Here is a 115,537-nt window from a genome sequence, read left to right on the forward strand (position 1 = left end):
CTGACCATCCCTTGCACTGTAGTCTCCTGGAACCTGAGCGATGAGGAGGATCTGGAGAGCAGGAGCCAGCAACAGGACCAAGAAGAAGGAACTGAACAAGGGACCAAGTGATGGTGAGTCTTAGTGCTTCAAATGAGGGCTCCCTCAGAAAAACCATCTGACAGCAGCATGAGGACCTCTGTTTCCTAAGGTAATACTGAGAGGGGCTACAGTAAAGCACAGATGTGCTGGAGAGGGGCTCTAAAGCACTCAGGGGTGAAGACCTGGTCAGATTTGAGTCAATATTAACCATTTATAAACCAAACAAACCCAGCTTTAAGCCTCCTCAAACACCTTCCTAGGAGTCCAGTGAGATGACCCAAGGAAGAGCTGGAAAAGAAGTTCCTGTGTGTGCTAACCCAATTCCCCATCCCTGAGCAGTTTTAGGCCATTAGCACTATTGTCTGAGGCCCTTCCAGTGGGAGATGCTCCTCACTGCTTTGTGCTCCTGTTATGGCCAAATTGGAGCCCACATTACTCAGTTGCCTGGGGCAAAGGGGTGGGACAGAGGCAGTGCAACAACTTGCTCTAGTGCCTCTTGGACATACCATTTCCTTCTAGTTTGCTCCTACCTCCTTGGAGCCCAGAGAAATAATGGAAGCTGCAGCTCAAGGTTTCAAGCAGTTCTTCTATGTAAGGAGCTGTGCTGGTGAAGTGCATAGGAACTTGCACATGGAGGCAGCAGCACATGTCTGGCACTAAAGGGAACTGTCTTGTCAGCAGATGTATGGAGCCATCTACCCTTCTGCTTCCACAGCATCCTCTAATGTGCCCTGCAAATCTATTGCAAGCTGTGCTGCTGCTTCTTTGTGTCACCCTGCTGCTGGGTTTGATTTTAATGTAGCAAATGGAGCATTTAGGGGCTAAATGCAAACTTCTGGTGGGAGAAACACAGCTTCTTTCAATGGCCTGCATCATCCCAGCCTATTGACCTCCTTGTAGCTGGATTGTTGGGCTGCATTGAATATAGAGCAGTGACAAATGCATTTAACTTATCAATTAGAGATCTAAAATCTGAGGGGGGTGGCAAATGGACTGTTCTGGTTACAGCTGCTGATGGCAAGTGGATAATATCATCTATAGAGCGGAAAAGGAATGCCAGGGTCCTTGCTTGTATTCTCTGTCCTATCACTAACCTCTGCCTTCAGTGATGTAAGGTGAATGTGCTGCTTCCAGCTGATTGAAGGATCACAGTTGGAAGCTGGATAAAGGTAAACTCCTTCACAAGCTAAACTGCTTTCCCCATGTCCAATGGGAGCTATTATACATTGTGTCTTTAGGGAAAGGAATGGCAAATACAATATATTAACTACTAAATACAGTCTCTTAACTACTGACATTCATGCCTTGAATATCCATGTAACAAACAAATTACACAGGAGCAGGTGGTAGGTGTTCTTTTCTGCATTGAAACCAATGTGATAACACTGACACTGCAGAGCCCAGGTCTTGAGGTCTGGGTGCGTGTATGTTGAAAACCAAGCTCTTGCAGTGGTTACCAAGCAAATTAGGAAGTGCTTATGAAGAATCATCAGCAGCTTCACCAGAAGGGCTGTATGTGTGTGACAAGTGCCTTGTACCAGTTCTGAACTGTTCTCATGTTTAGGTTTGGTTTGAATCTTAGGATGGCATCCCTGCAAGTAACAGGTTTTCATTATAGCTCTGGGTCTCTTACAGAGTCAAGAGACTGGAGTGGGAGCTGTAAATCTTGCTGCAGGAATGGGTAAGTCCTTAATGCAGAAAATAGTTCATTCGCTGCTAAAATGTGGCCGTTTATAAGGGGTCTGTAAATGGCCTTTGGCAAAGCATCACAGCATGCCTTGGGAATAGCTACAGAGGAAAACGTTACCTGCCAGGAGCTGCAAAAGCAATGATGGGGAGAGACAGTGCAAATGGTTTGGGAAGAAGAAAGCTGGTCACTGAGGTTTTCTTTGGGAAACTCCCCTTTGGTTGTTAGAAACAGCAGGACTTGGTATGGAAGCTTGCATGGATGGGACTTGTCCCCTCATTGGCATCAGAGCATCCTGCTGGGACAATGGTTTTGTATTATCCATGAGATCTCAGTGAAGGATGTCCCAAAGGTAACAAACAAAATGGAAATGACAGAAGTTAATCCATCACCAATGTGTTCATAGTGTCTCTATTAAATAGAGCCTTAAACTTCAGACTACCTTGGACCAAGGCTTCAGATCCATTCCCAACAAATTCTCAATCCAAAGGAATTGTGCAGGTAGGGGCTGTTGATGTCAGTGTTGCAAACAATAGCATATTATATGGGATATTTGAATGAGAGGGATTCATAGTGGCACCTGAAAAAGACACTTCATATCCACATACCTCACTGCAAGCAGTGTGGCTAAATATGTGCCTTGTTCATTCTATTTATAAGTAGATGAGGATTTGGGTTTTATCTGTTCCTCAAAGTGTAACCCTGCTGCTAAAAGATTTATGTTATGTGTCAGTGTGATTCTCAAACAGGAAGCATTGATCGCAATGGCAAAATAAGATGCAAACACAGCTCACCACCCCAAAACCACAGAGCCCAATCCCCCCCCCAATCCAGAGGTTTCCTGACCTTTTTGCACAACCAAATGCTATTCAATGGATAGATTATACCAAGAGTGCTTCTGTGTGTGTGTTTCCATGTGTAAACTGTGACTTGCTAAGTAAGCAAGAGTCTATCCTTAATTTATGGCAGATGAAAAGGGGTTATCCCATACTGAGAGACTGGTTTCCTTTCTCATATGTGATGGATAGGGACTGGATGGTCCTCAGGGATGTGTTGATCTAAGGATATATGCAGCCTTAATGCTGGACATAGGAAAGTGTATGGTGTAAATTGGTTGGGCAGTTAGAAAGCACCAGCTTCCTGCTGCAGAGGCTTTGAAAGAGAAATTAGCATCTTTAAGTAAAGAATACACTTAACTGGAAGTCCAGTGGAGGGACTTAAAGAGACATCAGTGGACTTTCAGTCAGGCTTGAATGGTGCAAGGCACACAGGAGACAGCACAGCAGAGGCACAGTGTGGGCAGGAGCTGTGGGGCTGTGGCTCCCCATATATCCTGGCATGGTTCAGTACAGTGAAGAGCAGCAAAGCCTTCATCTGCAGCTCAGCCCAGTCCTGGTAAAGCTGGTTACCAGTTGCCTTCAGAGCACTGGATGTTTCCTGGAGGCTGAAGGGTTGTTAAGGGACAATTACAAGGAAACTCTTCTGCTGATGCAAACAGAAGGAAAATGGTTTGGTTTTCAATGGGTTTTCTTTGATTTACCACTTCTGCTATGAGGAGGCCTCTGCACGGACAAGCTGTTTGCTGCAGAACCCAGTGCTAAGGAGCCACCCTGAAGCTTTTCATATGAACACTCAAATACTGAGCACGTAAATAACACATTCATTATAATAACTTGCAGATACATGGCGTAAGCACCAATGATCTTAGGCTGACAATCATTGGGCTCACAGGAGCACGTCTGCACTGTGAAGATGGGTCTGGAAGTTATGTGTGCTGGGATGCACTGTGGGATGGGCAGGATTGCTGGGAAACCCCTGGGATAGGCAGGGAAGTGTTGTCCTCCCTAGAGAGCTGTCAGAGAGGCTTCATGCTGGACACAGCACGTGGACCATATCTAAATGTGCCTTTTACTCCTCCCACTCAGTAACTCCCTGTTGTCTGGAATAGAAAAGGGAATTCAAATAAGCCAAGGGAGACTGCATTGCTCAGCTTGGCAACCCACCCTCTCCAGGCTGATTTCGTGCAGACACAGCTTCGTGTTTAATTTCAGAGCATCTTCCTCTTTCTTTCTGCACATATTGACATTTCCTTACAAAACACTGTGAAAATCCCATTTATTTCCAATGCCACTTGCCTGGGGGTGGGGACAGAGGTGATTGTCTGATCCCGCTTGGTCAGGCTGGACTTTGAAATGGAATTTGATTTCAAGTGACATTTAGACTGCATTTCATCTTGGACAGTAAGTCTGGTGTCTGGAAGTGCATTGGTAGCTTCTGGTTGAATGTTTACAATGTGTGGCAAGCAGAGTATGGGCATGAAGCATGTACTTACCACCCTCTCCAAGCAATTCGCAACCTGATCGTGATGTACTTGGACTAAGCACAATGATTCCCAAACCCATACCTTTTCCTGGATCAGCTCCATGTCAGGACCCAAATCCTTAAGCATGGTCTTTGCTCTGGTTAGCACATGCTATAAACACTGAGTGCATTGCTGGCAGTAAATGTGTATTCAGAAATAACTCTGGGGTGTCTTAACAGTAGGATTTTATTAGGTATGAAAGCACAGGTAAAACATTTATTGCAATCAATACCCCAAAATCACTTCTATATGAATACGTAGCATCAAAAATATACCCCTTAAGTATTGAAAACATTGCCCTTGATAACAGTCAGTTGCCATTCATTAAACAGATTCTGTTTAATGTGATCTGAAACAGATTCTTGACTGAGAAACTGAGTTGAGGTCTATGTACATTTGTACCCTGTGTTCATACACTGGCATGTGTGCAAGTTTCAATGATGAAACTACTCAGCAGCCTCCTTGTCCTTAAATCCTTCTCCAACTCCCATGCCAGGCCTAGAGTGCTGCTTTTGCTTCTACTTTCCCCCTTCCTCTCTCTTGATTCAGTTCCACATTCACCCTTGACATGTTGTACTGCTTTGGTTCTTAAAATCTTCACTGGTTTAGAACATCTAATGCTTACCAAGAGGCACATATCAGTGATTCCGTGCAGCTATTGAGTCTCTTCACACGGGTAATGGCAACTCTCAGAGGTGGCTGGTCCTGCAGACGATGTATTTACACACGTTTCTTCTTCACAGAGCCTTTCAGACGAAGACAGAGGCATCCTGGTCGCTGGTGTTGAGGGTTATGTTGCTGTTCACCATGCTTTCTGCATAGCTGGCCGGAGGGGTGACCTGGTAGCGGCTGCAGGGCCCACAGAAGCACAGGAATGGGCAGTACTTTAAGCACACACGATGAAGGTATTTCCTGAACTTTTGCCCAGCAAAGGCATAGATAAAAGGGTTGAGACAGCAGTGGCTGAATGCGATGGTTTCAGTCAGGTGCATGGCGTAGTCCAGGGATTTGATTTGGTTGCAACTTGTGAATACCTCATAGTGCTTTAAAGTCTCTAGGAAAACCAGGACGTTGTATGGGGACCAGAACAGAAAAAACACCACCACCACCACCAAGACCAGCTTTACAGCCCGTGCTTTCTTCTGGTTCTTGCAGGACAGCAGGGTCCTGATGATCCCACAGTAGCAATAGCAAATGATACAGACCGGGATGAAAAACCCGAGCGTGTTCAGCTCCACATTGCAGAACACTGGCCAGATGTTCTCCAGCTCCTGGGGGTAGACAGAAATGCAGTTGTTTTCTGCCAGCTGGGAGAACACAAACTGTGGCACTGACACTAGAACAGCTATTGCCCACACCGCACAGGTTACAAGAAAGCCATGCTTCACTGTTCTGGATTGCAGAGAATACGTTGCCCGGACAATGGCCAAGTACCTGTCGATACTGATAACAGTGATAAAGAACATGCCCCCAAAGAAACCAATGTAATACAGCGAGGTAACAACCGTGCATGGAACAGTTCCGAGGGTCCATCCACGCACTGTGTTGGAGGCCCAGAAGGGGAGGGAGATCACGAAGAGAAGGTCTGAGATAGTCAAGTTCAGTAGATAGATGTCAGTGATGCTTTTCCTGCTGCCTTCTTTCACAATGGCAAAAACCACCATTAGGTTCCCTGTGAGGCCAAGAGCAAACACTGTGATATAAAATATTGGCAGGAATATTTTCCCAAACTCTTGGATATCAGACTTATTGCAGGAAAAAGCTTGTTCATCGTAAGTGTATTCGGCTGTTGTTCCTGTGAATGCTTCCGTCATGCTGGATCTTCTGGCTACATGAAAAGGGAAAAGAGGATAACATCAGAGAGGGAGATCCATGGAGATGACAATATGGCCAAACCAGCTTGTTAAAGCTGGATCTGGAAGGAAAGGTCAGTGAGAACAAAACTGCAACTGATAACTACGCCTTGGTCACAGTGTCTTCTTACAGGAACCCACACAGGCTGTAAGGAAGGGACGTGGTTCAGTAACCATAAGCTGCCTCTTATCAGATCTTTATATCTCCTGTCAGTGGAAGATGTGGTCAACAGAGCCAATGAAGAGCAGTGTCAGGCCAAATGCACTTGAAGACAAGGTAGGCTGCTTTCCAGACTGTGTTGCTGAAGCTCCTTTTGACTATAAGGAGAGCATGGGCACGTTACTCAGTGGTAGATGCCAATGGTGTGTAACTGCTCCCATTCCTAACACTTAGAGTGAAGTGGCTGCAATCCCAGCACATCCACTCTTCACTGACAGCAATAGTTCTTATAGCCTCTGTTTAAAATAAGCCTTGTGAGACTAGGCATGAAACAGAGATATCATGAGGTGTGAGACAGTCCTTGCCCAAGAAGTTTCATTTGATGTAGTGCTAACAACAACAAACTCTCCCATGTGTGGCTACTGTGACCATTGACTTTTCCTCCTAAGGCCTCATTGCCAGAGCACCCTTTGTGGTGTGGGCCATGAATTTCTGGCCTCTTTTGCAGTCATTTCTCAAAGATGGGGTTTCTGTGCTAGTTGGAAATGCTAGTCTGAATGTTCAAAGCCTTGCTGTCTTCCAAGCATTGAAATGAGAAGTGCCCGCAGTCATTAGAAAACAATCTTTGTGGTTATGAACAGGAAAAGTGGGCTATAAGAAGGGCTGTCTCAGCACTGGTAGTTTCAGAGCATGGGCATGGCATGGGAAGGCAGTTTGCAGCAAGCAGGCACACCCATGGGCTCAGCACCTCTTGCAGTGCCTGCCCACTAGAACTGGAGCTGAGTCTGAATGCACAGCCTGGCCCTGCTTGCAGCCCAGTCTAACTCTCCAGCTGCTGGAGATGTGGTATCTGACCAGCAGAATTAGGTGGGATGAACAGGAAATGCATAGGTGCTGGGGCAGAAGCTGATAGCAGTTGCAGACAAGATACTGTGAGATTAGAGATGCCTACAGAGATATGTGTCAGGCTCCTCATCTCTTTAACTTTACCCTGCTGAGGGATACAGAAATGAACAGGACAGATCGCAGATGGCCATCATGTTCTGCCTTCCCATCCTGATCATAGCCATAGAACCAACCAGGTTGGAAAAGCCCTTCAAGCCCATCCAGCCCAACCATTCCCAGCCCTGCCAAGGCCACCACTAACCCATGGCACTGAGGCCTCGTCTCCAGCTGTGTGAACACTTGCAGGGACGGTGCCTGCAGCCCTGCCCTGGGCAGCCTGTTCCAATGCCTGAGCACCCTCTGGGCAAGGAATTGTTCCTCAGCTCCATCTAAACCTGCCCTGGGGCAGCTTGAGGCCGTTTCCTCTTGAAATGTGATGTTTTCTTTCTCCTTTTCTGAGCTGAAATGCATGCAGAAGGTGCCTTTAAAATGGAAAGACTTGTCAGGGTACACCAAGGCTCTTGTGCGGAATATGAGTCACTACAGGAGCCTACTCAGCTCTGCCACTGAGCTGTGACTGCATCTGAGCCTCCACCTTCCTCTGTGGGCTGATGTGATCCACAGCTGGTTCTTCACTGATGTGCCAGTGTGCGGTAGCTTACGGCTACCAAAATGACTGGGTCTGGCCATGAGAAGATGCTAAGTGGGTTTGATCAGCCTCAACAAGAGGCATCTCAAAGGGGAATCTAGTGAGGAGGTGTAAATGCAAAGCAGGCAACTTCCCTCAGAGGAGTAAGAGGCAATGGCCATGGGAAATTGTTACTCACTATATGGAAAATCATTTTCACCATGAAGATGATCAAACACCTCAATAGGGCTTCATGGAGGTTGTGGGCTCTCCATCCCTGGAGCCACTTGTAACTCATCCAGCCCTGTTCTGAGCATGCATTTGGACAATAGACCTTCAGAAGTCCCATCCGAACTTCATGACTCTGACACAAAGCCAAGCAGAGGCCACAATGTTTCTGCAGAGTGCCCCAGCTTCTTCTCTGCTCTGTGTGCTCCTGTTTCAATGTGTGTGTGATGAGCAGAAGTCCCACTATGTACAGAGGTAACAACTGACTGTTGCCTGCTTGTATCCCATTAGCATCCAGAGAGGGTTGCTCGGTGGTGCTTGCCTAGACTGTGTGTGCTGGGTGACATCCCTGACCTGGAGAGGAGGGGCACACACTGGTTTAGTCTCCTCTCTGAGAACCAGTAGCTGTACTGGTCTTTCCAATGCTTTTTCCCTTAATTCATACCTAGAAAGGCAGCTTGTTCCTCTGGAGGTTCCCATATGTGTCCACACAAACCACTGCACTCTCTTGAGCACAGGGAGGGTTTCACACTGGTGAGGAAATGCAGCTCCCACCATAGGGTAGCCCTCAGGTCTGGCAGACTCCAGCACAGGCTGCATGTACTGGCACTGCCTGCTGGGTGCAGGAATGGCCACCTTCTCCATAGGAGACCATTTACATGGAGGTGCAGGATGAGCTCCTGGTCTTACTGAAGTAAAGGGGAATGTCACCTGGGCACCAATCTTTCCTGAAGCACCTTTTCAGTCAGGTAATCTCCTCCAGCTCACTGATGGGGATCGTTTATTTCTACAGTAACAAATTACTTCCTTTACCTGGATGGGTCATTGCAAAGCCCATGGTACTTAGGCCAACAGGAAGGGGAAGATGCTGCATGGCAAGAGCTACATTCACATAAATGATATCGGCATCCAAAACTGCTGGCACAAAACGGTCCCAGTCTGGGGTATGAGGTGACCCGAAGAGCACAGAGGATGCTGAGGAAGACTGCAGGGCTGTGGGGTCCCTGCACCAGATGTTTTCCCTTGCTGAGTACAGGAAAGAGTAGATTCACTTCTGCTTCTCATGGAACTGCTCAACCACTTTGCTGTCTCTCTCCAGACTTCCCCAGCAATTTTACACCCTGCTCCCACAGACACTTCTGCCCTTCATCATGTTTATAGCTATCTCAAAGACAATAGCCTGCAGGACCCAAACCCCCTGTTTCTCAACCCAGCTATTCCAAACAACCACGTGCACTATATGTAATACACAGGGAAGTGAAATTAGGAGAGAACCACAAACTCCTCTAAGCAACAGAAGGTGCATTTCAGCCTTCAAAACCAGCACTGGCATCAGTCTGGGTGACAAGAGCCAAATCCTTTATGCAGCTGAGCTTTCCAGTTACCACCCCTGGTGCTTCAGCCAAGTGCCACGTTACCACCAAGAAGAGGGGTTTGTGGGTACTTCACCTCTGTGCATTGCTGTCCCCCAATGGGAAGCTGACAAACAACAGCCAAGGCAGAGGGTCACACTTCAGACTTGCACAATGTGCTTATAGGAGTATGTAAGGCTTAGGAGGATCTTCACACCTTAGTCAGCACTTCTGGGGGAGGCTGAGTTGTGCACTCTTCTCATGAAGGCAAAGCTGCACGCCAATGATTCAGGGGCCCAGGGAAGATGGAGGCTTTGTGGGAAGCCCTATGAAACCCAATGGGCACATCTGCCTTTCTCACCCTTACTTGTGTGCTGTCACCACCCTACCCAAATATAAACGTGTTGCTTTTGTGCATTTGTGACTACACCCATCTGCTTGTGGCCAGCTGGGGGGTCTGGGCCATACCATAGAGGTGTCCTCAGGTACATCCAGATGATGTGGTTTAGCTGTTGGTGGCTCTTCTAACACACTAAAGAAAGAGCTTTAAGTGAATTAACCACAACTAGGTGGAAACCAACAGGAGAGATGTGAGTCCTAATAGCACTCTGGCTGAAACCCTTCAGCAGCCTGGCACCAAGCAGCTATCATGCAACCACCAGACTGCTGCAGACACCTCTAACCACCATGTGTATGATACCCAGAACAAAACTTAGACTTACAGCAATACCTAACCTGTGATGGGGCTCAGTTTCCAGTCCTACGCCCAACTGGTTCCTGTAATACACTTAGCTCATCTTTCAGAGCTGGGCGGCTCCGTTGTTATAGGACAGTCTCTGGAGTTGTTTGGGATCCTGTTAGATAGCAGGGGTCAAAAGCAGCACAGCAGCTGCAGTTACTATAAAGTTATATCTCAGTCTTCTATTCAGTCCCCAGTTGAGGAGATAATCTTTCTGTTCCACCTGTGCAGGTGCTGGAAGCAGCTGACCTGAGGACATGGAGCTGTTGGAGCAAGTCGAGAGGAGGCCACAAGGATGAGGCGTGAGGCACTGGAATGGGCTGCCCAGGGAAGCTGTGAATGCTCCATCCCTGGCAGTGTTCAAGGCCAGGATGGACAGAGCCTTGGGTGCCATGGTTTAGTGTGAGTATTGCTTATAAAAAGATCTGTAGGAATAATGAACTGAAAGCCCCAAACTTGTATTTTCCTCATCGGTCTGAAATCAGACTGGGAATCAGAGGTGCCAGGGGAAGTGATGAAACAGAATTAGACAGTAATTCAGACAGACTTGAATAATTTGGGACTTCCTGGATGATTCACATTGGCTTTAAAGCAGCCAAAGTGACACACTAGGGAGTTAAACACCACAGACTGTGTCTCAAGAGTGGGAGCACATCTGCTGGCAAACCTGCCTGCTGCTATGGGCAGTCTGAAAGCCAGCCCTTAGCCAGATGTTGCAGAAAGAAAAGCTGATGCAACCCTCAGGTGCTTACAGATGTTTAGAGATGTGCTAAATGGGAAGTGGCTTTATGACTGCAGAGCCTGGGGCTGTAGGTGTACACTTGATCTCATAGCCTTGCTCATGTAGTGGGATTAGCTATATCATAAACTGAAGCATGGAAATTCAAACTGGAGACTTGCAAGCTGAAAATCAGACACACATTTTAACAGTGAAAGGCAAATGATTGGAACAGACTTCAAGTAGGAAAAGGTTTTTGCATGTCTGAGAATCTCCACAAGAGAAAATACCAGTCTGGGATATGGGTTTAGGCCAGACACAGTGGAGGAGCCCAACCCTACAGCCCCTGATGAGCTACTGGGGCACACTCATCATAGCCACAATGACTCTGTTTGGGTCCCCTCTGTTTGGGGACAGGGATGTTGCTATCAAATAGCCAGTCTGTAGTGCCTCTGTTAAACCCTGCATGTTTTGCCACCTTCTAACCAGTTATTTTATCATTCCTCCATCACTTCCAATTGGGTGTGTGGTGTTATCCCAGATGCATCCTCGCTCCCTGGTCCTCCAGTCCTCCCCTGATGAATTTAAGGTGAGAAAACACCTTTCTTTGGTATTTCCTTTTAATTCTGTGATTTATTCTCACATCAGCCAGGCCATTTCTGTGGCCTGGCAGGGTTATTCTTAATAATCCCTTATTGCTTTGGTTGATTTCATTTATGGAGACCTGGCCCTGGACTTCAAGGGTGAGTTCTTTAGAAGAGAATAGAACTGTGGGCTGCTGTATTATTATAGTTTCCAGCTCAAGGTGGATTCAAGGTGCAGAAATGTGATGCTGAGGACTTCTGAAAATTAGGGTATTTAAGGTGTCCTAAATAAAGCACCCAGAAATGAAAACCAATCAAACCACTGCTCACTAAGGCAAACAGAAGTCTGAATCTTGCAGAGGTCTGTGGTCCCTTTACAAAGGCATTTAGGTGAAAGAGGTATAAAAAACACCCCTTCCCTGGAGCAGTTCTACAGTTTTGACACCAGCATCACAAGCTGAATTGGAAGCAGACCCCAACCAGCTGGGGATAAAGTCTACAAACTTAAACCAATTGTTTGGGGTAAAAAAGTACACTTGAAAAGATCAGGCTTGGATCATGGAGGGTAGGAGAGGATCTTTTCCACCTTTCCCTAAGGCTTTATAGCATTGGAAAGTGCTTTCTTAGATGTTCCATGCTAATCTGCAGGTAACTGCAGGGCACCAAGTAACCAGAGCACAAATTTCAGCTTAACCCATCACATCTGATTTTGCCACGGCTCCACTTTCAGGGCATAACCAAGGCTCTTGAGCAAGCGACCATGCCAATAGTCACATCAAGGCATCTTCCTGGGGTGCTATCATTGATACCAACCACAGACTCACCGAATCCCAGACTGGTTTGGGTTGGAGAGGGCCTTAAAGCTCATTCAGTGCTAACACCCTGCCACAGGCAGGGTACACCTCACATTAGACCAGGTTGCTCCAAGCCCTGTCCAACCTGGCCTTGAGCACTGCCAGGGATGGGGCATTCTTCCAAAAGGGAGCTAAATACTGGGGGGCTTCTGAAAAGTCCCACAGGGCATTAGCCTGAACCTCTGGCAGTCAAAGTACCCTTAGTTATCTGGCCCTAAGGAGGTCAGAGCCTTAAAAACCCATTTCAGCAAGGGAGCCATGGCCTGACAGTATGATTCAGACTCCTGTGTTTTCTCAGGGTCTTAAAACTGAGCCTCAAGAATCACTGAAATGCTTCTGAAGTTTTCATCCATGACTTAGGATCATGATCCTATAGCCAAACCCAAGGGTCCTCTGCAACCTGAGGTGGTTTCCAGGCAGGAACCACAAACCAGGTGAACACTGAGAATCCTGTTGGAGAGCAGCAGTTGTATTTGTCCTCACAGAAGCTGGGGAGCACTTTAACTCAGCTGCTGGGGCACAGAGCTGCCCACAGGGCACTGGGATTTGGGGTTGTCCTTTGATGGTGAGTGCCAGGATCAGGGTTTTCTTGGGACATCTGCTTCACAGGTATGTCCTATAGCCCTTTAGTTCCCTTTTGTGCTCATGACACTGTGTAATGTTATACCTGTTGCTGAGCATTACACTGGTGTTTTCTCTTACCTGCTGCTCCTCAGAGTCCTTTTTCCCAGGCCAACCCTTCTTAAGCAGCATTCAAATTCCTTTTGCTTTCTCTGTTGAAGGGGACAGTGAAAACAGATGGATTTTTGTAGCTATGTGCACTGTTTGTGCTTGTTTATGGTTACCACTCACCCCATCCTCTCACCACATTTATTATGGGGCCTATTTACTTCCTGCCCCCCCCCTTTTGTTATTAATAAGCTGACATTGCTTCAGCATCCTTCAGAAAACTGAGAAGGCTATCTACAAATGGGGCATCTCTTAGATCACCTTCTGTTATTTTAGAGAGCATTACTCCTTCTTGACTATGTCCAGATGAGATGTAGGTTCTGGAGTTGACAGCCCCTTCCTGGGATTTACTCAATGATTTACTCTCAGAGTAAGTGTTAAGTGTTCTTTGTCAAACTTTAGCCTTTTCCTCTCCCTTTTGGACTTTTTCTGTGCTGCCCAAACCCTCAGAATTCATTTCAGTTGCTGTCTTTTATCCTCTCACCCAATTCACTGCCTCTGGCTGCACCAATTGCCCCACAGAACTTCTGTTTCTGGATCTATGTTAATATTACACAAGCAGCCATCCTTGTAACAACAACCTCCCCATGGAAATCTGAGTCACAGGGAAATGAAGTGATTTGCTCATACAGAAAGTTGGGGTTTCAGGGTTTATTTTCATTCCTGCCATTCTCTTGCTGCTCTGTCCTCATCAGACACTTGCTGCCATCTCTAGAAGACTTTCTGGTTCGGGCTGTCCTTCAGTGTCGGTGATGTTTGGGATGCTGGTTCGCTGACTAGAACTAAAATCAAGTAATGCTGGTGAGTTCTGACATCTAACAAAACCCATCTAATGAAGTAGAAGGGCTGCATCTCCTTGCTCTGTCTTTCCTATGCTGCACACTAGCCATCTGTCAGCATTAACCTGAAGATTTCTACCCAGGGTGAATATTGCCACAAATAACACATCACACTAAAATCTCTCTGCTCTGGGTCACTTTGATTCATAAAAGCTTTTCCCTTTCTACTTTCACCATTTGTAAACATTATTCACATCATCTTTACCCAAATTAAGTATCACTTAGATTCCAAGCACTAAGCAGTGTACTTAAGTAAGTACACCAGACACCATTTGTTGTCCTCCTGCTCTGTCAAAGTATAGGTCAAGTGGAATTGTCTCTTACCTTAATTCATAGCTGCAGTGAAAACCAATGTTTTCTTCAAGCAAAGCCTGTTTGGGTTTCAATGTATATTTCCTCTTCTCTAGAGCTGATGCCTACCCTATGAAACATGTGAAGTCTGGCAGGGCAGCTTCCTGGGCTGAGCTTCGTGGCTGTGCTGACAAAGTATTAATGTGCTCTGCTCCGGTCCTGCTGGTGCCTTGTGAAACTGTGAAGCAGGATGCGGCCACTCTGAGGGGCAGAAGTGCTTACAGAGGACAGGATTTGCACAGAAGAAATGCCTGAGGAGCCTCATATTTGGGGTGTAAAAGCTGCCACCCCCTTGGTTCCCCTTGTCCTATGCAGGATGAGGTATTTTTGACTCAGTGCAGTGTATACAAGTCTGGTATGTTCCCCTGAGCAGTGGGGATGCAGGATGCAGCACAAAGGGGTACAGGTACAGAATGGTACAACGTGGGGCACAGGCTGGCACTGGGGACCCCTGCAGCTATAAGCAGCTCACTGGTGGTCAGTTAAAAGAATGCCTCCTGGAGCTGGCAAAACTGCATATAGCAGTAACACACAGAATAAAAATGGTACCTAACGTATGTAAGGGGCACCACACATAGTAAATTGGGTGTAACATGAGGCTGCAGACCAGTGAAGGCAGAAGAAGGTATCAAAGCATGTCAGTAACACTGCATCCGAGCAGGCTGGGCTGGATGGGGGCTTTGGGATGGTGAGCATCTTCCAGGTTTTCTGAGCTCACTGACTGGTGTAGTGACTTGCCAGGCAAATATTCTTGTGTAAGTTATGCTATTTCTGATAAATACATGTCTTTTTGGGGCATTATGCTTTGTGTAGCAAAGCTTACATCCCTAACCACCACATAGCAATACACCTGAGGCCAACCTGAGCTTCCAGCATCAACCAAACTGCACAAGTGATGTCAGCACCCACAGAAATAACCAGGAAACCAATCCCTGGTTAGGTGTTAGCCAGGAACAGCAAAGGTACCTACTGAAAAGGAAGTCTAAAGGTTAGGGAATAGGAAAGGGCCAGAGCAGCAGATCTTTACACCTCATCTCTTTCTCTTACAGCTGTGTTTCCCTATAGGCAGTGGTCAACCCCTGCCCTCCAGCACTGCCCAGAATCCAACTGGAAGCTAGCACAGAAGCAATGAGGTTTGCCAAAAGGAATACCCACAGGTTTTGACTGGAGGACTTCAACTAAAGAGAAACCAAGTCAGGCTGACTCACAGACATCCCCAGGGAGACCAAAAAGGCTTTCTGTTGTATTCTGCTGAGAGTGATAACCCTAGATAAGGGTGTTGCTCATTATCATGGTTAGCACTTGTAGTGGAACATGAATAGGTATGAAGTGAACACAACACTGCCTGAAAAACAACTGCAACATCAATATTATCTGCTCTCCATCTATGACCTCTGTTCACCCTCTGGTACTCAGGAAACACCTCAGGGATAAGGAAGCCTGAGAAAGCTGCTGAAAATAGTTTCATTCTGGTCTTTACATGAGGGGGGGAAGCATCTTGTGTTTCTCCAAGTTAAAAAGAGACAATGCATCTCTTGTAACCAGCAAGACCTTTCCTGGGAAGGGCTAAGGCAGACTTCGGTGCCTTCCCAACTGTGGGGTATGGGAGAAAGGAGGAAATCGGGAGTCAAGGATGTGCCATGCAGGGATACAGTGGGTAAAGAGTGGGGAAGACTCCTTTTGTTCTTATTCCCCCTCCCTCTTAAGTTTCCTTCCAAATCTGGGAACTTGTTTCTTTCCACATATGGGGACACAAGTGGTGTTTGCACAGCAGCAGCATCTCCTCCTGCTCCATGGGCAGCTCAGCTCAGCTCAGGCAGACAGGCTGCTGCACACTTGTGCTGCAAATTCAAGCCTTATGGAATAAAGCATTTTGAGGAGATAAGTCTGGCCTGCAAGGTAAATGCTTCTAGAGAAGGTTCAGGGGTGACCTTATTGCTCTCGACAACTGCCAACACTACAACAGGAGGTTGTAGTGAGGTGGCCCTTCATCAGGTCCATTGCCCTTCTCTGGCCCCACTCCAGCACCTCAATGTCTCTCTTGCAGTGAAGGGCATACGTGTGTGTATGTGATGACATACACAACCCTGCATAGATACCATGTCTGTGCCTTGCTTCTGCAGGAGAACCCAGCAGAGGGAGCCTCATCCCTTCATGTCGCTGAAAGATGCAAGGGGACACCTCAGCTCTGGTGCCTTTCCAGCCACCCCTGGGAGACACATTCATCCTCCATTTAAAAGGTGAGGATGCAGAAGTTGTCCTTTGACAGAATAAGGAGCTATGTCTGGGGATGAAAATGGTTCCTCCTGCTTTGGAGAGGGGACAGAGGCTCAGGCAGGTCTCCTGAAACAGAATGCTGCCTAATTTGCCCTGTTGCCAAGCACCCCTCAGAGGGCTTCCCACTGCCATAGGGGCACAGCCAGGGTCCCCTCCAGTGGTGTGTGACCATGTCTCTCCCCCACACAAGAGGTGCCAGCAGCTTGTGCCACTGATGCCTGCTGATGCCTCATCCTGCCCCCATAGCCAGAGCCTGGGGCTTGGTGAGCTGCAAGCAAAGGTGCCCTTTGGTGTCAGTTTGTCCCTCTGGGGATGCAGTCTGACCCCCGGAGGGGCTGTGAGGCCTCCAGCGCTGTGTGTCCCAGGAGCAGCTCCGAGGGTGCTCTGTGCTGCCATGTGTGCACCCACCAGCACAGGCAGCAAAGGATGTCCTGCCACAGGCTCTGTGCAGATGCTGGAGCAGCCAATGCTGCTCCTCTTGTGCTCAGCTCCCCGAAATGCCTCCCTGAACAGGATGGGAGTGGGGTGAGGGTCCCAATGTCACCCTCAGCCTCATCTCCTGCAGGGTGGCTGCTGACCCACTCTCCCTGCTGCACAGCAGGCTCAGGGCTGCTGGTGCTGCTTGCTCCTTGTGCTGGCCAACCCGGCAGCTCCAGTTTGGAGAGGTGCAGGACTGACTAAGGAGGCCATAAGGCACCAGCAGGCACTTGGCAGAGCCGGTGGATATCCAGGAAAGCTGTTTAGGGCTTTATTTCAGTGTTATCTGTGAGAGTGTCTTCAGGGTGCATGTTTTGGGAAGGAAGGGTGATACAGACCTGGCAGTGTTAGGTTTATGGTTAGGCTTGATGTTAAAGGTCTCCTCCAACCTATATTATTCCATGAGTCTATGAGCAGCTCTCTTGGGTATTTCTGTCTGTGGGTGGGTGGGTGCAAGGATGAAGATGCCTCCCAAGGATCAATGTTAATGTGAACATTGTGCCCTTTACAGTTGCTGGCTCTTGGCATCCTTAGGCCATTGTCCACAGGCATCTTCACCAAGAATCCCCAGAGCAGAGGAGAGCAGGAGGTGGGATGGGAGCACAGCACAGGCACAGGTGGGTAATTGCAAACCTCTTCCACTGACGTTCATAGAGATGCTCAAAGTGAAAGAACACACTGCTTATTCAGAACATACACCTGGCAATTTCCGTTCCTCTGACTGTCACTGACGGGCTGAAACCATTGGTTTGGGGTTTCACACATCTCCAGTGTAACACTTATCTCACAAAGAAAAAGGCACTTTATGACTGTGCACCGTTCCAGTGAAGACCTTGCCTGTGACTTGCTAAGGTAAATGCTGTCACCATATACGGGTGAAGGTATGCCTGCTGCTTAAAAGCTGTACTCTAAAGGCTTCGTTTTGGCACTTTTTCAGACCCGTGTTGGATTATGGAGGTGAACTTGACATACCTGCTGGGCTCTGAGGACATGTTGGTGAGTCTCTCCCTGCTGGGCTGCTGTCCTGCAAGCCCAGGCTGGCAGCACATGGGAGGGGTCCAGTTGTGCCTATGGGGACACATAGCACTGGGAGGGATGATGGGGGCTTAGAAGAAATCAGAGTGATGCTCTTGTCATAAAAATACATGGGGTGAAAATGCCTTTGGCTTAGGAGGCTGTTTGTGGAGGTGTTTGTGGAGGAAGGCTGGCTTTAAGGGCAGGGATAATGGTAGGAGAACATCCTGGCCAGGAGATATGCCATCACCCATCTTTACCTGTTTGGTGTCACAGGTGCTGCCCAGGGATGCTGTGGTGGCTGTTGGATGGGCTGCAAGGGGCCAGGGAGCTGGGAAGGGGCACGCTGCTGATGCTGGTGCATCCTGACTGTTGCTGGGAGAGCAAAGCCATTGGTTGTGAAAGGGAAACCTGTTGGCAAAGGAAAGACTTTGTGGGCAGGAGCAGCAGTTTGTGCTGGCATAGGCAGAGGGAAAAGCTCCTGATGGGGAGGAGGGAGGAAGGGGCAGAAAGCCCTGTCTGCTCTTTGGGAAGTTGTCCTTCAGACCGGACCTGCCACTTCTGATCCCACCTGGCATGGAGAAACATGCAATGTGCAGCACCTGCTGGTGACCTGTATGTGCTTTACAGCTGAAAGCCTGCTGGAACTGTGCAGGAACTGATCCCATAAAATGCTATTTCTGGCACTCAGCTAACTGGAAACACAGCCTTTAAATGAGCATCAGTTCCTCTCTGAGCCCTACTCCCTTCCTCCTTTCTAAAGGACACATGCAACAGGACCCTGAAACCTGTGTTAGGGGCTCTCAGCCCCCTGGCCATGCCCATTTGTTTTCTGGTTTGGAGATGCACCTTGTTTCTGGTGCTGGTGCCCTGCCTGGACTGAGGCATGGGGCTGGACATCCCATGCAGAGCAGGTAGGGAATACCGGTAACCTCTGGTGTACCACCACAGCTGCCAGAGGACCTTGCAGGAGAGGACTGATCGCTCATGTTTGTTCCTTGTTTGCATCATAGAATGGTAGAATATTTAGGGTTGGAAAGGACCTTTACATCCTCCAACACAGCTGAGGCAGAGTCCTCATGGACAGAGACTTTCTGCAAGAGCAGGTAGGGACAGAACAAGGGGAATGGCTTTAACCTGCCAGAGGGGAGACTGAGCTGAGCTCTTAGGCAGAAGCTCTTCCCTGTGAGGGTGCTGAGGCACTGGCACAGGGTGCCCAGAGAAGCTGTGGCTGCCCCATCCCTGGCAGTGTTCAAGGCCAGGTTGGACACAGGACCTTGGAGCAACCTGGTTTAGTGTGAGGTGTCCATGCCCATGGCAGGGGTTGGAACTGAGTGAGCTTTAAGTTCCCTTCCAACCCCAACCAGTCCATGATTCTATGCAGCCTGTTGTGAGCTGACTTGTGCCTAGTATGTATACTAACAGAGTAATTTGGTATTTGAGCCTCATGAACTCCATTGTTCTTCGCCAGGTGGGTTACATGTCCCCAACATCTAACTCCTCTGCAGCCTACGGATACAACTTCTACTACCCAGACCTGGACATCAACTGTGATCTTGACAGCATCCCAGCATTTGCATCTGCCTTTTTTCCAGTGCTGTACTCCCTCCTGTTTGTGACTGGCCTTGTGGGAAATGCATTGGTCGTTTGGATCCTAACAGCTTTCAAGAAAGTCAGGGCCATGACTGATGTGTATCTGCTGAACCTCGCCATCTCTGACCTCCTCTTTGTTTTCTCCCTCCCCTTCTTGGTTCAGTACTCCATCACAACTCAGTGGGCTTTTGGTAACGCAATGTGTAAAATCATCAGCTCAGCTTACTTCATTGGCTTCTACAGCAGCGCCTTCTTCATCACCATCATGAGCATCGACAGGTACTTGGCCATTGTCCAGTCTGTCTACGCTCTACAGGTTCGGACAACTGCTCATGGGGCTATCACCAGCCTGATCCTTTGGGCAGTTGCCATATTAGCGTCAGTACCAGACTTGATATTCTTCCAGGAGACAACTTACTATAACCAGACCAAGTGCCTGCCTCGCTATCCTGACAGCAGCAATGGCTGGAAGACTTTCAGTAACACTGAAGTCAATGTCCTGGGGTGGCTGATCCCTGTGGGTGTTCTCATCTTCTGCTACCACAGCATCTTGAGAAACCTGCAGAAGTGCCATACTCAGAACAAGTACAGAGCAATTAAACTGACTTTTATTGTTGTCATCGTGTTCGTCCTCTTCTGGACCCCCGTTAACATTGTGCTTTTCCTGGACTCGCTGAGAAACATGCACATCATTGATGACTGCCAGACAAGCCAAAGGTTAGACCTAGCCATGGAGCTGACTGAGGCACTCTCCTTTGTACACTGCTGCCTCAACCCCGTCATCTATGCCTTTGTGGGTGAGAAGTTCAAGAAGCATCTCCATGAAGCTTTCAGTAAATGTGCCCGTTTTCTGTTGTTCTGCAAAGACCACAGTGGGTACAGACTGGACAAGCACTTGTCTGTGCATGCAGCATCCTCACAGTCATCTTCTGTTGGTGCTGTCTTGTAGAGCTACAGGTGAAAACCTTTCATCCTCAACAGATGACCTGAGGCTGAGAAACCCTCCCAACAGGGCATCCACAGGGAAGAACTGTTTGGGCAACCTTTTAGGATAGCAAAAGTGGAAGCAGCTGCTTCAGCTTGCTTTCTAACATGGTTGCCTTTGGGGTTCTTAGCTTTTAGTGTCTTTCTTTAGCATCTTCCTCCCTTTTCCCTGGCATGTTCTGCCCTGCCTGCATTGTGAAAGGGAGGATGAAATAACCAGCAGCCCTCCGCACTCTCTGAGCAGCACAGAGAGGTGCCTTAGAAGCACTTCTTTCCCCACCTCAGATTCAGTACTGAAAGAAGTTGGTTATGTTTCCAAACTCAGGACATTTGGCTTCTCCTTCCTTCATCCCATCAGAGTGGACTGGCTTTGTAAGCAGGGTCAAGGCTCACAGCAGGAGCCCAAACCCACTCTTTGGGGAGAAAAGGTCAATGTTTAAGGTCTCATACCAGGGCCTGGCTTTGTTGACAGGTCTGAATGAGGCTTCCAGCCCAGAAAGAGCTTAATGGGGGAATATTTAGGCAACAAAGAGAAATGCTATGCATGTGTTTTGTTGTAATCGATGTGGAGGAGTATCTAGGTATGGTCCTGGCTCTCCATCCACTACCAAGGCCTGCAGCTCCTTGGCTGGAAGGGTTTGGAAGTTGTAGCTCAGAAATTACACTGTGGTTGTCAAGGAAACACCCTTATGAGAATGAATGAGTGCCCTAAGGATGAGTACAGAAATAGTTACCATGAAGAAAAAAGATTAACAGTTGAAAAGTACCGAGTGTGAGCTGAGAGAGCAGTAAGAGTGATATGCCAAAGCTTCCTGTGGTCCTGCTTGCTGGTAAGCCACAGGTTAGGGTGGTTCCTGCTTTCAGCAGTGCCCTGATCTGTTTGCCAAGGGGCTGGTTGTTGTGTGGATGCCCAAAACAGGATGGAGAGAGATACAAACTGGGGTAACACATTCAGCATCCTGTGGCATAGAAGCTGTGTGGTTCAGTTGATACGCTGGAGGGAAGGAATGCCATCCAGAGGGACCTTGACACACCTGTGAGGTGGGCTGATGCCAACCTCATGAAGTTTAACCATGGCAAGTGCAAGGTCCTACACCTGGGTCGGAGCAATCCCAGGCACAGCTACAGGTTGGACAAAAAGGAAATTCAGAGCAGCCTGAGGAGAAGGACTTGGGGGTGTTGGTTGATGAGAAAATGAACATGAGCCAGCAGTGTGCACTCACAGCCCAGAGAGCAACCGAATCCTGGGCTGCATCAAAAGAAGCATGGCCAGCAGGTCAAAGGAGGTGATCCTGCCCCTCTACTCTGCTCTTGTGAGACATCACCTGGAGTATTGTGTGCAGTTCTGGTGTCCTCAACATAAAAAGGACATGGAACTGTTGGAACAAGTCCAGAGGAGGCTATGAGGATGCTCAGGGCCTGGAGCACCTCCTGTATGGAGACAGGCTGAGAACACTGGGGCTGTTCAGCCTGGAGAAGAGAAGCTGTGTGGAGACCTCAGCAGCTTCCACTATCTGAACGGGGCCTACAGGGATGCTGGAGAGCGACTATTTATTAGGGACTGTAGTGATAAGACAAGGGGTAACAGGTTCAAACTTAAACAGGAGAGGCTTAGACTGGGTATAAGGAAGAAATTCTTTACTGTTAGGGTGGTGAGGCACTGGTATGGGTTGCCCAGGGAGGTTGTGAATGCTCCATCCCTGGCAGTGTTCAAGGCCAGGTTGGACAAAGCCTTGGGTGCCATGGTTTAGTGTGAGGTGTCCCTGCCCATGGCAGGGGGGTTGGAACTGGATGATCTTAAGGTCTTTTCCAACCCTGACTATTCTATGATTCTGTGTCTAAAGCAGACAGCACTGGCTGGCTTGAGTGGCCAAAGGCTCCAGAGATGGCTAACCCCAGATTTCCAGCTAGAGGAAACTCATGTTTTGCCATGGGGGAACTTTTTGAACACTTCAAACAACTGATGTGCAAGTACAGTTGCTGCTCTTGAGTGTACAACTGGAGATGATCTCCCAGTTACTGCTCCATTTGGTAACTGTGAGTGACTGCTTTCATAGAACCATAGAATGGTTAAGAGTGGAAAGGACCTTAAGATCATCTAGAGATTTATATGTGAACGGTTACCTATACATATAAATGTACATAGACAAACACATATACATATGTGTCTATATACACAAATACGTACACATACATAGACATGTGTATATATATGTATCTTTTTTATATATATAAATATTGATAGATAAATGCAATGGTGTTCTGAAGCTTTTACTCCTGATCTATTTCTCCCTACAAAGTATCATTATATTTGAAGTTTGGTAATAAAGATACTGCATGCAATGTAACTGCACCATACTTGCACCTGAGGAACCTATTTCATCATGAATTATTTCAGCTTGTGTGTTTTCTTCTGTCCTGGGCAGTGCTACAACACTGACAATCTCTCCAGCTGCCTCTTCTTTCCCTCCCTCTTTCTCCTCCCCTAGGAAAAAGAAGCAGAGAATAGATTATCTTTTCTTCTAGACATTTAATTTCATGTCAATGGAACATTTCCTGCCCTGACAATGTTTCCACACACTGGGCTGACTTCCCTGAGGACAGCAGAACAAAACACATTCTGACCACAGGGAAAGGCTCCAGTCCCAGCAGCAGGATCACATCCAGGAGCAGCAGTCCATCTCCTTTCAGTGCATGCCAGACCCTCCTTGGGCAAGCAGGGGTGTTTTGTATGTGGCAACCACTTAGATGTTGAAAAGGGGATTCAAAGAAATTCAGGACAAAGCCAAAGGGTGGTAGACAGGAACAGGTATCTCCCCTGCAGATTCACAGTGTGAGCCCTCTAATCAGACCTCGCTCAGCTGAAGCACAGGAGATGGAAACAATTTCTGCAGCCAACCCTTCTGCGAGCACTTTGGGGTATGTGCTGGACCCTATTTGCCCAAACTGGCAAAAGGATGGCCTTTCACTGGTGCTGCTGAGCATACCTATTAGTGGATATGTCCCTCTTTTCAGAGGTTTCACTGCTGTGGTGTAGCTGTTGGAGTGAGGCTGTATCCAGGGCTTCCCCACAAGGGTTGTGAGCCTGTAGTGTGAGTGTAGCATAAACATGCAGCCTTCTTTGCAAAGTCTTTCACTTCTCTAGTTCTCACTGGAGTCTAAAGGGCACCTTCCCCCTGCTGCTGCCCCAGCACTGCTTGCAAGCCCTTCCAGTGGGGAGGCAGAAGATGCTTTCTGCAGCTCACAGGATTTCCTGCCAGAGGCAGCTACCCTCCTCCATTGCAGCAGCAACACCAGGAGCGCTGAGCTGGACCTGACCTCAGCTTCTCCTCACAGCCCAGCTGCTTTGAGCTGCTGCTGCCTTCCTGTGCAAAGGAAGTAGGTGAGACCCACATCTAGAGGCTGCATAGGACCTGCCCTGTGCTGCTGTGGGTAGCCAGCATCGTTAAGACCTCAGAGCTCCTCTCCTTCCTGAAGGGGCAAGCCTGGGAGGAGTCTGCTGCCCTGTCAGTGTCTGTGAGGGTGCTGAGAGCACAGGAGAGCAGGAGGCATGTTCCTGCATCTGTGCAAGCTTGAGGGTAGTGACAAATTTTAGGGTCATCCCAAGAACTGGGAGAACAAGAAGGACCCCGCTGCTGAGGCTAGACCATCATGGAATCAAAGACCGGTTGGGTTGGGAAAGACCTTAAGATCACCTAGTTCCATCCCCCCTGTGGATGGACCCCATGTCTGTTCACCCCCTTGCATAAAAAGTACCCACCACAGTTGTTATATTTATATTGGTCCTGCTCATATCTGCTACTTAGCTTCATATCCTGATCTTGCTTTTCCTTTTGCTGAGATGATGCAGGTTAAAGAGGATTCAAGATGATGCTGGCACATTAAATAGTCTTGTTTTGGCTTCGCCATGTCATCTTAAAATAGAGACTAGGGTAACTGTTAGCCACATTCAAGCTTCAATCTAGCATACATACTTGTTTTCTTTTGATTTATTGGTGTTATTCACAACAGAGGGTCTCTGTTAGAAAGATGGATGGAGTCTTTGATGCCACCTATAATGCTCTGTATGTTTAGTTGGACAGGCCTTGACAGGCTGAAGCATTGCAGTGGCATCAGTGGGGCTCATCTTGCACAACTGTCACTTGTTGCACTGTGAAAACCTGTGCAGCACTTGAAGAGAGCAAAAGGGTATGTTTAAGGACAACCCTACCGAACTACACCAAGGAAGTGCTCGCTTAGTGTTGCTAGACCCCTTGGGAAAGAGTGTGAAGTGGGACCTGGTGGATTCTTCCACATCTTTCAGCTCTGCGCTGCAGAACTTCCACTTTAGCACAAAGAATGGCAGTGTCAGTGTCTGGATCCAGAATGGCATGAAACTTGAATCTGGCTTTTTCTGGCATTATGCTGAAGCCTCCTTCCCAAGGCAACATGGAGACAACACTAATTAAATCCTTAGCAGAATCTCTGGCTTTCAAGTCACTTGTTCAAGCCTCTGCATGCAGTCTGGGGATGAGGATGGGAGCTTCTGACTTGATCCCAGTCAGCAGCACAAGTCCATTTCTGCTGTGGTAACATCCAGCTACGCCTGCAGGTCAGAACCAGCCAAAGGTTTAACAAGGGAGTAAAAGAAATGTTAACAAAGAGTATTTGTGTCCTGCACCTCTCTTGGCTGAAAGAAGCTCCTGCACAGGAATAGGCCTGTATTATCATGTACAAAACTGCCCCCCCTCCACCCCAGTAATTGTATTGTAATCCTGTTTTATTTTCACCCTCTTGAAAACACTGATTATATACCATTATATACCAGTTATGAAGCACCATGGAGATTATGAACTGTCCCAGGACAGGATCCAGAAAGGTTCACAACAGAAAATAATACAAACCAAAACCCCCATAACTTTAAGTATTCTGTTTAGATGTAAAAACCAGTTTAGGAAATTAAAAGAGGACCAGATCCTTAGTCTGAATATGTCAATTTTAACTGTAACATGTGGGCTGGCGTGCATTTTGGGTTAATACTTGTACCTCAAAGGCAGCAGGTAATGTTGAGCACAGCAAAGCTGCTGCTGTAGCTGCACCAGCCTTAATGCACATGTGTGCTGCTGCATACCTGTGTGCTTCTGCACATTTCAAACACATCACTTGGGTCTGTCAGCCTTATTAGAGTCCTTAAGATCACTCCTTTAAACAATCATTTAAATGTGTTTTTACTGTGCCTTCAAAGCAAATGTAAACTGCCATGGTTAAAGTCAGAATTAGTTCTGAGAACAAAGCATATCCTTCAGAGCTCAGGCACCTAACCAGTCCCACCCAGCACAGCAGAAACATGCCAAAGCACACCAGCTAAAGGAGCTTTTCCAAAACTACAGGTATCTCCCTGCCAGTTTCCCAGTCAATGCCAATGTATTGGGTTTGTGTGGGTTTTATAGCAAGGGCACTGCAGGGGTGGCTTCCATGAGAAGACACCAGGAGCTGCTCACATGTTGGAAGTAGCCAGTTCCAGCTGACCCCAAGATGGACCCATCAGTGGCTACAGCAGCACGTCTGTGATAACATGTTCAGAAAGGGTAAAATCCAGTGTGCAGCAGCAGCTAGAAGAGAGGAATGAATAACAAGGACAGAGAGACAGCTCCTGCAGACACCACTGTCAGTGCAGGAGGAGGCAGGAGGTGCAGAGCAGAGATCCTCATGCAACCCGTGGTACAGAGACAGGCTGTCACCGGTGGTCGCCCAATGTGAGCTAGGGAAAGAAGCACCAGGAGGATGGAGTTGGGCTGATCCTCTCCATGTGTTAACAGGCAGAGTCAGTAAATGACACATAACACAGTCACTGCCTGGAGAAGGGAACTGCATAAGGCAACAGAGGGTCCCTAATGGAGAGCTTTTGATGGCCTATGTGTTATTTTCTCAGAGTATATTCTCTGTTTGTTAAGGGGCTGCCATGTGGCCAAGCAAGCAGACCAGTGGTCTGTGCCTGTGGCTACTGCTGAGTCCAGGACCTTGTTTCTAACAACACCCATGGTAGCTGCAGTGTGTTGGGATAAGCTGGCCTGCCCACAGCAAGCTGGTTCCCAGAAAAGCAGCTCCGGGAAGCCGCTGTGTGCTCCTCCCAGCCTCCTTCTGCTCCTCTGATAAGGAATGGAGCTCAGGCCTGCGGGCTGAGGGCTGGTGCCAGTCTGCAAGTGCCCCACTGCTGTGAAGGTCCCTTCCAACCCCAACCATTCCATGATCCTGTGACTCGATGCTCTGGAAGCTCCCCCCTCTGCTGCAAGCCCAGGAGGTGGAAGACCAAGTGGACACCCAGGTGGTAAGGCAGCGCCAGGGACAACATGGGATTTATGAATTGGGATCTCCACAGCAAGGCAGCTGTGAGGGAAGGCCACGCATTATAAACCACCCTGCTCCCGCTACCTGCACCTCACAGAGCCTGCTGGGACGCAAGTGCTGGTTATTCGAACAGCCAAAGAAGGTGACAACAGTTAAAGACGTGACAAGAACACAGCTCAGTGCTATGGGGCGGCGAATGGCAGCGGTGCTCGGCCAACGGGCTACAACACCTCAGGCACCACCGGCCGGTGGGGGGGGTATGAGGGACAAGGGTTAGGGTCAGGCGCATGCGCTCCCCGCCCCCCGGGTGGGCTGCTCTGATTGGCCAGCGGCGGCGTGCGTCAGTGCGTCCCTGCGCGCTCAATGGCTGCGGGGCGGAGCTGGGATGCCGCGGCGAGAGGCTGAGGTATGGCTGAGGTGTCGGTAACGGGCCCGGGCTCCCCTCAGGGAGAGGTGTGAGGGGAGCGGGCCTTGGGGGTCAATGTGGGTCCAATGTGGGTCCAATGTGGGTCCATGCACCGCGGCCGTGGGGCCGGAGAGGGGTTTCATCCGCGTCCGAGTGCCCGCGGTTGAAGGCGGCCGTGAGTGTGCACCTCAGAAAGCACCGTGAAGCAAGCCCCTGTTCTGCCGTTCGTCATTAGCCAAGCACCATTGTGTGGTGGATATCGGTCTTTAAGCGCGCCTATAAGAAAGATGGGAAGAGGTTTTAGCAGGGCCTGTTGTGACAGGATGAGGGGTGATGGTTTTAAACTAAAAACAGGGAGATTCAGGCTGGATGTGAGGAAGGAATTCTGTACAGTGAGGGTGGTAAAACACTGGCACAGGTTGCCCAGAGAGGTGATGGATGAACCATCCCTGCAGACATTCCAGGCCAGGCTGGATGTGGTTCTGGGCAACCTGATCTGGTTGCAGATGTCCCTGCTCATTGCAGGGGTTGGACTGGATGAGCTTTGAAGGCCCCGTCCAACCCAAACCATTGTCAAACAGAGGAGATTTAGCTTGGATGTAAGGCAGAAGTTCTTCCCTGTGAGGGTGCTGAGGCGCTGACACAGGGTGCCCAGAGAAGCTGTGGCTGCGCCATCCCTGGCAGTGTTCAAGGCCAGGCTGGACAGAGCTTGGAGCAACCTGGTCTGGTGTGAAGCATTTGTGTCCATGGCAGGGGGGTGGAATTGGATTATCTTAATGTCCTTTCCAACAGAAACCATTCTATGATTCTATGGGAGGTTTGAAATGTCAGGAGGTGGCAGTGAGTGTGGATGGGGAAACTGTACCTTAGCTAAGCAGGTCACACTGTGCTTGGATGTGTTTGGGCCAGGCTTAGGTTGTGGGCAGCTTTAAGGGAGAGCTCCTTCTAGGATTCTAGGACATTCAGAAAACTCTTTTCAACCACCGAATTGCAAGGACATTATGGAACAATCTCCCAGGAAAAGCAGAGGGACCAAATACCACAAGTAAAGCTTAGACTCTGAAAAGGTTTCCTGTGCCATGTCCGTAGCATCTGTGGTTGGCACATCTTGCTTTCCTTTAGCAAGCATAATACCAGCTGCTCTACTTCCTCTGGTGCCATTCTTAATTAAGTGGTTCTTTTCTACCTCTTCCAGATGCATCCAGTCCTAAAGGCCTTTGTGTGTGGCTCCATCAGTGGGACTTGCTCCACACTCCTCTTCCAACCCCTGGACCTGCTGAAAACTCGCCTGCAAACTCTGCAGCCTGCTGTGAATGGGTAAGAGAGCGGGGATGTTTGTGCACAGGGGCTGTGGGGTGCTCCACCATAGGCTTCTACTTTGTTTTCTGTCTGGGGCTTGGAGTTCATAGGGCTTTAACTTGGATACTGAGAGGCTTTCTGAAATAGGAGCTATGTTTTTATAACATGAAGGATTGATAATTTGCTCCAGAAGAGAGAAAATGGCAGCTCTTGTGAGCATTTTGTAACATGAGGTTACATTTAATAACATGTAACCTCACCATTTGTCTGTTCTCACTGGAGAGACCAGTGTTTGCTGGAATGGCTGCCTGAAAAATCCTGTTCTGTTATCACATAACATTTCCAGGTGTGCAGCTACTCCCATTTACTTAGTGTAGTCAACCATGACTACATCTGCTGCTGCTAACAAAGGGAGCGAGCAACTAGAAGTGCTAATGAGAGGGACATGTATTACAAATAGTGGGAGAGCAGGAAGGGATGGAGAAGCCCTGGAAAGAATACAAAGAAAAGCAGACTGAATTGAGAAAGAGCACCTCATAGGTGCTGGGGCAATGCACATAGATATGAGTGAAAGGGGGTGGCTGTGGCGCACATCTGCCACAGTGCAGAAGCAGGTCACCTCTGCAGCTCTTGCCTTCCTTTCAGGTCCAGCCGTGCTGGGATGGTAACACTGCTCTTCAGGGTTGTTCGTACTGAGAGTCTTCTGGGGCTCTGGAAAGGAGTCTCTCCAGTAAGTGGCTGTTTTAACTCTGACATCTCAAAATAAGTAGATAAATAAACCTGTTGCTTCATAGGATCCCAGACTGGTTTGGGTTGGAAAGGACTTGAAAGATCATCCAGTTTCTACCCCTTGCCATGGACAGGGACACCTCGCACTAGACTGTGTCACCCAAGGCTCTGTTCAGCCTTGCCTTGAACACTGCCTGGGATGAGGCATTCACCATTTCTCTGAGCACCCTGTGCCAGCGCCTCAGCACCCTCACAGGGAAGAACTTCTGCCTTAGATCTAACCTGAACTTCCCCTGTTTCAGTTTTAATCCATCACCCCTTGTTTATTACTAGCTATGGCTGCCTGGATTTAAATAGCCAGTTCTTATACAATTAGGATTGAAACCATGTGTGCTAGATTAAATCCTATTTTAAGCAGTTATGTTGTGAATTCCATTGATTTGGTCATGGTGGTCCCTGTGGTTTTGGAGTCCCCAGCAGCTGAACACTGATACTTTTGCAAATGTGGGGTGGCAACTGCACCAACTTAATTTTTTGTTTTGGAATATTTTGCTCCTAGAAAACTGAATCAATTGGCTTTCAGTGCCATACATCATAGAATCCCAGACTGGTTTGGGTTGGAAAGGACCTTAAGATCATCCAGTTCCAACCCCCTGCCATGGGTAAATGATTTGTATGTTGTCTTCTTTCCTCAGCATGTTCGCTTCATTTTCTGCCAAGCTTCCTGTCAAGTTTAACAGTCTTTACAATGTTCTGTAGTACATTTTGTCTTATGTATGCTTTTTCTTTCTTTACCTGTGTCTGTTTCCTCTGAAGTCCTTTGCAAGATGTATTCCTGGGGTTGGGATTTACTTCAGCACCTTGTACATGATGAAGCAAAAGTTTCTAGTGGACCGGTCACCCACAGCCCTGGAGTCTGTCCTTCTGGGTGTCACTGCACGTGCAGTTTCTGGGGTTTGCATGTTGCCAGTGACTGTAGTGAAGACCCGATATGAGGTAAGTATGACTTTGCCACACACCTTCCTTGTGATGAGACAGAAATCCCTCTATCTGGAGAAGGTTCCTGCCTCTTGGCTACAGCCAGGGATGTAGTCCTGATTTCATCTGAGCTGTCCCATTGAGCAGGAAATGCCATGCACTGATATTTGGCAAGAGTTGTTAAGATAAAACAGAATTCATCGTGAGATTTTAAAGTTCCATTTGTATAGAATGTTTATGTAGCATTTTTCATGCTTTACCTTCCTGAAGGGTTGTTTTAAAAGTAGGTAAAACCACTTTTTGCCTTGGGCTGTTCTCTGTGCTGCTATCTCAGGCATCACATCGGGTGCATACTATGGGATTTTTTTAGCTGCTATGTCCTCAGGCTGTGTGTAGGGCTCCTTGGCCTGTGTGAGTGACTGACCACTGTCTACCCTTGCAGAGTGGAAAATTTGGCTATGGAAGTGTATATGGAGCTCTGAAGAATATCTATCAGACGGAAGGGGTTCGTGGCATGTTCAGTGGGCTCACCGCAACGCTGCTGCGGGATGCCCCCTTCTCTGGCATCTACCTGATGTTCTACACACAGACCAAAAACCTCACACCTCAGAGTAAGGCTTTTAATACCGGAGGCTGCAATGGAATATGTTTATCTTCTCACCATCTTGCCCTACAGTTTCCTGCTTGCGTGCTCTGCTTGTTGCTCTCTACCTCAGCAGTTAAAATTAGAGTCTTGTAGGGTTTTAGGTGGCACATTCACATTTTGGAGTACTCTAGACTTATAACTCAGAAATGGAAATTGTCCCTAAATTGATTGTCTTTATGCAGACTGGTGCAGAAGGTGGGTTCAGCCCTGGGTTCAGCAGCAGCAGTCTTTTTTAATCCTTCTCAGTAGCTGGTGCAGTGCTGTGGTTTTGACTTTCAGCCTGGGAACCATGCTGATAACACCGATGTTTTTACTTACTGCTCAAATGTTTAGTCTGGCCAAGGACTTTGTGAGTCTCATGCTCTGCCAGGGAGGAGGGGAAGCTGGGAGGAAGCAGACAGGACACCTGACCCAAACTAGCCAAAGAGGTATTCCATAGCACAACACATCATTCCCTGGATGTAAATTGGGAGTTAACCAGGAGGTCGAGATCACTGCTCGGTGGGGCTGGGTATCGATCAGCGGGTGGTGAGCGGTTGTATTCTCTTCCCTTCTTATTTCCCTTATCATTATTATTATTGATGGTAGCAGCAGTGGTTTGTGTCATACCTTGGTTATTGGGCTGCTCTTATCTCAGCCCGTAGGAGTTATATTCTTTTGATTTTCCTCCCTGTCCCTCTGGGAGTGGGAGGGGGAAGAAAGTGGGGGAGTGAGAGGGCCATGTGGTTCTGATTTACAGCCTGAGCTTAAACCACGACAGTGGGTTAGTGAACAGTTGAAAGGATGTCTTGCGTGCTTTCTGCTGCTGGTTATCTTGTATAGTGATCAGTTTCCACTAAACCGGAGCTTCTGTGATGTTAGAACTGACTGGGGCAACACTTGCACAATCTGAGGAACTGGAATTCAGTTCCCCAGCAGGTGAGGCTTTTTACTAGTGCTAGCTTTACACTTGTAGCCACTTTTCCCCTTGAAAGGGTTCTCTACCCTGCATGGATTTTAACTTCCCTTAGACTCCAATGCTGATATAATAATTTGGTAGCTTTTCACTTTGTCAGACAGCATGAGTGTTCCTGGCCTGTTTTGTGTCTGAGTGCATTCCCTTTGCCCTGTTGCAGACGAGCTGGATCCAGTGCTCCTGCCCTTGCTGAATTTTGGCTGTGGGATCTTTGCGGGAATCTTGGCCTCGCTGGCAACGCAGCCTGCGGATGTCATCAAAACACACATGCAGCTATCCCCACACAAGTACCGCAGGACGAGCCAGGCCATTGCCTTCATCTACAAGGTGAGGTGAAGCCCTTCTCCTGTGCCACTCAACCGTGCTTTGTGATCTCCTTTTGCTATTGTAAGAAAGCTGTTGCCTTTTAAAGGAGGTGAACAAATGTGACTGGTATGCTTTTGCAGTCAGGCTAATCACTGTCAGCTTAAGAAGCTGAAGTGGGTCATGCTGTGGGAAACTGAGGCTGAATCTCTTGTTTATGTGCAGAGCTGTTCAGTCATAAGTGGAAGGTACTCTGGTTAATGGTCTGAAAGCAGTCAGAAACTTCAGTCCATTCCTTGCATTTCCTGGTGATTAGAGGGGCCATTGGGATGATGTGCTCCTCTTGAATTTATTACAACACAGTTAATTTGCTCCCTGATTATTTTATCATTCCTCAATCCTCTGTTTTCACAAAGAATTGGAATTGGAGAGCAGGCTCAGAGTACTGGAGCACAAAGGTGGGCGTATTGTAATAAGCATCTCTCCACACAGACCTGCTTCATATTTTCACACTGGTGAATGATTTCACTTCAGTCCTGTCTGCTACGTATTGATTCTTACACTGGTAGTGATGGAAAGCACTTAGCTTATTTCACTGTAACTTCATTTCAGCTTAGCTTAGTATGTATGCTTGAAGCAGCTGTGCTTGGTTTATCAGCGTAGGCACATCTATAGTTACCACACTGGGGCAAAGGGTTTCTTCAGTGTGAAATGCTGGTTTTGGATACAAGCCAGATACAAAACAATTCTTTGCCCTTTGGACACTAAAAGAGATTAATATTCAGGAATGGGATGGAGATGTAGTCAAAGCCTGCCTTTCCCTTCCTACCCTCAGAAGGGCAAGATTTTGGCAGGTTTCCTTTGCTTCCATATTGAACTTTACTCCTTAACTGAAATCTGTTTATTTGTGCATGTATTTTTTTGGTGCATGCTACATTTTTCTCTCATTAGAACTCTCTTTCACTTCAGTACTCACAGATCTGAGTTTTAACAGAGCAGGCAAGTGACTTTTGGAAATATGAAGCTCTAAACCAAAGACAAATCATTTCCTGAAGTGTCTTGAAACTGTTACACCCTCAGCTTCTCTTTGTTGGGCTTGAGTGTGGCTTTCCCCATCCATTGTCTCCATCCTGGCATTCCCTTCTTCACTCACTGCTCTTCCTGCTTTCTTGAGTAGGTCCTGCAGTTGTACAGTGCTACAGGTTCTTCCTCACCATTCAATGCTACTTAAACCTGAGTCTTTCAGTAACCATTCTGGGTCTGAGCTGAAATCTGGCCTGTGCTGTTCTGTGTAATACACAATGAGAAATGAAAACACTAGAGGCAGGTTATGATGGATTGCTGTGTTTTTCTCTCCCGTTGCAGGACTTTGGGGTGGCAGGCTTTTTCCGAGGCGGTGTGCCCCGTGCCCTCAGACGCACTCTCATGGCAGCAATGGCATGGACGGTGTATGAACAGATGATGGAAAAAATGGGCTTGAAATCTTGACTGTCTTGCACAAGAAGTGACCAGCTTCACTCCTGCTGCTGCTTGCTATGATCAACTGGCACTAGGAACTGCCCAGTTCCACAGAGGAATAAGCTTTGCTCAGCCAGGAGGAAGAAAGTCCTTCTGATACAGGGGATTAGGCCTTTTGGCAACTAGAGGAAAGGAAGGATTGGATCTTTGTGTCACTAGATCAGTCCATTCCAGAAGGACTGCACTTGCAGACTGCCATGGGCAATGGCAGGGTTTCCACAGCTTGGTGACTATGCTAAGAAGCCCCTTTTAAAAATAGCTGTGTTCACCACCTTTATTCAATGAGACATTGCTGAGCCAAAAGTATTTGAGGAGAAAACAGTGGTTGAAGAACCTGCCAGCCTGGTCCTTGCTGGTCTGGCCAGTAAGACCGCAATGACCCACTGTGTGATGTAGATCCTCCTTCCTCCTATAGTTTGTTTTCTAGATCCTCCTTCCTCATATGCTTTGTTCTCACAGGGGAGCATTGCAGACCATGGTGGGAGACTGGATATCTCTTACTGTGTATATCACAGGAGCGGGTGGAAGAGAATGAAGTACTGAAGGAAAGCCAGGAACATGGTTTCTGTCATCACTTTGTGCTGTGCATGGTAGTGGAGAAGGTAACTGGTACCTCCTTGCTGTGTCATGTGTTATCATGTAATTGAGCATCTTAACACTCTTGAAATGTGCTTCAGCCTCTACAGCAGTGTTTGCACAGGAATTAAGAAGCATAAGGCACTTTAAAATTGATTGCTACCAAAGTTGTACTTGTTCCCTGAGAAACATTTTTCCTGCTGGTCTTACAATATCAGGAATGCTCAAGTATTACATTTTTTATCCAGTTGTACTAGAGATTTATTTGCTTCCTACAATTCATTTGTTAATCCCTGATCAACACCCTAAGTGTGAGGTGGTCCTTAGGTGTAGCATTTAGGGTCATAGCTCATAGTGCATAAATGTATAATGGAAGTACATATAGATACTGACACTTTAGATTTCCCTTAAAATCTGCTGCTGATTGCATGTGGAATATGTTTGTGTTTGGAAAGAAAAGGCTGGTCTTTTCTGTTTGACGAAGTTTGAAACATGAGTGTTTGGTAAGGAACTTGAATTCTCTTTGGGCTCCACACAGACCCTTTGCAGTTTCCTGGCTTATCATTTTCTCTTGGCAGGAAGTCCACGGTTCAGGATTCCTGAGTTTGAGCTTAGATACATACATTTCCTTTCATCCACTGTGCCTTCTTCCTCATTCCTACTGTGTTAAGGTAGACCTCAGAGTGTGTGCTGTCCAAAATTGGGTACGGCCTGCTCCCCTCTTCACTTGTGCCTCTCTGCTGGCTGCCTGGGTTGGAATTGTTGTGGCTCTGTTGGCATTGCCAAGCTGGGCATGGAAGCATGCATCTTCTTCTGTAGTGTGCCTTGCAGAAAACATAGCTTTGGCTCTTCTAAATATCTAGGGATATTACAAATCACAGAGCAGATGTCTCTAAACATAAAGATATGGCATTGTAGCTGTCCAAACAACCAGTACTACCTATCTGTTTGTAGTCCTGAGTGGAATTTGCACAATCACTGCCTGCCCTGGCAACTTCCTGAGCACGAGTAGAGGGGATGGGGGTTGTAAAAGATGTTCTTTACCAGACTCCTACTTCAAGAAGGTTTGATGACTGATGTGAAAGTTAAGTGTGAGTGAAGTGTAAAGTGGCCGGCTGGAGGCTTGGAAGGTGCTGCCTGTTTTCAGCCTCAGCCCATCCGTGAGGCGGCAGTGGTGCTACACAGTGCAGGAGCCTCCAAGAATGGTGGTGAAGGGTCCTGTGTGCATGTATCTACATGTTAATAGAGCACTGCATGAGATCATTCCCTTTTGTGACTGACAAGCTGTGAGATTCCCTCTGCTGCTTCTCACTGTCGGGCACATGGGCACATAATTGGTCAAATCCTAAGTATGAAGAACTCTTCCTTTCTGTTACTTCCCCTCCTACCCTTAGTGACTTGAACGTGTGAGAGCACATGAGACAGTGGTAACTGCACACCCTGCTGGTAGTTATACTGAGCCAGGTGGTAAACCTTGAACCTCATCAGAAACCTGAAATGCAGGAACACTTCAGTGGCTTTTATGCCCTGTACTCCTGCCTGGTCCAGTTACAAAGGAAGAACTAGGGAATTTATTCCCGTGTGCCAGTGTTTTATGTCCACTGATGTAATTTTTTTAGGTCTAAAGCAGTGTTAGCTTTTGTTTTGGGGAAGTTCCTCCATTCACTTTACTTTGTAGAGAATGCTCTTTGTTGTTGTGGCGGATTGAAAAGTACAGGCTTTTTGGCTTGTGAATTAGCCTGGGCTCCTTTGAGTTTCAGAAATAGACAATCTAAACTGCACCAACCTTTGGTGCTGCAGCTCCCAAAACTTCTGCACATGTGAGCTGGGGAGAGTGAGTTTTGTGGTGCAAGTTTTATTTATTGCTTCTTTTGTCAGGTCTCTTATACCTGGGGGATGGGAAAGACAGGAGTGCTGTTTCATTGTCTCCTGAAAGCTGTATCACATAGGCAGGCACAAGACTAAGGATATCTGATCCTTACCATCCTTCACCCTTTTGCCCTCTTCAAAACCATTTTGTTTCTGAAGTGGTTTTATTGTGTTTCTTAATAGCTATAGCAAGTCAAGAAAAACAAATGTGTGGGCTTGAAGTTTAGGTATATTAGCCCTGGGGTTATGTGCTTCTAATCAACAACAAATGGCCACTGTATAGACTAAATGTGAAGTAAATCAACTAAAAGATCTGGATACAGGTGTTTAATCACATACCTGCATCATGACAGCAATTCAACACTAATGATCCTATCAGATACCCACTTCCAAAGCCATCTTAGCTTGATGCCAGAGAAGGTGGTGTGATCCCTTGTATATGTGACAGGATGCAGTCAGATTCCTCTCAGAATGACCTCAGGTACTGGCAATACCATATTAGTGAACATGCATTGGCTTTGCTTGCCTTCTGCAGCTGTGGCGTAAGAACACAACTGGTTAACATATTGAGGCAGTCAGTATTTGAATCGTAAGGTCACAAGAGAAATAATCTGGTTATTTATGTTTTGGAAACTTCACATTTCCATTCTTCCTGTGTGAGTATTCCCCCTGCACTGTTTAAGCAGAACTGGAGTTTTGGAGCATGGCATAGGTTTGAGTATTGTGTTTATGTGTCTATATAAAATATTTATGTGAGAAGGTGTATTATATATTTCTATTAAAAACTGGTTGTCAAAATGAGCCATGTCATCTCTGCAGCGTTTCATTAAAAACCCCAACCCCCCAAACCAATCAACCCATGAGGAGTGGGATGGAATAGAGTGTCCCAAGAGGAAAGAAAAGGAAGTCTCCCAAGAGAACAGAGCTATTGGATGAGTTCAGAGCACATACATGGCAATGCATATTCTCTTTTTTATGAGGTATGATATATACTGGCTGTGTTAGTGTAATCTAAGTCATCTTTACTTAAATGGAAAGAATACATAACAGTGGGGAATCTTGTCTTTTCCACAGCTTCCTCTGCCTGCCTGCTGTGTGTAAAGCCCAATACTAGCTGGTAAAATACCCACCTTCAGGACAGTGGGGTTTGAGCACTCTATGGGGAGACTGTTTTTAATCTCCTGCCAACCTGCTTTGCTACTCAGGCAGTCTGATCTCAGCAGGGGACAGGACATTGTGCCTGGGGCATAATGCTCTGCTGCAAGGTGATGCTGGACTGCTGGGCTCTCCTCTTGCTGCCACAGTGTGGTCCTGGGATTCATTATCAGGTTGTGCTAAGGAAAGCACTGCTGTTGTTGATACCGAGATGTACATCTGTAACCCCTTCTCTTTTCAGATATTGCCTAAGTGATACATTCTTATATGGAGTTATCTGTGTGTAACTGTCCTACCAGACAGTCCTGGTGCACACCCTTAGGCCAGCCCGACCTGAATTGCTTGTGCAGGTACTTGATACTATGTTATGCTGGTGATAGTTCCCACTCCTGCATGCAAGGCTCCCCAGAGCTCTCCTGCTGCCTTGGAGAACCACCTCCAGTGTAGAAGATGTTGCTGCTTGTGCTGCTGAGAGTAGCCCTAGCTATGAGGTGAGATAGCAGACAAGCTCCTTATGCTCTTGGGTAGTGGAGGGTGCGAAGAGAGAAAAAGAACAGTTTAAAGGCACTGTCCTTGTAATAAAACACTGAGATAAGGGTCCTCTTTACATATAAAAACTGGGCCAAAGCTTTGCTTGCTTTTTTAGTGTATTATGTGCCATAATCACTGACATCACAATTGCACAGAAATTATTCCTCCTCTCGTGCACACACGTACTTTTACAAACTCAGTGTGGACCTCCTGAATCCCTTCTGGCATTGCTTCTGCACTCAATGTACTGAGCTTGTTTTCCACTTTCCACTGTCTTCATTTCCAATTCGATCCACTATAAAATACTTCGGGAGATTTTGCTGTAGTGCATTAAGGATTTTTTAGTAAAAATGACAAAAAAAAACTAACCCAAAAGGAGGTTAAATGAGACCTCCACAACTTCTGTATCAGGTGTTAGGCAATTCTGGCTTTGTAGAACAAGAAGTGAATAGTGACAGGAGGGACATGGTCTAAAATACAGGATCAGGTAGGTACATTTCCACCTGAATAACATGTCCATTAATGGCAGAGGTGTATTTTAAAGTATCTCAGCACACAGTTATAAAATAACCCACACTTTCAGGTTGCTTAAGGAAATTATGTGAAATACTTTAGTGTCAGGCTTTAGCATGACTTTTCCAAGCCCTCTCATGGGCTCTGGAGCTCATGGTCTGCCAGAAAGGGCCAAAACTAACAAGAAGAAATAAGTGAAGTATTAGATATTCCAGAGGAGTGTGGAATGCTTGCCAGTAGCACTCAGAGAGTGGTTGATGTTGGAAAGGACCATGGGGTTACATAGTCCAACCTCCCTGCTCAGGCAGCTGCTTTGATAACATATTTAGTGCAATATTTGTTACTGAGCTTCCATCAATATGTTCAAATACACTTTGAATGCAGATGGCTTTTGATGACGCAGAGGAGCTCTCCAGACTAAATCCACTGCACACAGTATGGTAACATCACCACATCTCCCCTTCTCTCCACAAGCTAACAGTCACAGCATATCTGTTAGATGTGTTGGACATAGCCTCATCGTGTCAGCTGTCGCTATCCCGAGCAACACAAGTCTATAATGTGTTAGGAACCCGTGTAACAGTCAATGATCTTGCTGAGAGCTCCCGGCCGTTTGCTGAGTTTCATTTTACTCATCTTTGTCCCCACCATGTGGCAAACGTTTGAATTACTGTCGTAAAATGTATCCCAAAACTCTTCTGGTGATCCCGCTAATGAAGATCATCAAACAGGCACACAGAAGACTGTGAGAACCAGCTCCTGACATGCAGGTTGTGCTTTTGGGGGAATGTTGGAAAGTGGCTGCTCACCAAAACGGGACAAGGTTGGGAACATTGGGGCTGTTCAGCCTGGAGAAGAGAAGCTGCGTGGAGACCTCAGAGCAGCTTCCAGTGTCTGAAGGGGCTACAAGGATGCTGGAGAGGGGCTCTTCATCAGGGACTGCAGTGATAGGACAAGGGGTGATGGGTTCAAACTGAAACAGGGGAAGTTCAGGTTAGATCTAAGGCAGAAGCTGTTCCCTGTGAGGGTGCTGAGGCGCTGGCACAGGGTGCCCAGAGAAGCTGTGGCTGCCCCATCCCTGGCAGTGTTCAAGGCCAGGTTGGACACAGGGGCTTGGAGCAACCTGGTCTGGTGTGAGGTGTCCCTGCCCATGGCAGGGGGTTGGAACTGGATGAGCTTTGAGGTCCTCTCCAACACAAACCAGTCTGGGATCTCCACTCAGCTTCTCTTCTCCAGGCTGAACAGCCCCAATGTTCTCAGCCTGTCTCCATACAGGAGCTGCTCCAGCCCCTGAGCATCCATGTGGATGCAGGACCGGGATCCGCCGCTAGGCGGCTCCTGCCCTATCAACACCCCGCCCCTCCCGCGGCTCCTGATTGGCTGACGGCGCTATATATAGACGTCACACGCAGGCGCCTTCCCTTTTCGCTCCGCGCTGTCGGAGGCCTCCATACGGCGTTGTCAGTGTGAGTGCGGGCCGGGGCTCGGGGCTCTGTGCGGGCTGCGGACCGTGTCCGGTTGTCCCGGAGCACCTCTCCCGTATCCCGGAGCCTCCTCCCGCACACCTCATGGTGCCGGCGGGCGGCCCGGGCCCGGCGGCGGCTCGGGCCGAGGCTTGCGGGAGGCGGGCGGCGCGGCCAAGATGGCGGCGGTGCCTGAGGGGCTTCGCGTGTGTGTGTCCATGCAGGTTCCCTGTCGTCGCTTCCTAAGGGAAACCCCACAATGTCCGGAGGTCTCGATGTCCTGCAGATGAAGGAGGAGGATGTCCTCAAGTTCCTCGCTGCCGGGACCCACCTGGGAGGCACCAACCTCGACTTCCAGATGGAGCAGTACATCTACAAGAGGAAAAGCGATGGTAACGCCGGGGGCAGCTGGGGCGCTGTGGGCACAGCGGGGGAAGGAGCAAGGTGTGGATGGTTGAGCTCTTTAGCGGTGTTTCCATGGCCTGAAAGGCACAGACGTTTGTTACCGATAGAATCAGTTTATTTGGAGAAGTAGAATGAAACACGTATTTCATAACTTGATTAATTTGGGCACTTATGATAGTTCTTAACTATAGTAACAGAACAGTTTTAACGTCTCAGTAGTGATTTCTGCTACTTGTTTATAGTGTTCCAGTCTGAGCTACACCTATTAAAAGGCTGAAGTTCATCTCAGACCTTGGTTCATGTTAATAGATGTTTGAAGTGTTGCATCCATGATGTTCATAGGTTGCCTCCTATATAAATAGCTTTCCAGTAGCAGAATTTTGCAGTAACCACAGCCATGCAACAAGATCAACAGCAGGAGAGTGCTGTCCTGTTCTAGGGTGTATCAGCTGGTTGCTCTAAAGCCTTTTGTCACCAATAGGTATTTACATCATCAACTTGAAGAGGACCTGGGAGAAGCTCCTCCTGGCAGCCCGTGCCATTGTTGCCATTGAGAACCCAGCTGATGTGAGCGTCATTTCCTCTAGGAATACCGGCCAGGTATGGATGTGTGTTGGTCATGAAGCCTGTAGTCTTGGCCCCAGGACTCTTGGCTGCATCATTCCCTGCCGGTGGCAGTTTAATGGTGAAAGTAGTACAGATTCTGGCTCTGGAAATGCCTTTTTTTGTCAGCATGTTTCTTGTGTTGCACTTGCAGTTTGGATCAGTTGAAATCCACACCTCATTTCTGTAGTTTTAGGGTGTTTGGTATCTTTGTTCATATTCTCCTCTGGGTACTTCCTATTGGTGTATTGGTGGTCAGGCCCCTGGTGCTCCTGTTACCTCTATAATTCCGGGAGTCATTGGCACTGCTTTTTGGCGACAACAAGTGCTTGATACCTATTTTTCCAAGGAAATCATTTGCTCTGTTCCTGAGCAAAGTGTAGTAACTGTGCTTTTAGTTTCATCTCTAGATTCCTAGCAAACAAGTGGGACACAGTGTTTAACTAATATGCAATTGGCCACTGAAGTTTAGCTGCAAACCGAGTTTCTTTGGATCAGTGTAGGTGGTGCCACAGATATTCAGGGAGATTGTGGATGACATGGGGTGGGTTTACAAAGGAAAAGCTTGGGTTCCTGTGGGATTGACCTGCACACTGTTAAAGCTTGATGCTGAGGTCAGTTTCTGGCCGATGAGCCCTCAAGTGTCGGAAGTGTGCTACAGCAAACTGCATGGCAGGGTGTTCGCTAACGCCAGGAGAGGGGCTCCCTCTATGAGTGGAGTTTGATAGTAGGCCCTGCCACATGCCTGAGGAGATGGTGCAGGTGAGTAAGAACTGCAGATTGAATGAACACAGCAGTAGTTTGTGTGTATTTACTACTGAGTTTTCCCTGTGGTTGCACTGCTAGATAATGGAAACATGTAGAAATAGTGGAAGAAAATTAGCTTTAACTTCCTTCATAAGCTGTTTTCACCCCTTTTCATGTTTTCATTATGAAACTATGGAGTAGACCATTCAGACTTAAAAAAACCACAGGGTTTCCTATCCTGAATTCCTGCTTTGCTGGCAGATAATGATCTTTACAACTCCTGGTGCTGGCATAGCTATTTTCAGAAGCATTTCTGTTTTGTCCCATTCTGAGTGCAGAGCTGATGCTGAGCCCTGATTTTAGCCAGGACTCGAAACAAACAATTCAGCTTAATTCTGTGCATGCTCACACTTGGCTGGATGGTTTGAAACCCAGTTTTCCTGCTTCACTCTGACTCTGGTCCATTTTGCAGCGTGCTGTTCTCAAGTTTGCTGCTGCCACCGGGGCTACTCCTATCGCTGGACGTTTCACCCCTGGCACCTTCACAAACCAGATCCAAGCAGCTTTCCGTGAGCCACGACTCCTGGTTGTCACAGACCCCCGGGCTGACCATCAGCCCCTGACAGAGGCATCTTATGTCAACATCCCCACCATTGCTCTGTGCAACACCGACTCCCCACTGCGCTACGTGGACATTGCTATCCCCTGCAACAACAAGGTAGAGGCTTTGTGAGGGTTGCCTTGTATCTCACTAGTTAAGGCCTCTTGCAAGCGAGCAGGAGGGAGGGGATGAGGACTGCACACAGTTGGAGCTTGGAGCTGAGGCCTCTTTCTGGCCAAGGAACTCTCAAGTGTAGGACGTGTGCTATAGTAGGCTGGCAAGACTTCACTGACACCCGGAGGGTCTTTGTGGCCCAATGAATGGAGTTTGGTAATCATCCTTGCCACAGTCCATGAATATGGATGAATGCTCCATCCCTGGCTGTGTTCAAGGCCAGCTGGACAGAGCCTTGGGTGACATGGTCTAGTGTGAGGTGTCCCTGCCCATGGCATAGGGGTTGAAATTGGATGGTCTTAAGGTCCTTTCCAACCCGAGCCATTCTGTGATAGAGACGTGCTGAAGAAACTGCTCAGAAACATGACCTTGCCAGAAACCACCTGAAAGTCTAGGAAGATGGGAAACTTACCTTTGATCTCCATCTAGATGTCATTCACTACAACTTATGTAAGCCAGTTCTGAGCATGTGTGTGAGATTTGCTCACTCAGCTGAGTTTTCTATTCATTTTAGCATGTGATGAGCATAATCCCTGTCTTTCGGGTAAGATTCATGTGGGGTAGCGAGCAGTAGGAACTCCATAGCGGGAGAATTGCTTCAGGCAATGTTGGATACAGCAAATTCAGATGCTGATGATTTGAACTGTGCTTTGATTCCTGCAGAGACCTGAAAATGTCCTTGGAAACTTAGCAAGTTTCCTTTTCCTGAGTCCCCATTTCTTAGGTCTGGGCATTAGCAAGTAATGTCTTTCTCTTGCCAAGTAATACCCTTGGGTTGGATGCACAAAAGTCTTGCTCATTCAAAGAAGAAGAGGTGTTAGCTTTGCAGCAGATCTTTTACACCCTGTTCTGTTCCAGGGAGCCCACTCTGTGGGTCTGATGTGGTGGATGCTGGCTCGGGAGGTCCTGCGCATGCGTGGCACCATCTCCCGTGAGCACCCATGGGAAGTCATGCCTGACTTGTACTTCTACAGGGATCCTGAGGAGGTAGGAGATGTGTCTGAGGTGCCTTGCTTGCATGGTGCTCCTGCCCCATGTCTGTGCCTGCTGTTCGAGACAGGCTTTACCAGTATAATCACTGCACTTCATGTTTGAAGGTGATGGTTGGTTCACTGAGGTGCCTGTTGTCTGGTCCATGAGGGTGGTGAGGTGTTTCTGGGGGCTTAGGCTGTGTGCTCTTCCATTGCAGATTGAAAAGGAGGAGCAGGCTGCTGCTGAGAAAGCAGTTACAAAGGAGGAGTTCCAGACGGAATGGACGGCCCCAGCTCCTGAATTCACTGCTCCTCCTCAGCCTGAGGTTGCAGATTGGTCTGAGGGAGTGCAGGTCCCATCTGTGCCCATCCAGCAGTTCCCCACAGGTCGGTTTGGGGGGTGGCTGTGGGAAGCAGGGGGGCTGTTGCAGCGGGTAGGAAGAGCTGTGCTGTACTAATTGTTCCCTTTGTAATTGCAGAGGACTGGAGTGCCCAGCCTGCCACTGAGGACTGGTCAGCAGCTCCCACAGCTCAGGCAACTGAGTGGGTTGGCACTGCCACGGAGTGGTCCTAACTTCAGTCCTGCTGTACTGCAAGGGAAATAAAGACTGGTTTAACACACACCACAGACTGCTGTCTTGAACTGGCTGGTGGGTGCAACACATGGCTAGTGTGGGGCCTGGTCTATGGCTAAGGGTGGTGGAGGGTCTGTACCTGCCATTTCACACTGGTGGTGCTGGGGCCTGTGGCTTGTCCCCGAAGAGGTGATTCACTGCACCTCTCCCAGCTTCCACCAGGCTGCAGGGCATCCTGTGGCCCACTGAGGGTGAGTGGATGGAATAGGGAGGAGAGCCTTGGATTGGGCACTGCTCCCCTGATGGAGCTGCAGTTCTAGCACCGGTGTCAGATTCCTCCCTCCAAAAGTGCTGCAGTAATCCTCAGAAAAAAATACCAAAGCCAAACCAAACACCTTTTCCTCCCTTAATTCATTCATTTTAGTTACTTTGGGTGTGTATATTTCTGTGATTAATAGCTACGATGGAAGGTAAGCCCTTTACCAGGAGACAGCTTTTATCTGAGACGCACATGAGCACTTTACTATTTGGCCCTAAAAGGGCCCTTCCCATTCTGTTTGCCAGAAACACAAATGCCCCCCATGTGCTGGGCTGCATCTCCAGCAGCATGAGCAAGAGGTCAAGGGAGGTGATCCTGCTCCTCTGCTCTGCTCTCATGAGACCCCACTTGCAGCTCTGGTGTCCTCAGCATCAGAAGGACATGGAGCTGTTGGAGCAAGTCCAGAGGAGGCCACGAGGATGCTCAGGGGCTGCAGCACCTCCTGTATGGAGACAGGCTGAGAACATTGGGGCTGTTCAGCCTGGAGAAGAGAAGCTGTGTGGAGACCTCAGCAGCTTCCAGTGTCTGAAGGGGGCTACAAGGATGCTGGAGAGGGGCTCTTCATCAGGGACTGTAGTGATAGGACAAGGGGTGATGGGTTCAGACTGAAACAGGGGAAGTTCAGGTTAGATCTAAGGCAGGAGCTCTTCCCTGTGAGGGTGCTGAGGTGCTGGCACAGGGTGCCCAGAGAAGCTGTGGCTGCCCCATCCCTGGCAGTGTTCAAGGCCAGGTTGGATGGGGTTTGGCTTGCCAGTATGCTATGATGTGATCCGTAGGTCCCACATACACTCGTGCTTCCTAATTCCCTCTAATCTGTGTGCCCACATTCACAGATGTTCCTTTTCCTCTCCAGTCATTTCTTTGCTCAAACAATCACCTGGTATTTTTAGTACCCAAGTATTGTAGGATTACTGCAAGGCTCTTTCTTTTCGAGGAAGCAAGGGGCTTTATGCACAGCTAAAGACTCAGCTCTGCTTCGTGTTCCACTCTTCCCATCTGCAGGCTGGTAACACTGAGCTACCTTTATGCTAGTCTACTCAGAGAGGTGATGGATGCCCCAACCCTGGGGACATCCCAGGCCAGGCTGGATGTGGTTCTGGCCAACCTGATCTGGTTGTAGATGTCCAGGGGGTTGGACTGGATGAGCTTTAAAGGTCCCTTCCAACCCAAAGCATTCTATGGTTCAACATTTGCCTTTTGGGTCCGAGCTAGGTGAGGATGACCCTACCTGCCTTCGCTGCTCTCCAACACAGGCATGTTAACAAACACGGGCTCACGGGGGCAGACAACCCTCGGAGCATCGCTCCCACCTGGCCGGTAGCAGGAGGATGATGATGGTGCTGGGCTGCACTGCTGCCAAGTGCCGGGGTGAGGATCGTTCCCAAGGTCCCAGCAGATGGGGCTGTTATTCCTGGTTTGTCTGCTTTCCGCTGCTGCTGGTATCCAGGGAGCAGGATAACGGGGAAGAACGGCCCAAAGCTGCTTTGTAAGCACACCTGAGCCTTTTGAGGTGATTCCCTGCCCTCCTAAACATCCCAGCTGCTATTTAGTGCTGCAGGAGAGGCTTCACACCACTGCAAATCCCCTGGCTGGGGGGCCTGATGCATCTTCAGTGCCTGCCTCCATCTCTTGCAGTGGGAGCAGAGCTGATCCCACTGAGGCTTGCTGTGCCTCTTGCCTGGCTTTACACTCCCCTGCAGCAGGATGGTGCCACCCCCTCACAGGCATCCAAATACACTGTTTGTAACAAAAACCCCAGCCCTGTGTTGTTCTCTATGGGTCTGGGTGTTAAACTTGCCTCCATGCTCAGCTGCTTTTAATTTCCCTAATGGAACAAGTGGGATGCAGCTGGCTTTCAGGGCAGAGAAATACAGCACTCCCAGATGGAGATGCTCATCCATCCTGCTTGCCTTATTGCTTCCAGCATTTCTAGAGTGGCTTGTCCCTGGTACCCCCAAAGCTCACAGGTACCCAACTCATTGCACACATTGGCTTTGCTTATATAGGGAAACAATAAGCAGCATGTGTAGAAAGGGAACTGGAGCATGCACCATTTCCTTCACTTGTTATTTTGCTGTTAGAGGCTCTAACCTGAGAGGCAAGATCACCCTCAGGACCAAGCCACCTGTGCTTTTGAAGGCTCCTTTGTGCCACAGCCTGCTCCCAGCTGGGTAAGGCTTTATGAGCCCCAGGGGCGAGGGGCTGGAGCATCTCCTCCCCCTTGCTCATAAGGAGTGGGGTAGGAGGAGTGAGGAGGTTGTTGGCTTGGTGGGGCAAACCCCCTTTGACTGCTGCAGGCAGCTGATGTTCTCCATTGGCAGCTTTGAGAAAGCAGCACATTTGTGGTTGTGTTCCCAAAGGAGAACTGGGATTTCTGGAGCCACACCTCAAGGAGAGAAGCAGGAACTCCATTGGAATATCACATCTGAGGCCTGTGCTATGGAATCCTGCAGGTTCCTGATGCTGCAAGTTACCAGTGCTGCGTGGTACCCAGGTGGGACAGCTCTGCTGTGCTCTCAGGTTGGCCTGTGCTGGTTCTGTTCCCTGGGATCTGGAGGTTGCTCTGTTAAGTAAGTGCCAACCTTTTGTGTTATATTGAATCTCCCACTGTTGCAAGGCTATGGATTGACCTTCCCCCCTTGTGTCCATTGGGGGACAGAGCATCTCTTGGCTGGCTGTGGCTTGGGAATAGACTTGGTGTGCACATGTGAGCTCCTGTGCTTCCCGGGACACAAGGGCTGCTGTAAGGTCCTGCTGTCTTCTGGGACTGTGGCTTTGTGATTAGAGGCTCTTGGGGCTCTCCTGCTAATAAGAGCAATGAGTGCTCCCCATGGGGCAGTGTGAACTGGAGGGGGACAGGGGAGGGATTAGGCACAGAGCAGCCTCCTCTTTCCTTGCTGAGGCTTGGGGTGGGTTTAGCTATTGTGGTGTGTGCTCAAGCAGTGCATTGTTTCACCCTCCTCTGTCTGCCCCTGAGCCCCATTACCTGATCTAAATGGGTCTGATCATAACCTTCATATTTTGAAGCTCTTAAACATCTGCCTGGGCACTAAATTATTCACTGCTGCTGCTAACCAAAAACCCCCAAACCAACCCAAAAGGCCCATATATGTGTGAAATCTGTCTCAGTGAAAGGGAGGTTTGGATCTGCAGCCTTGGTTTCCCTGAGCAGCTTTGCTTTGAGGGAGGCAGAGTGGGGAACAGGAACACAACAGCTTGGGATGCTCCTGCAGCTGCTGAGCCCTGTTAGAATGGGTTACTATTACCATTCCACCTCCCACTAATGTGCTCTGCAGGCTGTGGTGCTTTGCCCTCCTCAAGCTGCCCAGGTAATGGTGCCACGCTGCTATGGTTGCTCTTATTCCATCCTCAGCTGAGCTGAGGCTGTTTTTGCCCTTCCCATATTGCCTGCAGACAGGCAGCACCAGCAGCCTGTGCAAGCATCACTGGGTTCCCATCAGAGGAGCTCTCCTCATCTCCATTCCTGCTTTAACATCCTGCCACTGTTCCCTTGCAAAGCTCCTGTGTGGCAGCGATGGGCACAGGGCTGCTGGGTTCTAACCCATCTGCAGGGCCAAACCCACTGTAAACTGGGTTTAATGATGCTCAATCCCAATGCAGTGCCCATGGGCAGGAGCTTTGGGGAGCAGAGCTGGGCTCTTGTGTCCAGCATCACCCTCCTGCCTTGGGCACCCATTTCAGACTGGGAGACAATGCCCACCACTGGTTTTACTGGTCTATATGTGGCTGAATTGAAAGGGACTGAGGGAGCTGGGTCCTGTGGTTGGAAAGGAAGGAGTGCAGCAAAGCTGAGCCTCCCTGCGTTAGCTCTGTGTTGGTATAGACCATTTAGAACACACCACTGACTTCTGATTCAGCAATGGTGAATGTCATGTTATCGAGCAGATAACGCTGCAGGCAGCATGGATTGGAACTGGTTATCACTCTTTAAAGCTTTCCAGTGAGCACTTCATTTCTGGTGTCAGGACATTGCTGCTTGGCAGAGCCGTGGTTTGGAGATGTAGGAAGGTCGGGCTTCAAAGGTCCCCATTCAACCTGCTTTGGTGGCAGCAAAAGCACCTGATATTGTTGTATAGAGGGGTCTGGGGTGCAGAGAGGTGGGCAACCTGCTGCACCCATGGTCTGATGGGGTCAAGCCAGGGGCCTGCAGGACATCAGGTTGAGTTTTAGTGGGAAAGCCACTGTGGGGATGCTGAGCAGTGTGTCTTGTGGGGTGGGATAAACTGCAAACACATGGTCTCCATCACCAGGTGTTGTCTCTGAGCCTGGGGATATGGCTGTTGGTTGTGTTCCTTGCCTGGATCTGATGGTGGAAGTGTCTCAGTGGGTGCTGGAGCCAGTGGCTCCTACCCATATGATGGCTCTTGTGGTGTGTGGAACGTCTTTGCTGCCGAGAGGTTTCTTTAGGTGAGATGTGCAGATGATACCCTCCTTGGCACCTTGAAGGAAAGCAGAAGTCCCTCCCCAGAGCTCTGGTTTCCAGTTGGTATGACTGGTCTGAGGATCCCTCTGACTGGTCTGAGGATCCCCTTCTCCCCCTGCCATGAGCATCACTGTGTGACAAAAGGGAGTGAAGGTCTCAATGAAGAGAGGAGCTGGGTTATACACAGACCTCTGTAGCTCAGAGTTTCGAGTGAGGTGCCCGTCCTATGGCTGTGAAGGTTCAAGATGTGGGATAGATGGGTTCATGTACGTGCAGGGTCAGCTACAGGAGTGGATGGAAGAGGGGTTAACGCAATAGCCTTGTCTGGAGCAAGGGAGGCTATGAGAGCAGAACGCTGTCAGCAGTGGTGGTGTGCAATGCTTGTTCCCTTTCTCTCCTGGCAGAGGTTCATACAAGCTACCTGAAAATGCAGGCTCAGCTCATTCAATGCTCTATTTTGGAAGGAACTTAGGAGTGAAAAGCTGATTTTTTCTGCTTTGGACAAGCCAAGGCCTTGGTATTATGCTTCTGAATGCAAAATCACTCTGTTCTTTGCATACACATAAGATATTGGGGCCACTTTTCTGGCTTTATGAGCAAGCCCATTTAGCAGTGCCTACTGTTTACTGTGAGCACAGAAAGCAGTTTGTCTCATACCACAGCCAAGCACAGGATGGAAGAGCAGGGTGAATGACCCTAAGAGAAGCATCCATGTCAGCATCCCTTTCCCAGCTCCATTGCAGCCACCTCCCAGGTTTTCCTTTCTACATTATTGAGATGCCTGCTCATCAGGAACATTCCTTGTGCATATAAATACATAGTATAGAGTCATGTTCTCTCCTCTTCCTATGTGTGCACACACGTATGCACATACACGTTTTCATCCCCTATTTCCTTGCAGAGGTGAGTGCGATCTGAAGCCACATCTCCCCTTCCCAAATCATGTTTTAATGTGAGACGAGGCACTGAGAGGAGGGAAATCCTATTCCTCATTATGCAGCCATTCCCTAGGGTACCAGTCTGCAGGGCAGGCTGGCCGGGTGAAATCAGGGCACTGTGTCACTTCTGTGACATCCTTATGGATGAGCAAGTTGGCAAAGCTTTATCCTAACATTCTGACCTATGTTTTCTATGGACATGGGTGCAGAGGAATGGGGCCAACAGCTTCTTTCTCCCTAAAAAAGCCACCTCCTGTTTGACTTGTATCCGGTTCAGTGGCTGGGTGTCTGCAGACAGAGATGCAGGGGAGGCAGCAAAACTGCTGCATCAGCAGCTCTTACAGCAAAGAGGCAAGAGAGGAACTTCTCTGTGAGACCCAGCTCAGAGAAATGCCCTCTTAGTTCCTATGGGGAATCAGATGTCTCAATACCTTTGTGGGTTTGGACCTGAAAAGCACAATCCTTTTCCCAAGCTGCCTTAGGGTCCTAACCGGACCCCTTTACCCAGCTCCTCAAAGGTGGGTATTCCCAGACTGAAGGTCAAATACTCTGGCAAGCCATAGAGGAGAATTGTGTTACTGAGCTTCCTGTCCTGAGCATATATGACAAGGTTTGTGGTGTTTAATGGGCAAATTCAAGGTGAGAGCATTGAATCCCATCTCTCCCAGCTGCAATGGGATTGCTGCTGGCTATACTGAGGGATTTGGTTTGCTGCAGAACGTGAGTTTATTTGTTATGGAAAGGTTGATGGAGTAAAACACATAGGAACCCATTCTATGATTCTACAGGTAATCTAAGCTGTCCTGGATGAGTTTGTGTCAACAACAGGAAGAGACTGTAGCTGTAAGAGCACAGAAGTCCTGCATGGAGTCCTGGGAAGTTCTGTAGACCTGGAAGATGTGATCCTTAAATTGTACCAGAAACTTCTAGCTAGTTATAGTCAGAAACTAGCCCAAAGCTCTTCTAGGCTCTTAGTTATGCTGGGTGATGTTACTAGGCTGGGAGGATCCCATCAATGCACGTCAGTATCTCAAAGGTGGGTACCAGGAGGATGGTGCCAGACTCTTCCCAGTGGTGCCCAGGATGAGGAGCAATGGCCATAAACTAACACACAACAAGTGTCACCTCAGCATGAGGAAGAACTTCTTTACACTGAGGGTGTCAGAGCACTGAACAGGCTGTGCAGGGGGGTATGGGGTCTCCCTCTCTGGATACATCCCAAACCCTCCTGGACATGTTCCTGTGTGACCTGCCCTGGTTGGCCCTGCCTTGGCAGGGGTTGGACTGGGTGATCTCCAGAGGTCCCTTCCAACCCTAATGACTGTGATTCTCTATCTAAGGACTGAAATAATGGTGCAAGCTGTCAATGGACGATGAAAGGAGGAGCAAAGAGGAGCCTGTGGAAAGCAGGGGTGAGGTACACAGTGGGCTTGGGACAAAAAGATGGGAGTTTGGAGGTGGTAGACTGGAGGAAAGCTGTCATGACAACACCTCCTCCTGTGCTGGTCTAACAGGGGGTCTCTGCTCCTAATAGTGGCTGCCATGCAGCTAGACACAGACACTCATATACACTTAACTGCTTAGGTAGAGGGAGAGCAGAAGAACCCAGCACCCTTTGTTGAGATGACACATGAACTCACACTACTTTTATTAACTGAAGAAGCCTTTGAAAGCACTAGCAAGGGCTTGCACCACCAAGTGAACTCACTGTGCTGCTGTCAGGGGCCACAGGGCTGTGTCTGGTATGTAGTAGTTCAGCAATGCCACAGCTGATTTTCATCCTCACCTCTTCCCGTTTCCTCCGTGCTCAAAACCAGCACAGCCATTGAGGGTTACAACTCCAAAGTGATGGTAAGCTTCCAAACAGAGCTAGTGTTAGATAGAAACAGATGGTCACGAGTGGATGACCAACATACAGTAATCATCTCCTACTAAATCTACAGCAGTTCATACAGCACCTCTGCTTCCATGCCAAACAGGAGGAGCATCACTGAGCGTAGTGAGCAGCATATGGGTATCGTGGCTGCCCTCTCCCCCTCATAGGCACTGGTCCCAATGGGTACCCCCTTGGCCTGTACTGGCCAGGGTAAGGTGCACGGACCCCCAGTGTCAGCGGCTGTGTCACCAGCATGTGTGGTGGTGGGATGAAGGCTGCTCCTCTCCCACCAGGCATGGGGCTGCCATCCAGGGCTCCTGCTTTGCCTTGTGTCCCGATGGGGCTGTTTCCATGAGGAGGTTCTCTTCTGTCATCTAGAGGGAAGATTATGGATGTTATATACTCGAGGGTGAGCACTGCCTTTCTTCCTCTCCCCAGTGTTTATCCTATGGGCAATAACTCCAGTGTCTGGGAATTAGTGTTTGAGTGAAAAGGCCATAACTAAGGCTGTTAACCCCTGGCCAACAGCCAGTATGTGTCTGTGCTGCCCGAGCCCTCTCTGCAGGTTCTTACTGATGCATTTATAAGAGGTGACAGTCCTACCAGCCCTGCTGGCACACCTCTAGCCACATGGTGATCATGGGTAACTGATGGGTTTAGTCTTCTTTTCCAATGCACCCACAAGGCTGCCAGCACTGTTTCCATTTACATGAGTACCCTGGGTCTTTGAGGGGAATCTGTATTGGATCAGCCTGAATTTGCTTGTCTTGGCCTGTGCAAGAAACAGCACTTCTAAATGTGAGAGGGCTGCAATGACATTAGTCTGCTTTTCTTGGCACTGCATCTCACAGATGAGAGCAGGAGGCCCTGGGTCAGGAAATGGCTGGTTCAGACCATACCTGGACCCCTGCATCCTTCTGCCCAGCCACAGACCCCTGCAGCACAGCTTACAGCGTTTATTTACCCTAAGACCAACACAGTCCTATAAGAAGCTTCCACCTCATTCCTAATGGATGCTTCAATGAAAACCTCCATTGGGAGAAAAGTCAGTGTCTGAATCAGCTCATCAGCCCAGAAACAATGCTGGAATTCCAGTAGTGTTCCTAGAATGAATTGCTGGTTCCCTGACTGGCATGGTTAATAGCTGGGATATGAATCAGAACTTCGGATTACAGTTCCCACACCATGATAAGGTTATGTGAGAGATAATCCGGTCTAAAAACTTCCCTTTCCTCCATGGGCTCTATAAGGGGACAAAATCTGTGCTAATTATACTTATCCCATCCCTTACATATGTGTGTCACTCCAGTTTCTCCATCCTTAGCCAATCTGGTGTCAAAAGGAGCATTTTCAGGTGTGTTGGGATGTGTGTGTGTTTAGTTTTTACCTTCTCCTTGCTTGGGGTGACTTTCATTCTTTGTGCTTGGTGTAAATAGATCCTCCAGGTCTTGCATCATGGGATTAGTGCTGGCTTTGTTGTTTCTCTTGTTCTTCTCTTCCTCACGTTGCTGCAGCAATAAAAACCATTGGGTTTAGTTTGAAACTGCAGACACAGCCTGTGACACGGTGGCCTAACATCAGGGCTGGCCTGGCTAAGTGTGTGCTGCCATGAATGCAATCCCTTTGCCAAGGTCAAGGTGCTGACTCTTGGTCTGGGCTCCAAGGGGTTTAGGGAAAGAAAGCAGGACCAGGCAGGGCTGAGAGCTTGGGAAGCAATGGCTCTGCTGCTGTTGGGGCAGAGCACTTGCTGGCAATGGGATGGAGGGGTGCCAGGCTCTGTGTATATGCTTCTGGAACTGCCAGTCTGCTCTCCCTGGGGTTTAGGTCCGGTTTAAATGTGTACCTATTGGGAGGGACTGATAAACACCAGAGGAAGGCACAGCAGCATGGGGATAGGCTGTAGGGATGGCTCTGGTTTTACTTGTCTACCTTTAGGTCTTCAAAGACTTCCTTTTGGGTGGCAGGGGAGGAAAGTACCCCAGGGGCTGTTTCTGCTCAGGGCACACTAAGGGTTCTGTATGGGGAAGGGAGAAGCTGCCCTCTCTTGCAGTGAGAAAGTGTGGATGGGATTCACTCCATCTCCATCTCCCCTCCCAGAGGTGTGCTCTGCCAATGGAGGAAGCTGTGTGCTGGGGCCATGGAATGCAAAGTGGTGGTTGTGGCCTTGCTACAGCCATTTGGCAAAGCTGCCAGCCTTTGGGGGCAGCTGCAGCAGAGCTCTCTGAGCTCAGCAGGTCATCACATAGGGGTCTGTGGTGGGCACCAACTGCTGACAACCCCTGCCATGACTGGGCAGCTTGTATCCCTCGTCCCTAAGCAGGGGGACTGTGCTGTTCCTTTGGGCAATACCAAGACCTGCTTTGTGACCCCTGCTTGAGGGCTTGAGCTCCCTTAAACCCTGATCACAACAGGTTTGTGCAGCATGAGATGGACTACATGCTTGTAAGTCCAAGTGTGCTGTGGCGCGTGTTCAGCTCCTGCAGTACTTGAGGATGCCTTGTGCACCAAGCCCCTATTCTAAGCCAAGTGCATGAGCACGTGAACTATTCAGATACTGATAGTTCTGAATTCGAGCATTCGGATGTAATTTATGGAGCCTCATTTCTCAGTGCTGACATCCTCACTTTTAATGTTGCACTGATCTCTGCTTCCTGTAATGTGTTGCTCTGCTCCCAAGGAACAAGGGACAGGACAAGAGGAAACGGCCTCAAGCTGCCCCAGGGCAGGTTTAGATGGAGCTGAGGAACAATTCCTTGCCCAGAGGGTGCTCAGGCATTGGAACAGGCTGCCCAGGGCAGGGCTGCAGGCACCGTCCCTGCAAGTGTTCACACAGCTGGAGACGAGGCCTCAGTGCCATGGGTTAGTGGTGGCCTTGGCAGGGCTGGGAATGGTTGGACTGGATGGGCTTGAAGGGCTTTTCCAACCTGGTTGGTTCTATGGTTCTCTATGTCATTGCTTCCCTGGCTTAGATGCTGCCCTGAATCAGTGAAGTGTCTGATACCAGGCTTTTGGTGGCATCATGTCTTTTCCTGATGCAAGATTTGGCACTTTGGACACATCTATGTAGTACAAAACAGCACAGGGTTAGAGACCCATCAGTAAAGCTCAGGGGAAAACTGGTGCTGCCAGAGCAGCACAGGCTCTGGTAGCAGGACAGCTTTGCTGTTTCTCATTGAGACACATTGTCTAAGCAGAGCTGCTCTTCTGCTGCAGGAATTCTGCTGCCAGACCTCATTCATATTAATTCAGGGTCCCTGTCTTATAGTCTTCTACTTGTATCTCAGTTCTGGATATAATGAGGTCCAAATCCTACCCTGCTAATTTGAGTCATTGCATCTGTCTGTATCTTGTCTTTCCCTTCTGTCTGGCAGAGACAGTCACCAGCCTCCGTTGTAAAGTGCTTGGAGAATTACTGGTAAAGAATGTTATTGCCATGCTGTTATTTATGGCTCTTTGCTTTTCAGCTTGTACAGACTCTGGCTGTGGTTCTGATAGCTTATCATTGTCCCTGGGAAATCTCAGGCTCCGAAACATGACTTGAACTTATTTTTGTAGGTGGAAAGTGCAGTTTAGGGGAAAACTTACTGGTTTTGGTGTACAAAATAGCAGCCTATTACAGGATGTGACCACTCTTTGCAATTAGCCATTAAATGCCATCATAGGTGACTGAACAAGCATAAGATGCCTCTTCCCCCTTGTGTTGCTAACGTGTTCAGAAGTGAAGAGCGATTCAAAAGCACATGTTGCCCATCAGACTTGAGGTACATGGTAGTTTCCCCAAGATGGCTTTGCCAGATCAGTACTTACCATTTGCATCTTCTTCTTGAGCTCTGCATTGGCTCGCTGGTATGCTTCAGCCACAGCGTTCAGGTAATAGATGGCAAGGCTACAAAAACAGATGTATTGCTGTAGTGATAGGGCCAGGGCAGAGAGAAAGTCCCATAAGGAGGGAGATTTAACTTGCTGCCTGTATTCTAACACTGAGTTTTCCCACTGGCTGTCTCCAAACTGCTTTTAAGAGGCTCAAGGCTTAGGAAGCATCCCAGGGCATGGTCAGCTATGATGGGCTGAGCCAGCAAAAGGAACACGAGCATCCTGCCCTCCTTGCCTCCACCTTGCTGGCCATGGGCTCCCTCTGCCTCCTTTGTGCCAGCCTTGGTGAAACCAGGCACCAGCCTTGAAAACCAACTCTGCTGATAAAACACATGGCTGAAAGGAAAACCCTGGCCTGGGTGACAAAGCAGGTTACAGAGGGACCTTTGGAAAAGCTAGGAAAACAGGGAAATGGTGGCAGGGAAGGGGCCTGAACCCCTCTTGAAAAGCATATTGGTCAAGGCAAAGTCCTCCTCATTTTAGGACCAGTTGCTTCCTGCATACTGGAAAGGGGCCATCAGGAAGGAGCAGAGACTGGAACTGAGGGAAAGCAGAAGCCAGGTCAGAGCAGAGCCACTGGTTTTTGTTTCAATCCCTTCTGCAGAGAAGGGCATGTCAAAAGGCAGGGGAAAACTGAGCCAAGCTTGAGGGAGCTGAAAGGTGAGACGAAAAGGGGCTCTTCATCAGGGACTGCAGTGATGGGACAAGGGGTGATGGGTTCAAACTGAAACAGGGGAAGTTCAGGTTAGATCTAAGGCAGAAGCTGTTCCCTGTGAGGGTGCTGAGGTGCTGGCACAGGGTGCCCAGAGAAGCTGTGGCTGCCCCATCCCTGGCAGTGTTCAAGGCCAGGTTGGACACAGGGGCTTGGAGCAACCTGGTCTGGTGTGAGGTGTCCCTGCCCATGGCAGGGGTTGGAACTGGATGAGCTTAAGGTCCTTTCCAACCCCAACCAGTCTGGGAATCTATGAATCTCTAAAATAAAGGTTTCCTGTAAGCTCACATCTGCTTGTGTGGCTTCAGCCCAGGTTCAGCATCCTCAAACCAGGCTTGAGGATTTTGCCAGCAGAGTGTCAGATGCTAAGCCCATTAAGGCACCATGTACTGGCATATCAATTTCCAGGTGGGAGATCAGGAAGGGCTACTTAGGATGACCTCTCTTGAGGCTGTTTGCAGGGGTCTGTCTAGAGGGGAGACATTTGGTTTCTTTTGCCTAGTATTTAACCCAAAGGAGGTCTGGGCTCTCTGACCCTCTTGGAAGTTATGATTATTGTCTAAAAGCACCACAGCACAAGCTGAAGACTTTCAGGGAGAAGGGGGAAAACTGGGATGTAATTCCCTCAACTGAGAGGTTTCCAAGAGCAGAAAAGGACCCAAGCCTCAGGAACATCCTTGCATGGTATCTATGACTTCATCTTGGATTACCCCAGGAGAAGTTTGTGTGCATATAGACAGCAGCACTTCTGCAATACCCCTGGTGCTCTTGGGGCATGCAAGAGCTACTGCCATGGGGCTGGAGGTCTGACTTATCTATGGGGGCAACCACTTCTTTTAGGGTTGTGACTCTCCTGGTTGCTGAATGACTGGAGGTCTTAAATACTGAATACCCTCAAAGGCCACACAGTGTAGCTGGGTGGGAAATGGGGTGTTTAGCTAGTATGGATGGAGGGGGGGATTGCTCAGTTTGCAGAGAGATTGCAGTGCTCTAAATACCACCAGTTGTGACTGAAATTGCTTGTCCCAAAGCATCAGGCTGAGATTGTCCATTTGTATCCTGCTGGCTACTGAAGGCTTTTTGTAGGGCAGCTGTGACTGCTTTGATATCTATGAGGCCTCTTTCAGCAGTGTGCTTCATCTGTGAAGTTGTGGTTAGTTGGATCAGGTAACTACCTTTGGTAACTTGGGTTGGGTGGAGGGGATAGTGAGCATGTGTCTGCCCTAATCTGGGCTGTTATCTCAGCACAAGCTCTATTTGGACCTTACTAGGATCCCACCATTCTTCTCTTCCACCTCTTCCCCCCAGCCAAGCTTATAATATTGCAAGGAAAACTTACACCATGAGCAGGATTGCAGGTATGACCAGTCCTGGGTTTGCCACATAGCTGAAGATCTTGGCAACAAAAAGTGGGAAATCAAGCTCAATGGTCTCTTGAATGACTTCATACATCCTTTTCTTTCCACTGGAAAGACAAACAGCCAGTTAGGGAGTGAAGGTGTGTCCTGGAGGGCCAAAATAGCTCCTAATCTAACAAGCCTTCATTTGTAATTGTCTATTGGTGCATCAATTCCTCCTTGACCCCCATTGATTATGAGAATAATCTTTGCTAGACCAACTTGCTCTTGGAGTGAATACCTTTATTTCCACATGTGGCTTCCTTATGAGTTCTATTTATCCCTCTGAAATGTATCAAAATCTACAGATTGCAGATCTATCATATATTTCTATTCAATATCTTGTTCAATATGGCCTTTTCATAGAGATGCCTTCCCATATGCAAATTCCAGCTTTCTGAAATGATGAGCCAACTTGAAGAGCTGCTAAGTAATGACAGGAATAGCAAGCTGTGATTATTGCTTAATAGGAAACTCAGTGACAGAATCATTTCAAACCGGATTGATAAAGCAGATGAGAGTGTTATGTATGAAAGGAGAATGAATCTGGAAAAGGCTGGGTTGTGTAATCGACCTTCTCTCCCCAGCATCCCTTTGGCTGTGAATTCACCCCTACAAGTGCTATTCCTCATATTTAGGCTTGTGCCTCCTGGGGTCTTGTAGGATGCTGCTCAGGAAGGTGTCCTGATGGTGGGAGTCAATAAAGGCAAACTTGGCTTAACGTTATCCCAACTCCATTAAGTGCCTGGAATCAATGTTTCTCAATACAGATTAGTCATCTCCAAATGACAGCGGATGCACAGAGAGCTTCTTGTCAGATCTTTCCACGTTGCTCATTGACACCTGTCCTTGTTCTGGAGCTGAGGGAATTTTGGTCCCTTGCCTCCTCCTCTGAGCTTTGTAGCTTCCTGTTGTCATTCCCCATTAGCAAGTGGATAACTTATCTTACAGGGACAGTTTGTTCCAAGCTGGCTCCTTGCTGAGTCAGGCTCAGCAAGCCCAGGAAATGGCATTACTCAATCAAATTAGACTTTATTGACATGTTAATCCGGTCCACTGAATGCTCTGTGAAGAGCTGATTCTGTCCTAATTAAAACCCAAAATAGGCATTTTTCCTTTTTTTCCCCTAAAGGTGCAACTCTTCGGGCTCAGACCTATCAATTTCTGTCTCTTTTTGTTCTACTATATATATTCTATTGTATTTAATTCCTATTTACTATTATGGGATTTTTATTCTACATTTCTGAATTGGACCCAATTCAACATGTAAAATACATCTCATGCTGTAGGAGCTCTTGGCTCTATGGAAGGTCTTAGAAGCAGTTTTTAGTGCCATTTTGCTCCCAACAGCATTCCAGATAACCTTAGAGGTGCTCCTGTTGCTTTTTTTGTACTGAATCCCACGTATCACAGCACAACAATGGCCTTTGTGGTGTATCGCTAGTACCTGAATGGTCCACAGTCAAAGGAGGGAGGCAGGGACATGATGGTGTAAGCCACAGGCAGGAGGCTGAGGAACAGGATCAGCAGCAAAAGTCCCATGTAAAAGTTATTAGACTTGGATGCTTTGAAGACTCGTTCATGAGGGACATTGCTACTCATAACAGCCCAGCACTGAAAATACATGGAGGTTAATAAGCGCAGCACGTTTATACCCACGAGCCCTGGTGCGTAAAAGGATCCCATCCTGAAAAGGAAAGGAGAAGGAATTGGGTTTGACAGGCTGGAAGGGAGGTTTTTTACTCTCAGAAGGAGGAAAACAAGTGTTCATGCTGTGAAGCTTGTCCACAAATAGAGTCTGACTATGCTGGCTGATGCTACCCCTCTGCTTCCAGAGGAGAAGCTGCTTGCATCCATGCTTGGGTAAGGTAACCAGGCATTGAGGACCAGTGAGATCTCTGATCCCTCAGTGATTGCAATGGAAGATTTTGTCAGTTTGTGACCAAAATAATCTCTTGGAGATAGTTTGGGCAATGCCAGGTGAATATCACAAGTATGGAGATACCCTTAAATCTGCAGAGATGCTGTATTAGGGGACCAGTTATCAATCCATGGCAGGAAACCTTGCTACCAGGGGAGGTGAGGGTGCTTTGTGTTGTTGCCTATTGCCTCTGGTGCTGTCACAGCAGGGCTTAGCAGCTCCTGTTTGCCCTCGCTTGGGGCAGTTTTGGGATGTGCCCCTCCGTGCCCACACTTGCATTGATATGGAAGCTTGCAGTGCCTCCAAATCCCTTTCTGCATAGGAAGCCATACAGAGAAACCAGACCCCAAAGGTTATTCTATCTGGCTTGGAAGCTTTCTAACTCCACTTGCAGGTGTTATAAGTGATGCAAAACACAAACAAGGGTGGGGGGAGAGGATATATCTTACCAGATCATTCCCTGGTTGAAGACCAAACCCAAAACATTGCCGCTTATGTCAAACTCTGCATAGGATGGCTGTATGGGGAGAGAAAGGAGAGTGCTGTTGGTAAAGGTACCTGCTATTGTTTGCTGCTGGGTAGAAGGATGCTTATTTAAAGCTGGTGTAAAGGGATTTCTGGAAGGGCTCCTGCTGAGTGCATAATGCTTTGAGTGACCAGCAGCAGAGCAGTGTTGGAGCTATCATGCTCTGGGCTGCTGTTTCTCTCTTGGCTTGCTGAAACTTGCAAGGTTATATGGAAGAGTTTAGGATTGCTCTGTGTTTCTCTGTCCTTGCTAATACAAAACCATCTGTGAGCAAAGGAACCATGGCATGGGACTAGGTTTTAACACTCCAGCTGCTGTATCTGGCTACAAACCTGCAGTTCTACCCTATTGAATGTTTGAATGGTGATAATGAAAAGCTGGAAGGAAATGCAACACCAGATGCATCCATGTCCCCAGGTCTTGCAGCAGTGGCTGCTGCAGGACACAGGGAGACAAATCTGAGGGAATACATGCCCTGATGGGCACTGGGTGTCGTTTTGCTCTGTGAAAACAAGCAGTTAAGATGCTTTGTATGGAGCAGCCTGTCTGGCATGAGTGCTAATGGTGCTATGTGCAGAACAGGCTGGTCTAACCTATTGGCAGCATTTGTTTCATACATCGGTGTTCTGCTAGATTTGCCTATGGTGGAGCTACTGTTTCTTATACATAGATCTGCTGGTTTTGCACACAAAACTCAGTTGACTTTTGGTAGATGAAAGTACATGTAAAATATTCTTTTACATTTTATTTAAAAAGACTTTTTTTTGCTGCAATGCAGAAAATATGGTTCTAAAAAGTAATGGCAATATGTTTGAAATTTCCTGTGCAGGGTGTCTGGTTTTCACACAATGTGCATGTACATAACACTGTCAGCAGTTCATCAAGTTGAGGTTTAAGATGTTTGTCTTTTATGGTGAAAGCTGGAAAGGAGCCTGGTCAGAGTCTGGCTTTGCTGACTGCTCACAGCTTTGGGAAGGCACGGGTGCAAACATGGGTTTCTTTGTTCTTTTGCTTACAGTCCCTTTCTACTTGAAATCATAGAATCATAGGATGGGTTGGGTTGGGAGGCCCCTTAAGATCATCCAGTTCTAACCATGAGCAGTGACACCTTCCACTAGACCAAGGTGTTCCAAGCCTTGTCCAGCCTGGCCTTGAACATTGCCAGGGATGGAGCATTTACCATGTCTCTGGGCACCCTGTGCCAGCGCCTCAGCACCCTCACAGGGAAGAGCTTCTGCCTTAGATCTAACCTGAACTTCCCCTGTTTCAGTTTGAACCCATCACCCCTTGTCCTGTTGCTACAGACCCTGATGAAGAGTCCCCCTCTGGCATGCTATTTCTCAGTGCAAAATCACCTCACATCCTGCATGGGCTGATGCCAAATGCCAGGGAAAGGAAACAGGGAAGCATGGAATAATCCCTAAAGCAAGTCTTTTAAACTGCATTGAGAAGATGGATGTCCAGGAAATGTTTGGGGTCTTTTTATACACCAAGAAGTGCCTGCAGGACAGAAGAGACTTCCAGCTATTTGTACAATAGCAGTCTTAAAAATGAAGAACATCCCATGTGGTACTGATAAAGGTTGTGTAGAGGAAACATAACATCCACGGCAGCTAACAAAGTGAGAGGAGGACATGGCCCAGAGGAGGAAACCAGAAGCTTCCATAAGACTTGATCTGTGAGCACACATAGTGGGAACAATCCCACGCTTCTTGGCTGCCAGGAAGGTCCTCCAGGCTCTAAATCCCTCAGCCATCTTGGGAAGCATCCTCTGCCTTCCCTAGAAGTAATGCAAAGAGCTCCACAAGCAGCAAAATCCCTGTTGGGCCTCAACTGCCTTTGCTTGACCAGACCCCTATAGGTACCTGCAAAGCTCTCCTCTTTGCTCTTCCCCAGACCCCCTCCTGGAACCCTCTCAGTATGAGAGCTTGGGCAGCTGGTGCTATATCTGTCCTCTTGCAAGGTATTTCCACCTCTGAATCCATCTGGTTTTGTCACTTCTTAGGGGAAAGAATGGGTTTTCCCCCTTCCCCTCCCTGTTATTTTCTTCTGCATTTATGCTGCTCCAGTACTGTCTGCTTTGGTGATGTAGCCTTTATGAATACCAGAGTCCAGCACTATTGTGTGTTATGCATACACGAGGGGGGAAGGAAATGCTCCTTGCTCCATTGCAGACAGGAAGGTCTGGGACTTTAAGAAGAGATATAGAAAAGCCCAAAGGTTATAAGACCTGAATGAACATCAGATTAACTTCTTTTAAACTCAGTGTTTTAAAGAGCTGAAGCTTGAGAGAGAACTGCATTTGTTGGGGATGGAACTGGTTGATCCAAGGTAGTGATGCAGAGGATACCTACATCAAGTGAATGGTCAGATAAGACTGGAGGACCACTGTAAGCATTTAAAATGGTGTTCAAGGGCAGGTTGGACAGAGCCTTGGGTGACATGGTCTAGTGTGAGGCAGGGGGGTTGGAACTGGATGATCTTAAGGTCCTTTCCAACCCTAACTATTGTATGATTCTATAAACCCAGTCTGTTTGTAGCATTTGACCAAATGGTCTTATGTTACTTCTCAGCTATAAGGCACAGACTTACAAATCCAGCCTCCAGGTCCCAGCACCAACAGTAGTTCACAAATCTGACAAAGCAAGCGCGGATGAAGTCTCCCACCAGGATGGTTATGTAGGTTACCAGGATGTCAGACACAGTGAGCCTCACAAACTCCTGCAATTTAAAACAAGGAGAAAACATTCAGCTCCTGTAATGTCAGCAGTGCTTTGGGACTGTGTTTCTGTATTAAGCTATTTGTCTTTATATAACAGTAACCTTCAGAAAGCATGCCACAAGCAAACTGCCTGTTTCCAAACACTCAGCAGTGCCTAAGCTTTACTTCCATGTTTGGGAACCATGAGCTCTGTTACAGCCACTAGCCCTGAGAGTTGCTGTTAGCATTATTGAATTCACTATGTGTTGTGGCAGCACATACACTGGGAGCAGAATGTTAATGCTGCAGTAATGCTGGTGTAAAACATACATACACCAAGGGTGATGTTGACTGTGCATGGCTCCGCTGTGGCTCAGCTCCATAACCTAACATGGACTTGCTCAGTTGTGAACAAGAGCCACGAGGAAGTGTAGAGAAGGGAGAGGTACAAGATAAGAAGGGTAAAATTGCAGGCAGAAGACTTGTAGGATGGAGGTAGCTGGTCCCAGGGATTCAAATAGAAACACACAAGCAAAGGTTTAGAAGTCTGAGGGGATAAACTAAGGATCTGGAGCATGATAGCTCAGCTGAACTGAGGATCAGCTGCTCCTAAGGGGCACTGGTGCCTGGGCTTTCCCCCACTTGACTGAAAAGCACTTAGCTAGTGAAGACCCATTGGGTGTACACAGCAATGCACAGCCTCGCACCTTGGTAAGCCCATGGTATCTAAATCAGCTTTTGCTTTCTAAGTTGTGCACAGCCTGGCTGCAGAACGTCTTGGGGCAAGGTGAAGGTTGCAGGGTGAGTTTGTGGGGTGAGATTCTGAGGACATGAAAGCCACCTTGCATGCATTTCAGGGGTTATTTCTGCTTCATTCTGCTCTGGTCCCATGGCCTTGGGATGTGTCAGGAGCTCCCTTGAGGCATGCCTTCCAATTGGATTTTCCTTGTGTTCCAAAGCTGTTTGGCATCATGAAGTGCAGCAATAAGTGGAGAAACCACATTTGCTTCAGAAGCACAGTGAGGATGCGAATGAAACCCCAGTGCAGGCATGGCTGCAGGCTACCTGGCCTTTTGTGCTCCTCACAACATGTGCCACAGAGCTGTGTGTGCGCTGGGCGCTTCCAGATGGGCATCTCACCACCATGGCTTGAGAACTGTGGCTAAGGACTTACACTGCTTTGTTGGTGCTATATGAGTCAGGAAAGGAGATGTCATCTGCAAGGGAAACTTCAAGCCTGGAAATCAGAGACTTATGGAATCTTGGAAATGACCTTTAAGCTCATCCAGTCCAACCTTTACCCAAGTGCTACCAAGGCCACCACTAACCCATGGCACTGAAAGCCTCATCTCCAGCTGTGTGAACACTTGCAGGGATATGTTAAAACATCAACCACCCCTTCCCACCACCCAAACCAGCCCAGAGACTTACTACATAACAGGTTTCTTACAATGCCGACTGTTGTCTCCCAGCAGGGTCCCCTGGGCACATCTGCAGGATCAAGGGGAGGTGGGGTGGCACTGCTGCTGTTCCCCATGGATGAGTTATGGTGGCCAAGCAGTGTCCAATGTGTGATGTTCTTCACCACGTCCTCTTCAGCCAGCTGCAACAGAGAACCCCCCAGCTAAAACTAGCAGGAAATAGGGGTGCCAGAGGACCCAAGGTGTTGGGTTTCCCCCTCGTGCCTACCAGTTACCACTTGTCATATAAGCATCTGCTTACAACAGGATTGCAGTGCTGGCAATAGCACAGAAACTCCTTCCCTTTCTCTAGAAGCAGGGAGGAGCAGCAGCTTTTCCAGACCTAAAGCAGACTGGGGAGCCATGATTTCTAAGGAGCCTGTTTCCTGCACCCTTCAAGACTACTGTGTGCAGATGGAGCCTCCATCCAGTCCTTCTTCTCTTTCTTCACAGTTTATTCAGGGCAAAACCCACCCTCATTCCCTCATTCCTCCCATTATTCTCAGCTTAAACAGGGTTATTATTTCTATGGATCAGTTAGGCATTATCCTTTCCTCCAGTTATCTGCCTGCAACATGCTACCAGGATAATGTTAAAGAGGGGAGGGCAGGGGAAGAGGATTATGAACTGTATCCTTGGGTTCTGCATTAATAGAAATGGCAAATGGTGTCAGAGGGAGAAAAAACCTCAAATTACTCACACACCATGATTATAGAAGGTAATAAACACTCTTTTGTCAGGGCTGTAGAGAGAAACTGGAGACTCCATGATTCTATGATACTATGACTCTCTGGAAACCACACTGCTTGGTGAGTCACCATAGGGCACTGCAGCTGATGCTGGAGAGCACTGGGGATGGGGAAGCGCTTGCTGCAAAGGGGATGGTTATCCCTTGCTGCAAAGGGGATGGTTATCCCTGCTGGCTGCAGGGATGGGTTGTGCTCACTGGAAAACAGTAGTGAATGTCTTACTTTTTCATTGACATCATCCATCAAGGCCAACAGGAACGTGTAGAGGTTCCCCAGGAAGAGCGCAAAGATCCGCCCCAGCTGCCACTTCAGCCCAATGCGGGGATGGTAGTTTTCCAGTGCAGCAATGGTTTCAAACAGCGGAGGGCAAAACATGCCCAGCAAGGACATCACGATTTCAACCTGCAGCAGGAGGAAAATGAGATTAGTACCAATAGTAACAGCAGCTGCTATCTTACTGTGAGCAGAGTAGGTGGTGTCAGACTTCAGGGCTGGGTTGTGTGGCTTGTGCTTGCAGGAGCACTTTTGCTCTTGTCTCAAAGGGATGAGTTCATGAATATTTAGGTTCCTCAGGTCGCCTGTAGTACTGCTTGCCTCAGCTCTGAGGTTCTTAGTTTAGTTCCAGAGGAAGCACAAAGCTTGCCTTGTGTGCATAAAGGGAATTAGTTGATGCTCGTGTTTATTTTCCACATTCAGCACCTTTGCTTCTGCAATAGGCAATTATGGATTTGAATGGAAGCACATCAAGGACTCGGTTTTACAGTGATGGTTGTATTTTGTTCTTCTATATGGTGCAAGATGCTAAGTTATACTGTGGTCCATGAGGTCATTGGCAAGTCAGTGTTAGCTCAGGCATGACTTGCAGGCTCTATGAGGTTCTTACAGTGTTAAAGTGCCTGTTGGCCTGTGAAGGACTGTGTCTGCACAGCTGCTAGCAGGCTCAGACTCACAGGTCTCTCTTTTTTGTGCTTTCCAGGAGAGGAAAAGTACCCAGAAATGTGCATACTCTGATCTCAAGTTATCACCAACAAAGTCTTTTTCCTTTGGGAAGAGTTCACTGAAATCACAGTCACAGAATGGTTTGTGTTGTAAAGGACTTAAAACTCATCCAGTTCCAACCCCCTGCCATGGGCATGGACACCTCACACTAGACCATGTTGCCCAAAGCCCTGTTCAGCCTGGCCTTGAACAGTGCGAGGGATGGAGCACCTTCCCAAATCTTATTCTCACAATGCCGGATGGATGCTAGAGATCTGAGTTTAGTTTTATGCCCAATCATGGACATTTCTAACATCCAGAGGGCTTTCTAGTGCAGCAGAGTTTGTAAGCAGTCATATGCAACTTGAGTTAGATTCTGTAGAAGATGGTCAGAGTTGTAAGTGCTGAAGACCCATTGGCTTTTATTGTGATTGATTTTAAGGGTGTTTTCCCCTCTCTGCAGGAGCTGTTCTCACTGGAAACAACCAGTGAGACCAATGTTTTTGCAGCTAGAACAAGCACAAAGGTACAGAAGGGGCAGGTAATCCCTCTGCCTTGGATGCTGTCCTCAAGCTGTGACAATGATTATGTGATGTCCAAGGGAAACTATCCCAGCAGGAAACCAGAAGCACATCTCTCTTACCTCATTTCTTTCATACCACCCAACGTTTTGCATTTTAGAAAACGTTTGGGAGCGTTTGACCACGAAATAAATGAGGTAACCGCTTCCACACAAGCAGCATATGATGAGGACATTGGCCAAAACCCGCAGGAACCTCCTCAGGTGGATGTTCTCATCCTTGTTGCTTTCTTGCTCATCCACGATAGACTCCTGAAAAAACAGGGATGCTCATAGGTTTGGAGTGAGTACCTCATGGCACCAAGGTTAAGGCAGCATCAGGTGGTTTTCTATGCTTTGCAATGCAAACCTATGCTATTCTGGCTGGATTGAATTTGGTGATTCGTGTTAGATTCAAATGAGGCTCCATAGAGGCTTCCCAGTTTGACTGCAAGACACCAAGTGGCAGACAGCATGCCATATCCTAGGGGAACATGGTGGGGAATTGTGCTCTGAAGTGCAACTAATTCTGTCTAATCCTATACAGAGGGTTTGGGTGACCCAAGGCACAGGAGCTGGAGCTGCTGTGGTTCAGCATCCTGTTTGTATGGAGAGATGCTGCCACAGGTACCCAGATTTCCCCTTAAACCTCTGCTAGGGTGGGTACGTGCTGGGAGCATCCCCAGAAGCAGACTTAGGGTTACCTTGAAGCTGGTGGTGATGGATGCAAACTTGTTGTCTGCTGTCTCTGGGTTGCCAATGAGGTAGTCCCAGCTGGTGAACATTTTCCAGCTGAAAATGAAGTTGTCATCGTCCCCGTCTGCTGTACTTTCATTGGCGTTTCGTGCCATCCTGTGTAAGGACATGGTCAGATAGTGTTTCATAGGGCCAGCACGTGTTCTTCAGCTTTGCAAAGCAGTGCTGGAGGTTATAGGTTGCTGATGGGTAAGGGAGGAGTTGGGTGATCATTCTTGGGGTCTGGGTGCAATTGTCTGTGCTGTTGGACTTTAGGTTTAAGGAGGACTGAGCAGTCAAACAGTCTTCAGGTCTATGCAGGTCTTGTGTTAGAAACAGCAACCTAAAAACCCCTACCATAGGTGATTAAAGAGGTTAAAGAATAGTTCCACCACCATGAAGAAAGTCTATTTACAGTGCTTCTGGGTCCTAGGCTACCACAGGATTATGGCTACCTTTGGATGGTTAAACTTAACACATTGGTGCTGTTCAGTCCACCCACTACAATACAGTTTCAGTCAGACTGCAGTAGGTGCACAATGTTGGAACTGGTGGAGTAAGTCATGCAGGGAGAGGAAAAGGATTACTCTTGTTAATCAGCACAAGGGCAGATGTGGCTTCTGCTGTTTCCTCTCTATTGTTTGATCCCTGAAATCCTTCTGTAACTCCCACCAGAGTTCCTAGCACCAGTCCCTCAAGGAAAGTGAGACAGCAGATAATGCAATCCCCTGGCAAACATATAGCAAATCCCCATGTCCCACTGCAAAGCTCAAGAAGCCCTTTCTGCTGCACAACCACTTTCAGCAGTGATATAAATCCATGGGCTTATTCTTTCTTATAAAAGAAGAAAAACCTTTGTATGTGAGTGCCCTTCAGGCAGAAATTGGGTTATTTTTGGCTTTGCAAAGCACATCTCAGCAGCAAGAAGTATGTAAGTGCCTCAGCTGCATCACTGGTGCCCTGGGGATGTTGTGGGGGCATCACTGGTGCTCAGGGACGGTGCACTAGGAGGATGGAGATTGTGGCCCTGCTTTAAAGCTCCACTGATTGCTTTGGAGACACATCAAAAGCAGTCTGGTACCGTTTGGCTATTTTCTGCACCCCTCTCACCATCTGTGTGACTTGCCTTGGCTTTTGGGAGTGGTTTTGGGGTGGTTTTCTCATTGAATGGATGGAGAAAGGAGCCTTTGAAGTTTACTGTAAGTGAAATCCTCCTTCATGTATAGAAATGGAAAAAATCCATGTGCACATACAAATACCACCTGTTTGATGGCCCTATAGTGATGTTGGAGAAAGGGTTAAAGCAATCTAGAGAGGAAGAGGAGGAAGAAGAGGGAAGGGGAAGGAGGTGGGAGGGCTCACAGTAATGCACATAGCACATGGCTGAGGTGAGGGCTGCCCAGGTCCACCAGAGCCAGGGGTGATGGATGCTGAGGCCAAGTGCATGAAGACAGTGGGCACATAGCCCCCTTTGCCCCACACTTCCCCAGCCATCCCCCAAAGCTGCATCAAGCCATAAGCTGTACCCATAGAGGGGAATCCAGCTGTGAGACACATCTGGGTGCAGAGAGGGTAATCCCAGCTGTACTTACGATCTTATAACAACCATCAGGCTGTAGCCAAATACGCTGACTCCAACCATGAAATACGCCATCGGGAGCCTGTATTTTAACCAGCCAATTGTCCTCTGGTTGTTGTAGTAGCCGTAAAAGAGCGCTGAGTATTTGATGTAGCCCTGGAGGAAAAGCAAAAGCCAACCTTTGTGTAAGCTTTGCAGCTTTTTTTTCTGCAGGAAAAGGGGTTTCTGGTGAAAACTGAAGATTTAAACAAGGAAAATCAACCTGGAAAAGATTTTAGTGCCTCATTCTTGGCTTTTTTCTGCCCTGTCCCCTTTGAGAACCATCCTCCTAAGAGCTCATCATCCTAAGAGAGGGGGAAGAGGGAGAGCACATCAAAGGATCCTGGCTCGAAACTAAAATGCAGGTTTTACCCATCACTGTTTCATCCCTCCCAGAATAACCTCCTTATTGCCTTTTGTGTCTGTAGCCCACCTGCTCCTCTAAGCCAGTATCAGACCCTCAGATCTTGTAGATATGCTGTAGCAATGGGATTTCCCCCCATGATACGAAACTTTTCCTTTCAGCCAGGAGGCAGCTGATGCTTGGTACCCTGCAGGTTTAGTTCCTTTTACTGGCTCCCACCTGCAGAGCAAATACAGCTAAAAACTGAAATCAAAGCATTGCTTTCAGGTGGAAAGCAAAGCTCAGACATGAGCTCTGTTATCAACCATGTTGTCTCCAGTAGATCTGTTTTTTCCTGTACAAACTGCTGGGCATTCAATGAGTGTGCAGATTCCTAACCTGTGTTAGCAATCTCTCCCTATTTTCCTGTCATAGCTCATCCAAGTTGATGTCTATCATTGCGTATTGTACTTCTCTATTCTTTGCCTGATGTCTTTCAGCTCATAAGTTGTGCAGTTATCCAGTCTGGCCATGGAAGCTGAGCAAGCTCACCTCTGATTAAGCCTTTGGAAAGACCAAAATTGAGATATAACTTGAAGCTTATATTAGAGGCTGTGTAATGGATCTTGCTTAGAGACATTGAGTACTTTAAATGGGGAAGGACCTCTGGAGGTCATCTAGCCAGGCCTCCTGCTCAAAGTAGAGCCAAGTTCCGGATGACATCTGGCTGTGTTTTGAAGATCTCTAAGGATGGAGATCCCACAGTCTTTCTGAGCCTCTCTATCCAGTGTCTGACCACCTTCATTTAATCAGACTAAGCTCCCTTAAATGCTTAACCTAATATAAAGCTTTGGTATCCCTGGGTGCAACATTAGCTGTGTGTTTTCCCTGCACAAGGTGTAGTCCCACAGGTATGGGACAACTGCAGTCAGTGCTTCTGAGCCACTGTGGGGCATACAGCAAGCTCGTGGCTCACAGTGTGTTTGTTATGTGTAACATGTGCTGGGGAGGTGTAATGAAAGAATCCTCATGAAGTTAAAGACAATGTCCCTGGAAGGTGCCAGGGAAGCTTGTTTGCCAGATTGTCATCCCAAACCTTTGTCTTTTTCATTCATCCAATGGCAGGGACTGAAAAATGAGGATTTCTGCTCACATCATCCAGTATGTTCTGTAAACTCCAGTTGTGAGACATGGGGTCTGGTGTCCAAGTGAGTTACACCAAGGTCACCACTGGGCAGTTAACATTGTCACCTGCTTCTACTAATGCTCACAGACAAACCTACCTTTGGCTTCTTATGCTTCATGAATAAAAGTACTGTGTAGATAAAAGGACATGGGTTTCCCAAATCTGCCTTAACTTCCTTCTGTGTGGAACTGTGTAACTCCACTTTGTCCTGTTGCATCTCATTGACCCCAGACAGACACGTTTCGGATGGTGTTATCCAGCCAGGCTGGGGGAATGGTTTGCCTTGATGATCTTAAAGGTCTATTCCAAACTGGTTAATTCTATGATTCTGTGTCCCCTTTGGAGTAAAAGTGTATCTGCTTTGTACCTGCAAACCTGAGACGTACACATCTGTGTGATACACACACACATGACATACACAAGCTAGCACATTGTACATGGAAGTGGTTCAAATCCATATGCTGTTTTGGCCAGAAACCTCAGGAGATACACAAATCTTTTTCATTGCAGAAGGTGCCTTCATCTTCTGGAAGGAATAGGTGCATTGTTGGTTTACCTGGGCTCAAACTCATCCCTAACTAACTTCTGAAGGGCTTCAGGAGGTATTCAACCAATCTCAGATGATTAATGCTCCTGTGCTTACCTCAAAATCCCATAGAACTGAAAAATCCATAGCTGTTGCTTGTTCAGCCCGGGGTACAGTTTTCCTTGGCATGCTGCCGTATGGCATTCCCATCAGGACCTAGTGGACATTAATAACAGTAATGGCACAGTTTTTGTGGGGTTTTTGTTAACAGGACCCTCTGGGTTTACTTTTGGTTGTTTTTCCTTTTTGTTGGTTTTCATTTCTTAGTTCTGGAACAGCAGTTTAAATGATTTAGAATGAATTTCACCCAACCAACCAGAGGCCTTCCCTTTCTCTGGTAACATCAGGTAGTATATTACCAAGGACCTATATCCCTCAATGATCAGCTGCGGTTTAAATGTCCTTGCCTTAGCAGGAAGTTCTTAGCTTGAACTTCATGGGTGTAATGCAATAAAGGGATGAGCTTTATCTCTTTATGCAGGACTCCTCCTTTGAGAGAAGTCAAGAGCACTGGTCGAGCTTGCAGTGTATTTCCTATCTTAGGTCTCCAGGTGAGGTGAAGGGCAGTTAGGATTGGGAAAAAAACATGACAAAATGGTGCAAAGAAGACTTCTCATGGCACAGCCTCTTCTTGTGGCATCACACAAAGCAGCAAGCCCAGCAGCTATGGAAGACCAGGTGGAGAGCATGAAGGGCTATATAGAGTTAAATACATTTACAAGCAGACTCTAATGCTTATACTCATTAATATCTGATTAATATTCATAGCCTAGAAAGGTCTTAGCATATAATCTATCACTTACTTACTTACTTTTTTAGGGCTATCTAATTAATTTCCAAATAATTCATGATTAAATGTTTATTGCCCAGTGGCTTTCCATATCACAGCAGCTCAGCAGGCAATGAGTAACAGTATGCATACTTTAAAGATGAAAGCTATTTAGTCTTCTACCATATGCATAGTTCCTAACAAATACATTTGTATCATTCAGTGCTAATGGTTATGCCTCTTTGTCCTGGGAGGAGGAAGAGCTTTCACTATTGACAGTGTGAGCAACCACATTAAGGAGAACAAAAGCACAGTCCTCAGGAAAGGCTCTGTGCTGCATTTCTGCTCCATATAAATCTGCATGGAACCGAACAGATGCCACTGCCTGTGGATTGCACAGCCTTTAAAGACTGCACTGAGTAATTTAGCCAGAGCTGTAATGGCTGCATTAAGAAGTTCTTCACTAAATGATCATATGAAGTTGGCGATGAGATGTTTTTCCTTCTCCAAGAACAGCGAGAAATAGGAAAACTAAAAATAAAGCTCTACCTTGTGAATCATCCGAATTAGAAGGACAGAAAAGGGATATTTCCCAAACAAATGTTAGATGGCAAAGTGCTGGGAAATTGTTTGTTCCTTCCCTTGACGGTTCCTCCTTTTAGACCACAGTCCATTTCTTATGGCTCTTATGGACCTGAGCTTGTATCTGGGATTCCTAGGTCATGTTTTTCGCTTTAGTTAGAACAAAAACCAGCCTTAAATTAGGGGTTTGAGCCCCTGATTTAGCCACTGAATGGGAAAGATCTTTTAGGGTCTTTTAGACCTCCTGATTTCAATCTGACTTTTGCTTCTGTGTCAGCAGCCTTGCAAGATCTTTGTAAATGGTCATCCTTATACAATCATACTCATAAAGAACTATCTGGTATAAGACACCTGTTGGTGCTATCAATCTCATGTTCATGCATCCTTAAACCATCTTAAGCAACGGGCAAGATACTACTGAAAGGGGAATTAAGCACTTACCTCTGGAATTATAACCAGCCCAAATATTAACCCAAAAAGGACAAGGTTCACTCCGTACATCCACCGCAGAAATATGAAGTAGGAAGCGACTGAGGAGCCAAAGTGACCTTAAACCAGAAGACACTTCATGGTTAGGAGTTTAGGAGGGTTAAACTGTTCCCAGCAACCCCTTTACCCTCAGGTCTCCCCAGTGTGTTGCCCAAGACCTTCCTGATATTCCCCATCACTGATGGAGATAGCAAAGCCCAGAGCTATCCTCATTTGGCACCAGAGATGAGGGAGCTGGAGCATTGCTTGGGTGAAACAAAAGCTGGCTTACAAAGGACAGAGACCACACAGCAACTTCCACTTACTCTCTACTTCTTTTATCTTCATCTCCCAGGGTATGCACTGGGTTTTGAAGTTGTCAAAGTCTCTCTTAAACTTCACCCATTTCTGAAACAAGACAACACTGCAGTGAGCAGAGAGGTGTGAAGAGGGAGGCTGCTTCATCCTCAGGGCTTTCTAATGGCAGGGCTGGGTAGCATTGCTAGAAGTGGGTATAAATCCAAACCAGAAACACTGGTCTGGATCTGATCTTTTGGTCTGCTTCAGAAACTGCCTTCAATCCAAAAGTCCCCCAGCCCCAAGTGTTCACATTCATTACCTGAGCTTTAACCTTCCCAGGCTTTTGGAAAGCTGCAGTTGTGCTGTGTGTGCTATGATGCAGAACCAACTCTATTTGAAATACAATTTGATTTGGTAATATACTGAGCTCACATCAGTTCTCATCAGACCAGCAGCTAAACTCCCATTGGTTTCATCATCTCAAGCAGGCCTCACTCCATTTTTCACTTCTCGATATAATTTCCATGACAACATGCAACTTGGCTACCATCTTCAGTCTTAGAACACAGCCATCATTCTCCCTGTTATCTCCTCATTAACAAGGAAGATGGAATTATACAGGAGTCTATGGGGCAATGCAAGCATTTGGCATGGCCTTTGTGTCCTTTAGGGGTACCTTGTCTCAAAGATCAAGGTTTTGGAGGTTGCAAGCAGAAAGCTGTCATTTTCCCTGCTCCTACAAGCCCTGCCTTGCTTCAGGGAAGGTCTCAAGGAGATTCAGATGGGAGGCAAATTCCCCCTGTTGTTTCTGTAGTAGTCATAGTTTTGAAGCTGGCTAGTGCTTGTTTGAAGGCAGGAAGTTACTCTGATTTCCTGCTGTATCCAGATACAGGTCAATACACTCTACCAAGCAAACAGTGCTGAATACATAACCAGGTACCCAAGCTTTCCCCTGACATCACTGCGGTGCTTACCTTTGCCATCATCATCTTATATGCATACAACTTTTTGCCCTTCCCTTTTCCTAGAGCTCCTTCAAACTTCTCCACAAAAGCTTGTGCCTCCCTAGGTGCAAGACAAATAAGCAGGTTATTGAAACAACAAAGGGGTTGTTTGCTTTTCATTTCTCCATGCATTAGTGGGAAAGCATCTGTGCCCATTCAAGGATGGAGGTGATGTCTGGTCTTCCTCCACACTGGCCCAGTCACTGTAGCTCTGGCAAACACGGAGCAGACAGGCATCACCACTCCCCATAGGGCTGTGCATGCCTTCCAATGCTATTTTGAAAGCTCTCCTGGTAGAAAGTGGGGTTTGAACCAATAGACCTGAGATACGAATCATTGCCTTGACATGGGGATGGTTTGTGTTGATCTTGTTGACCTGTGGGGTTTGGTTTCCCTGGTCTGCTCTGCCCCACTGATCCCAGTGCCCTGCACTAAGGGGTTTCTGCAGCTGCCTGAGCTCTTCCCCCATTCAACACTATCTTTGCTCCATAAACCTTTGCAAATAACACAGCATTTTCTCCAAGCAGCCCCACTTCAGGAGTGTGAAGTAACATGGCACTTCGCTGCTCTGATTTCTGCCTGACAATGGGCATGAGTAAGCAAACCAGGGCACAGAGTCTGCTTTAATAAGTAGCCTGGCAGTAGTGAGTCATTTGGTTTTAAATACAAGGGTAGAATGACCTGGCTGTGGGTATCAGTTGAACAGATTTGCCTGTTCTTTGGTTACAGAGGCTGAAAATCAAACTCCACATTGTAACTCTGATCTTTGATGCCCAGACAGGTTGGCCAGGCTCTGCCAGCTGCTCTTCCTGAGACTGGGGTGTTCCAGCAGCCAATATGCAGTATCTAGGTAAGGCAAAGTGCATTAGCAGTCAGCAAAGGCTGTGGGCTCCTGGTGTGAATAGTACCTGAGCACCGAGAGCTTCTTCACCATCCTCCAGGGCTTGTTCCTCATGGTGGAGATCAGCTTTTTCTTTTGCTCCACCTGCTCCATCAGCATGGCGAGCTCTTCCTCAGATGGGGACTCCTCATCAGATGAGTTGGAAGAAGCAGAAGTGCTGGCGGAGACACAAAGGGCACAGAATAGCAACCTTGTAGGAGTCAGAGGGAAGGTCACTGGTGCCTGGAGATCCCACTCTGATGTGCTCACAGTGTCTCAACATCTCCTGGCTTGGTGTGAACTGAGATGCTCAGGGCAAGGCTGCTTAAAGCCAGGATAATGAAGAGATGGTTGCTCCCCACCATAACTCACCCAACATTGTGTTTTGAAGCACTGCCTAGGTTACAGTTGGCTCTGGAGAAATGCTTTTCACATGTTCAGAAGGAAGTAGAAGATATGGGGAGAAGCAGAGGGTTGGGACAAGCAAGGTTTGGAAGCGATCTGAAAACGTGAGAGATCCATTTTAACCTGAATGGTTCCATAGGCCAACCAAGAGCATGTGCCCAGATCTTAAGCTGTCCTGTTGACGAGTGCTTTTCAAGCCTAAGCTATAGGTGCTGGGACTCCACTGCCTGCATGGGTCTGATTCTGACTGAGAAATAACAGCAGAAGACCTTGGAAACAGTTTGTTTGTGTGCCATTTTACACTACTCTTTTCCCCTGATGTACATCTCCTGGGAGAGCAGTAACTTACTCACAGTCTATGGGTTTTGCAGTTCTGACCCTTATATCACTGGCATGTTTATACCGCTGCTCATCCAACACAAAGCATCATACCCAGGGATTGTTTAATTACCTGTTTTTCCTGTCTTTCTTCTGTTTCTCCCCCTCTTTCCCTTTCTTATTTGCTTTCTTTTCCTTGTTTTCTGCCTCCTTTTCCCCTTTGGTAGGAGCCCTTTTCCCTCTCTGCCGGCTTCGTTCCTCTCCTGCCTTTTTCCCACCATTGTTTTTCCCTTGGTGGTTCTTTCTCTTAGAAGCTTCATTTTCCTGGCTACAACTGTCTTCCTCTTTGCTCTCATCTTCTTCTTTGTCTTTCTGTTCCTTTTTCCTTTCAAGTCTGTTTGCTCTGCTGGTTTCCCTGAGGGCTTTTTTCTTGGGTGTCTTGTCCTTTATTTCATCTTCTGCAAAAGATAAAACCCAAACACATTGGGATATCCATGCTGGCAAAATAAGGATTCATCAGACAGGCATGGGCAGCCAGGTTTGCCTGATGCAAACCCTAGTGAAGCCAATAAGATGCCTGTTGAAGTCGGTGGCCTTTGCGTTGTACCCCATCCAAGAACCACATGCAACTCTTTGCTTATGGAACTCCCATTTAAGACAGTATGGCTGATTTTAGCACATCAGTGGCTTATATGCAGCCATATGAAAACTGGAAATCAGTTACCAATGCAAAAGCTCATCCATCAGAGAGCACAGACAGATATCTTCCCAACCTGTAAAGACACCAGAGCAATGGAAACAGAAATAGCAGTTGGTTATACAGAATGAAGTTTGCTTGTTGGGACGATGTCCTTGAAAGACAATTGCTTTTCAAGGCTGGGGAAGGAGGTCTTCTATTTATAGAGGGAAAAGGCACAGCTCAGGAAGGACCCAGTTTTGTTTCACTGAGCTTGCTTTTATATAGGAAGGTCTATATCCATAGGAAAACCAAACCCAAATAGCCTCTGATGCATGTTCCATTCTTATGGGCATGCAAGCTAAAACCCTCTTTTGTGCTGAAGTCAGAAGTGCTTCCAGCTTGAAGGATTGGAATGGAGCAGGATTTAATTGCATGATATTATGGAAAGGGGAAGAACATCAAAAAACCCCAAACCCTTTTACCACCAAGTACATGACAATAAATTGTAAGTTTCCCACACTCTCTTGGCATCTAATTCTCCAAACTTTCTGGCTGATGAAAATCAAGTGTTCAAGCAAACAACAAAGACAATTTTGGTGCTGGTCTATTTCCCCAGGGTAAGAGAAATTGTAATAGAAGAAGGAAATCAGGCAGGAATGGGCTCCAGAGTGAAAAGTGAGCAGCTGAAGAGGTGAACAAAACCAGAAGCAAAGAGCTTGAGCATTTGCGTCTTTGTGAGAAGCTAGACATCAGTAACAAGCAAATGGTTTTGTTAGTAGGTGGTGGCTGTCACACTTGTCACTGGGAATGAGAAGCTGCTTTCAACTCATTCCACATTAGGTACATTTCAGTTACTCTGTAATGGTCCATCTCAGCTGAATTTCAGCTAGTGATCTAGGTCAAAGGACCACCCCTCTTTGGGTTCATTTTATGGAGCCAACTATCACAGTTTTCATTTGCAACCTATCAAATACGGGGTTAAGGGTGGAAAATTCATTTGTTACTATTATTGCCTTGTTTGCAAGTATGGAAAAGGTGAATATGATTTAAAACCAAAAAATATCCCAGTCATTGGCTAATTATATTTCTCAGGTTTTATGGATTGTGCAGACATGGTTGTGAGCAATTGTTGCAGTAGCATCTATATTCATATCAGCTCTCCAGTGCTGTTACCTCTTAGCTATCTTTCTTTAGTTGATATTACAATCCTACCACGTAGCTATTTCTCTGTATTTACCATACTTATAGGGTTAAAGTTGGTTTTAATCCTGTCACTGGCTCTTCCTGATTTTCTTCACAGCCACCACTCTGCCTCCAATCCATTTTCATTTTTATCTTCTCATGGCCATAATTCATCAAGGTCCCAGCATGTTATGGTCTAAGCAAGCACTACAGGGAGGGCAAGCAGCAGGATGCATAGGATAGGCAAGCAACCCTGCATAGGATGGTGCTTTACTGCAATGCCTGGTTTACTAAGGAGGACTGCCAAGGGACATGGCTCTGACAGCCTCCTACCCTAGAGCATGGATGAAAGGGAACAGACTGCTTAAGGATGATAGTTTACATACCACCAAGTATCAAACCTCAAGGGGAAAACCTGCTTCTTGCTAGTAGCTGATGAAATGGTTCCTGTTGCAGAGCAAGTAACAAGCCACAGAGAAAACATATCACCTCTTGTATTTCAAACAAGACCACATTTTTAGATCTCTACATTACCTTCACTGTCTGTGTCACTTTCCACTTGTCCATCAATCTCTATTCCAGCTGCAAGACAAAGAGCAAAGAGTAATTGCATTTGTTACGGGGATTTACACACGTGATGCTTTATGCAGCTAGCCATTAAGCACCTGCTGGAATCAGCAGGATGTCCCTTATTGATTAGACATTATATCCTTTTCCTATCGTGGTGTTCTTCATATTTGCTTTAGTTTGGCACGTTGACAAAAGTTCCCCGCATGAGCAAACTGAAACTGCATAGACAGACATAAAATGGTGTGCTTGGAAAGATTTGGCAGCATCAGAATGAAATAGTGATACCAACCATCTTCCATGATGACTTGTAAGGCACATTTCTTTTTCTTCCCCATGACAGCCTCCGGTCTTACGCACAGACACCGTAGCTGCTATGCTGCACACCCCAATCATACGCAGGTTGCTCTCTCTTCCAGTGCCCATGAGCTTGTCTCCTTGGCGTTGCAGGCAGATGGGCACATCCAGATGTCAGTGACTTCCTGCTTCCGAGCCATGTGAGCAAGGGAGGGAAGGAAAGGGTGGGAGAGGCAGGGAAGACCCGGGCTCTGCCTCAGCCCACCCAAACGCTTTCCCTTCTTCTCCCTTCTCCCTGTGAAAACAGCACCCATTGGCATTACATTGCAGTTCATTATTTAAACATGAAGGAAAGCCCTTTGGTGGATGCATGGTGGTATCATATGAAACACAGACACAAGTCACGTCTGGTCCTGACAGAAGCATGTGGCTGGAGTCTTTGGAAGGATCAGTTTTCTTAATGCCATATTCTTTACTGAGTTACGTCAATCTGTGTAACCCTGTTAGTCATCCCCCTGCACCTTATTAAACCTCTTGGTGCCCCTCAGGGCATGGCTGTGGGTCACCTTCTATCCTCCATGTGTGTCTTTAGTAGGGAACCTATGAGCTAATAGATGCAGCAAGGAGTCAGGAGTCAGGACACTGGGATCTCTCTTTCCTTTGCACCTCTATTCTGTATGACCTTTGCATCCTCATTGCACTCACTGGTTAAAATAGGATAGATTTCCCTTCTAGCTGCTCAGAGGCTTAATTAATTAATGTGAGACCCTCATGTGGAAGGTCCTTTAGTACCGCACAGTATTGTATTGCACACTGCAGCTTGCAGCCTTCTGGTCGGTCAACAACAGGTTTGTCTGAGCAATCTCCAGTGTAAAACCTGCAGCACTTGCTCCAGTTGCAGCTTCTTTGGAGAGCTGGTGCATCCCCAGAGCAGGGTTTCTCCTGCAGGCATGTGGGTTGTGCAGGAAGGCTCTCACAGGAGGAATCAGACCCTTGTTCCTTCTCTGAATGCTGCTGCAGACCCCCAGCTTGCACAAGCATCCCTTAGAGGGCCTGGAATGGTCACAGTACGCAAAGAGTCTTATCCAAGTGCTGGTAGGGACAGTGTTAATTCCCCCCTGCTGTCCCAAAGGGATGAACATTGTGGATGTCAGCTTGAGGCTGCTGGCACTGGGGACTCGTGGGTGATTCCTGCTCTGGGCCAGGGGCAGCACCCAAGGAGGTGCCAGCCTGAATGTGAGACTCTCTGATGGTTTTTGCTCACTGAACTCTTGTCCAAAGGCACCTTGCAAGTATTTGAAGTCCAATCCCATGGATTTTCTTGATCTGCCTTTGACTTTAGCTCAGCTTGCCTGAGCTAAATACATAGCATATGGTATATACACATACATTATGAACAACTCTAACCCTATGCATTCATTGCACAGGGCATTTTCACTGTGTGCTCCCCACACCAGTGGGTCTGACTGGATCTGAAGACAGTGGCAGTGGTTTCTGAAAGTATTCCCAGTGAACAAGTTTCACCTGTAGCCCTATGTGTAGATGTGGCAGGTTGAAAAGTTGTTCCAAATAGGATCAATAGGTCATTGCAGTTGCTGGAGGCTGCTGGGATGGATTTCCTTCAGGCTCCTTCAGTTGCCTCAGGCTTCAGCCCCAAGTATTTCTTTCTCAAATAGAATTCATTTTATATGTTAAATGAAAACCATATTTCTGCAGAAGCAATAAGAGGCAAAGGGTTGTGGATGCCCATCACCCAGCCATAATACTGTGCTTGGTGCTGGCACTGCTTCTGTCCCATGGCATCCTTCTTCTCCACCAAATTATACTCAGATGCTTTTTGTGTCCTCAAGGTATGGTTATGTGAGCATCCCAGTGCCAGACTGGAGTGTTCTTGTTTCTACTCTGCCACATGGTCAGTAATTCACCCATTGTGTGCACTGATGCAGACTCCAGACCTGCTTGTGTCACTTGGCATACCCAGAGGTACTGAGTACATGAAAAACCATGGGGACTAAAACTTCATTTACTATCAAAATATACAGCCAGATAATACTCCTGTCCTGCATCTCCTTTGATATTATAATCTGTCCATGGCTATAGTGTGATGCTACATGGCAGTCACAGGGGCCCTGGGCACCCTTTACCCCATGGGGTGGTCATCCCACACTGTGGGTGATAGCTGAGTGCTCCCCTGGAATCTATTCTATAGAATAGAGCAGGAACAGTAGCTGTAATGTACAGCACTCATGAAGCAACACATCGGTATGGCTGTTTAGTGCCTGAACGTACTTGCAACAAGCTCTGTATGGCTGTTTCTTCACTCCCCTGTACTTACACTTTCCAGTATAGCAAGTTTGACCATGGAAAAACCATGTTCTTGTAGACTGGGTGGCAGCATTTTACCCTTGCATAGGAAGGGAACATTATGTTTCTCACGTCCTACTTCACTGGACTCCATCCCATGGAGGAGTTTGGCAATTATTTCCTGAGGAAGAGGGTTGTTAAAATGGCTGCTCAAGCTTAACAAATCCCTACGTTACTTTTTAGACTCAGCCTACGGTCCAACAGATCCCTCTGAATAAGATCTGCTGCTCCCCTTCCTTTGCCTTAGAGCCTCAGAATAAACAAACCCATCCCAGCTGATGATGTCTTCTTCCCGTGGAAGCAAAATGGTCCATGTGCAGCCACACAAGCATTATGAGAAACCCTGAGGTCTTTGTCCCTCATGGGATATGTCCTTGGGAGGTAGAGGCAAAGCCACTGTCACTTTGGAAGCAGACCAGGCTGTGATGCAGAAGGCAGGCTGAGCAAAGGAAGCTTCAGGAGTGGGGTCAGGGCAGCAAAGTGGTGTCACACCAGCAGAGACCAAGTGCCATCCTTGTTTGCCTTGGGTTTTGGTGTGTGCTTAGAGATCTCTGATTTCCCCCCACACCTGAGTCAGACTGATGGAGATCTCACTGTACATCTGTGCTGGTTTTGCCTGTGTGATGCTGTGCTTATAGTTCATGGGCATTGACAAGTGGTGGTCAAAAAAGAAGCAAGTGTAAAGCATAAAATATGTAGTTGTTCATGTTCACTTTGAATTATTCATGGGGAAAAAACTTAAGGTTGGACATTCTACACAGTGCTGTATTTGAAATAAGGAAAAGGTACTTCATTTCATGTCCTTTTGGCACCCATCTTGGGTGGTAGAAGGTGCTTCATTAAAAGAAGCACATATAAGAACTTTGCAACAAGCCCCAGGCATGGGTGGCCTAGGAGAGCAAGGAGGCGTCTCATGCACTGTGAGTGAGGTCTCACAAATGAGGACTTTCTGCTTCTGTGTGCATGCATCAAACAGATCCCGAAATAGCTCCAGATAGGGCTGACCTGGGCTTGCATAGCTGTACAATGGGGAGATGCTGCCATTCCTCAGCACCAAGCATGTCACTATCCTCAGCTTACGAGCCTGATTTTCCTAAGAGGATAAAGTGTCTTGTGGGGTTTATGGTTTCTTAGGATTATGGATAGGGGGGATTAATGGATTAGTCTTTTACCTCTGAGTTATTCCACACAAGGTACGAATAAGTAATGCACAGCCACAAACCCAGTTATTCCTTATGTAAATGTCAGACTTCATACACAGAGTGTGAGCCATTCCTGGAGTTGTAGAAGTGATTTTTCCATCCTATACTATTTAGCTTGTTTCTCCTCATTGTGATGACTAGCGCTATATAACTGGACAGGTTTGAGTTCTAACATACAAGGGCATTGGATGTCTCATCCACCTCCAAGTGTTAAATACAAAGCAGTTGTGTTATGGAGAGAGGGTAACTGAATCCTTGCAAGGACATACAACATGCTTCTAAATGCTTAATGAGCTAGTGTTTCTCCCTTGCTTTCTGATTAACATAGGGCTTTAGCTAATTAATCCAGGGATTACATTAATTCAAGATTTAGCTCATCTGGAGTTAATCTGTATTTGAGAAGGCTTTTGAGTAATAACAATAACACCTGACCTGTGTGGGGATATATTGGTGAGGGCTTAAAACTTGCAACTAGAGCCAACTTTAATGCTATGTCTGAGACAGACATTGAAAAGTCAGAGATCACTTCCCAACGTTGTTACAGAAAACCTATTTTCCCCAACAAAACCCCAACATAATCATGCTTTCCAGAGCCTTTCAGGTGTGTCTTGTAAAGCTGGCTTCATAGGATCATAGAATAGTTAGGGTTGGAAAGGACCTTAAGATCATCCAGTTCCAACCCCCTGCTATGGGCAGGGACACCTCACACTAAACAGCTCAGCTCTGATCCAGCCCAGCTTTTGGCCACAGTCTGGGGTTAACTTGAAAACAAATAAGTGAATCTGACCTAACAATGGAAATCCAGCATGGACTACATGTTACTGTGAGCACACAGGTTATCCTTGCCCCCAGGTACTCTGCAATGCTGTAGTGTTTCTCTGTACTTTGGTCCAAATGGCCTGTCCTCTGTCAGGGCGGCATGGGAAGGCTCAGAAAGCAAGGATTCACCAGCAGTCTTCACTGCACACATAGGGGAAGACAGTCTCATTCACTTCACATGGTCTGGAAGAGACATTCCTCAGCTTTTTGGGGTCTCTAAAAAGAAGCCCCTGGCTCCCATATAGAACAGTGGGTCTGGACTATGGCTGGAGGCAGTGAACTGATGCCAATTACATGCTCTATGTTGTCTCTGCAGCGTGAATGTTAGTTACTCATAAGAATGATACAGTTCCACTGCACAAGATTAATGTTGTGCATTTGGGATGCACAACTCTGTGCTTTGCCCATGGAAATATCCTTTATCTGAATAATCCCAACCCGAGGTGGGGAGCGGGAGGTCCTCAGAGGCAGAGCCATTGCCTTCCTATTACATTCCCACTGTTACTTCTCAGTGTTCTCTCTTTGGCTTTCACTCAGCTCATGCCTCAAGGCACATCAGGTTGTGCAACAGACTCCATACATGCTGTTAGCCTGTGCTCGAGCTGGAGAATGATTACTGCCTGAGGGCTGCTAATTCAGGTGGCCTGTCAGGAGGAATTACACCAGAAGGTACCTCTGAGCATCAGGTCAGCCATAGAACACAGCCCCTCAGTCTTCCACTGCTTCTTACTGCATAGAAGCCAGTATTAACTGTATCCTGGGCTGCATCAAAAGCAGTGTGAGCAGCAGGTCAAGGGAGGTGATCCTGCCCCTCTGCTCTGCTCTCCTGAGACCCCACTTGCAGCCCTGTGTGCAGCTCTGGTGTCCTCAGCATAAGGACATGGAGCTATTGGAGCGAGTCCAGGGGAGGCCACGAGGATGCTCAGGGGCTGCAGCACCTCCTGTATGGAGACAGGCTGAGAACATTGGGGCTGTTCAGCCTGGAGAAGAGAAGCTGCGTGGAGACCTCAGAGCAGCTTCCAGTGTCTGAAGGGGGCTACAAGGATGCTGGAGAGGGGCTCTTCATCAGGGACTGTAGCGATAGGACAAGGGGTGATGGGTTCAAACTGTAACAGGGGAAGTTCAGGTTAGATCTAAGGCAGAAGCTGTTCCCTGTGAGGGTGCTGAGGCGCTGGCACAGGGTGCCCAGAGAAGCTGTGGCTGCCCCATCCCTGGCAGTGTTCAAGGCCAGGTTGGACACAGGGGCTTGGAGCAGCTGCTCTGGTGTGAGGTGTCCCTGTCGGTCACCTCCTGAGGATTGCGGCTCCAGAGAGGAGCCTTCATCCCTGTACTGAGGTAAAACCCCTCTCCAGGAGCCTCCATTGCGAGCAGTGACAGCCACGGAGGGAGCCTCGAGTGCTCCCAGGTGTTGCCTGGAGCAGGTGTCACAGGGGGCGGTGCCAGGAGGGGCGGCCCCGCCCGGAGCCCATAGAACCCGGCCCAGGGAGAGCAGTGCAGGGTTCGATGGAGGAGGTGATGGAAGAATCCTAGTTTATTGTTACCGGTACCTGTAGGGAAGCATCACTGTGGAGAGCACGGCTGGAAGGGGAGGAACTCGGTGTTCCCCTGCAGGGTGATGGGATGAGGCCTTCACCCCAGCTGCGCTTGGGAAGGACGGTGCTCGGTGCCTGAGGGACGAGGCTGCGGTCTGAGGTCAGTGATTCAACACAGTCCTACATAAGTGTTGTATGGATATGGAGCTAAAGTTATCCCAGTGTGTGCAGGCCCATTTCAAGGAACTACATAAGTCAAATGGCTTCAGCCATGCGATGTAAATGCCTGATGTTAGCCATAGTTTCAGAAGCTTGGTGAGTCTGGGCCTCCCATGGCAGCGAAGGCAAGGATTCCCTGTTGGTTCCTGGTGTAATTCTGCTGATGTTGGAAAGATCAGTTTTAGTGTTTTAGCCCTTTTCTTTGAGGAGAACATTCCGAGTGGCCTCTTTAGGTTGTTTTAACCTGTTCTATGATGTTTCTTTCTTTAAATATGCTACCAATGTGCTTGGCTATCAAATCTCAAGGTAATAGGCCAGTGTGTCTTGAGCAAATCTTGCTAGGTTCTCATTCGTAGCAAAGCACTCCTAAATTCAGTGCTATTTCATCTCATGGGCAGGTTAAATACCTAATAAGCAATTTAAAGTATTAAAGCAAGATAATTCTGGAGCATGTTATGTGCTTTTCAAGTGTTAGTTATTGCCATGCTTATTATTGAAAATGACTTTATTATTAAACAGTGACTGAGACATTTGTAATGATAGATAAAGGCCTGTCTTGAAAGTGTGATGCTGATACAGTTGCCTTAAGAAAAGTTATTGCTTTTATCTGGGCTTTCTTTAAAATCACTGCATATCTTCTAGTGCATTTATTGCCTTTAGATGATGTTTGAGAGTTCCCTATGTTTAGAGATGTAAGAAGAGGGTAATTTGTTACTATTATTAACTTTTTTGTGTACATATATATATGTAACCATGCATGTGCATACACATATGTGTATATAAGTCTTTTGTTCCAGGTATTGCAAAGTCATTAAGTTCTGGTAGGGCTGGTGTTCTTCATGTCCAGCATCAAGTGTGTAATGTCAAAGATGTATCTATACCTCTTGTACCATACAGCAAGGACAGGGGCACAATTGTGTTTTTTCAAGCTTACAGATATTTCTGTTGGCTTCATTGTCAGGAGGATTTGCTTTCTGAGATGGGTAAATCAGTGTTAACACAAACCAAGCTGGGGTGGTGGATGCTTTCAGTATCACAGTGAAACCAGGTGTTTTGTGTAACTTTAAACTGAAAACAGGATGCAGGTGTGGCCAAGCAGCCTTTTCCATCACCTTGGGCTCAGTTACCTGGGACAAACCATAATCTTACAGCAGCTGAAGCTGGCTGGGGTTAGGCTGGCAAATACCTAAGAACAGTGATATTCACTGGGCAGATTACCCTTAATGTTATTGGTCAGCCCCCAAAGTTAAACTTCACTTGTGTGATAGTGTAACAAGGTGAATTTTAGCATGATGGGTTGAATTTTATCAAGTACATAGGCACTGGTCTATGCCTTTATTTGCTTTGTTGATTGGAGACTTACATTACAGGAACCTATTTGTTAAATAACTGTTGAGTGGCTTTGAGACCAGGTGAAGTATGTTGCCACCAAGACCCAAATGTGAAAGATAGAATGGTAGGTTACTTAAGGAAGGCAAAATACTGTTGATTAAAAGATGAACCTTCTACCTGGAGTGCAGAATGGATTGTGGGTTTTGTTGTTGCTTTTTGCTAGGACAATTTGCTAGCAAGTGCTTGTTTTCAGTGTCACAACAGTCACATTTTTGGCTTAATGTGCTGTCTGGTTTGTACTTGCTTGCTATGACTGCAGGACTCTTGTCCAAACCAATATTAACTTGCTTTAGCCATTGAAGAGAGGGGAAGAGCAATCTGTTTGCATTAACACCTAAACAGCCTGGTCTGAACTTGGTTTGGACCCCATTTTGAGCAGGGGGTTGGACTAGTGTTGTGGTTTGAGCCCAGCTGGTAACTCAGAACCATGTAGGCTTGCTTCCAGAGGGGTGGGAAGGAGAATGGAAAGAATGTGAGCCCCACAGGTTGAGATAAGAGCAGTCGAGTAACCAAGGTATAACACAAACCCCTGCTGCTACCATCCATAATAATAATGATAAGGGAAGTAACAAGGGGAGAGAATACAATTGCTCACCACCTGCTGACTGATAACCAGCCTGACCTGAGTGATGATGTATCCCTTCTGGGTAACTGCCCCCAGTTTCTATACTGGGCATGATGTGCTGGGGTACAAAATACCCCTCTGCTAGTTTGGGTCAGGTGTCCTGTCTCTGCTTCCTCCCAACTTACCGTGCTCTTCCTCACTGGCAGAGCATGAGACTGGAAATCCCTTGATTGGAGTAAGCATTACTGAGCAACAGCTAAAGCACTGGTGTGTTATCAGTGTTCTCAGACTAAAGCCCAACACAGCACTGCACCAGCTGCTAGGAAGGAGAAAAATGACTGCTACAGCTGAACCCAGGACAACCAGAGACATCCTGAGGTGTCCCTTCAGCCTTGTGAGCTAACAGGAACTGTTCTGTAAGGCATGAAAGAGGGGCTGTTTAGACTGTTTAATCCAGGCTATATAGTCTAAGCCTTTGCTTTGGGCTGGAGTTCTGAATCCCTCTTTGCAGAAAAGGATTTTAGTGTTCTCTCTGTGTGACATAAGTGCTGATTGCTCCTGCTGGTTCCAATCTGAATGCTATCCCTGGCTCCCTGAGCACCAGACTGTTTGTTTTCTTTGGCTTTATGGTATTTTAAAGAGCTATCTCTAAGCCTCACGCCTTTATGCATACAGAAGTGATTTGAAAGGCCTTCCTTTTGACCTGTTAAACACAGAGTCCCTCTGGGGTTTGCCTAAGACTCACAATTTATCTTGTTAATTTATGCTATAATATGCTATTTTAAGTTACCAGAACACTGCTGCTCACCTATTTTGTATTTCTATAGGGTAATATAAGCAGATGGTGCCTCAGAAGAAATCTAGCTTTATTCTTGTTTTGCCACAGGGAAACTGAGTCTGAAGGGTGTTAAACTGTGAAGGGCAAAGTCAATGAAGGGCTTCAAGTTCAGTCTTCTCATTCCTGGTTTTGTGCTTTATCCATGTTTATTCTCAGTTTTTACCTTTGTTTCATGAACCTGTCTTTCCCTAGAGGTCTGCATGCTGTGGCATGCCTGAGACTATCAGCAACACATTGCCTTTACATAGTGTTTCAGCAGTTACATTAGCTATTCTTTTGATGCCATAGGTTGAATGAGAATGTGTTCCTCCTGCTAGAGATTTCTAAGCAGGACTGAATTCCTGCTTTTATGAAACTGCTATTTCTTAACCCAGAAATTCCAAACACTGCTATTAAGACATTTCCCTGCTGAATAGGCCAGGCTGAGAATGCAAACTTCTTTTGGAAATGCCATAGTAAGGAGTCTGACCATGACAGAGGGGTATCTGTGGAAGCAATTGGAAGCATCATTTCTTGCCAGGGTCAGGAGGGAGACTGTCTGTTCCTACCTCTGCTCCTAGCACATTTTTTGAGGCCAGCATCTTCAGTGGCAATAGTACTGACCCAAAGTAGATATCTTGATAGAGTGAGCTAAAAATGCAAGTGCCTTAGGCATGTTGTAGCTCTGGGTGGATGGAGTGCAGGAGGAGATGAGGAACTGCTGATGGATCCCTTGTCTTTGGGCTGATGAGCTGTCTGAAGATGTCTGCAGCTCAAACAGTGACTTGAGGGTGGCATGCTACTTCCTTCTCCACCAAGCCTGGCTCTTGAAAGGGGACCCCTGAGGAAGTGTCTGCAGTTTAAGCACAAACCTGAGCCTGTTCCTGGTGTGGGACCTGCCCATGGACTTTGCAAGCTCTTGTGCCCCTGTGGTCCATGTGCACCTTATGGCCCCAGCCAGAACCATAGAGGGTCCAAAGCACCTCCACAAGCAGCTGATGAGGTAGGCAGGGGCAGCATTGAAGGGAAACACCTCCAGATTTTAGTATTAAATCCCTTCATCATTTTAAGGAGTGTGATAATCATTACACAAAGGTACCCACTAATCACCCAACAAAAACTGATTCTTTGTGCTTATTTGAGCCAAATTATTCTGTTATAATGAACATGATATTGACAAACATGTATAGATCTGAGAAATGTTTATTATAGATTAATATTTGCCACTAATGGTACTGCACCATTCCAGTGGGTTTTCACTTTTGATCCCTGCCTCCCCCAGTGCTGCAAATCATTGTTGTCTCAAGAGTTTATATATGACTTCTTGACATCACATGGGGCTCATTACACTGTCAAGTAAAAGGAGGATTCTTGCTGCTTCTCAATGCCTATAGCATTGAGCTGGGTGACTGCACTCACGGATAACAACCAAGTGGTAATTTACTGGGAATGAAATGTTGCTACTATAAAAGAAATATAAATTATACAAATTAGATTGCTCTGTCAAGGAATCCTGAGATGAAAGCACTTATTTGAATATATATATGCAGACCTAATGGGTGCAAGGCTGTAAATGCAGAGGAGAAGGAATGATCACAGCAGTAGGTTTGTGTAGTTATCAATTTGTAAAACTCAAACAGGCAAGGCATTTTTAAAGGAAAAAGCAGGATATCATTAACAGGAGAGGAAGTTTTCAGACAAGGTAAATGGGAGATAAATGCTGTTACTTACCAGCTAAAAGAAAGATGCTTGTATTGTAAACTTCAAGCTCCTCCAAAGTTGCTTGGAGAGATTTACAGCATCTCTGGCTGTCAGAAGGGCTCTCCCTACAGATAAAGTCCATCCTCTTCTTCACAAAGCAGAGTTCATTGCTAGGTTCATCACCAGCAGTTCCACTCCCTTGAGTTTCTTACTTGCCTGACTCAGTGAGATCCATTTTTATTACTGCTTCTTGCAATTCTGAGCAACGCAAGCAACAGCATCAGTTTTAAAGAACCTTAAACAAATCCTTCTCTTTGATGCTTTTGTTTGTGCATGGTTTCAGCAAAATGATTTCCCAAACAGAAATTGGAAGAATACAACCCCATGTATTGCCTAACACAACCCAGAGTTTTCATGCATGTAAGACTGAAGCAGAAAAAGGCCATTATATGTTATATATATGAGTCGGAGAACTGCCACCCCACAAGCAGTCAGTGGCACTTTTCCATCATAAGCAGCAGTAACAAATAACAAGTTTTCTATCCCCATGCCAAAAAGGAATGTGTGCCACCAAAGTCCGTGTATCGCATCTCTATACTGGAGTGCAAGCAAGAGTATGCTGGGGCACCTCTTAGCTTTTCAGTGTCCTTTGGAGGAAATAAGCATATTATGAAGTATTGTGTTCTGATAATTTGCTCTCAAAAATGTATTATGTTAGAGTGAAAGCAATCAGTAAAAGCAGCCACAGGAAATTACACCATCATGAGGAGCACTGTGGTTACCTTCAGAGTGAGCACGAAGCACTCGGTAAAACATGAGCATCAATGGGGACATGTACAATAGTAGGAATGTGGGGATGTCTTGTGAGCTGGCCAGAAAGCTCTTGGCATTTTTAATTCTGGGTTTCATAGTGGTGGGGCATGTTGTCCTTTTATCTGCATTTATTGATTGCAAAGCTGCTCGTCACAAGTACATGTACAACCAACTCACTGTGATGTGAAATGCTTTGGGAATTCCTCTTAAGACTCACAGAAATGCGTAAGAGAAAAGTTATTCTTATGAGTACTTAAATTCCTTGCTTTGTGTGTATGTATCTGTGTATATATATGTATTTGTTTGTACCTCTTTCTCATGCTTGGGAAAACAATGTGGTTCTTATGTATGTATGAGGTTTGGGTTGGAAAGGACCAAACCAGACTGGTTTGGGTTGGAAAGGACCTTATGATCACCCAGTTCCAACCCCTGCCATGGGCAGGGACACCTCACACTAAATGAGGTTGCTCAAGCACCTGTGCCCAACCTGGCCTTGAGCACTGCCAGGGATGGGGCAGCCACAGCTTCTCTGGGCACCCTGTGCCAGCACCTAAGCACCCTCACAGGGAAGAGCTTCTGCCTTAGATCTAACCAGAACTTCCCTGTTTCACTTTGAACACATCACCCCTTGTCCTGTCACCACAGTCCCTGGTGAAGAGATGCTGAAATGATGCCTAAAAGGCTCAAAGACTGTAAGTGGAGCTGCTGGCTGAACAGCAGAAAACCATTATTATTCCTATACAGGGTTGGAAATCTGGTCATAAATGTACCCACAGGTATCCACACTGCCTTGCTTTGTTCCTTCTGTGTTTCCCCAGACAACTGTATGTTAGAAATGCTGCCAGAGCTGGGTTGGACTCTCAGTTTTGGTTTGAGTGTAGAATAACATTACTGTTTTTAAGAGGTATAGTCAATAAATCACTTTAATGTATTCAAATCCATAGTTCAGATGGACCCTTTCATTAATGTTAGGGAAAACTGTGGTCAAGCTTCCCAGCTTGAATTTAAACATGGAGGTAACACAAAAAGAGTCAGTTCTGTATATGGGCTGGAAAGCTGAGGGTATTTGCATAATTACAGCTATCAGTAAATTCACTTCCCAGCACCATGTGAAGCAGAGAAGTCACTGTATACCCCTGAAAAGAGGAAAGCTGAAGGCACATTTGCTGTCTTAATGGTGCTTGGGCGCAGGGTGAAGCACAGGCTCTCTTGGCCCCTGCAGTGAGGATTCTGCAAGCTGGCTGCTCGGGATTCACTCTGGGTCATTACTGTCACATCTGATGTGGCCTGTGTCTGATTCGTGTCTCCTTTTGAGGCTGGCTCTTCCTCCAGGTTACTGTGAAGAGAGCATTTGCTGCTTGACTGTTGATGTTGTAGACTTAGAAATGGAATAGCAGTAATCACAATGTACAAATACACACTGCCCAGTGTGCCCTGTGAGGCACCTCCTAATTCTCAGTCGAGAAGAACTGAACCTCTGATCATAGTTGAGTGCACTTAATGCAGTTGTGTCTCTTCCTCAGGAGGGGTTTCCTGTGGCATTTGTAGGTTAGAGAGAGAATACACAAAGTTATTGCAATGGCTCCTGCTACATCATCCTGGTTTTCTTTCTTTCATCCACAAAGGTTTGAAAGTAATTTATGAGGTGAAATGATGTACAAGTTAGTTTCTGTTGTCTCTATGGTCTTCTGCATTAAGCCACAGAAAGATAACTGCATATATGTACCCATGTTCATATATGTGTGTGGTGCTTTAAAGAAAGAGGCAGAAATGGCATGGAAAGGTATGGATCTTAATGCACAGACCTTTTACACTATGTAATAGTAGTAGTAATATCAATACCTTTCTATTGCTATAGTATGTAGAAACCAAGTGATTTGGAAGTGTGCTGTGCTGGGAGCAGAACAAAAAGTCCCTGCCCCATAGAAACTGAAGTCTTATTCTAGTGTGTCCTGCTTGCTTGAAAATCCCAGCCTAGGTTTTCCAGTTCTGCCTTCCTGAGGGAAGGGGAGGATGGGATTAGCCTGTGTGGCTGCTTGTGACACAAAGGGCAGGTGGGGGTTCTTACACTTGGTGTACAGGGAGCTGGTTTGGGACCTGCAGGAGGGTGGTAGTGATCTCACAGTAGTACAGGCTACTTTATTGCATGAAAATTAGCATCATGGTTCATGGTCTTGCCTGCTGGTCTCAGCTATGGAAACTAGTTAAAATGAGAGGTAACATCTGAAAAACAAAGCTTCTTTCAGCCAGCAGCTGTTCACCTGTACCATGCATCCTAGTCCATTACTCTGCCTTGCAAAGACTAGGTTTCTTTAAAATCCCACTTCATCCTTCTTATCCCAGCCATATGCCCTCTGATCGAAACTGGTCTGTGAAGCTTGGACAAAGAAGTGCATCTCTACCACCACCATCAGTTGAGACTGATTTGCACCGGGGCAGGGTCTGCAGGGGTGCAGGAGGGAGATTGCAGGCTGCAATTCAGCAGTTTCAGGTTTCCCACCGGCACTGACTGTATTTGGGCCTTTGTCCAGATGCTGAGCTCAGGGCTGAGCTCTGGACTGCTCGTGATTAAATGTCCAAGGTCACACACACCAAAAGCAAGCAGTGCAGATCTTGGAACACAGCATTGATCATGCATGGAGACAAAATCATTGAAGAAATGAGCACAGTGAATTAAACCTTGGCTCCTCAGAGCAGCTTCCAGTATCAGAAGGGGGCTGTGAGGATGCTGGAGAGGGTCTCTTCAGCATCAGAACCATTCCATGATTCTATGCTTCAGATGATTCCATGATTCTGTGATTCAGAATCAGAACCATTCCATGATTCTATGCATGGGGACAAAATCATTGAAGGAAACAACATAATGAATTAAACCTTAGCTCCTGATGGTGGGCGCTCTCCCAGCTCTAGTGGCTTATGTATGATGCTGCCTAAGACTGGTCCTTCCCATAGGGAGGGGAACAACACAGAAGTCACTCCCTCTGCATTATATTACTTCCAAACTTGGCTGGCTACAGAGCCACCTCCTCTGGTTCTGGCTGTATTCAAGCAGATGAGATCCAAAATTACTCTTTATTGTTGCATAAGTACTCATAGAGTGCTAGTGTCCTCCTGTGTGCTCGGTATCAGTTACACCTACAACTGAGTGGGAAATAAACATCTGCATCAGGCGGAAATGGATGGAACCTGAAAGTAATAATAATTAAAGAAGGCTATGAAAGCCTAGAAACACATTTGAGAAGCAGTGGTGTGCTTGATATCACACAGCAGTGTGTACTGGCCGCATCAGCACTGTGTGTACAGCACTCGCTTGTGATAGCCTAGCTTTCCTGCGGTGTTTCATAGGCTCCTAAAGGGTATAGGCTTCTTGTTAGCTAACAAAACATGCTGTGTGGTTTAATTAGCTTCCTGGGAAATGAACATCCCCAGAGATTTAAATTATGGGAAGAGTCATGGATTTAAACAAATTCTGTGATGACAAAGGACAGTTTTGGCTGGTCTCCCACCTGCCAGTTACATGGGATTGGTTTTGTCCCTCTTACCAGAACTCTGCTGTCTTACAGTGTGACACAATTGATGCTTTCACCTACAGTAGGGATTTTGGTGTAGTTTGTGGGGTTTGTTCCTTTCTTTTTAATCAGCATTCTTGACCCCTGTTAGCAGAAGCCTCCACTTTCAGTGTCCTGAGAGGAGGCTGCTACCCTGCTGCCTTTGGCACATCACACTGATGCTGCATGCTGATCCTCATCCATTGGAACCCTGTCCTGAGAATCCCACTCCATCCTTAAACATCTGGCACCAGGGTATGGTTAACTGCTTTTTCAGCAGTGAAATCCCAAGTTGCCTGCCCCAGGAGGCTGGGAAGAAGCAGAGAGCACATCTGTTAGCTTGTCTCGGGCTGTGTTGCTGTACCTTTATGGCAATCTGTTTCGTAGTTATGAAATGCAGGATTAAAGAGCCACACACACAGAGTGCAGGGATTGTGGGGCTCAGATACATGTGTCTATCCCTTTCCTTCTATGATTTGTGTCAGAAACCACTCGTCAGTCTTGGATTTGGGGTGTTGCTTCTTGTAATCCTACTTCTGCTTCCAGAGGAATTGTCAGAAGATAGGTTTTTAGCATGGAATCATAGAATGGTTTGAGCTGGAAAGGACCTTGAGGTTATCCAGTTCCAAACACTTGCCATGGGCAGGGACACCTCACACTAGAGTGTGTTGTGAGGGGGTTGGACACCCAACAGGGTGCTGGCAGCCTGAACTGGGTACCTTTGAGGCAGTGAAACAGCCTGGGTCCTTACAAGCTCCTTGCTAGCCCTGGGTTTGCTTTTTAATGTGATCTCTGTCATTTTGCTAAGGATGACCTAGTTTAAGTAGGTACTGTGAAGTGACCAGGCTACCATGTGTATTGTGTAGCATCCCCATAGGCAAGTGATGCTTTGGGCCAAATTCTGCTGTTAAACTGTGGGTTAAAACCCGAGTAGTTATGGAGGAGATGAAAATTTTACCCCACAGCTATCCTCACATCCTCTCATCCTTCTTTGTTATCCTATGACTTAACACAAGAGATAATCGTGTTGTTCTAGAGCCTGTGCTATGGAGAAGGGGGTGAGCTATTCCCATGACATGTGAAAGGAGCACCCTGCCCTTGCAGGAGGTAAGGGACAAATGTGGCTTTCACACTGTCACTTCCTCAGTGCCACTTTGGCCAGCCAAACTCAGTGCTTTAAGCCAGGACTAAGTGGTAAATTGATGCTATGGAGCATCTTGTAAATTAGGCTTGCTTAAAAGGTTGTGCTTTACCTATTTGAAGATAATTGGGCTATCGTGACTAATTCTAGAAGGATGTTGACAGAAGAAGAGCCATCCATCCCCACCTTCTATCCTTAGATTAAATAGCAGGAAAGCCTTTTATCTTTCTTCTCCTCATTTCTATCCTAATGGATGTGATCATAGGAGATGGTATTTTTTGTATGCTATAAAGGTATGAATGAAGCAATGGACACGAAGAGGCTGACGCTTGTTTACGTGGCCTTGTGTGAGTTGCCAAGGGCATCATTTCTATTGCATCCCAGCCTTGTTCAGCAATGAAGTAAAAAAACCCCTTCATACACAGCTTTTACTGCTGTGAGCAGTGCAGCAGTCATCTGCAGGGAGAAGGCTTCTGTTATTCATACATGGGCTGCATCAAATTGGTGACAACACTTGTGCGTGGATATCTATCTTGCATAGCTCTGTTTCCATGACAGTAGCCACCAGATGACTGTGCTGCGATGGGGATAATGCATACAGAGCACCTTTTTGTACAGAGCACCTTGATGCCCACAGTTATTCCCAGAAAATGACTTTCAGATTCCTTCTGTGTGGATCCAGGAATGAATAAAGGGATTTTAATCCTATACATCATCATGCTGTGAGAAAGAAGAGAATTTTCTTGTCTGTCTTTAATGCCCCTCTAGAGGCAATAGTCTAGGTCCTTAGGTGTGGTACAGAGCCTTCAATACCATGAAAATCAGTGGGAAAGGGAAAGAGGAAAGGAGGTATAATAGGAAGAACCTGAGGTTTCTGTGCTTTGGGAGCAAATAAGCAGTTTTTATTGTAATCATTGGTGTCAGATATAAGATATCAGTGACTTTCTTTTCTGTTTCCTTACATTCTTTCTCTCGTGTCCCAGCAGGACTGTGTGTGCAGCTATAGGAACTGGCTGAAATGCAGGTTAACGGTGGCAAACCAGTTTTGTCTTTGCTGGGTTAGTGAGCTGACTGATACAGTACAAGTCCTACCCTCTGTCCCCCCGGTGTATTTAAGAGCCATGAAGAACAGCCCCATATGAGAGCAAATATAATTCAAAGGAAGGGTTTCTCAGAAACCAGGTTCAGCCAAGTGAATTCTGGAGGCAGAAAGATCTATCCCAATATTGGTTTTTGAGCCTGAAAGCTAAGAGTGAGCAGAAATAGATGAGCTGAAGGGAAAAATCTCACTTGACAGCATGTAGGTTCAATGCTGAATTTCCTTGGGAAACATCTGGCTGTTAAAACCTGTCCCCTCCAGCTCTCACTTTATCCATAATGTCTTGGCTGATGCATGTTCAGCAAGGAAGGTGAAGCCTTCATTTGCTTATCTTCCCATTTCTCTATGTTATTCTCTGCCTCATCCCTCTTTCCATACAAACAGGCTTGCCACCCCTCTTAGTCCCGTGCTTGGCTGTCCTCCCTTTGCCTTCAAGCCCCAAAACACTTTGGACTCTTTGGTTCTTCCTTTCCTATATCTGACATCTCTTGGAAACTATGATGGACTTTTTAAAGATATATAATGTCGCTCAGTCTTCATTGCATATCTCCAGGCTCTGTGCTGTAATGTCTCTGATGTCCTTATATCTTTTTTCTTCTAGCTGTTCCAATTGATCTGTTTCCTCCTGCTGTTGCTTTTAATATATATTCTCCCTCTCAGCCTAGCCGCAGCTTTAACACCTTTACTTCTTCCAAGCCACAGCTTGTCTGATCTCACTATACTGGAATTCTGTCCATCATTTTCTTTGTTATCTTCAAAAAACCTGTATCTTCACCTCTTTTCTCCATGCCTGGTTTGAGTTACCCTGCCAAGGCTCCTGGCACCTTTTACACTGTCACTCTGCAGCCATACCATGGGTTAACTTGTACCCACCACCCCTCTCCCTGATCTCCATAGCCATCAGGGTGTCTGCCATGCAGATCCCTTGGGTACCACAACCTGGGAATACATCCTGTATCCTGCTCACATGCACACAGGCAGCCTGGCCCAGCTGCATGTCACTGTGGTTAAGAGGCCTGGAGCCACACAGGAAAAAGACATGGGAATAGCTTATCCCTTATACAATTTCACCAGGAGACCAAAATTCACCTGGAATGTCCTGCTCCTGAGTGAGGTCTATGTATGTGTATCTTCCTCCTGTGTGTAGCCAGCAGCACAGCCCTGCCACACCAATCCCCACTTCCTCTCTTTCAGTGGCTGATTCCTAGAGGGAAAGTCTTGCATCCTAACTAGATTTCTCTGTTAACTTTTGAGCCAAACCAGGGTCAGTGCTGCTCCTTGTGTTTCTCATCCGATGCTGCTCACCAGCACATGTTGCACCCTTTCCTTCTCCTGGCATGGAAAGGGCTCCTCCATGGAGATTAAGCCCTGTTGAGAGCCACAGGCTCCCATGCAGTAGGCATTGTGGTGTGCCCCTTGTTTCCTTGGTGGTCACCCCAAAATGGCCCATTGTCTCCCCTTTCCTGACAGACATTTGTCTTCCCAAGATGCAGAGCCTGCTCATCAGCCCATGCAACTTGACTGCTATTAACAGGATGGGGAGCTGTGCTGATTTCTAGCTCCTATAGAGCTGGCCTGTCCTGCTGGCATGGTATTGAAGTGAAGAGCAGGAGTGGTTGGCTTTCTCTACTTGGAGCTGCCATCATTTTCTGTAGTGATGGGGCATCCCTTTTAGTTTCTTTCTTTTGTTGTGTTTGAGGATTATTTCCCCTTATCAGGGTAGCTTGAGGAGAAGCTATTGTGAATGCTGAAGGTGAATTTGTTTCCCACCAATGCCATGTTTCAGTGTGACACAGTTAAGGATGCTGGAGCACCTCTGTCCCTGTGTAACATTGATGAGAAAGGGATGGGGTTTCACTGGAGACCCAGTCAGCAGCACAACAGGGTGCTCCCTTGTTGTTCATGGTTCATCTGGAAGTGCTTCAGGGCAGAATCAGCCCCAGCACCGATGCAGTGGCAACCCCTTGGGGCAGGCAGGTGAATGCCATAGAACCCCAGACTGGTTTGGGTTGGAAAGGACCTTAAGATCATCCAGTTCCAACCCCTGCCATGGGCAGGGACACCTCAGACCAGACCAGGTCATTCCAAACCATGTCCAACCTGGCCTTGAACACTGCCAGGGATGGGGCAGCCACAGCTTCTCTGGGCACCCTGTGCCAGCGCCTCAGCACCCTCACAGGGAAGAGCTTCTGCCTTAGATCTAACCTGAACTTCCCCTGTTTCAGTCTGAACCCATCACCCCTTGTCCTGTCACTACAGTCCCTGATAAAGAGTCCCTCTCCAATCCCCTCCAGTGCAATCACTGCAGTCCCCATGGACGCTATGGGAGGTGAGGAAAGCTTTCAGTGTGTTTCTAAGCAGTCAGTCACAGAGTGGGTCATGGTTATGGCAGGGTGAAATGAAATGAGGCTCTTCAGGGCAGCTCTATGTACATACATATTAAAGAAAGAGCTTGTGTTAGGAGAGCACACGGTGCCATAGGTAGGGAGTGATGGGTTCGTTGCCATGGGAACTAGTCTTTCTACTTGAATAGCAAAATCAATAATTGCCTCAAACCTCCACTGTGTGTTTAGACTTTGGTCCCTTTTTGTCATGTAGGTTTTGTGAGAAGGGTTGTGATGGGTTCTGCAGGAAAACAAAATCCCTATGGATGCTCTGCACTGCTCTGTGGCAACTTTGGGCCCTGCAAAGGGGGATGTATTAATGCCTTACCATCATTTCAATGGATAAAGCTTTATCCTGCCATTCCAAAGGCCTAATTCTCTAACTCTTGCCTTTATTTTAGGGGAGCAAAGCCTGTGCTACTAAGAATAGTAACCAATACCAGCAGGGTCAAGATTGCTGGAAGGGACCTTAAAGCTCATCCTGTTCCAACCCCTGCCATAGGCAGGGACACCTCACACCAGACCAGGTTGCTCCAAGCCCCTGTGTCCAACCTGGCCTTGAACACTGCCAGGGATGGGGCAGCCACAGCTTCTCTGGGCACCCTGTGCCAACACCTTAACTCCCTTATAGTGAAGAAGGTGATGAACACTATACAGTCTGACCACAGTGTGGGTGCCAGTACCTCATGTGTTTTGATTTCTTTCTTGACACACTGTGGTCAACAGTGAAATCATTCTTAGTGTTCATGTGCTAGAGGCCCATTACTGGGAATGAAGCTAACTCCCCACTGAGATGAACAGAGGTGATTCATGCTGCTTCAAGTGCTGGGTGCACTTGTTTACAGGCTCGAGCTGCTGCTGTGGCTGCTCAGTTACATCCCAGCTTAGGAGATAGCTTTTTCTCATTGGGATTTACTTCCTGATGGTTTTTTGGAGGGGAAGCCTGAGAGAGAACTCTTTAATTTCCGTATATGTTTTGTGTATTTGTGCTAGCAACATGAATAGATGGATGCATTGATTTAGACGTAAATATTTGTGCTAAGCAATTTGCTGTACCCAACAAAATGATTTAATGATAACAGGATATAGGTTGTGAATACTCCCTCCCTCAGCTGCTTCCAGTAGTGCTGATCTTTCACACCCAGGATCTTTATAATCTCTGCAGTTTACAAAATACATCAATGACCTTGGATATAAGGAAGAAGTTCTTTACTGTTAGTGTGGTGAGGCACTGGAATGGGTTGCCCAGGGAAGCTGTGAATGCTCCATCCCTGGTGGTGTTCAAGGCCAGGTTGGACGGAGCCTTGGGTGCCATGGTTTAGTGTGAGGTGTCCCTGCCCATGGCAGGGGGTTGGAACTGCATCATCCTAAGGTTTTTTCCAACCCTAACTGTTCTATGATTCTATTCTATGACTTAAGAATGAACAAGAAACACTTGGAAGAGAACTCAGTTTCTCTCCCTTCCCGTCATATCCATGTGTATATACTGGGCTTTTTAGGATTTTTCCTGGGTTGCAATATCTTATACAGGGGCCTTTTACATTCACAAAGTAACTTTTTTCTCTTCAGATTTTTCTTGTTTGTACATCGTTTTATCCACAAGGAGCTTGAGGAAGGCAGATTTCAAGGCCTGGGGTCCCATTAGAGGCTGTAGACACAATCTGATCCTTGCACCAGAGCAGACATAGGTGTTACGATAAGGAGACCACTAACAATGGCAGCAAGTAGGTTCTTCACACATTTTCCAATTGGTTGTTTTCCCAAGGTATAGCCTGGCCATACAAACATCTGATATGAGCCATCACTCAATGGTTTAGTGCATTCCAGTCCCAGTTTTACCCTACCAACTTAGTGCAGTTTGGTCTGACTATTCACTTGGTAGTGACAACCGTAGGATGCTTCTAGTGCAACTATCAGGTGTTTTTTTCCACCTTCTTAGATCTGTTAAGCTCAGCCAGTTTTATACATTTGAATTTTGTTATCTTCAAAGCATTAAAGGCAGAAAAATTGCCTTGGAATGAGCAGGTAAGAGTGGTTTTGACTATGGCCTCAAAATGTGTCCCTCTTAATTTAGTGTGGCTTATGAACTGATAATGCTCATGAGTTGGGGTTTAACTTCAAGCAGGCTGCTTAATAAGTAAGGGCAATGTAAGGAACACATATGTAAGCAACTCACAATTGTACGTAACTTAGGGCAATGATACACTTATAATTCAGAGGCAGTTGGGTTCTGATCTGTTGCACAGCCTGCTCTGGGTCAGACAAGCTTTTACCTGGCAGGAGCCAGCAAACACCTGAGCTGGGGTAAATCTGTGCTAGGAGAACCTTTTAAAGCCTTATAAAGTCAGTGACGACTTTAATTCATCTGTTATTCTGGGTTGGCAAAACCAGTCCAGCAATCTGTTTTATCCAGGTTAATGAATAGAACAAACCCTTTATTGGGGGATTGTTTTGGTTTTTATCTCACTAGGTTTATTCATGGGATTGTTTCAGAAAGGAATTGAGTATTTCCATTGATTTGCCTTTCCCATCCCGCTCCATGAAAATGTAATATCCTGTCCTCTGTTTCTTTCTGGTACTGGCAGAGCTCCTCTGGTCCCTCCTCCAGTGTCTGGCTTCATCATCAGCAGTCCACATTCATTATTTCCTTTGTTTAACAGTGCTGCCAGCTGAAATATCTCTTGTTGCTCTTGGTGATTTAGGCCATTTCTCAAAGACTACTTCAGTTTCCAGACAGTGAATGTTAAGAGTCTCAAATGTGTGGCAGCCTAATTGATTTTTCTTGTGTTTTGGGGAGAATGAAGAGGTATTGCCCCATCTGAGATGTAGTTCAGTGTAACGCACACAGACTAACCAGGCATTAGGATGCACTTGAAAATAGCAAGTCATGGTTAACTGTTGTTTTAAATACGGTAACAACACAGGTCTGGAGTAAGTTGGAGGTCTTAAAGTACAGATCTCCACCTTCCTTTGGTTTCCTGTGCCTTCCTGGAGCCAGGAAGATCTTGGCTCTGTCTGGTGGAAAGGCCAAGGCTGAAAACCACATTGAAGATGTTATATCAGAACCTGAGTCTCATTCTGATTGTGTCTCACAGCTCAGCAGCATCTCTGTGTACCAAGCTGCTTCCCATCCACACACTTTAGAGAGCATCTTTTCTTGCCATTGCAGAACCTGCAAAGTTTGCCAGAAAAGCAAACTCTCTGACACAAGCTGGCATGAAGCAAGCAATGGCCTGTACTTAAGCTATACTCCTTTCTGCATAACTGGGAGTAATTGAGGCTTTGATAGATGAACTCTGTTACTCCAGTTAGTTGCTGCCGATCCTTTGCACCTACTTGAAATTCATAGACATTCCTGTTATTGAGCCTGGTTGCTGTATGGTTGATGAATGGGTGATGAATATGGGCCTGGCTTGCACTAGAGCACTTTTTCAGTTGCACTAATACTTAATTTTACTGAAGTTCTTCCTTTTCTTTTGTGTTGGTGGTTGGCTAAGAGCCAGTTGCTGGAGCTGGCTTTGTTTTTAGGGCCATCAGCTTTGATTTTCCTCTTGCACACTGCGTTCCCAGTGCCCGCATGCTGGAAAGCTGTGTTATAGCCTCTAAATCAAGATGATTTTTATCCCTGCTACTGAGAGAAGTTGCTACCAAGCTTGCCAGTACATTGCTGTAACTTAGAGAAATTCCCATCTAAATGTCTGCAGGGGATGGAGCGAAGGTAACAAGAGAACTGGGCAGGACAGTCAAGGAAATCAGAGGTCTGTTGGCCTGGAAAGTCAGTAGATCAAATAATTCCCTTTATTATAGAACAGCACAGACTTAAATATCAATACCTGCTAGGTAATAGCATTCATTTCTTGGATATATGCTTCAGAATTGCATATTGCAGCCTTTAACAGTATAGAAATGGAGCTATGCCTTTGCAGAATACTCTGCAGTGCTTTGCTCACTGCAGTCTGACAGTGGGCAATGGAAGAGAGCCGAGGGATGATCACTTCGTATCTGCATGGGATCTTAATGCAGGGCTATGTGCATTTGCCATTGTGGTGGGTTGACCCTGGCTGTCACCAGGTGCCCAGCAAAGCTGCTCTATTGCTCCCCCTCCCCTCTAGAGGGGAGACAAAATACAAAGGCTCATGGATTGAGATAAGGATAGTGATGGGATCCTCTTGGTTCTGTCCAATATAGGGGAAGCTTCTAGCACCTTGTCATAGAAGCCACCCCTTTAGCCTCCACTGCCAACCCAATGCAGCTGTATATTTGGGACTGTCTAAACCCTGACATGCCTTTTCATATATAGCAAAACCAGGGTTCAGGCAAAGCTGACAGTATCTTACCAACTTGTTTTCAGTTATTCATATTTTTCTTACAGAAATAGTGCAGAGGAAGTCTAGTGCCTGTCCATCATGCAGTGTAAGGGTAGGAGTTTCCTTAAGTTCTACTAACACTATCTGTGAGGACAGGAGGAATAACTTATATGGGAAGATGTGGGGATAACTGCTTGAAGTTTGAACTAGCATTGTAAACCAGGGCTTTATACAGCTGTAGGTCTGAGTATCTATTGCGGTGAGCCACCACACTGAATAATTCCCACCATCAGTGGGTCCAGATCTGCTTTAGACTTAGTATTTTTCAGGCATTTTGGATTATATGTGCAAAGATACAGCACTTCTAGAGGGCAAATACAACCATTTGGATACAAAGGGAAAATGGGAGCCTGGAGACCTCTGCAGTACACTTCATCTCCGGTGAGCTGTGCATGGTTGCAACCTTCACTTGCTGATTTATAGAATATTTATAGATCATATACAGGCTTTAAATTTGAAAGGTGATAGTTCCAATTATTGGGCCTCTCTTGTTTATTTTGGATGCTGTTCAAAACCTCAGTGCTCTGCTTCCTAAGGTAGATTTATTCCTGGCCAGTTTATACTCCTGTTTGCTTCTACTAAGGGCAGCTTTGTGCTTCTGAGCCATCGTGTGTTGCCCTTCTCATTACAAAGGGCAGCTGTGTGTCCACTCGCTCCTGTCCCACAGTGAGAGCAAACTAAGCTCTTAGCTGGCAATTGTAAATCAGCTTCCTCTTCCCCACTATTCCTAGGATCCGGCAGAGAAAACTGATTCACTACAGCATTTAAGTTCACGATCTGGCACTTCTTAGCATTGGATTTCCATTGTTCTTCTCTTCAGGGTTGTCTGGTTTTGCTGATACAATCTTCTTATTGTCCTCTTTGCTAACAGTGAGTTCCCACTTTGAAATCGTGGTGGGAAATGTACATATGACAAAATGTAATCAATGCAAACCCTAATGAATATGAACAGAAGAATTGGAAAGGTTGATCTGTAATCAGTCCTGCTTATTGTTTTCCTCTGGCCTGATGAAACCTTTCTTCAGCTCAGCTGCTTGCAGTCACTTTAAGCACTTGAAATGTCCTGTATTAATGCTCAGTTTGTGTAATAATCCTCAAAGACATGACTGTGTTTACTCTTCTTCCATGTAGTGCTGTGCAAACCCTCTGATGGGCATCAGCTCTGCTGCCTTTCCCCCTCTAACCTGATTGTCCTGAATGGAACCAGGCAAAACCATCTCAAATTTTGGATGGCATCTAGATTTTCCTTAATCTTTTTGGTCTCTTAAACCCCATCCCTGATTTCAGCAGGCCAAGTACTGTGTCCTCCTTCCCTCTGGGAACCCTTTCCCACAGGCCTCAGGTGGAAATGCCAAAGAGGACTTCTTTTTCCTTTGGACCTATGGAAATAGCAATCCTTTTGCATTTCAAAGACTGAGCTTTTCAGTCCAGCAGCCCTGTATTTCCAGAAGTTCTCCTTATTTCTCCACATTCTCTGTAGAAGATTCCTGTTTGTCTCTTTGATTCTTTGAAGAGATTCAACTCAGGATTTCTCCATCCCAGACTGTTTCCTACAAGCAGCATTTTCTAGTCCCTTCAGTATGTGCCAAACCCAACTTTAACATAGCATCAACTCCTGTTGCCTCAGTGATTCTGTCTTCTGCTGTCTGTCAGCATCTCACACCCATCTCCAAGATGAAACAAGCATAGAACCAAGTCTTCACTGTTATGCCCAGCCCAACAGCTGGATGTTAACCCTAACCCTTTGCAGACACTGGTTCCTTGGCAGGAGGGTGTCACTAATGACCTGGAATGGTGTCAGCTGAGGTTATCATAAAGCACAGCATGGAGCTGATTGTTTCCCATACCGAGTATTAAAGGGTATAGTCCAGAACCAAACTTCCCTGGTTGAGGACAAGAAATAAGGCCAATTCAGTGATGACATCAATGATGTCAATAGTGATGAGTGAAGCAGAACGTCACAGCTCCTTGGCAAGGCTCCTGGAGCTCACTAACGCTGCTGCTTAAACTGACTTGAGGCTGCAGGAGTTGTGAAATGTCATCATGCTAATGTTGGGAAGGCAATACCATTAACTGAAGCCTAGGATGACTTGTTGAATGTGTCAGATTAGGGCAGTTTGCTGATGTGGTTATATGTTGATTGGCTATCATTTCAGCTCAGAACATTTAATTTCATGTATTTATTTAATTCTGTATTGCAATTAAAACTCATCTCGTGCTTAAACCCAGCCTAGATCCCTAGGCTAGTGGAAGAAAGTGGCTGTGATTTCAGAGCCGCTTGGAAATTGAGATTTGCTGGCTGCATTTTCCACAGTGCTTCCATGATCAGGGACAAAAAGTCCCACTCTCAGGATCTTTATAGGGGCAGGTGATTGCTGAGAACTCCCCCAAAATCCTCTGTGCCTCTCTCAGTGACATTAATCCCTGTCAGATGCTTGGCCCTGTGGTCAGACACCACTCTTTGTCATCCTGTGCATAGGGGCATGCCCATGTGTGTACTGCTAGAAGTCAAGTTATACTACCCCTAACCTCCTAAACCTGTGGGTAAATGCTGATGTGACACTGGACCTTTGGGGCTGCTGAGCATGGATCGCTTGGGATTTGGATAGGATGTGCTGGCCATATCTAGAACTGGCTCCTGCCCCATTTCTTACCCTCACTTTGATTCAGGTGGCACTGTTTTGGGGGTTACTCTTGACAATCAGCAACTTTGGTGCCATTTGGGTTTGAAGTACCTTATGATGCATACAGATAGATCTGCTTTAGTCCAAGGGAAGTGTCCTTTCTAGGGCTCTAGCTGCCTCGCATGAAACAGATGAATCTTGATTACAATACTGTAGGCTGCTGAGTGGCAAGAAAGAAGGGATGGAAGGAGGGAAGATGGGAGAGATAGTCCAGAGCCTTTTCTGTGCCCTCCTGGATGGCAGAGGCATGGTGCTGTGCAGCAGACTGGGCACACAGTCAGCAGCAAGAGCTGGTCCCCTACCATTAAAGAGGCTGGACAAGGGAAATTCAGGGCATAAAGGAGGGCAGATAATGCAGAATGCAAGGCTTAAAAGCTTTTGTCATTTGTTTTTCTCCTCCCCTGGAGCCTCCTGAAATAAAAGCCAGCACTCTTAGGCTTGAAGGAGTGGATGACTGCAGGGCATCTTGAAGCTAAAGCATCTTGTTCCCTTGAAACAGGATTCTGCACAAAGGCAGCTCTGCATTGCATCCTTGCCTGGATGCTTTTTAGCACTCCCCAAGTTTAGAAAACTCTTGTAACTGCTCTAAGTCTGCTTTTCCACCATTCCAGGTCTGATCTTTGAGACAGTGACAGCTGTTTGTCAAAGCTGCCTGCAGTCTTCAGCCAAAAAACTGCATTGTTTTAGAATCATGGAATCATAGAAAGGTTTGGGTTGGAAAGGACCTTCAAGTTCCAACCCCTGCCATGGGCAGGGACACCTCACACCAGACCAGGTTGCTCCAAGCCCCTGTGTCCAACCTGGCCTTGAACACTGCCAGGGATGGGGCAGCCACAGCTTCTCTGGGCACCCTGTGCCAGCGCCTCAGCACCCTCACAGGGAAGAGCTTCTGCCTTAGATCTAACCTGAACTTCCCCTGTTTCACTTTGAACCCATCACCCCTTGTCCTATCACTGCAGTCCCTGATGAAGAGCCCCTCTCCAGCATCCCTGTAGCCCCTTCAGACACTGGAAGCTGCTCTGAGGTCTCCACGCAGCTTCTCCAGGCTGAACAGCCCCAATGTTCTCAGCCTGTCTCCATACAGGAGGTGCTGCAGCCCCTGAGCATCCTCGTGGCCTCCTCTGGACTTGCTCCAACAGCTCCATGTCCTTCTTATGCTGAGGACACCAGAGCTGCACACAGGGCTGCAAGTGGAGGTCTCATTTTGGCACCTGTTGGTCCCTATAATCTGTGGGTTTGGCTCAGGGAACCCTCACTTCCAGCTACATGGATAGAGATGGTTGCCAGTTCAGTCATAGAAAACTCATCCTCCTGTCTGCTGGAGCCTGCACATTACAGGGTTACAGCCTTGCATCTAGTCCTTTTGCCCACAGAACAGAGGTTTTTCTGCCATTAACATAACTGAATATTCCAGAGTGTGAACCAAAAAGTTACTTTTGCTCTGTGGTTGGCTACAAGTGAAGCTGCAGCTTCAGAGAGCTGCTAGCTGAGATCTTTTGACCATAGAATCATATAGAGATGACATTAAAAATAGGAGCTTCATTTTAAAGTACTTTGACTGTTTTTTCAGTTCTTCATTTCTAAAGTGGAGAAGAAAGCCAGGTCCTAGGAAGGACACACTGAAAACTGGCTTTCAGTGCCATATAGCTATCTCTTAAGGTATGTCAGACTTCAGTACCTGCACATTGGGGAAATGCAATATCATTTATTACTTCTGCTATTCGGGTTTCTGTCCTCACTGTTTTTCCTTCTTAGGCTGAGATTTGCTGCCCAGAACTTGTTTAGGGGAAGAAGAAAACATGATCATTTTATAATGGCCACTTAAAATCAGGGCTCGTTTCAACCTGGTGTGAAAATTGCACTGAACGATTCTCATTAAAATTGCAGCCTCTGGGTGGCATTTTCTTAGTGTTTTTATATTCATACACAAAAAGCTTCTGCAGGAAAGTAAGATCAAATAACCCTAAATCCGAGTTCCTGCTATTTGCCAGTATTACTTCTCTATAGCATCCATGATGATTTTGCTGCATAGCCCTGGACAAGGAGAGTTGGTGCCTGCATTTGTGTCCTTCCTGCCCCTGCTGCTTCCCTGGTGAGGTGTGTGTGCTCCCTGCCTGCCTGTGTCCCAGCAACGGGCAGACCTCTTGATTGCAATGACATCTCCTCTTGTGCTCCTGCCTGGTGTGTGACAAGTTCAGTCCCACACTGACAGCATCAGCAGATGCTGTTCTGCCTCCTGGAGTGCTGTAGGGCACTGGTGATGGGAAGCCAGCATCATGGGCAAGAGGGCATGGGCTCCTGTGCTTGGGAATACCTGTGTGTAGGGTCACAGCAGGAGGCTTCTGCTTCTCCATCACTCCAACCTTCCTTCAGTCCCTTCTTCAGAAATGAGAGAAGTACCTGGGCTAAGTGACTTGAGACCATGTACTTCTCTCTTCTGATAGAATGGTGGCCAACAGTGTTTGCCCTCAACTTGGTGCATTTATGTGACAGTTGGAGAAGCAAAAACTGTGTTGTAGTGCATCCTCCCCCAGCAGCTCCCATCATGGCTGTGTCCATCAGCGACAGGTTTAGTTTAGCAAATGGTCTGAGCCTGTTTAATCTGGAGAAGAACAAACTGAGAGGGGATCCCATCAATGCAGATCAGTATCTCAAAGGTGGGTAACAGGAAGATGGTGCCAGACCCTTTCCAGTGGTGCCCAGTGACAGGATGAGGAGCAAATGGCCATAAACTAACACACAACAAGTGTCACCTCATCATGAGGAAGAACTTCTTTACACTGAGGGTGTCAGAGCACTGAACAGGCTGCACAGGGGGGGTGTGGGGTCCCTCTCTCTGGATACATCCCAAACCCACATTCCTGTGTGACCTGCTTTGGGTGGCCCTGCCTTGTAAGGGGGTTGGACTGGATGATTCTGTGAGTATTCTCCTAACCACACTTTCTCAGCAGGGCTTCTCCTATAAAGAGATGCCTTGAAAGGAGCAAAATCTTCTCTTGTATTGCACTTTATCACTTTTATATCCTTCCAGAAGGAGTCACATAGAGTCAGCTGTTTATTCTCTTAAGATTGTGGGTATTTGTGTTGTCTGTCTTAGAAAGTTACTTGCCATGAGAGAAGCTATTTCAATCTTCCCTGAATACCTATGCAGACATATATTAGCCATCAAGGAAACCTCTTATCAGCTTTCAGTTATGCTTAGCTATAAAGTCCTATCACCCTCACTTCTTGCTTCTCCTCTGGTGTGGTTTAAGCCCAGCCAGTAACTCAGAACCACATAGTCACTCACACACTCCTCCCCTTCTTTCCCCCCACTCCTGGAGGGGTGGGGAGGAGAATGGAAAGAATGTAACTCCAATGGGTTGAGATAAGAACAGTCCAGTAACTAAAGTATAACATGAACCACTGCTGCTACCACCAATAATAATTATGATAAGGGAAATAAGAAGGGAAGAGAATACAACTGCTCACCACCCACTGACTGATACACAGCCCCACTGAGCAGTGATCTCACCCTTCTGGGTAACTGCCCTCACTTTATGTAGTGGGCATGATGTGCTGTGGTATGGAATACCCCTTTGGTTAGTTTGGGTCAGGTGTCCTGGCTCTGCTTCCTCCCAGCTTACTGTGCTCTTCCTCCCTGGCAGAGCATGAGACTCAAAGTCATTGGTCAGAGTAAACATTACTGAGCAACAACTAAAAACATCGGTGTTATCAGCGCTGTTCCCAGGTCAAAAGCACAGCACCAGCTACTGAGAAGGAGAAAACTGACTGCTACTGCTGAACCCAGGACATGCTCACAGACTGCCAACTTTTTCCTCTCAGGTTCCTAAATTTGTTTTCCCTGTTTACAGGTTTAATTTGGTTGGTTTGATCTCCTGACATTGTGTCTTCTGAGAGCAAACAAGCATTTCAGAGGTTATTCAGCAACACTTCTTGACTTATCTCCAGGCCAGTCTCAGAGTCAGTCTCTGTCTGCTTTGCACTTTTTGATTGGGTTATTCATCATGAAGTTATGAGTGTTTTTCAGATCCTCTTACTACTTTTCAGTACAGAGTTCCCTACTTGTGGTTTTTATTGCCCGCAGACACAATGCTTTATTGAATCTGTGAGCTTGGCTTTTCTACCACTTGTCAAATTTGTGCTCTGATATTTCAGCTACTGACACCACTTCACTTGGCAGAATCTAATAGATGCCCCTTGAAGGCTTCTGTATCTGTGGATTTTGCTTAGGTGTGCTGCCTTTGAGAAGTAGCTTAGAAGTAGTAAATACATCCTTGATGACAAGCCTTTCCAGCTGATGCTGCATACGTTTTTGGGATGACACTGAAGTCTTACTGGTCAAAAAGGATCTCTGCATTCTAGGAATCAGTCAACCCACCCTTCCAATGGCTAAATCAATTATAAGCAGGTGATACAGTTTAATTCAGCATGACGCTGGTACCCATTGTTGAACTGGGATGCTGGCTGCACTCTGCTGGATCTCCCTGGCATGGGGATCAGTGGCTGGGGCTCCACAGGCATTCTTGTTGACATGGTGAGACATCTGGACATCTTGCTTCTACTGCTCATGGTCCACACATGTGTCAGTGTTGTCCTGAGCCAAACACAGCTCAGAGGAGAGGTTTTTAGCGTGGTATTTAAATAACAAAGTAGCATTAAGGGTACACAATGTCTCAATCTAATCAGTATTAATGACTAGACTTTTATTAATGATTTCACAACACATGGCATGAAAACGTGCTTCAGTGGCATGTTTTCCATCTGACAGAATAACAAGTCCCTTCAGGAGCATATCAATTGTATCTTGGCTCATCACTGTAAGCTTCCGTCTGTCCTGTTAACACTGCAAAAGGGAAGCAAGCAAATGAACTAGGCTTATGTATATTGATTCTTCTTTCATGCCTCGGGCATGAAAACCCTAGATCTTATTTCACAAAGACCAAAGCTTTTTGGCAATATCCAGAAGTGAAATAGCTGATTTCATTGCTTGTTTCAAAGTTCTTCCCTGCTTAGCTCCATAGATGTGACACATATGCTTCAAACCTCTGATAATAATCATGTTTACTGCAAACAAGTCAAACATTCAGCAGCAACATGTAAATAAGAGCAGTAACAGCAGATGTCCAAACAAAACCAGTACCATGCTATCCAAGTTTCAACTTGGCTCCCATTTTAGACATGCTCTTCAAAGGAAAAGGTTATTTCATCTACAAAAGCAATGTTAAAACAGGGAAGTAAATCCATCCGGCTCTGATTTTGCCACCTTGAATGCTGCTCTTCTAACTTTGTGCTAATTCTCCCATAGTTTATCACCTTTAAAAGTGGCTTTTAAGTACATCAGCTTACTCCAGCTGGAGGCTTCGCTTCCAGGTTTCCAAAGTTTGAACAAAAAGAGCTTTGGAAAAGCTTCAAAATCAAAGATATAGGGGGAAAATATGCAACCTATTATAATACACCAGGAAGGCACATGTCTGTATTGTCTTGTCAGAACCTGATTTGTGCATCTGTCTTTGCACTAGATATATTTCAGTGACAGCACAGGGCAAATGGTCACGCAGCCTTTCTGATCTTCAAGTTTATATGTGATGTGGTCATAGGATGTGATTTATGAGCATCTCTTGTAGGCAGGTTGGGGTGACATGAGCTATGCTTCACTGAAGCTGGTTGCAAGCAGGGAGGCCTGCCAGGAGAAAGTGCAGAATGACTTGGGGAAGAGGAAATGCTAAAGGTGAGCCAAGCTGGGGGAAGCTTCAGCTGACATTTCATTACTGGTTTAGACTGGGTTATTAATAAAATCAAGGTTGACACTCAGCTCTTCTTAAAGTAGCACAAATAGGCTTGGCTGGAGGGCCTTTAGTATTGTTACACTGATTCATATGGAGAACAAGACTTCCTTTCAAGGTCTCTGTGCTGTATTGAGGGCTGTGTAGTAACTCTGTTTACTTGCAGTGTATTTCTTGGTGTAGTACATACAAGGGGGAGTCTTTTTGGCTTTGGTTCACATGGATGACTGCTTTTGTTTGCCAGCTATTTCACTAAATTCTATCTACATCCACTCTTAAAGACATGGCTCTTTATTCCTTTCACTAGTACTACCCTCATGGTATTCTGCTGAAACCCTTGGCAAAGCTTTGGGTTCACAATAGGATTGGGTTTGGGTTTTAGATGGGAATACTGAATGTGTGAGACAGCAAGGCACTGAGCCTGATTGCCAGCTCTGCTTTTTAACATGGATTTAACTCTCCTGACAAGTAACTATGTTATTCTTCATTTTGGCCTCATTGGAGTAAAGTATGAAGATTACATAAGCTTCAAATCAGATCCAAAGTCTTAGTTCTTCTGTTGTGTATCATTGCAGGCTTTTTACAGTGGTATTCTTATGCACAGTCAAAAAGATTTGTTGTCTATTTGGTTCACTCTTATTCAGCTTCAGAATTCTCCTTGGAAAATACTGTGTAACTTAACTTTACCTTTCAAACACAGCTGAATTTCCAGTGCAGACTGTAACTGTTTGACTGTATGAGGGGGGGTGAAAGCAGTCAAATGATTGCTGTAGCTCACTGCAGAGCTACTAGCAGAGAAGCTGTCTAGAAATGCAGAGGACCATAGACTGCCTGTGACTTTACAGTGACTGTAACTCACACCTGTTTAGTGTTCACTCTTGATTCCAGAGTCACTGCTGCCCCTCAGTGCTGCATTGCTGGCAAAGGCATGCCTTGTAAAACACAGACCTGGGATTCAGCAGGACATAAGCCCTGGCTCCAGCTCAGACCTGTTTAAAGCCCACAGAGAAAAGGTAGTGTCGTCCCCACTGCATTTACCCTTGTAATCTCTCCAGTATCAGGGGAAGAACTTGCTGTGAATCCCTGTTTGCTGTGAGGAAACCAGCATCAATGGGGATTCACCAGCATCAATGGGGACTGCAGCACAGAGCTCTATTCCCTCCTCTCCTCCACTGGTTTATATCTAAACCAACAAAGAATAGGATGAATCTGTGCTGTGCTCTCTCTTGCAGAGTACCTCAAGGAAGTTTCCCCTGCAGTCATTTTCTATGCATGTACTGCAGGTATTCACCCACCTCCTTCCTCTGTCTCTGTGATTGCAGCTGCTGGCTCCCTTGCCTCGGATTGTATTGTTTAAAGGTAGAACAGATGGTGAGATGTCGATTAAATACTGAACTGTGCAGTGCAGGAATCGTTAGCACAGCTGAATTGGCTCCTTGTAAGAGTGGGTTTATCCTTTGAAATACATTAAAGGACTCAGAAGAAATTCTCTACCCTGCTGGGTGCCTGTGATGGGCTGAATGGATGACACTCTGCTCTTGGCCAGAACTTCAGTGGTGGTGGGACAACCAACATCCTTTCCTACAGGAGCACATATACAACAGGTTTCTGCACCTTCTGAGGCCCTGCCAGCTACTGAGCTGCTTCCTTGCTGGTTTTGCATGGACAAATTGATCAGAGTTGCATGATGTTACTGTGCTTTCTTCTATTTAATACTGCTTTCTGGGAGTCCTTCTGCACAGGTTTAAGAGCTTGAAGTCCTTGGGATAGGAATTATACTCTCTTTTAAATATAGAACATACAGTGGTGAGGTCATTGTGCCCCAGTTTCTTTTCCTGGCCTCTCATTGCTGCAATGCAAATAATGACCAAGGACTGGTAAAAAGCCACACAACCTGCAGCCCTCTGAGGGCTGTTGGATTCAGTGGGCCTGGGTTTGGCTCCCTGAAGTATAATAGTCTCACTGTCCACTGTCTTTGATGCAGTGGATCCAAGTGTTCTTCAAAGTAAAACTAAGACTGTTTCCAAAATACATGACTGTGCTTTTATCCCATAAATGTTGGCAGAAAGGATCTCATTTAAACAGCAAGATTCCGAATCCTCTATTCTTCTTCCTCAGTAAAATCCAGTTTGCTGTCAAGGTACTGAAAATGGCCTTTCCTTGCTTATCAAGTGACACCATACAATGCTGGAGAGCCTCACGTTGATGGCACACTGTGTGGAAACATGCTTCCCCCTCTGATGGGGACAAGATGAGATGTCAGACAAGGACTCTTATATCACTGTCCAGCACCTCCCAATTGGGATACCTCAAATTCTTCTTCAGACCTGGACTTCACTGAGGGCTCACTTCCATTCTCTTATTCACATGATCATCTCTACAGAAACATCAGCCAAGGTGTGCTATGTGCCCTGCGTAAGCTTGGAAGCATTCCTGTTTGGCCTGAAGCAGTATTGTGCTCTGTGGCTGTTTCAGGCACTTGGCAGCAGAATGGAGGCTGTGGCTGTTCCCTTTCCCTTCCATCCATTGCTGACCATTCTCCAGCAACTGCTGTTTGAAAGCTTTGTGGGATTTTTTGGAGTGGGTTTGAAAACCTTTCTACTACAACAGCAGCACTGAATGCTTCATAGTCCCAGCAAATGAAATCACACTGTGCTGGGTCATGGACTCTGCCGTCTCCCAAGGCAAATCTCTGCTGGTCCTGTCAAACATGTGTTAGCCACGCTTTTGTTCTGCTAGATAGTGGCATGCTTTTGTATGACAATGGAAAGGAAATGATAAAGCTTTCAAGGCCCTGCCCTACAGATCAAGTGTTTTATAGAAACACAGAGTGTGTGTTTTATAGAAATTTATAATTCATAGAGAAGAATATGGGTGCTGGAGAGGGGCTCTTCATCAGGGACTGTAGCGCTAGGACAAGGGGTGATGGGTTCAAAGTGAAACAGGGGAAGTTCAGGTTAGATCTAAGGCAGAAGCTCTTCCCTGTGAGGGTGCTGAGGTGCTGGCACAGGGTGCCCAGAGAAGTGGTGAATGCTCCATCCCTGGCAGTGTTCAAGGCCAGGTTGGACACAGGGGCTTGGAGCAACCTGGTCTGGTGTGAGGTGTCCCTGCCCATGGCAGGGGTTGGAACTGGATGAACTTTATGGTCCCTTCCAACACAAACCAGTCTATGATTTTATGACAGCACTTTTTCCATGGTGCTGAAAGTTGCTCTGTGTCTGTAATGTACAGAGAGGAATCCCAACCTTTCCTGCTCACCCAAGTGAGGGTCTGCGTTGAGGAGCTGTTACCACAGTATCTAGAAGCTGTCTCCCCAGTTTGGCAGCTGACACTTTATCCCTTTAGTTTTCTCTGGTGAAGGGCAAGCTGCCTGAAGCTGTGCCCAAATACAAGTGTTTAAATCGACTGTGCTTTGGTCATGCTTATAATCTGTCTGTAAGGGACAAGGGGTTTGGCCCTGTCATTACATTAAATCATGTTGGTCTCTTCATGTTTTGACATTAATCCATCACTGTGCCAGTCTCCTCTCTTTTGCTGGTTTAAATGGAGGAATGATGTAGCTCAAGGCACCACTTCTCAAAGTCATGCTCATGTTTAAAATGTCTCATTGGCAGAATATACTCTAAAACATACCCAAAGTATGAAAATGGTAGAAACCTGAAGCATCAGAGGGAGGCAGAGCACAACAAAAGCCTGAGTTGGATGGGATGTAGATCAGCTTCTAAAGATGCCTTTGGGTTTTTTACATTTAAGGAGTTTCAGTATGGCTCTAACCTAAAGGCTCTTTGACCTCTAGTAAGCATCTTTTTCCCAAGCCTCTTGGCCCAGATAATCAATTCACTTACATTTGAATGGGAGACAGGCTATAAGATTGAAGAAATATGGTCATGTTTTGGCTAGTTTCATCTTTTTCTTATTGAAGGCAGCTTGCAGCACATAATGGGTATCCAGTTTTATTCTAAACTCAGGAGAGAGTGAAGCTGTTTGTGTTCCTGAATGGCTTTGTCACCATGAGGTCTGTATCCCTGCTGGCAGAGAGCAGACACCTTTGTCACATACTGCTGTTTCTGAAGAGCTAGCTCAGACAGGAGTAGTTGCTTCTGTACTTGGCAGTTCAGTGAGCACCACTTAGTTATTTCACTCAGTGTTTGGAAGTTGCATTTCTTTAATGGAAACCCAAGGGATTTTAAAATCCTAAACAGATCAGCAAACTTGGGCATGAAACCCAGGAAACACTAACTAGAAATGCATTTGTTCCCACATTCCTAGCTCCTGCTGTGGTTTAAGCCCAGCCGGTAACCCAGAACCATGCAGCCACTTGTGCACTCCTCCCCTTCATCCCTCCACTCCCAAGGGATGGGGAGGAGAATGGAAAGAATGTAACTCCAATGGGTTGAGATAAGAGCAGTCCAGTAACTAAGGTATAAGACAACTGCTGCTATCACCAATAATAATAATAATGATAAGGGAAGTAACAAGGGGAGAAAATACAACCGCTCACCACCTGCCGACCGATACCCAGCCTGACCGAGCAGTGATCTCGCCCTTCTGGGTAACTGCCCTCAGTTTATGTAGTGAGCATGACGTGCTGTGGTATGCAATACCTCTTTGGTTAATGTGGGTCAGGTGTCCTGGCTCTGTTTCCTCCCAACTTTCCCTCCTCCCTGGCAGAGCATGAGACTCACAAAGTCCTTGGTCAGAGTAAACATTAGTGAGCAGCAACTAAAAACATCGGTGTTATCAGCGCTGTTCCCAGGCTGAAAGTCAAAACCACAGCACTGCACCAGCTACCAGGAGAAAACTGACTGCTGCTGCTGAACCCAGGACAGCTGCCCTCTGATAAGTAGAGATAGGAAGTGCTTCAAGCAATTATATTCAAGTTAATTCAGCCTTTTGCAAGTGTCGTATTCCACTTCTGCCACAGTGAAGTGCATGTAGAAGCAGTTCTATTTCCTGGTGAAGCTTTTGCAAGAGCAGGTTGTAAACCAGCAGC

At 46.8% G+C, this 115,537-nt stretch overlaps 5 protein-coding genes and 2 non-coding genes across 7 annotated transcripts; 5 read left to right on the forward strand and 2 right to left on the reverse strand.

The window, feature by feature from the left end:
* Nucleotides 1-4,369: 4,369 nt before the first annotated feature.
* On the reverse strand, nucleotides 4,370-14,169 carry CX3CR1 (C-X3-C motif chemokine receptor 1). The gene is made up of 3 exons (XM_034064481.1): nucleotides 14,024-14,169; nucleotides 12,834-12,904; nucleotides 4,370-5,958 (listed from the first exon to the last, which is right to left on the reverse strand). Exon 3 carries the CDS (start codon nucleotides 5,942-5,944, stop codon nucleotides 4,880-4,882), a length of 1,065 nt encoding a protein of 354 aa, XP_033920372.1. The 5' UTR covers nucleotides 5,945-5,958; nucleotides 12,834-12,904; nucleotides 14,024-14,169; the 3' UTR covers nucleotides 4,370-4,879.
* A 2,030-nt stretch (nucleotides 14,170-16,199) lies between these two features.
* On the forward strand, nucleotides 16,200-21,407 carry LOC101878141 (C-C chemokine receptor type 8-like). Its single transcript, XM_005140139.3, has 4 exons — nucleotides 16,200-16,290; nucleotides 17,316-17,421; nucleotides 17,742-17,800; nucleotides 19,290-21,407. Exons 3-4 carry the CDS (start codon nucleotides 17,756-17,758, stop codon nucleotides 20,358-20,360), a joined length of 1,116 nt encoding a protein of 371 aa, XP_005140196.3. The 5' UTR covers nucleotides 16,200-16,290; nucleotides 17,316-17,421; nucleotides 17,742-17,755; the 3' UTR covers nucleotides 20,361-21,407.
* Nucleotides 21,408-27,102: 5,695 nt separating this feature from the next.
* SLC25A38 (solute carrier family 25 member 38) lies at nucleotides 27,103-36,784 on the forward strand. The gene is made up of 7 exons (XM_034069814.1): nucleotides 27,103-27,128; nucleotides 28,324-28,445; nucleotides 29,073-29,157; nucleotides 29,973-30,152; nucleotides 30,577-30,745; nucleotides 31,896-32,062; nucleotides 33,404-36,784. The coding sequence occupies exons 1-7, from the start codon at nucleotides 27,108-27,110 to the stop codon at nucleotides 33,524-33,526; spliced, it is 867 nt and encodes a 288-aa protein (XP_033925705.1). The 5' UTR covers nucleotides 27,103-27,107; the 3' UTR covers nucleotides 33,527-36,784.
* A 2,798-nt stretch (nucleotides 36,785-39,582) lies between these two features.
* On the forward strand, nucleotides 39,583-43,787 carry RPSA (ribosomal protein SA). Its single transcript, XM_034065558.1, has 7 exons — nucleotides 39,583-39,666; nucleotides 39,888-40,055; nucleotides 40,550-40,668; nucleotides 41,891-42,136; nucleotides 43,052-43,180; nucleotides 43,383-43,551; nucleotides 43,644-43,787. Exons 2-7 carry the CDS (start codon nucleotides 39,923-39,925, stop codon nucleotides 43,736-43,738), a joined length of 891 nt encoding a protein of 296 aa, XP_033921449.1. The 5' UTR covers nucleotides 39,583-39,666; nucleotides 39,888-39,922; the 3' UTR covers nucleotides 43,739-43,787.
* LOC115947312 (small nucleolar RNA SNORA62/SNORA6 family) lies at nucleotides 41,257-41,416 on the forward strand. The gene has a single exon (XR_004081255.2). It is a non-coding gene; the product is annotated as a small nucleolar RNA SNORA62/SNORA6 family (small nucleolar RNA).
* LOC115947314 (small nucleolar RNA SNORA62/SNORA6 family) lies at nucleotides 42,214-42,370 on the forward strand. Its single transcript, XR_004081257.2, has one exon. It is a non-coding gene; the product is annotated as a small nucleolar RNA SNORA62/SNORA6 family (small nucleolar RNA).
* Nucleotides 43,788-51,427: 7,640 nt separating the features above from the next.
* Nucleotides 51,428-78,152, reverse strand: LOC101874726 (transmembrane channel-like protein 2). The gene is made up of 20 exons (XM_034060698.1): nucleotides 78,107-78,152; nucleotides 77,782-77,829; nucleotides 75,520-75,844; nucleotides 74,692-74,841; nucleotides 73,754-73,844; nucleotides 72,806-72,887; nucleotides 72,453-72,559; nucleotides 70,718-70,816; nucleotides 68,520-68,662; nucleotides 66,897-67,044; nucleotides 66,277-66,465; nucleotides 64,878-65,057; nucleotides 63,897-64,049; nucleotides 62,338-62,466; nucleotides 59,669-59,736; nucleotides 58,746-58,985; nucleotides 57,241-57,366; nucleotides 55,124-55,202; nucleotides 52,704-52,824; nucleotides 51,428-51,690 (listed from the first exon to the last, which is right to left on the reverse strand). Exons 1-20 carry the CDS (start codon nucleotides 78,150-78,152, stop codon nucleotides 51,428-51,430), a joined length of 2,787 nt encoding a protein of 928 aa, XP_033916589.1.
* Nucleotides 78,153-115,537: the final 37,385 nt, after the last annotated feature.

Source organism: Melopsittacus undulatus, chromosome 1, assembly GCF_012275295.1.
Source record: "Melopsittacus undulatus isolate bMelUnd1 chromosome 1, bMelUnd1.mat.Z, whole genome shotgun sequence".
Classification (NCBI taxonomy): Eukaryota; Metazoa; Chordata; class Aves; order Psittaciformes; family Psittaculidae; genus Melopsittacus; species Melopsittacus undulatus.

Bases quoted from the DNA above. Each gene is read 5' to 3' on its own strand.
- RPSA (XM_034065558.1), top strand. From the start codon at position 39,923: ATGTCCGGAGGTCTCGATGTCCTGCAGATGAAGGAGGAGGATGTCCTC. The intron at 40,056-40,549 runs GTAACGCCGGGG...TGTCACCAATAG, and splicing joins CTACAAGAGGAAAAGCGATG to GTATTTACATCATCAACTTG. The intron at 43,181-43,382 runs GTAGGAGATGTG...CTTCCATTGCAG, and splicing joins TCTACAGGGATCCTGAGGAG to ATTGAAAAGGAGGAGCAGGC.
- CX3CR1 (XM_034064481.1), bottom strand. From the start codon at position 5,944: ATGACGGAAGCATTCACAGGAACAACAGCCGAATACACTTACGATGAA.
- SLC25A38 (XM_034069814.1), top strand. From the start codon at position 27,108: ATGCCGCGGCGAGAGGCTGAG. The intron at 30,746-31,895 runs GTAAGGCTTTTA...GCCCTGTTGCAG, and splicing joins CAAAAACCTCACACCTCAGA to ACGAGCTGGATCCAGTGCTC. The intron at 32,063-33,403 runs GTGAGGTGAAGC...CTCCCGTTGCAG, and splicing joins CCATTGCCTTCATCTACAAG to GACTTTGGGGTGGCAGGCTT.
- LOC101874726 (XM_034060698.1), bottom strand. From the start codon at position 78,152: ATGGGGAAGAAAAAGAAATGTGCCTTACAAGTCATCATGGAAGATG. The intron at 67,045-68,519 runs GTAAGTACAGCT...GTCCTTACACAG, and splicing joins CTGATGGTTGTTATAAGATC to GATGGCACGAAACGCCAATG. The intron at 59,737-62,337 runs GTAAGTCTGTGC...CTCCCCATACAG, and splicing joins GGGACCTGGAGGCTGGATTT to CCATCCTATGCAGAGTTTGA.
- LOC101878141 (XM_005140139.3), top strand. From the start codon at position 17,756: ATGGAGGTGAACTTGACATACCTGCTGGGCTCTGAGGACATGTTG. The intron at 17,801-19,289 runs GTGAGTCTCTCC...GTTCTTCGCCAG, and splicing joins TGGGCTCTGAGGACATGTTG to GTGGGTTACATGTCCCCAAC.